The sequence below is a fragment of the Notothenia rossii genome (genome assembly GCF_949606895.1).
Source record: "Notothenia rossii genome assembly, chromosome: 10".
Taxonomy (NCBI): domain Eukaryota; kingdom Metazoa; phylum Chordata; class Actinopteri; order Perciformes; family Nototheniidae; genus Notothenia; species Notothenia rossii.
In genome coordinates this window covers 24,901,349-25,014,084 of record NC_136908.1, presented here as the reverse complement: position 1 = coordinate 25,014,084, position 112,736 = coordinate 24,901,349, and the positions used below count along the sequence as shown (strand labels likewise).

At 41.7% G+C, this 112,736-nt stretch overlaps 4 protein-coding genes and 1 long non-coding RNA gene across 5 annotated transcripts in view; 4 read left to right on the top strand and 1 right to left on the bottom strand.

Annotated features, from left to right (window-relative positions):
* The first annotated feature begins 13,031 nt into the window (after positions 1-13,031).
* On the top strand, positions 13,032-17,107 carry LOC307022469 (uncharacterized protein). Its single transcript, XM_079655278.1, has 2 exons — positions 13,032-13,541; positions 14,458-17,107. Exon 2 carries the CDS (start codon positions 15,267-15,269, stop codon positions 16,479-16,481), a length of 1,215 nt encoding a protein of 404 aa, XP_079511404.1. The 5' UTR covers positions 13,032-13,541; positions 14,458-15,266; the 3' UTR covers positions 16,482-17,107.
* A 3,710-nt stretch (positions 17,108-20,817) lies between these two features.
* On the top strand, positions 20,818-74,021 carry rnf19b (ring finger protein 19B). Its single transcript, XM_079655339.1, has 10 exons — positions 20,818-21,354; positions 52,174-53,425; positions 63,150-63,349; positions 65,834-65,978; positions 67,270-67,432; positions 69,475-69,589; positions 70,165-70,305; positions 70,400-70,589; positions 71,208-71,330; positions 71,871-74,021. The coding sequence occupies exons 2-10, from the start codon at positions 52,770-52,772 to the stop codon at positions 72,295-72,297; spliced, it is 2,160 nt and encodes a 719-aa protein (XP_079511465.1). The 5' UTR covers positions 20,818-21,354; positions 52,174-52,769; the 3' UTR covers positions 72,298-74,021.
* Positions 28,002-29,455, bottom strand: LOC307022947. Its single transcript, XR_013803532.1, has 3 exons — positions 29,267-29,455; positions 28,474-28,534; positions 28,002-28,385 (listed from the first exon to the last, which is right to left on the bottom strand). It is a non-coding gene; the product is annotated as an uncharacterized lncRNA (long non-coding RNA).
* A 3,006-nt stretch (positions 74,022-77,027) lies between the features above and the next one.
* ndufs5 (NADH:ubiquinone oxidoreductase subunit S5) lies at positions 77,028-83,341 on the top strand. The gene is made up of 3 exons (XM_079655346.1): positions 77,028-77,184; positions 78,376-78,595; positions 83,132-83,341. Exons 2-3 carry the CDS (start codon positions 78,380-78,382, stop codon positions 83,234-83,236), a joined length of 321 nt encoding a protein of 106 aa, XP_079511472.1. The 5' UTR covers positions 77,028-77,184; positions 78,376-78,379; the 3' UTR covers positions 83,237-83,341.
* A 28,757-nt stretch (positions 83,342-112,098) lies between these two features.
* Positions 112,099-112,736, top strand: part of macf1a (microtubule actin crosslinking factor 1a) — a gene marked incomplete at its 5' end in the record, with an annotated part of 277,749 nt that continues 277,111 nt past the window's right edge. Inside the window, 2 exon segments of the mRNA XM_079655334.1 lie at positions 112,099-112,204; positions 112,207-112,320. Coding sequence (XP_079511460.1) covers positions 112,099-112,204; positions 112,207-112,320 — 220 coding nt within the window.

The window sequence follows — 112,736 nt, the reverse complement described above, 5'->3', positions numbered from 1 at the left end:
CAAGGACTCAAGCGGACATCACTTGTCTTTTCTCACTCGTGGCAACTTTATTATGAACCAAAAACTCCGTCACAGTTCCCTCAACCACCGAGGAAGAAACGCTCTTCCTCACCTTCACGCCCTCAGGCGGAGCCTTGTAGCGAAAACAGGCAACTACATGCACCAACTAACCCTGCTTCAACAGTAAACATAACATGCAAACAAACATACATAGTTGGCAAAAAGACACTAGACAAATAAACATAACACATCGTGAACTATATCGTCACACGTGCAATAGATGCCGTGTGTAAATCGAAGAGATAATACATTTTACAGCGTAAGTAGACCAAATGTTTGGAAATGCATGTGTCTATAATAATAAAATGAATCCACGAATGTGGGCAACACGTTCTTCTCCATAGCCGTGCGACCTCTGAGTCAGACGTCACTTTCCCCTTTTCTATCCTACAGGTACAGCCCCCCCCCCCTATGCAAGCCCCTCCCCCTCGCTGCAATACTGTACAGTATACTGCATACACAGTGCTTGAATTGGAATAAAAAAGGTGCCAGTACTCGAAATCAGCAACAAGTATTTGGCACAAAGTCATAGTATATCCTATAATGCTGGTGGGTTTGTCTCTTTACTGTATATTTTAGAAAGGCTCACTGTACTTAAACAAAATGACTCAGGGTGCATCTGAGATTAGAGGGGGTGCAGTGGTAAAGTGCTATTTTTATAAGTGGGGAGTGGACCTGACACCCTCTAGTCTAGGGGGGTCCGGGGGCATGCTCCCCCGGGAATATATTTTTTAAATATTGAAGTTAGATGCATCAATCTGGTGCAATTTGAGAGAAAAATGAAGAGATATATGGATACCTCTCAACATCCATAATGAAACAACTGTAAACAGATTTACTTTTTCTTTATGGATATAAAAGAAAGTAAAGCTTGATTCCTACTGGCTGGTTAAATGACTCCTCGTCCCTGAGGCCACTACCAGTTTTTTGTGCCATTTTGCTGGATTTATTTGTCAATAGCGTTGCTGCACAAAGTGATAGCCCTCTAGTTTAAATCTAATACCCAAAAAGAAACATATGGAGATGGGTTACTATTTAAAAAAAATTGCAAATCTATTTGGGAACAGTGGAGCCGGGCCTCAAATCCTATAGGGGGGTCCGGGGGCATGCTCCCCCGGTAAGATTTTTTTAAAATGTTGGACTTAAATGCATCAATCTGGTGCATTTTGAGGGGGAAATAAAGAGACTACACCCCGTATGAAACAAAAATGTATACATTTAAATAATCATAAAATCATAAGTACATGGCCATAACCAATAACATACAATATCCAATATGAAAAAACATTGAAACTTGTTTATTTATTTGTTTTTGGTTCATTTATAGTTGTGAGTGTGTCTGGGCTCCTGAATCGGCCTCTCCTGTCTCCCTCCTCTCCCCCCTGCTCCTCTTTGAGGCAACAGCAAAGACTAGTTTTAGCTCTCAACAAGTTTATCTTACCTTTTTTCACCTAGTTAACATTTTGTTTGTATTATTCATGCATATTTTACTAATCACTACCCCCTCAAATGGAAATATGTGTTTACATAAATGGTGACCGAACCGTTTGAGACCCACTGAGATAACTTAAACTAAGTTAACTATCTAAAGACTCAGAGAGTAATTTACCTCACCAGAGTTGTAGTTATCAGCCTCTCAGTCTGACAGCAAAGGACTCTCCCTCCACCTTGTTGTTGAAAAAGCTCCTTATATCCGTTAGCGCAGCTAGCTAGCACCAGATGCTAACAACAATACACGTAACCGGTGCGCGCGCTTTCTCGCTCGCTCGCGCCACACATACACCAACACACACCCTCCCGAGCTTGAATGACACACAGAGACCAATCGAGGGCATTAGTATGATCTGTATGAAAGTGGCAATGTCGGCAGGCCACGTCATGTAGACAGCCAGTCACCCTCTGTGTGGCAGAGTCAGACCCACATTTGCGCTGCGTTGCGTTTACAATATATACGTATATTGCCGGCGGCTGAGTACCGGCATTTTACTGAGTACCGGCAAGGTGCCTGTACTCAGTAAGAAGTGCCGGTACCACATGGGTAAAAATCAGAAGTGCCGGTACTGCGTACCGGTGAGTACCGGCCCAATTCAAGCACTGTGTATACACAAACTATACAAAAACGCCTTTACGGCCCATCCACACAGCGGCGTGCGTTGAAGCTTCAACGTTTCTGCCCATTCACTTTGAATGGGGTGACGTCACGCTTCGCCGAACTGCATTGTGGGGAGCGTAGCTACGTGTTGCTCGCGTTGCTCGCGTCAAAAGTTGAGCAATGTTCAACTTTTGGCGCCTCGCAGAAGCGTCAGCCAATGAAATCCCGTTTATTCAAATCTGCCAGTACAAGCGCTAACCAATCAAACCGCGTGTATGCTGGGAGAGACTACGCAGGTCATTTCCTCATATTCCAAAAAACGGAGGGAAAATTCATTATAGCGGTAGTGAATCACCCGGTGCTGTATGATCAGTCTCTGTTCATCTACCGGGATACAAACCGGAGGAGCCAGGCATGGAGGGAGGTGGCCGAGACAGGTAGGTTTTCGCGTGTTTGGGGATTTTATATCCAGTGTACTTCGGGGGCAGGAGATTCATGTGATTGGTTGTTGGTCGCGTTGCTTGCAAAAAATCCCCAAGCTTCAGATACGCCCACCGCCAAGCGTCAACGCACGCTGCTGTGTGGATGCTCCGTTACGCTTTGGAGCTGGTAAGCAACTGCCAGCTAGGTCTCTCAATCACTCACTCCTGATCGTTCACTGCGCAGTGACAGCTGCTACGGGCCTGATGTGTGAAAGTGAAACTATCTGATAGATAGAGCATAGGTAGCCTATCAAAACGGCCCAGCCCAGCCCATTTGGGTGTGGGCCACACCCCAACCAGGGAGTGGCCGGAACACTTACAAATGTGGGCCAGTAAGATTTAGGTAAGCAAAAAAAAAAAGAAAGGGAGTGGCCAGAACACTTATAAATGTGGGCCGGTAGGATTTGTTTTGTTTTTGTTTTGCTTGGCCCTCCGGCCCACGCACAGCACCAGCCCACTGGGAAAACTCCCGGTATTCCCAATGGCCAGTCTGCCCCTGGTTGTGCGTCGACTCGGCAGGGATCAAGGCACGTATATGCCTCTCCCTGCTTCCACCGTCTACACAAACAACCAAATTACATCTATACCATGAGCGCATTGCTCCTAAAAAGTTTTTTGGCACTGACACCAATCAACAGTTGTGCGTCGACTCGGCAGGAATCAAGGCACATACTGTATGCCTCTCCCTGCTTCCACCGTCTACACACACCACCAAATTACATACCATCAGTAAGGAAAAAGAGTAAGAACTCAAATGTATAGGTGAAGAGGCACAACGTGTCTACGTCAATGCACTCCTATTAGATTGTTTTATCAACTATAAGCTTTATCAAAAAGGAAGGTCTTAAGTGTACTCTTAAAAACGGATAGGCTGTCTGCCGCCCGAACACAAACTGGAAGCTTATTCCACAAAAGTGGAGCTTGATAAGAAAAGGCTCTGGCTCCCATTGTACTTTTAGAGACTCTAAGTCTAGGAACAACCAACAACCCTCCAGTCTTGGAACGCAATGCCCTAGTTGGACAGTTTGAGTTTAAAGTGGACCTATCATGCTATATATATATATATATATATATGAATATATATATATATATATATATATATATATATATGAATATATATATATATGCTATTATACATGTGATTTTTTGGTGTTTAGTTTTTTTCCGTTAACCGTTAAGTGGGAAATAAGTTTTTTTTTGTGTGTTTCTCTTAGTATCCTAAGATACTGTTATGTTTGGCTGTGAAAAAGAAAAAAAATATATTATTATGAAGCGCAGACCATCTATTTGTATTTATTTGTTTTTTTTAGAAAGGGGCAGGTCACATAAGATTTTATTCTTCTCCCTGCTCCTTTTCGCTCAATGGTGTTTTGGTAGTCATGTTTTATGGCAATTATTGTATATTTGGTTTTGCGTACCATGAGCGGGACAAATTAAAATGAAATGAAACGAAATATTTGAATAATATAGTGTAGGACCATACCTATATAAGGCATATTTATACTTTTTATTTTTCAAAATACCAAACAGATCATGCATTTTAGCCATTCCTCATTTCGCAATTTAACACCGTCTTTGCATGGGCTGATTCTGTGAGAACAGCACCATCTACAGGCCTGTCATATGTACTATAGCGTCTCCAGCGCTGTCGAACGGCAATGTCCGTGGCTGTCTCCTCCTGATTGGTGGAGTTGGCCCAATAGCCGTAGTGCCAATTCTGTGACGTCATAGAAGTGTTCAAATCTGGATCAGTCCGTATCAGATCCGTTGCAGCCCCTTTTTAAGAGATTTGGGTATGGAGGAAAATAGAGAGGGTTGTGTTTTCTGACACTTGGTGAGTTCCCTGGAACACCGGGGACACATATTCATGTATAAAAGACATACAAATGTGCATTTTGCATGATAGGTCCCCTTTAAGGTAAGATGGCGCTTGCCCATTAAGGGCTTTGTAGGCGAGAAGAAGAATTTTAAATTCTATCCTGTGTTCTATAGGGAGCCAGTGTAAGGCAGCCAGAACAGGAGTAATATGGTCCCTTTTCCTGACTCTGGTTAGTACACGTGCTGCAGCATTTTGAATCATCAGAAGCGACTTAACTGACTTCTTGGTACACCCTGATAATAAACAGTTACAATAATCCAGCCTTGAAGTAACAAATGCATGGATTAGTTCCTCTGCATCGTTTTGAGGCAAAATATGCAAGATTTTTGCAATGTTACGTATGAAAGAAGGCAGTCCTTGAGATTGATTTTATGTGGGCATTAAAAGATAAATCCAGATTAAATATAACACCAAGATTCCTTACAGTGTCACTGGAGGCCAAATGAATGCCATCCATAGTTAATATATCTTTAGATAGTTTGTTTCGTAGATTCTTTGGGCCGAGTGCAATAACTTGTTTTGGGCGTGTTTAACATCAAAAAGTTTAAGATTCATCAGGCTTGATGGATAAATATAGTTGAGTATCATCCACATCACAATGGAAATGTACAGAATGATTCCTTATAATATTGCCTAACGGAAGCATATATAGTGTGAACAAAATAGGTCCAAGCACTGAGCCCTGTGGCACTCCATGGCTCACTTTGGTTTGCATGGAAGATTCATCGTTGTCACACACAAACTGAGACCGTTCAGATAGATAGGACCTAAACCAGTTCCCTTTATGTCAACTAAGTGCTCTAGTCTTTGCAATAGGATATCATGGTCGATAGTACCCCCCTCCCTACAGGCCAATCACGCAGGCTGCATGGGGCCCCGCCTTGCGCAGGGGGCCCCGCCCAGAGGGCCTCAGCTGCTGAGCGCAGTTTCTACAGATTCTACCTTTTTTTAGGGCGTGAGAGGACGCTGGCGCTGACTGTTCGCCGCTTGTCTGTCCGAAAATCTCGTCTTTCTTTGTGTTAATCTAAGAGTTTCTGACCACTTTCTACTGCTATAGTTTTCTAACTATTATTTGGCTTTTGTGTTCTGATCTGGACATATTTGTTACACCCGATTGCCATTTTTGACGGACGCTTTGGTTTTCTACCCTCCTACACCTGCCATTGTATCCCACCTGCTAACGCTGCTCCATCCATCAAATAACCAGCCCCATTCTTCGTCCTGCCCCTCCCTGTGGGCCCTGACTCTGGTTCTTTAAACCTCCCGCTCCTGCCGGGCCCCCCATCTGCTGTAAAGGACAGGTTGCAACTGACCTCTCATCCTGTCTGACGGCTGCCAACAAATCCACTTTCAGCGCCGCTGATCTACAACCATAGCCAGCGCTGTGCTAACGCTAGCATCCTACCGCGGCACTACGATGTTACGATACTCTGTCTCCCAACTTTTTAATCTCAATAACTTTTCTGCGCTTCCTCTAAGCTTGTCTGTCATCAATTGCCTTGGGCTTCTACGCAGACCGAGGTATGTCCATAGAGGTTCCAAACGCATATTTGTTTACTCCCAGTCCGGAAAATCATCCATAACATCTATCTGGTCGACTAACCGCCATGTCCCACAACTGTCATGTCATCTGAGCGCACTGATTACTCCATATTATACACCCACCACTGGTCCGTTACAATCCCAGCTGTACCGAAAACCTGGAGTAGATTCCACTGCCCTCTTCTCAGAGCTGGTCCAAATTCCTGGAGTATATCCCACTGCCCTCTGCTCAGAGCCTGCCCAAATACCTGGAGTGGATTCTACTGCCCTCTGCTCAGAGCTGGTCCAAATTCCTGGAGTGGATCCCACTGCCCTCTGCTCAGAGCTGGCCCAAATACCTGGAGTGGATTCCACTGCCCTCTGCTCAGAGCTGGCCCAAATACCTGGATTGGATTCCACTGCCTTCAACCACCAAAAATTGATAATAACACACTTCCTTCCACCTCCTCTCCGCTCCTCCCCCCCATCTCACATTCCTCCCCGCACTGTCAACCTGGACAACCTCTTACCTCTTCAGCCTGGTAACACACCATGCCCCTCCCACTCAACTAATATTGCCCTCCTTAACATCCGATCACTCAACAAGAAAGCCCTTATCCTCCATGAACTAATCTTGGAAAAATCCCTTGATTTCCTTCTGCTCACCGAAACCTGGCAACAGCCCGATTACTTCTTCTCCCTCAACCAAACATCCCCCCCTGGCTTTAAATACATCACTAAACCCCGCCCCTCCCGCCGTGGTGGCGGCCTTGCTGTAATCCACAATCAGAACATCCAGATCACAGAACTAACCCTCCCCTCAGTATCATCCTTTGAATTCATTGCCTTCAAAGCCCCTCCCTCACTGACAGTCATCCTCATCTACCGGCCTCCTAAAGCTCATCCCTCCTTCCTCTCCGATTTCACTGAATTCATCACACTTGCCTCATCCCTGTCTCAACGTCTGTTACTACTTGGTGACCTCAACATTTACACTGACTCACCCACCTGCAAGCTGGCATCTGAATTCACAACCCTACTTGACAATTTCTCTATCACCCAACACGTCACCTTCCCCACCCATGACAAAGGACACATTCTTGATCTCGTCTGCTCTACCAACCTCCCAGTGATTGACCTCCACCCTTGCCCATTTCCCCTCTCCGACCACAAACTAATACAATTCACCATTGCCTCCCCCACCCGAAACCCCTGCCCACCCAGAAACATCACCTTCCGTAATCTACACTCCATTGACCATAACCATCTCTCCGAACTGCTATCGTCTAATCTCCTCCTGGACGCAACCCTCAGCTCACCTGATGATCTGCTCAACCACCTCAACTCCAACCTACTCACCTCCCTCAACACTTTAGCCCCCCTCAAAAATAAAACTGTTACTTTCAAGACCTCCTCACCCTGGTTCACACTGCGTAAAATGAAGCAGCGAGGCCGCCAACTTGAACGTCTTTCAAAGAAATCATCCCTCACAGTCCATTACATAAGCTACAAACTCCATCTCAATGCATACAGAGATGCTCTTATTGCCGCTAAATCTGCCTACCTCTCCAACATCTTCACTGACCCCTCCCGTAACCCCAGGACCCTCTTCTCCACAGTTAACAAGCTCTTCAAACCCCGTGCTGATAACCTCCCTACTTCTACTTCCGCTACTTGCAGCTCATTCCCCAGTTTTTCGCAGACAAAATTAACGCCATTAACCACTCCTTCTCAGCTCCATCTGATATACAAGCATCTCCCCCAACCTCCACCGCTACCATTTCTCCCCCCATCTCCCTTGACCTCCTGACTCCTCCTCCCCAGCGCCGCCTTTCCCAGTTCAACCTGGTTACCCCACTTGAAATACTCCATCTGATCGGTTGGTTCCTCAAATCCCACAACCTGCTCCCTTGACCCTCTACCCACTCCTCTCCTGAAGTCCTGCCTCCCCGTCCTCTGCCCCTATCTTGCTAACCTTTTCAACTCCTCGCTGTCCCATGGAACCGTCCCCTCTGCCTTCAAAACTGCTGCCGTTACTCCAATCTTCAAAAAACCTGGTCTTGATCCCTCCTCCCTCACTAATTCCCACCCCATCTCCAACCTACCATTCCTCTCAAAAACTCTTGAACGCATTGTAGCCAAACAAATTCACTGCCATCTCCAAACCAACCAGCTTTATGAACCCCTTCAGTCTGGATTTCGTCCTCACCACAGTACAGAAACTGCACTCGTCAAAGTCCTCAATGACCTCCTCACCTCTACTGACACTGGTTCCCTCAATATTCTCATCCTCCTCGACCTGAGTGCAGCCTTCAATACCGTGAGCCACAACATCCTGCTCACCCGATTCAGGGACATTGGTATTGAAAGGTTTTGCACTCAGATGGCTCCAGTCCTACCTCACTGAACGATCCCACTTCATCTCCCTCCCCAACCACTCCTCTGCCACAGCTTCAGTCACTCAAGGCGTTCCTCAAGGATCAGTACTTAGCCCCCTCCTCTTCATCATTTACATCCTGCCCCTCGGTCAGATACTCCGTCACTTCAACCTGGACTTCCACTGCTATGCTGATGACACTCAGATCTACCTCAGCACCAAATCCCTCCAAAACCCACCCCTTACCCACATTGATTCCTGTCTGACAGCTATTAAAACTTGGATGCAACATAACCTCCTCAAACTGAACAGCAACAAAACAGAACTCCTCCTAATTGGCTCCAAATCCACCCTCAGCAAGGTCAATAACATAACACTCACCATCGATGGCACCATTGTTTCCCCCTCCAATCAGGCACGCAACCTTGGTGTAATCTTTGACCTCTCCCTCGAACCTCACATCCGCCAAACAGTCAAAACCTCATTTTTCCACCTCCGCAATATTGCAAAAATCCTACCCTCTCTCACCCGCCCCGCAGCCGAAAGACTAATCCATGCCTTCATTTCCTCCCGCCTTGACTACTGCAACTCACTTCTTTACGGCATCAGCACTACATCCCTCAACAGACTCCAACGGGTTCAAAATGCAGCTGCACGTCTCCTCACGAATACCAAATCATGGCATCACATCACCCCAGTCCTCAAAGACCTCCACTGGCTTCCTGTCTCCCATCGCATCAACTACAAAATTATGGTCCTCACCTACAAAGCACTCCACCATTTGGCCCCCCCTTATCTCACAAACCTTCTCACTCCTTATCAACCCCCATGGTCCCTCAGATCCACCGCAGCCGGACTCCTATCCATCCCCACATCCACACTCTGCAGCTTTGGGGACAGAGCCTTCTCAGTGGCAGCTCCTAGGCTCTGGAATTCCCTCCCCCAAGATCTCCGTGACTCTGAGTCCCTCACAGTCTTTCAGTCCCGCCTCAAAACACATCTTTTCAACTCTGTCTACCCATAAGCCCCCCCACCTCTCAACTTCCTCTTGACTGCCTTTTTATTTTTTATTTTACTATACTTACTTGTTTGCCTGTCCTTGTTTGTCTACCCTCCCTCATATTGTAAAGTGTCTTTGAGTTGTGAAAAGCGCTATATAAATAAAATGCATTATTATTATTATTATTAGTTCTCCGCGCACTCCCCCCTGACACGCGAGAGTGAGAGGTGACAAGGGGAGCAGAGCACGTCTGTAACCCGACACCGTTGCAATGAATCGACATCTGACTAATCACGGCTTTGATACGGCCCCTTGTGCAGGTGGAGAGATGTCGGTGAAAAGACAGTTTCAGTCTGGCGCAAGCAAGAGGGGAAAAAAAAAAACATGAAGAAACTAGAAGATCACTCGAAGGTGGGTTATTGTTCGAGTCAAATGTACAACTTGCGAATGTTGTATAAGTCAAATTGCCAATTCCCATATTAAAGCATCAGCTGCAATTCACAACATGAAGAAGGCAGTCTCTGCATAGCATATAGGCCAGTGCTTCTCAAAGTGTGGTCCACTAGTGGTCCGTGAGCTCCCCCTAGTGGTCCGTGAGTATGTTGGTAACATTTCACATTTGAAATAAATAAATGAATTTAAGTTTTCCGCACTCTCGCGGGAATATCTCGGCAATGGAGTGAGCTTAAGTTTAATTTCCAATTGCATGATATAGCCCAGCGCAACACCTTCATCACACATGTTGCCACTTGTTTGTATAATTTTCAGGCGATTTGTAATTTGTTCTAGAAAAACGATGTGATTTTGGATATTTGTGGAGTTAGGTGGTCCGCGAGTGTTTTTTTATTGGTTAAGTGGTCCTTGGTATGAAAAAGTTTGAGAAACACTGATATAGGGAGATGCAGTTATTTCCAGCATTCTTTATTTACCATTCATTCAAGTATGTTATGCCTTTTATCTGCTAATGTACAGGAGGAAGAGTGATAAACTGTCTGTCTAGTTGGCTTACATAACAGTTCAAGTTTACAGCCTAAAAAACATGAAGCATTTTCCCCCTTTTTATTCATTTTTATGTCAATTTGCACATTTCATGGTGATGCTCAGCCTCTCCCCTTAACTCCTAACAGTCATCATCATGTCAACCACAACACAGAGAAATACTGATAGAAATGTGTGTGTAGTTGATACATTGCTGACAGAGGGAACTACATTTGAATACAGATTTAAGGAATATCAGTTTTTGAGCACGTCATAAGCATGTTTTGTCTTGACTACAACTATATTATAATAAAATATAGTATTTATATTATTGAATTGATTATTATTATTAGTAGAAGTAGTTTATTTGCATTAATTATATTTTGAATCTTTTTGAGGCTAGTATTTGGCAGGAAATGCAGACGTATTAATAATAATAATAATAATAATAATGCATTACATTTTTTCTATTGGAGCGCTTTACAATTACATATTACACATATTAGACATGTAAATGTCATTACTGTGGACATTACCCTGTGAACGCATACTGAACGACATACATGCACATTTACCATTTACCTCACTGTATAAAAAAGTAACTGTGTTGATAATATTAATAAACAGGAATTATATTTGCAATATATTTTTTTCACTCCTGTCGGTTGGGGGGGGGGGGGCCTCATCTCACAATGTCGCCGTGCCCCAAGTTGGCCAGGGGCGGCCCTGTCGATAGTATCAAATGCAGCCCTGAGATTGACAAAGACAATTCCCCTGTCTGAGGCCATCAGAAGGTCCCCTGTCTCTGTGCTATGATGTGTTCTAAAGCCAGACGGAAAACTTTCAAATAAATCATTTTTTTTTAAGTAATCACACAACTGTTTTGTGACTGCTTTCTCAAGAATTTTGAAAGTTAAGAAGAATAGAACATCTAACTTTCTACCAAAATTATATAAATATGGGTTATAACCATAGACTGTCGATATACGGTCTTGAAAAGGAACTGAAATAAGTGTGTGGGAGAACATTTTAAAAGCTCTTAGCTGATTTTATTTTCATTACCAACCACAAAAGCTTTGTGGGTGTTATTTTGTGTGTCATGACCTTTATATATACAGTCTATGGTCATGACTCATGACAAAATGTGGCACTGGAGATACCTAATGGATGGGGAACTACCACAGAGGAGGTTTTGAGTACTTTCCCAGGCAGTTTTGCCTTCACCAAACTTTACATGTGTAGTTGATATTAAAAGCAAAGTTTGAAATGTGTGTGTGGTTGGAGCAAGGGTAAAAATGGTAGAGGGTATAACATAACCGGTAGAAGCCTAGGTCAAACCTGTGCTTAAAGGTGGGGTAGGTAATTTTGGAGGAACCAGTTCGAGTGCGCTAGAATTTGAAAATACACAACCGGGAAAAATCTGCCACTTCCTTCAGACTTCCTGACAGAGCCCCTCCTCCAACACACACGAACGCGCACATGACCAATGAGGGCACGAGATAAGTTTGTGCACAGATGGAAGGCTGACAGGCTAGCCCATAGATAAATATAAACACTAGATGACTCACCCGCGCTGCTGGCCAATGGGGACTGACGTTGCCACATGGCCGCCATCTTGCTACAGGCAGTGCTCTCATTCATAACATTATGGTTTACTATTTAAATAACCATAGCTTGCTCAATTTTCAACCAATTTTCAAACGGTTTGGTTTTTTATAAACATGAAATATGTAGTTATGATACTGCATACTTATAATCATGGACTTTCTTATGAAAATAACATTAAGCAGATAAAGCAATAGCTATACACACACACAAGGTATTTATATTAAATATTTGCCGGTGTATATATTTCCATTTATTTTATTAAATTGTTAATATTTAAAATAAATTATAAAATTAAAATATATTTATATTTTATATATAAAAATCGGTCTCATGTTACCACTCTGTAAGCCAAGAGTTGTTAATTTAGCATTGCCTTAGCTTGAAGAACAGGGACACAACTAATGACAATAGCATATGGTGGTATATTATTTAGATATTCACACCTTTATCAGAAGAACCAAACCAACATAAAATGAGCCCACAGACAGGCCAGTTCTGTCTCATTTATCACAATTATTTTTGACATCAGATCTTCTTAACGTCCTAGTTTTGTATTTAGTTTCTAGATTTGTAAACAAATCCAGAACCTTTGAAATACGTTACCACTTCACAGCACGGTGCGCTGAGTTGTTGTAGTCGAAAAAAGCCCAAGAATAATATAAACTGTACCCTGTGTCCTTTTGTGTCCTTCTGTAGTCCATTTACTGTTGTTTGTCTTGTCTTACCCTGGCTGATATTTCACTAAATCCACTGTTTTAATTGTTCCCTATATTGCCCCTATGCCCTGTAAAGTGTCCTTGAAAGTGTTTGCACATGTTTATTCAAGTGTATGAGTGACATAGAGCAAGTGAGATGGCAAGTGGTTCTCAAACTTTTTACACAGAGTACCACCTGAAATTATATTGGGCTCTCCTAGTAACACCATCATAGACCTTCCTGGGTACCACTGAGATAAAGGATTTAATGACAAGCCATATGATGCTCTCATTTGTTAGTGACATTCCACATGCAAATAAGATAAAATGGTACTTTATTGATCCCAATTTGGGAAAACATTTTTAGTTACAGCAGAATAAGGGAAAAGGCATTTTACAATACATTAGAAATAAGCAAGAAAAAGAAAGAAAATAAAGAAAGAGGAAAATATTCGAGGGGTGAGAACCAGAGTGACATTTTGGTCAAAATGAGTTTTATATATCAAATGAAAGCTCTCGATGGGCTCTTTCTACTGCCAAAAGGGCGCATGTCCATTATAAACCAATCCAGAGTTATTAAGCAAAAACCAAAAGACCTAACACAGAACACAGTGAACTAATTGGGGCCAAAAGGGCGTAAATGCACTTACGCCCTTTTGGCTCTGAGAAATGTAAAGCCTTTGGATAGCACTTGAGTCAAAATGGCTGACAAGACATGTAAACAAGCTAGGTCGAGAAGAAAGCTTTTCACTGTTGAAGAAGTGTTACTAAGTTTATTTCAAGATGCAGAAGAGCTTGAGGAAGAGAATGACATAATCCAGGATTCAAAGTCAATGCTGAGTGACAAAGGTAAGCTAAACAAGGTCAAAGCTAGCATTTCTAGCTAGCATCTAGCTAGCAGCTATTGGTATGTTTCATCATAAAAAATGTTTTAAAAAATAAAATACATTTAAAAATTAATTTTAAAAATATCTTATAGCTAGGGGTGCAACAACTAATCGACTCAGTCATCACGTGTGTTTTCGCGCAGTTAAGCTCCAACGTTATCGGTCGTTTTATCGGTACTGGAGACATTTAAAACATTATGTCATATGTGTTATTGCTACATAAACATTATATCGCAGTCTTAGTGTCGCCAACTCCGTTTAATATGCAATAAGACTACAAAATGCGTCCATGATGTATTTTCGATCTTTCCAATCCAGACTCTCCCCCGTCTGTGTGTGAGGGGGCGGGGCAGTTTACACACACGCAGCTGCTACATGCAGCAACTCACACACACGGAGGAGATGGCGGAGAGAAGCGCTCCAAGGTGTGGTTAAACTTTACCCGTCTCGATGTGGACAATGCTCGTTGCCTAAAGTGCAATAAGAGTTTAGCATTTAAGGGCGGGAACACGAGCAATTTGTCTAAACATTTAGCAAAAGTGCACCACATCCAGACGGAGAAATGCACCGGGTTCGACTGTCTTTCTAGTAGCTCTGTAGCCCCATCCACGAGTAACGTCAGGTGTTATGTATCCAAGCAGCGACACACAGAGTTAACAAATTATACAAACATGAGTTAATGATTAGAGGTAACTGAGTTATTTATTTTGTTAAAGTTTCAGCTATTCTGTTTGCAGTTCTGTCATCACATTATTTAATACGATTTGTTAGAACATTGTTGTTTCTTTTGATGTGAAAAATTATGTTTTTAATTAAAATAAAAGCAATGTTAATTTTTTTCACAATTTATTTAGTTAATTTACCTTATTTTAACGCAGATAAGGGACAGACAGCCATGGACAATGGAGGTGACGAGGGACAGGACACAGAGCATGTAGGGACCCAGGCAGAGGACACAGAGCATGTAGCGACCCAGGCAGAGGACACAGAGCATGTAGGGACCCAGGCAGAGGACACAGAGCATGTAGGACCCAGGCAGAGGACACAGAGCATGCAGGTGACCAGGCACAGAACCCAGAGAATGCAGTTACAGAAAAGCACATGGAAACAAATGAAGAATATGTAATCCTGATATTAGAGCCAGTGAGTGTTGATGAAAGAAGAGATGAGATCCAGCAAAGAGGAAGGAAAAGAAAGAGAGATCCTGATAACTGGAACAAAAATGCACGGAAAAGACTGCGGAACTCAGGGCAAAGCTATGTGAGTTCAAAAAATATTCATGTCCCAGGAAGAAGAGTCAGGGAAAAAGACTGTGTTTCCTGTCGTTACAAATGCAACCACAATTTCCCAGAGTCAGAAAGGGAAATAATTTTCGATCAGTTTTGGAAAATGGGAGATGCAGCCCGTCAGAAAGACTTTATCATAAGTCATACAGTGAAAAAGATAAAAAAGAGGCAGACCACCACAGAATCAAAGCGACAGAACACAATAGAGTACTATCTCACCACACAGGGGAAGTCCGTTCGAGTCTGCAAGGATTTTTTTTTTGAAAACCCTTGACGTATCTGAGAAGTTTGCAAGGTCTGCAGGCGGCCATCCCTCAAGCCAACTGGGAATCTCATCCTCAAGTTCTCAGGGTAAACATTCCCCATGCAACAAAATCCCTGAGCTCAACAAAAATCTGATCATGGGGCACATCAAATCATTCCCAACATTAGAGTCACACTACTCTAGGAAAGATACCACAAAGCTGTACCTTGAGGAAAATTTGAATGTGACCAAAATGTACAAACTCTATGTACAGAAATGCCACAATGAGTGGAAAGTAAATCCAGAGAAACTTAGTTTCTATAGATCCATCTTCAATGGAGAATTCAACTTGGGCTTTCACCAACCCAAAAAAGACGCATGCAAGTACTGTGAGTGGTACAAGCGTTTAAATCCCAGTGACAAAGTACACCATGAAGAAGAATACAATGCCCACCAAACAAGAAAGGTGCAGGCCAGGGAACATAAAGAAAATGATAAGAGACAAGCACAAGCACAGTCCTCATATAAAGCTCTCACATTTGATCTCGAGCAAGTGCTGACCACTCCCTGGAGCAATGTAAGCAGTCTTTTTTATTCAAGGAAGTTGAGCACGTACAACCTTACAGTGTACGAGTTGGGCAACAAAGAAGCACAATGTTACATGTGGCATGAGGGTGAAGGGGGGCGTGGCTCATCAGAGATCAGCACATGCATGTTCCAGTATCTGTCAACTCTTTCAGGTACTGAGCATGTGGTGCTGTACTCTGACACATGTGGAGGGCAGAACAGGAACGCTGGTTTTAGTGCCATGTGTCTCCATGCAGTCAAAACCTTGCCCATCTCCATTATTGACCATAAATTCATGGAGTCTGGTCACAGCCAGATGGAATGTGACAGTGTCCATGCAGCCATTGAGACCGCCAGAAAAAAAGTGCCTGTGTACAGTCCGGAGGGGTACTACACTCTTGTGAGGATGGCAAGGAGAAACAGGCCATACAAGGTGATTGAGCTTGGGCACAGTGACTTTCTGGATTTCAAGTCCTTTTCACAACACACGGTCCGAAACAGAACCAAAGACACAGAGGGACAAACAGTTCATTGGCAGAAAATTAAATGGCTGCGCTACACAAAACAGGATCCGAAAGGGATTCAGTTCAAATATTCGCTGTCCGACCAACCATTTCAAATGCTGCAAGTTGGAAAGCAGGAGACCAGAGGTGCTCATGCAATTGGACCAAAGAAGATGCACACAGGTCCACCTGGGATCACTGCTGTGAAAAAGAAAGACTTACTCACACTGTGCACAAATGGGAGTATCCCTCAGTCCTATGTGGACTTCTACCAGTCTTTGCAAGTCACTCAGGCAGAGTAGGCTAGTTTATCGTTTCAAATCAATCTGAAACTTACATGATCTGTATGAAATATGCTGTTGTCGTATAATTATATTGTTATGTTTGACATTCCCAATGTTCTAAAGTCTTTGTTGATTTGCCAAACAGTTATTTGGCCGGGTTTAATGTAATTTATTGTTATTCAGTGAACTAATGTGATATTGACATTTTATATTATCACAATGGACTCTGTAGCCTTTTTTCAATTCGTTATTTGGCAAAATGGTTATTAATAATTTTTTTAATATAATTACATTCAATGAACTAATATGAAATAAGGATATTTTGATGATATTTTTATTATAACAATTGATTAGTTACTTTTCAACTCATAAATGTAAAGCCTTTTTCATCTTTTTATCAGATACGCCCTTTTTCCTATTGCATATGAGATCAAATCTTAGTTCCAAAAAGGCGCATGTGACTTTCTTCTGAATAAAAAGAAGATAGAAGAATATTTTTTTCAATGAATGTCAAAATATTGTTCATTAAGTATATTGTCATCCACATGTTTATGAAGTTTTCATATTAAAGATTGAATTTAATAAACAAAGTCAGCACAAAGTATGGTCATTTTTTGTTTTGGCTCTCCTGTAAAGTTGGTCAAATGTCACTTACGCCCCTCTGGTTCTCACCCCTCGAAAATACATGTTGGATTTGACAGGATATTATATATATATATATATATATATATATATATATATATATATATATATATATATATATATTAGGGCCGGGACTCGATTAAAAAAATTAATCTAATTAATTACAGGCTTTGTAATTAATTAATCGAAATTAATCGCATTTTTAGTCACATATAAATATTTGACCTGAGAACAGTGAGAAGCAATTTTTTCACATGGATTTTAGTATACCATTGAATAATGACTGAATACATAAGCTTAAGCAACAAAACATTGTTATTTTTTTCAAGGTGGTACTTAACCAAGACCAACAGAAAAGTGCAATTTTTGCCATAAAGTGTAGCACTAGCATATTTAGGAATATAGTACATTTCAGAGATTCAGGTAGCCTATAGGTAGGTAGACCTTCTGTAAACTATAACACTTTGTTTTTTAAGCAAAACACAATACTTTCAAGTACATTCAGAACATTGGAAACCCTGACTATTAGAAAACATCTCTCTGTTGCTTCAGAGGCCATAACAGACTTTGTTGATTTACCAACAGTTGATTTAAAAAATCTAATCAATTTCAGTCCAACTCTCTCAATAACCTTGGCCAAAACAATAAACAGTTCAACATAAAGTGCCAGTTGCACCAACAACATAATAAATAGTTCAACATAAAGTGTACCATTTAAAATAAAATAAAAAAGTGCCAGTGATTGACCTCAATCCCTCCTATTCTTCCAATATCCTGATGAAAAATAAAATCTCTCTGTTGCATAGGCCACTGTTTGATCAACGCGAATTGGGTGTGGGTCCTTGTACTCCGAGTCGGGCTAACGTCCACGCTAGCTTCCACGCTAGCTGCTATATGTTTTGCATTGAGGTGATACTTGAGGCTTGATGTGCTGCGGTGATATGCGAATTCCTTTTTGCATAATTTGCAAACAACCGTGCTCTTATCGCCGCTTCCATCCGTCCGTTTTTTAAAACAAAATGTCCCATCCACGGGGCCAACCAAAGCGGTCTCATCAACTTCTTCGTTCATGTTTGACTATTGTTCGCTGTTGTTTGTTGTTGTCTGAAGTCATGAATGTTAGTTGGTGCTCCAGTATAATCGGTACCCCTGAAACTCATCCAGTGAGAAACGTTCCGCGGTGCAAAAATAAGTGCGATTAAAACGCGTTAATTTTTGTGTAATGAATTAATCTTAATTAACGCGTTAAATTCCCGGCCCTAATATATATATATATATATAATATACATATACATAAATATAAGGCATATGGAATATTAATATTAAATATTGAACAGATTATATATGTGTAAAATGTATAACGTGGTTATATTCAAGAGAAACTATGGAGCAGAGAGTTATCTTCCAGCCAGAGGTGATTTGTTGTACAGAGTTATGAGACTGCGGAGCCGCAGCAGTCTGTTGGAGAAGGAGCTCCGTTGACTGTCCAGCTGCAGGTGGAGAGAATGGGTGGGGTTATCCATGATGGACAACAGCCTGTTCAGTGTCCTCCTCTCCACCACAGCTTCAAAGGGGTCCAGCTTGATGCCGATGACAGACCCAGCTTTCCTGATCAGTTTATTGATCCTGCTGGTGTCACCGGCTCTTATGCCCCCCCCCCCCAGCAGACCGCAGCAAAGAAGAGTGCACTGGCCACAACAGACTAGAAGATCTCCAGCATCTTGCTGCACACGTGGAAGGATCTCTGCTTCCTCAGAAAATAGAGTCTGCTCATCCCCTTCTTGTACACAGTGTTGATCCTCCAGTTCAGCCCATTGTCTAAGTGCACTCCCAGGTATATCTAGTCCTCCACAACTGCCACATCCTCTCCAAGAATGCACAGCGGTAGAGGAGACGTCCTCAAAGTCCTGAAATCAATGACCATCTCTCTGGTCTTGGCCACATTCAGAATACTCACAACATTAGGCTGAGGTTCATCTTCCGCTCTTTTAGAAGTGGGTGTGCTTCTTGTTGCTTCCGGCTAAAATAAACATAATTAAAGACATTTTGAGTGTTTAAAAATGCGCTGTAATACACAACACATTATTTTTCCTAAACTTGCAGAAAGAAAAACTAAAGTGAGACATTTAATCACATATTTATATATCAAGCTTATACACCTTGAATTCTTGTTGGTCAATGATACACATACCCTTTGAAGATGAGCTGGGAAATTGAATACTGTTGGCACAACACCATCTTTAAGCCGTACAGTCTGCCCCGTCCTGTCAAAGTCCTCACTCCTGAACTGATCACTGCAGAGCAGTGTCCTGCCACAGGAAACAAAACCGTCCCTTCTTAGGGCAACTTCCCACTGCCTCCTCCTCTCTCCGGTTTTGGGAAACCTTAAAAACATGAGAAAGGTAGCCAGATATTTAAATTATTGTCAACATTGTCCTCCCTTCTTTCCTTTAACATTAAGGGTAAGGACAAAAATACACACCGAAATTATCATATTTTTGGGGTAATTGTATGTATGTATGTATGTATGTATGTATGTATGTATGTATGTATGTATGTATGTATGTATGTACGTATGTATGTAATGTATACTTTAAGAATAAGACAACCACACTAAGAGTTATAAAAAAGGTGTCCAAAAGAAAGATTAAATAATTTTGTAAATAAATGGTAGCAACATATTCTAAAGAGGCTGGGTCAACATCAATCTTGCAATACTATTATCTCACATAGCCCCACTGATCCTGTGTAGCAGGACTTGTAATGCACATACATCCACTAAGTAATTAACGACTATCCTAATTATAGTCATAATATTGTCATATCTTGCACGTGAAAGGTGATTCCACGGGTTCTTGTTTGCAGACTGCGGTGATTAGAGCATCCGTAGGCTGCACAAAAGTCAGGCATAGTCAGTTACTTTTGTAAACACAAAGCCAGCAATTACCTGTATCATAATGTATCTAAAATGTAAGATATTTTTAACAAGCCAAACCACTTGGAAGAAATCATGTGTAACTTAAGTTATGTTGAAAAGAAAGGGCAGTTCTGCCTTTCCCACTGGTGTAAAGTTGTTGGGTCAACTTTGTAATACTAGGTCTCACTCACAGCCTCTTGTTATTAGCCAGCTAATAAATAAAACCACGGCACATACACAAAGAAAAGCTGCAATTTCAACATGTCCAAGCATCCTGTATCATAGCCATGCTAATAATGTTTATAATAAACCAAACCGTTTGTAAATCAGTCAAGATTTCAGCGAGTTAAGAGTATTTTTGTGCAGATCACTCACCTTACAACAGCTACCATAGCGCGTACCAGAGTAGCTGTTGACTGTAGCAAGATGGCAGCCGGTCAGCTAAGCTGGAAAATCTCCCATGAGCCATCTAGTGTTTATTTTAGCCGGCTAAAATGATTGGTCGTGCTTTTTACAGCGCCACGGCTTCCACAGATGAAATTTTTTCATGAATTTATTGTCAAAGTATTTAATATTGTCATTGCTATTGGGAAGTTAAGACCATTCCATGGAATATAACAAAAAGTGTTTCTGAAATAAATTACATGCTTTAAGTGATAAATTACATACTTTAAGTGATAGACTGTATAAAAAAAAGTAGGCTACAGTATATGAGTGAATCCACCACAGCTAACTGATGTAGTTTCTGACATGTCTGAACATGTAGCCTTGATGACAAACAGGAGAAAAAACTAAAAAAATGGTCTGATCTAAGATTACCATACAAAGGCTATCACAGATACTATTGTCTGTTGTTAGTCTGAGAATAAAAAAAGCAGATTAAAAGTGATAAGAGCAGTGATAAAAAGTGTTCCTGGAGTTTGAACACAATGCTCTATGTTAATTTTCCCAGTAGGTTTCCTCTTTTCCCCCACTACACATTTTACAGTAAACGCCAGCTGGACTTCCTGAGGAGCGGGGCTTCCGTACGGACGGCGTAACGTCACCGGCGGGGCTTTCCTCCGTGACGTCAGAGGGCAGCGGTGTCGGAGTGGCAGGAGAGAGGGACCGAGCGCGAGCTGCAGAGATTAAACAGAGAGCGTTTCTGGAGGAATAGAGACCCACCGTCACCTGCCAGGATCCCCTCGAAAGGAGACAGCTGGGAACGGTTACAGAGGACTGTTAATTCCTACAGCTTTATCGATAAACGCAAGAAGGGAGCCAAGACTGGAGCCGGAGTGTCCGTCGCATCTCTCCCCAGCCTCCTGTCGGAGAGACCCGGTCCACAACAAGGTGAGTGCCCGGCGGAGAACCCGCCTCTGCCGCAGGAGCTGTCTGTCTGATATGTCATGGGTTTAATGAGCCCTGTTGTTTATTTAGACGACCTATATTAACATAAAAACTGCCACCTCAAAAGAGTGAAGCAATTTGGTAAAATAACCTCTTAAAATGACACTCATCTGCATCTGCTAGTCAGGAGCATCTGCTAGTCAGGAGTGCAACTCAGACCAGAACCTCCCAAACCATCCTTACAGTGAATGTCCATGTAACATGTAGGGAGGAAACAAATCAGTGTCCAGTGTCAGTACTGCTGCATGTCTGGAAATAATCATAAACTATAAAAACAAAATGTCTTCAGCCCTTTATCCAAGTCATCCAGAGTTGAAATCCGTTCCCTTTCTAAAACATTCATGCTCCTGCCACTCCCTGGTCAATGTGTGTTTTGGCTGAGGACAAGCTGTATATTTTCCTGTGAGGAATAAAAGGAAAAAAAAGACTAGAGTTTTAAAATATATACAAGGCAGCAGAACAGAAGGGATGCTATGATACTGTAAGATGTCGAGGCCCAAATAAAAACTCTTCACAGGAATATTATATGAACATTTAAAATATGTATTTGTGTTTATTTAAGGACAGATTTGACTATCGTGCTACTCAAGGTGGAAAAAGGTGTGGTGACATTTTCCAGCATCGTAATGTTTTGGTAACCAACTTGTAGGTTTTGTGTAAATAACGGGCTGTAGAAACACCTACTTATTGCTAATTACACTAAAATCTACAGATAAACAACAGTCAGCAGGTTGTATTATATTGCTGCCATAATAATGCCACATTGCCAGCTAAGGAGTGCTTATAGGCTCAATTGTGATTGGTAATAAGGGTAGGATTGAGGTATTTATTGGCTCTACTTAGTTTTTTGGACATTCAATTAGAAGTCCTAAGGTGTGGATTTGTTCAGATTTTAAAAAAGAGACATGTGTTTCTTCGAATCTAGAGGGGTCAAAAACAACAGCAAATAACCCTTATTAACATTAGCTTTGGATGGAAATATGCTGAAAGGATGGAGGGAGAAAGTTTGAATATTTAAAAATAACTAGCAAATTCGATATCATGGCTTAAACGAATGATTTTGATAGTGTGGATTGTGAAGTGGGGTTATATGAGGTACTTTTCCATAGTCAGTCTATTACCTACAGGGAAGGCGTTCAGCGCGCCTCCACTTATGAGAAACAGACAGGAGAAAATGGCCATGGGAGCTGAGCAATATACTGCTGTGGAGAAGAGCAGCAGTAACATTTAGTTTGCACCATAAAGTTGAATAATGGTTTTAAGACAGGTATGGGTTCTTTCTTATCTTTTGAAATCTGTTTAAGCGTTCAAAAATAAACAATTTGTGTTATTTATGTATAAATCCAACATAAGATCGTAGACAAACAAAAGCTCTATAATTTGTTTAAAGTGAGCTCAACTAGCATAGGTCTTTGTCCATATGCTAATCAGTTCCTCTTTTTCTCGTCATGTGTTTGACCATTTCCTCGTCCCGAGTAGTTTAGGGTTCCTATGTCATCAAAGCTTCAGGTTACAGACAATAGCTGGGAATTACACACTCAATTGTCAGAGCGCTGTGTGTTTTTGTGTGTGTGTGTGTGTGTGTGTGTGTGTGTGTGTGTGTGTGTGTGTGTGTGTGTGTGTGTGTGTGTGTGTGTGTGTGTGTGTGTGTGTGTGTGTGTGTGTGTGTGTGTGTGTGTGTGTGTGTGTGTGTGTGTGTGTGTGTGTGTGTGTGTGTGTGTGTGTGTGTGTGTGTGTGTGTGTGTGTGTGTGTGTTGTGAAACCTGAATCCACTCAATCAGTTTACTATTGTTACAGCTGCTCACCTACTTCTCTGTGTAAAGGCATCTTTCTGTATGTGTGTGTGAGGGGATGTTATAAATATGTGTGTTTGTGTTAAGAGGGGCTCAGAGGTTTGTTCTTTGCAACTGCAGGCCTGACATTAAACAACTCAGCAGTATGGCTCCTGAACGCTCCTCTAATTATAGAAGCTCCCAGCCTGATTCCCTCTACCTTCCCTGTGTGTGTGTGTGTGTGTGTGTGTGTGTGTGTGTGTGTGTGTGTGTGTGTGTGTGTGTGTGTGTGTGTGTGTGTGTGTGTGTGTGTGTGTGTGTGTGTGTGTGTGTGTGTGTGTGTGTGTGTGTGTGTGTGTGTGTGTGTGTGTGTGTGTGTGTGTGTGTGTGTGTGTGTGTGGGGGGGGGGGGGTGTGTGTGGTGGTGTGTGTGTATGCAAAAAGGAAAGGGGGACGTTATGTTAAGTATTTAAATGTAATGCACTACATTTATTTTATTATTTAAACAATAATTCAACTAATACATAATGATGGTTTATTATGGATTAGTCGAATGGCACTATATAAAGTAGCTAACATTAGCTTCTCCTTTACCCGGTCAACATTAAAATGGTGAACCCATGAATGGAATAATATAGTATATCATTTTGACAATGGGACATTTTGAAAAATGAGTGCTTTTGGTTTTGGTGCTAACATGTTTTGCAGTTAGTTATGCTTATTATAAAACATTAAACGGACATTGCATATTTTGACTGATAAATGTTTTCAGTTAAAAAGTAATAGGAAAAAAAAAGCTTAATAGTAAGTTCATCTTTAAGGTCAGCCCACTTTAAGCTGACTACTGTATAGAGCAACATTCTGATATTCTTAAATTAAAGTAAAATAAAGCAACAATACTGAGCTCCAGTAAGATTTTTCAAAGACAATATGTATGTTTACAAAAACTAAACGTCATTAAAAAACAATCTGCAGCATACAACGGGAGTGGGTGACAAAACGGCATTCCATTTAGGGGAACAGTGCTCTGTGACTCGTCAAGGACGTAAACGAAGTTTACGCCTCGAGTCTGACTCGTGAATTGCACATGTGTTATCAGGCCATATCCTTCCCAAAACGTATTCCCCGAACCCTCTCATCGCATGTCTTTACCACAGTTTTAAATTTCAAATTGGCCGATTATCTTTCCGTAAATCAACTGATTGATAAAAAATTCTCATAGAGCAATAGCACGTTTATTAGAACCATAGTAGTTTCCCTCGATTTCTTACAGTAGGAATAAAGTATCATAAAAGAGGTGATATGGTTATCGTCCAACTGTGTAGTCAATTTCCAAGAGGGTGTGTAATTCCTATCAACAGCAGATAAAGAAATCATATTTCGAGCACATATAGTATCCTTGTGAAGTTTATTTGGCAGTTGATTGGGAGGAGGATAAGACACACACACACACACACACACACACACACACACACACACACACACACACACACACACACACACACACACACACACACACACACACACACACACACACACAGGATTCCCAGGAAGAGCTGTGGTTGTCCGTGTGTTTTTCCACAGAAGTATGAACTGCCTCCATTATCGGTAATATCACTCTACTCATCAGCTCGCCCCCATGCACACGCCAACATTGAACCACTTTGCCGACAAAAAAACAGCGTTGTAATGTGGGCGGCCCTGCTGTTTGAAAAGTGTTTCTGGTGGATGTGTGAAATATTGACAGTAAATTATTAGTACTTCATGTTCTGTGTGTCGGTAAAAAAACAGTTTACTTCAACTAGTTTACTGGAAATGTTTATTTTCTCCTGAACAAAAACCCATTTATGAAAGTGAAACAGTTTAATTTCTTACTTTCATATTATAAGACACCAACTTTGCCAGTAAATCTTAACAATCAATCTTTTCTGACACAGATGTATCTGCTACAATGGATTGTGTTTGATGGATATTTTTTATGTTTTTTTATTGCAAGATAAAACTGATACAGACATGAAACATTTTAAATAGATTTAATTAATTGAGAAAGATGTAGTTACAGTTAAATACATTCCTGAAATAAATACGTTTTAATATTTTGGGTATATTTTTATAAAAATGCATTTTTTCCACTAAAGTGGTTTTAAACTTCTTGGCAAGAACCAAAAAAATAAAAAAGACAGTTTAGGTGCCAATGAGTAAGATACAGTATTTCATGAAATGGTTAACCTTAAAAAAAAAGTCTTTAACGCATGTGGTTATGGGGGATTGCTTGTAAAGCGATGGTTTTAGCGTGTTGATTTAAGACATGGACAGCAGAGAATGAGATGCTCAGAGTGAATATGAGGTCATTTTCCAGAGAACGGCTGGGAGCTGCGCCAGCCAAGTTCCTATCTGTTGTAAACATAATAGAGGGTTACTGTAGATGATTAAAAGGTTATATGATAAAGGCTAGCAGTATTGCTCTTGGGCAGAGATGGGGTCGTTACTAAAAAAAAGTAATATATTATATATTACTTTTTAAAAAAGTAATATATTACTCTACTTCGTTACTGTCTACATAAAGTAACTCGTTACTTTACTCGTTACTTTACTCGTTACTTTACTCGCAGGGCCGGCCCGCCCCTCCCTACAGGCAGATCACGCAGACTGAGGCGCACCTACAGTGTAAGCGCGCCACAGTTTTGCCTCTGCGAGACTCCACTTGCACCCCCAATTACTATTGCATTAAGGAAGACATAACACAAGTTTTTCTTTTGATATGCTCTTTAATAAAATAGGCTACCAGCCTACCACAACAAGCTAACAGTCTGTGAAACGTAAAGACACTAATTAATGAAACCAGTTCAAGACGCATTATTCTTATTCTTATCATTCTTTATGAGCGCAGTAACGGTAAGGTATCTAATTACTTATTTATTTAGTTTTCCATAACTTAGTAACAGAGGTGGTCAAACTAAAGTGGTAGAGACATGGCAGAATTCCTACAATGAAGCGGGACATTGAACTGTTCACCCTTGAGAGGGCAATCAAGAAAAGAGAGCGAGCGGCCCCGTTGAGGAAGTTTACAGATGAAAAGACTCAGCCATGTTTATGCAGCACTGCACGTGGAGATGTGGACGGGCAAATCGCGCAGATTACGTAGGCCTACATGTATACAAACCTGCGGCGGCGGAAACCCCTCTTGTCTGTCAGTGAGTGTGATTATTTTATAAAAGTAACGAAGTAACGCGTGTCGGGGCAATTTTAGTAACTGTAGTGTGATTACTGAATTATAAAAGTAACGCGTTACACTACTCCGTTACAGACGGACCGAACTCTGCTCTTGGGATAGTAGTGCACTCATATATGCACCACATTGGTCTTAACCTAAATATTTTAAAGGTGCCCTATTATGCTTTTTGTCGTTTTCTCTTTTCCTGTAGTGCAGGGGTCGGCAACCCCTGGCACGCGTGCCACTATTGGCACGCGGCACCGTAACCAGTGGCACACTAGGAATTAGTGGAATAAGTGTGCAAAATATATATATTTTTAAATCGGATCCTGAACGAGACCGCCGCCAGAGCGCGTCTCCCCGCAGAAGGAAGCCATGCTCGCAACGCAGCCCTGCTCTCTATAACTCCAGGCGACTTTCTATGGCGTTACATTTGTGCCTCAATAGTGAGCACACAATGAAACATGTTGAGCATAGAAAATGCGATTGAGCGCACACTTGAACATTTTTGAGCACAGAGAAATATATTTTCTCTCATAAAACTCTTGCTCCGTGCGCAAGCAGACCGCTGCACGCGCTCTCTCTCCCTCGCTCGCTCGACCTCTCCACCCTGTACGCGCTCAGCTTTGCCTGCCTGCTCGCTCAAGTTGTCACAGCGTTACAAATGTGCCACAAAACCAACCAATCGGAGAACTCGAGAAGGTCAATTCTGATTGGCTGGTCCAGCACCATGTAGAGAGAAGAGTTGTGACAGCGGAAGTCCAAAATGCTTGATCGTCACGTGGTTCAGAGAGACTAAGAAAGTTGCCGGAAGTTTGTGGCGGGCCATTTGAATCACGATTTGAATGCATTAATAACAGGATAGAAATGCAATTTTTGGTAGTTATTGGTCAATAAAGGTTTTGATTTGCAATATGTATACAACATATCTATATGTGTATGTAGTTACATCAACGTGTTTTTTTTTTTTTTAAAGTAAAATGTGCTAATATTTGAGGATTAAGACAAAATAAGAAGTACTTTATTGATACCAATTGGGGAAATGTTTACGCTGCAGCAGCAAAAGACAAGGCATTGTACATTAGACAGTTAAAAGACTAGAATTAAACAATCGAAAATGTAAACATCTTAAATAGAAATAACATAGCATTACAAAAAGTAGAAAATATACATGGATAGTGTGAACAGCTATCTTACCTGTTAACATACATGTTAGGCTAACGTTGCCTTGGTTACAGAGCCTGTTGCTGTTGTTTATTGCTTTGAATTCTTTAAAACAAATATTATCTTCTTAAACTTGTATGAGTCAAGAACACCACATCCTTATTGATATATTTAGAGGGAGGGAAGGAAGGAAGGTTTCAAAATTCTGATTAGAATCATTTCTACCATTTCTTTAATTCATGGTGGTTTCAGTAATCCCCTAATGTAATCTTTATGACTTTCAGAAAAGACAGGAGACCGACAGGTGCCTATCAATGATTGTCAACTGACAGCGCAATGAGTCAAAGCACTAGCAGCAACAGCATGAGGTTAAATGTGTTGTTTTAGGAACATCCATGTAAATAAATGGAATTCAATAAACATTGAATAGCATGCGTGCAGTTTGTCTGTGCCTTTTCCTCTGTGTTGTCCTTGCATATAGTCTCCCCCATGGTTTGCTGTGCTGCTGGGGGATGCTCCAATCGCTCAGAGAAAGGAGTACACATGTACGGCTTCCCCACTGACACAGAGAGGAGGAAAGAATGGCTGGCTCAAGTCAGCAGGAGCTTTTTAACTATCACAACAGACAACAACAGCAACAAAATATGTGAGGTAATCATATTTTTCACAAAACGAAGACCACACCATTGGGAAGCTTAATGTCTTTTTAATCAAAATAAGGAACAGGGAGAGGTTTGCAAAACTCTGGGAGTTGAGACTCAGGCTCAGGGTGAGGGTCTCATTGCATGTCTTCAGGCTCCATTGAATCCCCCTGGGGTTATTGTGCTGAGAGAGGGAGACAAAGACAGGAGAAAGGGTTAGATACATCTAGCAACCTATAGGATGGGAAATGGCTGACCTATTTTAAACTTACCTTGTGTTTTCACTCTCACTTTAGTCCCTCTCCCTTTGCCATCAATCCAAAATCAGCTGAGCTGCAGCATAATACAGAGGTAATAATCAACAGAATCACAAGGACATAATATGGCTCTGCTAAAAACACTCACCCATAAGTTACGTTTTTTTATTTACTGTTTAGAAGTCTCAAATATCCACTCTAAATCCATATCAATAGCAATGTATCACAAAAATAGCTCTCTTCCTTATTAGTGTGTAACATTAACTATATTATGCTAGCTTGAACTCCAAAATGGATATCCTCATTTCACCACCTCCACCCACTACTATGACACGCCCCAATGTTATATTTAACTAATATTTAACTCCCTCCACCCCAGATAAAAGCACGTTAAGAAGCCCTTTCTCTCTAATTCCACAACGTTGGACGGAATAAACATTAAGAGAACGGATTAATAGGCTGTTTATGGTTAACGTGTGTTGCTAACTTTATCCGGTCCTAGCCTAATCTGTTTAGTTGTCCGGTTTAAAATTAAGGCAAGCTCTATGCCCATTGTAGAACAGGAAACAGAATTTGGTCCAGGTTCTGGTCAACCCAAAATTGTGATAGAGAGAGAAACATGTTTTGTCATTCTGCCACCTCTAATGCTTACAGCAAGTAATCAATATCTCAGAAGGGTTCATGTACATGTAGGCTACGGTTTGTTAGCTGTTTGCTTAAACTACCCCTATAGCTATATTGCCGGCTAGCAAACTCAGGCATTGCAAACAATAACGTGATATCAGAAAACTAGAAATGTATAACTCACCTGACACTGTGGCGTGCTATTCTCTTCATTCGAGTCTGTCATGTCCTGCAATTTCAACGACGGATGTGTAATAAGAACGTCAACAGTCTGATGGCAACCGAAAATCCTTCTCTCATCTCAGATAGAAGATATGATTGGAGACGACCAGCCAATCAGAATTGACCTTCTCGAGTTCTCCGATTGGTTGGTTTTGTGGCACATTTGTAACGCTGTGACAACTTGAGCGAGCACAAGCAAAGCTGAGCGCGCACAGGGTGGAGAGGTCGAGCGAGCGGGGGAGAGAGAGCGCGTGCAGCGGTCTGCTTGCGCACAGAGCAGGAGTTTTATGAAAGAAAATATATTTCTCTGTGCTCAAAAATGTTCAAGTGTGCGCCCAATCGCATTTTCTATGCTCAACATGTTTCATCGCGTGCTCAGGATAGAGGCGCAAATATAACGCCATAGGTGACTCTTGTCTCCCAGGGCAGAAGCAACAAGCTTCAAAACCTGTTCAATAACCCACTTTAGCTTAAATGACTGGAGAGAGGCGAGCTCTTCTTGGGAGGCCGTTGCATTTATTTAGCTGTTCTTCTGTTTCACAAAATACATCACAGAACTCTATTTTTCTGCTGCCTCGTCTCACTTCCAGAAACATACACACGCTCGCTCAAATCAAATCAAAGTTTATTTATAAAGCACATTTAAAAGCAATTTTTGGTCGGGCCAAAGTGCTGTACATGTAATAAATACTACAATCACTTAAAAACACATTACTACATTCATAATAAAAGACAATAAATTACAACAGATATAACAGCTCACTCTCGCTCTACCATCCACACACAAACACACAAGCCACACCCCTCTCTCTTAAAGGGACAGCGATCTCATCTCACTCTGCCTGACCCTAATATCATAACATGTGTGTTCTGGAGAATCACAGAACGGACGATCGTCCTTATTATTATGCCGTTTAAACCAATTATTTAAATGTATTGCGCTTACAGGTCCACACACTGCTTCCCCGCAGCGAGGCTCCTCCCACCCTCCTGTTGACAGTTCACGAGCGTCGAGCTCCCCCCCCCCCTTGATAATTCACGATCGTCGGCACGCTGATAAAAAAAAACAATTTGTAATGGCACTTCATATCAGAAAGGTTGCTGGCCCCTGCAGTAGTGTGTTATAAACGTTTCTTTCTGTGTAAATGGTCTGCAAAGGCTAAAATCCCAAAGTTCCCTCCGTTACATTACATGTTATGCGTCTTGTTAGACGCTTTTATGCAAAGCGACTCACATACTCAATACTGTGGGCAATCCCCACAGGAGCAATATGGGGTGAAGTGTCTTGCCCAGGGACACAACGCCATGCTGACTGCAGTGGGACTCAAACTTGCTATCCTCTGATTCAAAGATCAGCGCACTAACCCACTGCGCCACACGCCTCCAGAGGGAGTTTCTCTCCCGCACATTATCTTACATTCGCGTTTCTATTGGCTAGTGCTCAAACACATTGCACGTGATAGCAGGCTAAGGGGCGGGACATCTCAAAGTGGTTGACCAATCACAACAGAGCCGGCTAGCTAACCAATCAGAGCAGACTGGGCTCTGTTTTCAGACAGAGGGTGAAAAGAGGAGCTGCAGCACAGGCAGTATGAGAGAAGTAAAGGGCTTTTTGAATATGAAAGCGTGTAACATGTCACAATAGAGGCACACAATACAAATATAAAACTGAAAGTCAGCAGCATATGTCCTCTTTAACAACGATTCAATAGAGATCACTATCAAGAGATCACTTTCAAGATGAACTGTAAAAACATCAAGTGAAATACTTTGCTTTAGTCCTACAATGACACACCCTTTAGCTGTGGCCAAGATGCTTTATAGCAAACTATTACGACAATTTAGAAAGAAAGTCATTTCCTCCAGCTTTGCTCATGTGCTTTTGGCACTGCCCCACCCCTTAAGGAGAATAGCCCCAGCTTAACCCATTCATTTAAAGAGAGAAGTGAGCTTGAACGCACATTACGAGTGATTATTTTGCATGAAGGTAACCTTAAAGTAAATAAAGGACCCATTTTTCACCACATATCTTACAATATACAATACAACATCATCTTGTGTTTGACACATCCCTAGTCAGCTAATATTCGTAAAGCTACACGTTTTTTTTCTGTGTAAACATTTAATGTTAGCTAAATAAAATATAAATACATTAGACAACACTTATCTAGGAGACTATAAGTGTTTAAGATTGCCATCTTATGATTGAATGGCAAGAGATGAGTCCAGTTTGCTCATTGCTGAACATATTTAAGATAATCTTGTCAAAATTATATTTATGCATTAGTCCCTTGTCAGTTTTTCAGTTAAGTATGACAGAAAGAGAGCTACTTTATCGGCATGTTTAAGAGTTAAGAGTTTGGACGTTAACTGACGATGTTTCAGTTTTGAAAACACTGGAAACCTCATCTCTGCTAACATCTCATTACCTTTCTACAGCTGTACTTAGCAGGTCTCCGGTGTCACTGTTAACACTTGTGTGAATCACTGTGGGATGTTGAAAAAGGTCATGGCCTCTCTGAATAAAAAAAAGGAAGTACATTTCTAATTTGTGTTGGGGGGGCTTAAGGTCCTTTTTTTATGCATCATTATAATGCACTAAATACGTCGTAAAATCGAATGTGCGGTCCTTCTACGAGGACCAAATGTTCTCACAGAGGATGTTTGCTTGACCTCTTCTCTAAAAAGAAGGAACATTGAGCTGCTCACAATGAGGAGGTGCAGTCTGTGCTGCTTTTCTATTCGGTCCATTAACAGTATAATAACCTCAAGGCTGGGTGGTGCCTGACAACAGAACAACGGCTACGTGGGTGAGTGCATTCTGTAGACATAAGAGGGTGCCTCTGTAGTTAGGGTCTAACAGTCTAATAACTGTTGTCAACCTTACAATGACACATATAGGTTATACTACATCAATGCTTGCATCAGCTTTGTGATAGCGTTTTGAAACATGTCCTTTTTATAACATAGTAAGCATTCAATTCGACAACAGAGATTTGGATTATCGTGCATTTTGCAAATTCTGAGAAACTGTTGGATTATTTTCTCCACTTGAAAAGGCAGTTTCATTTTTTAAATGTTATAAAATAGTTATTTTTTTAGAGATTGCTAGAGGCAGAAAATTACATATTGTGTGTGTAATGGGTAACTTTCAATGTAAATCACAGATTGAGATAAGATAGCTTATAGTGAATAATACGTACATATATAGCTGGCTTGTGACCATAGATGTTTAACGAGAACTGGATATGGCGTTGGAGCGGCGGCCACGTTCATTTGCTCGGTGGCGCATGGAGCCAAAATGGCCTGACTCGAGAACAAAAGTACCCAGATCATTTAGCCACTTCTGGCCCATAGAGCATGTGTACTTGTATCTTCCCGAAGCCATGGTGGATCTCAGCTCAGTCAAATAAATGGAGGGAAAATTGATTCAGCTTTTAGCACATTTTATGTCTCTATCTCAATATAAGTCAATGGGAAAAAGCTTTTTGTTTCCAATGGTGTCCCATGACTGACAGCGGTGTTGTTGTACCACCGTTTCGTCACCACCGTTTCTTTGGGCTTGCTTGTGACATTAGAATAGCTGGTCAACCTTTTAAGACAGCACGTTTTAAGCTCGAGCCGTTGATGTCGCTGCTAGCATCGGTGCTAATTAGAGCTCCTTCACTTTTATCAGCAGGCGGTCTTCAGGTTGAGGTTATAGGTAACAAATGAAAACGCTGATGGTCTCATCATTCTAAAGCAATTTCATTGTGCTATCAAAATTGACTTAATAAATATAGGTTTGTGCAAAAATGTTTCTTTTGGCACTTATACATAGGTTATTCATAGGATGTTGTGCTAAGATTGCTCTCTAGAAACATGACAAGCAGGGTCAGGGTTTACGTTGTTTCCCCATGTCTATTAGCTCATGGTATCTAATTAGCTCGACCCCACACACACACACACACACACACACACACACACACACACACACACACACACACACACACACACACACACACACACACACACACACACACACACACACACACACACACACACACACACAACCACACACAACCACACACACACAACATAAACATTATTAGCTCCTGTATTGAGTAGGGGACCACCTGTTCTGTCCAGAGTCCCGCATCAGATTAGCAGGGTTTTAGTCGGTATCACAACAAACAGTATGAGCTCAGCTGTCTGTGGCCCCCGGGTCCCTGTGGATCTGTCTGGTCATGTTAGAACAAAGTCACTTTAGATTTAGGCTTCTAGCTGAAGCTTTTATCCAAATGGATTGAATGCTCTTGAACACTGAGTGCAACAATTTTAGCCTGATTTGTGAAACATTATACATCGAAACGTTCCTAGATTACTGTTTCTATTTTATGTGACTGCCTTTTCAAAGTTAAATCAAAGTGTTGTTTTTTTTGTGTGTGCGTTTGGTTGGTATACTTTATATGATATTTTGTAAAAAATACAGGCCGTTGAGCTGGTTTGTCGAGCCATGTTTAGTTTTCTCTGTTTTGTCAATGTGTCACAAGCACAGCGGTGTAAATTGATAGTCTGAGCTTCCTGACGGTTTTCCCTGGAATCAACAATGATAACTAGAAAATGCATTTCCTGCTGAAAATGCGTGTGAATGCTGTAAACTGTGAACATGTGTGGCTGAATTTAGCTGAAAATGCAGAAAAAGCTGAATATGTTAGTAGCTGAATGGTAGCTGCTTTTAGCTACAGAAACCAAGTATGTGTGTTGCTGAACTTAGCAGCGAAATGCAGAAAACTGAAATGATTTGAATCAAAATTGTTACAGCTCAAATGCATTGCAATGACTTTGTTGAAAACTTGAAAGTGAAATGTTAAACTGGAAGAGTAGGAAAAATAGCTAATATTTAAAAGAAAAGGTTTAAAAAAGGTATAAACAATAAAATGTATAGCCACAGTGTCCTGAAATAGCTGAATAATGTAATAGTTGAATGGTTTCTGTAGCAGAAAGTAGGCTGACAAAGTTAGATATGAAATGTAAGTAGTAGTGAATGAATGTGTAGTTTGTGTGAATAATGTAAACAGCATTCACACTAATAAACAGCTTTCAAGTTCTTAGGAAGTCAGGCCCTAGGACATGTAATACATGATGTGTTTGGCATTATAATGTGAGCGGAAGAGGCTGCACTGTCACTAAGTGCATTATTAAGTACTGCAGTTATGTTCATCTCAGAGTAACTTGAACAATACTTGAGTATTTATGCTACATTATAACTCTAATGAACTTCTATAAAGTAAATAAACGGTGTTATTTTTTCTCCATTTGGAACTGTTGCTACGTTAATGTTGCTCAGATTCAAATTTCAAATACAAGACGTGATCACCAGTTTAAGAAAAAGGTACATTGTTTATTTTTAAACTACAGATAAACAATTTCAAATAATCCCTTTTAGATGGAATGATCACTTTCACTTAATTATTCTTTCATTGGGATGAAATACACATTAGGATGATTGCAGTGTGATTTTCGTGGGGATCTGTAACAAACAAAGACGATTCAGTCTGTAGAGAACAATGCTTCAGGCCAAGAAATTCTCCGCAAGAGAAAATATTTAATAAAAAATGCATTTTTCAAACAAATATACCTCCTGCAATTAAAAAATTGCATAGGCATATTGCCATATCAGTAACATTTTGATTAATTGTTCAATGTCTATTATATTAAATGAACAATAGCGCTGCTCCTTCGCGTTGAAAGGAGCTGAGGTAGTTTGGTTAAGACTGCTACCTGGCTGCCATCCTAGGGAGGGGATCCAGGCAGCTGGGAGGAGACCGAGGGGCAGACCCAGGACCAGGGGGAGGGATTATATCTCCACGCTGGCCTGGGTGCTCATTGGAATTGTCAGAAGTTTGGGGCTCTCTGCTGGAACTGCTACCTCCGTGACCCGGCCCCGTTGAAGAGGGATGGAAAATACATAAATAATTAGTAATAACAGTTTTAGTCACGATGACTTTGAAGCGTTCAGGTGGCCGTCTCTCTGTGGTGTGAATAATAATACATTTTATTTTAGGCGCCTTTCATGACACCCAAGGACACCGTACAATTTGGTAAAAAATAAAACGCTAATAGGCAACAGAACATGATAAAAACACAAACAGGAAATCATGGAGGAGACAGTCAAGTGGACACAAATGAAACACATAGGTTATGTAGGGCTTTGTAAGTGAGCAGTAGGTTTTTGATAGGGATGCACCGAATATTCGGCCGCCGAAAATTATCGTCCGAAAATGGTTAAAAAGGCCCTTTCGGCTTTCGGCCAAAACGCAGCGACAAGCACGGCGCGCAACCATGCTTGCGGCTGGCTCACAGCCAACACAAGTCTGCCGCTTGGAGATATTTAAAAATATCAGAGAAAGAGGCGCGGATTGCGATTTGTAAAACGTGTTCAGCAGACATTTCTCGAGGGGGTGTAACTGCAAAGACTTTCACCACTTCGGGATTACTCCACCCCTTGAAATCAAAACACCCGGACAAATATGCGGAGTAAGATCAAATCACAAGCACTGACAGCGAGAGACTGTTCAGTGCTGCCTCTCATGTGCTTGATGAGAAGAGGAACAGACTTATGGCTGATAAAGCAGAGAGGCTACTGTTCATTAAAAAGAACCTCCCACTTTTCCTTAATAAGTAGACAAGGCTGGCTTATCATAAACTTGTCTAGTTCTACATGTCTACTCTATACCCACTTTCCTGAACAATTTTCATTGTGAGTTATAATTCACCATGTCAGGTTATCATTAGGGGGAAATGACAGCAGCACAGTGTTCAATATATTGTACTTTCGGTATCTAAATGATACAATGTTGTTTACATTGCTCATGAGGACAGACCACCTTATTTGCAGATTCTTGAAATTGTAATTTAATTTGTAATTGATTGTGGATTTTGTATCCAGTTTTCACTCTATGTATCTTTATACAATGTTTACTACTTTGCTTATGAGGACAGACAGCCTTATTTACAGATTCTTGAAATTCAATTGTAATTTCATTTGTAAATAGTTACATTCATGTGGATTTATCCAGTTTGCACATTTGTATGCATGCACTTATAGGTGCATTTGTTGTTGTTGAAGGCCTGGCTGTTACAGTCTTTATTTACACTATTTTGTTGTAGGCCTACTGGCCTAGATGTTTATGCAGTTTTAAAGCACCTTGGCTTTGTTCTGAATGCACTTTGTTGTAGTTATCCTACAGAGAAAATAAAATGCACTTGACTTGGAATTAATGTGCTGTATGCATTCAAAAGTGCTGAATAAATGTTTTATGGACCCATAATAGTGATTATTATTTAAGTTAAGTTTTGCCATAATCATTTATTTTTCCATAATCAGGTAGCTGAACAACATTGGTAAAAAATGTATACATTATATATATATATATATATATATATATTTCTATTAATCATTTTCGGCCTTTCGGCATTCGGTTTTCGGCCAACTGTTTCCTATTTTCGGTATCGGTTTCGGCCAAGAATTTCCCACTCGGTGCACCCCTAGTTTTTGAAGTTAATACGGGATTGAACAGGGAGCCAGTGGAGTTGGATGAGGATGGGGGTAATGTGTTCTTGGTGCCGGTGATGATCCGGGCTGCAGAGTTCTGTTTGATTTGTAGTTTATTGATGAGCTTGGTGGGTATGCCCGAGAGGATGGCGTTACAGTAGTCGATGCGGGACGTGACAAAAATGCATTGACCAGGACTTCAGTGTTTGATTGAGAAAGCGATGGGCAGAGTCTGGAGATGTTGCGTATGTGGAAGAAGGCAGTCCGGGTGATGTGATTTATGTGAGGTGAAAATGAGAGGGAGCTATCCAGGATGACACCAAGGCTCTTAACTTGGCCAGAGAAGGGGATGGAGTAGCCATCAATGACGAGGTTGGAGGCAGGGGAGGATGAGGTTTAGGAGAGGGTGGTTTTGGTGCCAACCAGCAGGGCTTCGATTTTGCTGCTGTTGAGTTTTAGGAAGTTCCTGCTCATCCAGCTCCTGGTGTCCTGGAGGCAGTTGGTGAGAGAGGTTGGGGGGAGGGCAGTGTTGGGTTTGCTGGAAATGTAGACCTGGGTATCATCGGCATAACAATGGAAATGGACATTATGATGACTGAGGATAGTGCCAAGGAAGAGTAGGTAGATCATAAACAGGAGTGGGCCCAATACTTACCCCTGAGGAACACCATGGGAGACAGTGGAGCAGCTTGACTGGTGGGTGCTAAGACAGACATATTGTTTTCTGTCTGTGAGGTAGGATGAAAACCATGAGAGTGCAGTACCAGTGATCCCAATGTCTGCCAGACGTTTGATGAGCAGTGGGTGCGAGATGGTGTCAAAGGCAGCTGTGAGGTCAAGGAGGATTAGGATGGTGAGCAGTCCAGAGTCAGCTGCACGGAGGAGGTCGTTGGTGATTTTTACCAGCGCTGTTTCGGTGATGTGCTTTGAAAGGAAACCCGATTGGAAGGGTTAATGTAGTGACCACGATATCCATTTGTTTTTTGTCCTTTGTTTGTGGCTCACTCGTGGGGCTGACCGACGAATAGACACTTGTAGTTTGAGAGAAAAAATATAAATGTCCAGATGCGATTGAAAAGTAAGATAGTTTATTTCCAAAAAAGGCAAAAAGAAATAAACGTTTTTAAACAAACTATTTGACTGATATTTCAATGCTAAAGCACAATAAAGAACCAAGCTGTGACGCTCCCAACCAGCAAGGTCTAAAAACTGTTTGCTTCAGTCAGCCGCACCAGTAGGCTGCAGCACCTCTCCTTTTATGCTGCCGCATCTCGACCTGCAGGAGTAACGCACTCAAATTAAATAATAAATAATATACACCACAGAATCTCAGTTCATACTCTAAAAAGATAAGATACTATAATGGATATAAGGAAATGGCTCCTACATAACCGGCCTCTAATTGTATTTTGGAGTAGCACAAAAACAATGATCAAATATACAAAAAAAAGGAGCCTATACAGTCCGGATTTCTATTCATTTCATGAATCCAGTCATCTATCAATATGAGTTGTGTGGTGTTACTCATCCTATCTACATGATATCATCGTGCCATCAGCGGAAGAAGACTCTTTGCTGCCGTCACTCTTCACATTCTAACAGCAGACAGATCTTGGTAATTGGCCTCTCCAGCACACTGGTCAGTGTTTTAACTTTGACCGCTCGAACCAGTCCTTTAGTGTCTGCCATAGTTTCTAGCACTCTTCCCAGGATCCAAGGGCTACGGGGAGCAGTAGGGTCAACTACCATTACTACATCTCCAGGTTTAAAGCTTCTCTTCTCCTTGCACCATTTCTGTCTTTCTTGCATGAGGGGTAAGTATTCTCGGCACCAGCGTTTCCAGAATAAGTCTGCCATGTATTGCACCTGTTTCCATTGGCGTCTTACGTACAGGTCCTTCTTGTCAAAGAGTCCAGGGGGCAGAATTGGCTTGGTTTTTAAGAGCAAGATGTGATTTGGGGTTAGAGGCTCCAGGTCTTGAGGGTCATTTGAGACTGTTGTGATTGGTCGACTGTTCAAAATGGCCTCTACCTCACATAAAAAGGGTTTGTAGCCCTTCTTCATCCAAAGTCTGCTGCTTCAAAACAGAATAGAGAACCTGCCTGACAGACTTTATCAGACGCTCCCAAACTCCTCCATGGTGGGATGCTCCTGGGGGGTTGAAACTCCACTTTATGCCCTTTTGCAGCAGAGTTTCCTGAATTCTGTGCTGGTTCAGAATGGAGAGGGCTTCCTTTAAGTCTCTCTGAGCTCCAACAAAATTGGTCCCATTGTCAGATCTTATATGTTTCACTTGACCTCTTCTGCATATGAATCTTCTCAAAGCGTTGATACATGAGTCTGTATCAAGTGAGCTGGCGACCTCAATATGCACAGCTCTGCTTGTCATGCACGTGAACAGCACTCCATACCTCTTTAATGTGGGACGTGCTCTTTTGACTTGAATAGGCCCAAAGTACTCCACACCAACATTGGTAAATGGACGCATGTCTGGCTCAAGCCTTTCCTGTGGCAAGTCAGCCATCTTCTGCTCTCCAACTTTGGCTCTTTGTCGTCTGCACAAAACACAATCTCCCAATATTTTTCTTGCAGCAGAGTTGGCTTTGATTATCCAATATCTCTTCCTAACTTCAGAGAGGATGTGGTTTCTTCCTCCATGTTCAGTTATTTCATGCGTGTGCCGTAATATGAGAGTTGACACATGACAGTTTTTTGGCAGTATGACAGGGAACTTAGTTTCTTCTGGCATAGCTGCCCTCCTCAGGCGTCCTCCCACTCTTAGCACTCCATCCTTTAACACTGGATTGAGCTTGTAGAGGCTGCTTGTCCTTTTGACACCCCGTTTTGTTGTTTGCAGTGCTGTCATTTCCTCTGGAAAATACTGTCTTTGGGTTTGGCATATGGAGTTTTCTGCCTTCTCAAGATCTTCCAGAGTAATGGTCTGTCCATCAAGTGTGGCCTTCATGTTTTCTATTTTCTGCTCAACATTGCTTTTGTTTTGAGCATCGGTGTTGGAGTCATTTAAAGTGGAAATAAGCTCTTTTCTCCTTTGAACAAGCTGTTTCAAGCCTTCTTTCAACTTCAGGATCCATGTTACTGCAACTTGTAGTTTTCTCCAGCTGGAGAAATGCATGAGTAGCTTGCCTGTAGGATTTTCTGTGACTATAACTGTATCGACAATAGCATTTATTTTGACCTCTAAATCATCGCAGGAGAGAGAGATGGATTCCAGGGGAAACAGCGGCCAGTCCTTTTCTGACTTCCAGAGCATTTCTGGGCCATGGATCCATGTTCTGTTCTCCATAAATGTGTCGGCCTTTTGTCCTCTAGAGGCGACATCAGCAGGATTGATATTTGTGTTCACATAGTGCCATTGGTTTATCTCTGTGGACTCCCTGATGATGGAGATCCTTTTTGCAACAAATCTGTGAAACCTTGTGTGTTGGTTTGCAATGTATTTGAGCACAGATTGGCTATCAGTCCAAAACATAGAGCTTTCCAACTGTAGTTGCAACTCTGTTCTGAGTAATGTGTCCACCCTAGTAGCCAGCACTGCAGCAGCAAGCTCCATCCTGGGGATTGTGATCTTCTTGAGAGGAGCTACTCTTGCCTTTCCCATCATGAATGCCACGTGAATGTTGTTATTGTGGTTTACCAGTCTCAAGTAGCTCACTGTGCCGTACCCCTGCTCACTTGCATCCGAGAAATGGTGTAGTTGTGCTTGGATCTGTTGGCCAAAGTCATTGGGCTTGATGCACCTTTTTACCTTGAAGTCAGTAATCTTCTGAAGATCTAGCTTCCATGTAACCCACTGCTTAGAAAACTTCTCAGGTATGTTCTCATCCCAACCGTAGCTAGTGCTACACAGCTCTTGTAATAGCAACTTGGCAGGCAGAGTGAAGGGTGCAAGGAACCCAAGAGGATCATAGATGGAGCTCACCATAGATAATATTCCTCTCCTTGTGTGTGGTTGTGGCTTGATGCTGACATTGAATGTAAAATTGTCATCTTCCACACACCATTGCACTCCAATTGCTTTCTCAGTTGGGAGTCGATCTCTGTCCAGGTTCAGCTCCTTCAGTTCTTTAGCTCTGTCAGCTTCGGGAATTGAAGACAGCACCCTGCGACTTTTGCTTATCCATTTAGAGAAGTGGAAACCTCCCCTCTGACATGCAGCTGTGAGCTCTTTGGCCAGCAGGATAGCTTCTTCCTCTGTAGCAACAGACTTTAGGCAGTCATCCACATATATGTTTTTCAGTATTGTGTCAATCACTTCAGGTCTGAAGTACTCCCTATTATCCATTGCTGTTCTTTTTAATGCGTAGCTAGCGCAGCTGGGTGATGACACAGCGCCAAAGAGATGCACAGTCAGCGGTACTCAGAAGGGGGAAGGCTTGTGTCCCCACCAGGCCACCACAAGAATCTTAAAACGTCTGTATCTTTTTCGGGCACCTTGACTTGGTGAAACATCGCTTGGATGTCCCCCATCATTCCTATTGGCTCCTGACGGAATCTCGTTAGGACTCCCAAAAGGCTGTTAGTGAGATCAGGACCCTGCAGCAGTTCGGAGTTTAAGGATGTGCCTTTGAATGATGCTCCACAGTCAAAGACAACTCTGAGTTTCTTTTCTTGGGGTGGTAGATCCCATGGTGAGGTATATACCAGACTTTACCCTCCTTTTGCTTCAGCTGCCCCTGTGGCACTTCTTCAGCATAACCTTTGTCAATGACATCACTGAGAAATCTGGTATATTCCTCATGAAATGATGCATTCCTACGAAGCTTTCTTTGCAGGCTGGAGAGACGTTGCTCAGCAACGTGGCGATTATCTGGCATTGAAACATCATTCCTCCTAAAAGGTAATCTTAGACTGTAGTGTCCATCCACAATGTTTGATGAGTCTTTTGCTATTTGCATGAATTGATTGTCCTCTGCTGACATTTCCTTTGTGTCCTGATAGGCCTTTTCACTGAAGTCTGTGTTGTATTGTGTGATCAGTAACTCCTGTAAATTGACCAAAGAAATTCTGTTCACTGAGGCGGTATTGCTGTCCTTTGCGATTCCTCCTCTCAACGGGCCATTGACCACCCATCCCAGTAAAGTCCTGCATGCGTATGGGCCCTCTCCTTGGCTATTAATAATTTCTAATGGTTCCATAACTTTGGGTGCATTGGTGCCAATCAACATGCCGATTTCTGCATCAATGGTAGGGAGTTTGATTTGACTGAGGTATGGCCACTTTGATAGATCCTTTTGATTGGGAATGTTATGTTTGGTGACAGGCATGATTTTCTGGGTGTAGATTTCTGGGAGAGGGATGAACCTGTTGCCATGTAGCTCACTCACTTCCAGTCCTGTGATGATATGACTACTCACAGTCTTTTCTTGGCCCATGGTGCGAAGAAGGATGTTTGTTTTCTTTCCTGACGTGTTGAGCTGGTTCATGAGCTTGCTTGTGCAGAATGAAGCTGTACTTCCAGGGTCAAGGAACGCATACGTTTGAATAATTTGATTTCCTTTGTTAGATTTTACATTAACAGGCACAATAGATAACCCACACTCCTCTTCCACTTCACCGGCCCCAATATGCCCACATGCTTTTAGAATAGCCTTCTCTCCGGTCCTTGAGGTTTCAGACCTTTCACCTCTTTCCAATTGTCTTTCCTTTTCTTTTCCTATCTCGAGCACAGTAGGGTGAGATTGGTTGCACACTTTACATGTTAAGCGGTTCTTGCAGTTTTTGCTCATGTGACCTGGTACAAGACAACCAAAACAGATTCCTCTTTCCTTTATGAAGCTTATCTTTTCTTTGTGCATTTTCTTTTTTTGTGAGAAACATGCATCCATTGTATGTCCACCTGAACAGTACAAACAGGAAGCTTGGGGGGTGCTGCTGTGAGGCTGGGGAGATGTGGACTGGCAGTCAATGTTTGTAATACTGGTGGCAAAGCTGCTGCTAGTGGATTTTGGCCTCTTGTTAATACTTGCTTTGAAACCCAGCTTTGCTGTGTTGACAGTTTGGTCCTGTATACAGCCAAAGACAGGGTCTGTTAATATCTTCACATGATGCTCAATGAACTTGACAAGGTCGCTGAATTTGACATTGCTGTGCTGCCTTTCCATTAGCCTGTAGACTTCTGATCGCCACCTCTCTCTGAGTTTGTATGGTAACTTTGTAAGCAAGGATTTAAGATTTGAAGAAAGATCCAATTCCTCCATGTAGGTGATTTCCTCCATTGCATTACAGCATCCTCTTAAGTACAATGCAAAAGCCTGTAAAGCCTTGGGGTCCTCAGGTTTAATTTGAGACCATGATAGGGCTTTCTCAATGTATGCGTTAGCGATTTTAAACTCATTGCCATAATGTTCTTGAAGAAGCTCTTTAGCCTTTTGGTATCCCCTTTCTGGATCCATGTATAGGCAGGTTCTGACCAGTTCACGACACTGCCCCCTGGTGTACTGTTCCAAATAGTACAGCCGGTCTTTACCACAGAGAGTCTTAGCTTCAATTGCATGCTCAAAGGCCCTTAGAAAGGATCGGTACTCAACTGGATCTCCTTCAAAGACCTTTATGTCCTTTTGGGGTAACAAGGAATGGTGTTGTTGCAGAACTAGAGAGGCATTAATGTCATTCTGTTTTTGTAATATGCTGTACAGAGTTGTGTCTCTTATGGAATTTTCTTGAGTTGTTGGCTCACCTTTTCCATGTGGTTGTGTTGGTTTCAAAGTGGGGTTTTGTGATGCCTTTGACTTCCCTCGAGCAGGATGGTGCAGTGAGTATCCATACTGGAGTCCTTCCTTTGGCCGCACACCTTGTATATCCACTCTTTCATCCTTTGTGTAATCCTCTTCCCTTGCAGAGATTACATCCTTTTGTTTTCTTTGTTCATAATATTCGTTCCTTCCATCCATTGTTGGCTGTTTGTCTTGAGTGTCCAGAATGTTGAATACAGAGATTTTAGCATCAGTAGCTTCTAACTGGGATTGCAGCTCCAAAGTTTCCTTTCTTTTCCTTAGTTGCTCCCTTCTTCTATCTAGCTCCTGCTCCTCCTCCTCCAAAGCATGCCTGGTCCTTAATGAAGTTAGTTTTGCCATTAGCGCAGCTTTCTCTGCTTCTGCACAGATACGACCAGATGAACTTGATGAGCGTTCACTTCTTTGTTCACTTCTTTGAGACCTTTTGGAGACTCAAGACGCACTTTCCCAAAGAGAATGCTCCTTTCCTGTTGCACACTCAGACATCCATCTTGTCACAAAAATAATAAACTCGTCAATGCTAGTCAATTTTGATTGAAACCAAGCTTCACTCTCACGTTTTTCTTCTTCCTCGTTTAAAAGTATGTGATATGACAAGTGTGAGTCTTTAAAGCTTTCCGTCAAAGCATTATATTTGACCATATTCTCCTGCACTTCCTCTGCATTCATGCGGTCCTCCGTTAGCTCCTTAATAATGTTGCTTCTGCGCTTAAGATGTCCCAATCTGGCTTGTCTGGATAGACGCAGGCTTGAAACATCATCCCCCTCCAATTGGGTTTCAATTTGACTCAGATTGGCCACAGCTACTCCAATCAGTTCGTTTTCATTAATTTTGCTGATTATTTTTCACTTGTATATCAGCATTTATGAATCGGCACACTTTAGAAAGTTATTTTCAAATAGTTCAATGCCGTAGTGTGTCTGCTTGCGCCGTTCATTAATTATATTACACAGCGGATATCCAAATTAAATAATTCTGTTTCAATGTCCAACAAAGTCACTCCAATAGTGCTCCTTAATTAAGATATATGTCTTCCTAAACGGAATAGTTCCAATCCATCCAGTTTTTTCCACAATTTGTACACTTTTGAGACTTCTGAACTTTATTTACCCCTGTGGTGTTTCCTGGTTTGCGCAGTCTCCATTGTTCCTTTGTCTGGATGCCACTGCTCCATCACAAACTTTTCCTCCGGTTTTTTATCCAAAAGCAAGTTTTTAGACTGTTGTAGTGACCACGATATCCATTTGTTTTTTGTCCTTTGTTTGTGGCTCACTCGTGGGGTTGACCGACGAATAGACACTTGTAGTTTGAGAGAAAAAATATAAATCTCCAAATGCGATTGAAAAGTAAGATAGTTTATTTCCAAAAAAGGCAAAAATAAATAAATGTTTTTAAACAAACTATTTGAGTGATATTTCAATGCTAAAGCACAATAAAGAACCAAGCTGTGACGCTCCCAACCAGCAAGGTCTAAAAACTGTTTGCTTCAGTCAGCCGCACCAGTAGGTTGCAGCACCTCTCCTTTTATGCTGCAGCAGCTCGACCTGCAGGAGTAACGCACTCAAATTAAATAATAAATAATATACACCACAGAATCTAAGGTTATACTCTAAAAAGATAATATACTATAATCTAAGGAAATGGCTCCGACAGTTAATGAAGGTTGTTTTTGTCCAGGTGTTGTTGAAGTTGGCCAGCAACCACTCTTTCAAGGATTTTTTAGATGAAGGAGAGGTTAGAGATGGGCCTGTAGTTATTCAGGTCAGCTCCAGGTTTTTTGAGTGTTGGTATTATTGAGGCAGTTTTGAGGTTTGGCGGTACAGTTCCAGTTGCGAGAGACGAGGTAATGATTATTGTGATCAAGGGGCAGGTAGAGGGCACACAGGCTTTAACAAGGGCAGTGGGGAGTGGGTTGAGCTGACAGGTAGTAGGTTTGGATTTAAGGATGAGTTCAGTGATGGAGAACTCACTAGCTGGTGAAAGATTGGACAGGGTGGGAATTAGCTGGTGACTGGTGGAGCTCAGCCACTGTGGGTCGTCTTTGGAGGTGCTGGATGCAGCCAGTTGCAAGTGGATGGTGTTGCTATTGAAGAAATTCAGAAAAAGTCATTGCAGTCATCAGATGAGATGTCTGTGGGGAGGGTTGTGGGAGGTTGAATTAGGTGTCTGACGGTGAAGAAGAGGTTTCTCGTGTTACCTTTTCCAGAACTGATGAGGTTGGAGTAGTAGGAGGACTTAGCGGTGGTTTGAAGGCGTTCTTGTAAAAGCAGAAGTGTTGAGGCTGGCAGTGATTCATCTTGTTGCATAACAGCAATCAACTTCCACAGATGCACACCTGTATACAGCACACAGATTTTAACACTGATGCGTGTGTGTCTGTTTGTGTGCTGTGATTATTGCTGTCGTTTGGCAGATCTTGTTTGAACAGCCTGGGAACTTCACAATCTGGGCTTGATTTGTTATCAACATGCTCACACACATTTTGTTCCACACTTGTCCTCCTACTCCACTGCTGCTCAATTCAGTGCGCGCACGCACACACACACACACACACACACACACACACACACACACACACACACACACACACACACACACACACACACACACACACACACACACACGCTCTTTAAACGACTAGGCTAAATGTTGTTTGGATGTGTACTTGATATTTAAAATAAAAACATTATTGTTTCAGAGGTTTTTTCCTTTCTTTTGCTCATTTGTCACACAAACTTTAGAAACACATTCAGTCTCTCCATTCAAGATTTTTTTCCTGGACAATAAAGCTTGCTGCTTCTTATTCTTGCCATCTGTGCACTTAACTGAAATTAAGGTTAGGAAAAACAGGCAGTACTGTGTGTTCTCAGGACAGAAACAAACTGTTTTATAGGGTGTGAGTTTTGCAGTGGTGGTAAGTAGTTAAGTATTGCACACATATAAATTGGCCTAAACTCCATTCCATTACAATTTAGAAGCAACTATTATGGAGTACTATAGTACTTTATTACCCAACATGTATTGTACTGCAGTTGAAAGTTACAGCATTTAAAACTAATTCACCTAAACACCAGTGAAATGCTCTTTTTCGATTTACATTACATTTACAACTCCCAATTAGGTAACTTTTTAGATGCATGATTTCAGAAATAATTTATTTTTCCCACAGTAAGGAAATGTACAATTTCATTAGATTCAAATGTGTACTCTTCTGTACATCTTCTTAAGTGAATAATCTGAATACATCCTGTACCTAAACATTTCCTTCTTTTGCTCTCTGTCAATTGTTTTTTCAATACTTCAGTGCAGAATACAACAAATACTTAATTGTCATTTATTCATCAAATATCATGTCACTCTCAATTGACCTTTCGCAAAGCCACGCCCCCCCTTGGTTACTGTTGCTAGTCCGACAAGCTGAGAGCCAGATGCGTTAAACAAAGCCATAATGGAGGGTCTCCGTAACGTCGGAGTCGCCTTAACAGACTCATTTTGGAGCAATAACGCAGCAATATCCTCCAGATCCCGACAAAAGGGGCTACAATACGCTATGGAGGGTTATATCCACAGTATAAACATTAGAAAAGAGGGAGGCACAACCTCAATAGAGGCACTTGCATACAAGTCGCAGTGCAAGAGTGAAAAACCACATGAGCTGTATGTCAAATTCGACGGAATTATTATTATTATTTTGGAATAAAACAATACAATCACAAGAAGCATTAAATGTTGTAGTTTGTCTAAAGTTAACTACCGTTTCCTTGGTGGCTTTCTGCATCCACCTTGTTGTTCTTTTGTGGGGGTCGGGGTGCCCACTTGTGCAGCAGGATTAGGGAAGTCGGCAGTAGGCTTTCCATTAACAAAATGCTACAAAGATTAAAGCAAAATATAAATGAATGATTGCCTGTTGGCTTTCTTGTTTGTACTTTGACCACAGGTAGACTAATAACGGAGCTCAGCTGTTCAGACATTATTATGCATCAAGTGATATACATGGTCAAAACGACCTAGAAGCACACAGCTTACAGCTGTAATCGTGTGACTTTAGCTAACGTTAGTTAGTGAAATTAGTTAATTAAATTAGTTAATTTTTGAATGTAATCTTTGCTAGCTAGCTAGCTACGTTAGCACGTATTTACCTTGGAGCAAACGTATTTGTGTTTGTTGATATTCGCCATATTCAGCTGGGCATGGGGCCTGCCGCATTTCTTTATCCACTGGCGGCATCTCTCCTCTCGGGTTTTGGGTTTAGGAAACGGGTAAAATATCACCCCCCCCTCTAAGCTTATGGGATATCTGCTATCCGATTTGCAAAGACCATAAGCACAACGCTTCACCATTTTCACAGTGAATTTGAACGCTAAGCTTGTCGGACTTCCACAGGGAGCCGCGCACGTGATCGAATATGATTGGACAACGGGCATTTAGGGGCTTTGCGAAAGGTCAATTGCAACTTCTCAAGTTATCCAACAAAACAAGATGTTGTCTGAAAAACTGGATATTTTTCACAACTTTCTGACATTTTGTTGTTGCAAATGATCAACTCAGATTGAAGTTCTCCTGATTCAGTTGTACATGTTTGAGTTTTAGACAGTTTTTCCAGTGAAACAAGATAGAATTGTCTAAAAATGTTTATTTTTAAAATATTATGTAATGGAACCTCCCATGAGGTGCTGCCGTTGCCTAGCAACCATGACACGGAACAGTCTTTTGCTTTTGTACTTTCATCAGATGATGACATCATAGCAAGGTGATGACATCATTTTGGAATGCCTTTGGTTTCAAAGCCATTTCCAAATGATGTCATGACAGCATTCTCAAAAGTTTGCAAATAGGACCCACATTCAGATTCCAAATCGCTTTCGGTAGTTTTAACACACCAGCGCATACCAAACATTTACAGAACACATCTAAGATTATCTGCAATAATTATTCAGGAACAATACCATGGATAGACAAGGAACACCACAGACAATGAACACACTGGAGGTTAGGGTGGATAATGTTCGTCCCCAGGTGGAGAACTTTTATAAAAGCATAACTAAAGAACAGTTGCAGTTGTTAGATATCGGCACCCCAGATGACGCAACTAAAGTTTTGTTGGCAGAACTTATTTTAAGCACTGTAACATCTGTGACTTCACACTTGTTGAAGGGCATTGTGAACACAAATGTTGTTGTGTCGGAGGAGAGTATTGTGTTAAGTATGGGCACCACACTCACTCAGAGTGTTGCCGACGTCTTGGGCTTGAAGGAAGGAGTGCAGAGTGTTAGCTCGGAGCGCTTGAAAACCTTGATCAGTAAAGAGGTTGCAAGAAGTCTCGTCTCTTCCCTCACCAGTATGCACTCTGCAGAGTTTACAAATGGCCAGCATGTCACTCAACCTAACAGACTTAATGCTATGGTTGGTCATGCCACCAAAATGTTAAAGGAATTTGCCGCCAAGACGAGATTATTGTGCTCTCCACCAAAAGAACACTTGTTGCTGGCAGAATCAAAAAATTACGAAGATATGAGGCAGGCAAGCAACAGTGACCACTCTCAGTCCCCAGTCAAAAGTGCAAGGACTGAGACCCCAGAGAATAGCTCATCCCCTGGCAGCTCTGACTCTGCAAAAAGTAAAACTGTCCAGGACATAATCAACAAGGAGGTGAAAGAGATCATTGGACCTCTTCTGACTCCTGTGTCTGATACTGACTCCGAGATTGTGCGGTCTCAAAGCTCTCAGGAGAGTTCAGTTCTTGCAGACGATATTGCAATGGCAATAGCTGAAGGACTGGAGGGTTTCGAGGAGATGGCAGCTGCAGCAACCTCAACATCAGAAAGAACAGATAAGCGCAAACTTTCTTTGGAAGATATAGAGCGCAAGATAAGGAACTTTTTTACGAAACACTTTGCAAAAGCATGGATACTTCGCATTTTTGCACAACTGAAGTCTACATTTCAGAAAGGCTCCAAAGCTGACAGCAGGTCCACAGTGCAGTCACTTATGGATGATGTAGATCGTCTGCTTCAGCCAAGGAATGGGAAAAAAACACAGGTTGGAGATCAGATTAGTGTGTTCAAGGGTCTTAACACTATTCCCAGTGCTGGAGTCCTTGTGTTCACAAAGGAACTGACTGATATCCTCCTCTCATACCTCCTCAAACATGAATTGCCTGATGTTTTCTCAATTCAAAAGCAGGCACCTCGCACATCAGTGGCTCCTCAGCCCTCAACTCACACTGACACATTAGTGTCACATGCGGAGATGCGTATTGAGGTACAAAACAAAGTGTGGGATTTCATGGCACTCATGAAGTGGTGGCGGAAAACTCAGGTTGGTGGCCACAGTGATAGAGTACAAAGTGCCCTTAAGGACAGCCAGTCACTGGTACGAACATCGGTGAGAGTAGTCGAAACGTCCAAGGAAACAAAAGCGGCCATCAAAATAATCATGCAGAGGCTGGTTTCGAGGATTTTTATGAAAGCTAAAGTGGACTGCGCCCTTGAAAACGTTAATGACATCGTTAGTCGTCTGTATGAGAAAACAATGGCCGATATCGAGTGGGTTGATTTTGGTACCAAACCTGGGGCCTTGAAAGATCTTGACAAGGCCATTTTCCGGGACCTATGTAAGGTGTACGGCTGCGCGGAAATGGTGCTTAGCTCTTTGTACTTAGAGGATCCTGCACTGGAGAAACACATTGCCGGCTTCGCCACTTATCGGCTGACGACAACACCAAGACAGGGTAGCCAAATCTGCAGATTCTTCTCCTCAGTGGGCAGAACCATCTCAGATGTCTGCAGGAAAGGGTCTTGTATTATTTAAGTAAAAGGGTTTTTGGAGGTTTAGACCGGGTACTCCGGGTTCCCTGTGTTCAATGAATGAAACAAAAACAACAGCAATCCATTTTTACTTAGTTTGTTTTCTGACTGTATGTTGGGTTTTCTCCAGAATTTTCCGGTTTTCCCGTGTTCAATTAATTTAAACATCTGATTAATTAAACAAAAAAAAATGTCTTATATTGTATTCAGCTTGAAGGAAGAAAAATGCCTTTTATACTTAAAGATAATAACTTATTTAAGATATTGTTTGCCATCAAGCCCTGCCCTACAGGTTCAGGCTTCGTCAACAGGACTCGAAAGTAAGGGTTCGATTCCCTGTCCTGAGCCTTTTCTTAGTTTGTGTTCTGACTATAGTGATATGTTGGGTTTTCTCCGGGACTCTCCGGTTTTCCCGCGTTCAATTAATATAAACATCTCATTAATTAAACAAAAAAAAATTGCATTCATCTTCAAGGAAAAGGGATATTGAATAAATAAACCTTTTAAATGTCTTTTTTTAGGTGTTTCAAACAAACACTTAAATAAATAATCAAAAATAAAATGCAACTAAATAACTTAAAAGCATGCTGTTTAGTATTTCTTACACACTCCTTAACATCAGCTTACACAGCCTGTAATTGTAGTGAGGACACAGAATGTAATTATACATACGTGAACACAAGTATCACTTTTCAACTGTGCTCATTCAGAGGTGTGTGTGTAATGTGTGTGTGTTTTTGTGTGTGTTTGTGTGTGCAGTGTATGTACAGGTTTCAACATGTGTTTTAATGTTTTTATTACAGATTTTAGAAGTGAATTTATAATCTGATATTTAAAGAAATAAACATCCATTTATATATGAGTTACATGTGTCTGTGTCCATTTCAACGTGTCTTTTTATGAGTCTGTTTTAAGGATTTCGAAGTGTTACAGTATTTTTTTTATAGGAAGAAAATCACACATGTTCTGTGTGTAGTTGGGTGTTTGTGCAATGGATATTTACATGTATATGTATATAATTATCACATAATTATTTCCTTTTTCATTTGCGTGTGTAAGGAAGGTGTGGGTGTGTGTGTGTATACATGTAATGAATATAATCATTATATTAAATGTATGTGTGTGTCTGGTGTTGGTTGGCAGGTGTAAGCAAGCCTTCTAATGCTTCTATATGTAGGAACAATCACTTGTGTGTTTATAATTCCGTGTATTCTCTGTGTGTGTGTGTGTGTGTGTGTGTGTGTGTGTGTGTGTGTGTGTGTGTGTGTGTGTGTGTGTGTGTGTGTGTGTGTGTGTGTGTGTGTGTGTGTGTGTGTGTGTTTGTGTGTGTGTGTGCGCCAGTCACAGAGTGGGTCTCTGTTGCCTCGCTCATAGTGAGCGTCACCATGGCAACGGCACTAGCAGCGCAGTGTGAAGTGGAGGAAGAGCTTGTGGTACTCAGCATGATGGAGATTATATATTTATTTATATATACAGAGAGACTGGTTGATGATGTCATGTATTTCACTATAACATGCTTCTCATTTGAATTGAACCTTTTTAATTAAGGTTATTTAACACATACAGTGTAGCATTAGCTTGTGTGTATCTGTGTGTGTGTATTTAAATGCTTCAGCCCAGACGGGTTATCAGTTCACGGTCACAATAGTTAATGATCAAATTGAAACCCAGGAAGAGCAAAGCTGAGACAAAAAGAGAGGGAGGGAGCGAGGTGTGTGTCATACTGAGCATGCTCTTTGTGCTAACTTCCTGCTCTCCTCTTCCTGACAGAAAACAGCATTCAGAGAGAGACCGGCGTTCAACAAGAACAGAGGAAGACGAGCTGAGTAGAGGCTCAGCTGAGGAGAATTCAATCCATTCTGAGGATAAATCATAACATTCAGACTGACCTGTGGATGATTCCGTTTTTCATTCTTTTTTTACCCTGTATATTTTTTAAGGTGAGTCATTAATCGGAACAGACATGAACATTTTGATAATCGCAGTAATGTGTCACCTCGACGTCTGCCTGGGAGATGAAAGAATTGCAACTTCTTTGAGAACCTTTCCTGTTTAAGTGAAACATTGGGAACTTAAGGGGATTTATTTTTCACATTGAACTTTCATTTTCAGTTTTTACGTCACTGTTATTTTACTCTTTACGGGAAACGTTTTCTTTTCTCATAAAAGGAAGAGAAGGAGGTGACTGGCCAAGTTTCTCTAAGAGGAACTCAGATATAATTTGCATTCCAGTTTGGTTCTCACAGGGGACAAGTCCTCCCTTGTGTGTGTGACTGAGTGTGTTTTTGTGAAGCTGAGTGTCCCTCTGCAAGACATTAAAGTGTCTCGGGGGGCAATATCCGGGCCTGTGTGTCTCTTCTGGGATCATGGGATCAGAAAAGGACTCCGAGTTACCTCACTCCTCGGTGAGCGGCATCCCTAACCCTAAGTGCCGTGCGGCTGGCAAACGCCACGGCCGCATCTCCTTCCACAGCCTCTTCCACAGCAAACGGGGTGCCAGGGGCCCCAAAGGAGCAGCAGCCACCCCTTTATCCCATCTCCACCAACATCACCACACACAACAACCGCTTCTCCCTTCTGCCTTGAGCTCAGCACCCCCTGCAGCCTCTGCTACTCCCATAACAACCACCGCCACCACGACCCCCCAGGACGCTGCCTCCGGCACGGCCTCAGAGCCACTCTCCTCCAGCCAGCCGTCCCTGTATGGAGCCCCTTCCTCTGGGGATGCCAGCCTCCTGGAGTGCCCCCTGTGCCTGGTGCTCCAGCCCCCCGAGCAGCTGCCTGAGCTGCTGGGCTGCAGCCACCGCTCCTGCCTCTGTTGCCTGCGCCAGTACCTCCGCATTGAGATCACAGAGAGCAGAGTCCAGCTCAGCTGCCCTGAATGTGCCGAGAGACTGTCTCCGCGGCAGGTGGCGGACATCTTGGACGACGCGGCCCTGCTGGAGAAGTATGAGGAGTTCTTGCTGCGGAGGTGCCTGGCCTCTGACCCGGACTGCCGATGGTGCCCGGCGCCTGACTGCGGGTAAGAAACTCTCCATCATGTCCTCTCTGCTGAAATCTTTCTAAAATCATATTGGTATTCCCCAAACATGTTTCCTTATTGCAAAAACCACCTAACCAAGAGATTACCCAAATTAGGGAACCTTTCCTGAATATGAAAAGACCAAAAATGAAGCAGCTTTGAAGTTATGGCAATTACAAAGAGGCAATTACAAAGAAGACAGATAAAACCATCAATACAAAAATAAAAATATTTAGAAACAAATTTAAACCACCTGATAACGTTTTAAATGTTCCGCACCATGTACTATAAGGTATCCATCTATTAACTAGTGCCAAGAAGATTCAATTGAAATTGGATGCAATGTGCTGCACCTGGGTTTGAAGAGGCCCACAGTAGGCATCGGGCATCACTGTGCTTATTTCAGTTTATGATATTTAACAAACAGCTGCCAGGCTACATGTTTTTGTTTCTGGATTGCAACATATATTTTTTTGTAATGAAACTTCAGTAGACCTTAAGGTTGACATCAAAGTGTGAAAATGGACTGTTACAACCTCTCAAAGTCCAGGTTGACATATTAAAATTGCTTGTTTTCAATCGTCCGAAAGCCAATAAAAGAAATTCAAGTAGCAATAAACAGAGAAAATCAGCAATTGTTTTAACATTTAAGACGCTGAAACCAAGGAATGTTTGATATTGGATACTTTACCAATTTATTTTCGATAATTCGACTGAAAGATTAATCAATTTATATCTTCATCAGTAGTTTATTGGACTGTGTGGAAAGTGTGTCTTGTTTCTCTGCTTAGTTGGTTTCCATCTTCCAGTTTTTATAATATTATCAAGAGATCTGATCAGAGATTAGGCTTTAGAACATTTAACTCTCATGTTCTCAAAAGTTTGTTCCTGAACGGAAATGAACTCTGTCTCCCTGAAAGGAAATCCCCTTGTAAGATAAATAAAAACAAATATGCAACCACAAGAAACAGAAAATAAACTAGAACGAGTGAGAAAACCGTAAGCATTTAGTCACCTGGGACAGGATATGTTTTATAAATGAGAAATAATGTCTTGTCATTTAGTTTTAACAGCTTTAACATCTTGTTTTTGACTTCCTCATTCTTTCAGATGAGGGTTATTGCTAAAGAGTCATGATACATTTCTATATTTTTCTGTCTGGATTAGCAGTAGCTAGCTCTGTTAGAAAAAGAGAAAGAGGGGATGAGGAAGTAGAATGTGAAATGTCAGAGGGCTGTGGGAGGAGGGGAGATTCAGAAGGTTTTGGAGGTAGAGAAGCTCTCTTTGGTTTCTGGAACAAATTGGAGGCGTTTGTTTCATCACAGAAAGCAAGAGTGATTCATAGTGTTTGTGTTACTGTGTGTGGGAAGGTGGAACGCAGATATTGGCTGCTGTTGTTCTGCTGTGGTTTTGTACAGTAATACAGGTATTGTCGCAGGGGGAGGCCAAAGCGTCCGTGTGGTATCTTTGAATAAATCTGTCTGTATGTAGCTTCACGTCTCGGATTTTCGGTTTGTATCTCCATGACCGGGTGACATACGCCTACATCAAAAGGTTTTATATTTCATCTTCTTTCAACAGTTCAAGTATAATAGTCTAGAATGTTCAATTAGTTTTCATTCCATTCATTTCTTTATTTTTGGCAACAATTTAGTTTGTTTGATTTAGTTTTTAGAGATAATTTGCTAGTTTAAGTTAAGTAGATTTTTTTCAAAAAAGTTTTGTATTGTTCTTTTTCAGTATAATGTCTCGTAAGTATGATGCTACAGATTAAAAAATATACTCACATGGTTCGAGAACTGCGTAGAAATGGCCATCAATTTGAGTCTTTTACTACGACTCCAGTTGGTTTCAGATCAAAATCAGATCTATTCTGAATAACTTTGATGAATAGCATTTGATCTACTACGATCATTTAAGACATTATTGTTAATAGGGAATGATTGTAAAGCATAGCGGCAGAGCTCCATCTCCTGGAATGACAGGTCTTTTCACTTTCTGTGTCTCAATGTCACGAGAGTTCATGCTGGTTCCCTTTTTTGCTAGTGATTATCATTTTAGAAAGAAAAAAAATCTTTTTAAAATAATTACGATTTTTCCTTTACTTTACCAATTGTATTTATTATATGGCAATACTTTTCACAGCTTAATCTCATTTTATTTTATGTTGATAAAAAAGACACTCAGGAACATTCGACATGTCTGTATGCTGTAAAGCTAGCTTTCTTTCCTGAAATTGAAATCAAAATAGTTTATTCTCACTGAGAGAATGGATTTTCTCAGAAACTGTCATGACAACTAGCCTTTTTAGATTAAGAAATATATTGGTATATCTTAAATAGTAAGGGTTCATCTTTTGAGAATCATTAAGCGTGACTATGGTAATTTTTACAGCAGAAACAACAAATGAGCTAGTAGAAACTTGAGTTCATAGGATGAATACACATGTTCTCTGGATTCAACACAGGGCCCTGCTACAGCTCACTCAGTGTGGCAAACCAGTAGCATAAAGTTGCTAATGTTAGCATCAAACTTTATTAAATCACATTATTGAGTTAAGTCAATAAATGTATAACTTTTCTACTTGAGTTTAAACAATGTAGCTCTGTCTATCTTTATTTTCATTGTCTGCTGATTTGCTTCTAAAGTTAAATGTGACCTTCACTTTGCCAGACGATGAGGCTTGTGCAGTGTCGTAGAATGCTGTTGCTGGGGTACTGCATTGTTGCTATGAGACAGGAAGTACTTATTTTTGCGGGCTTAGCAATGTATGTGTATGAAACTTGGCACACACGTTAACAATGATGAACCTCGCTGTACCTGACACCTAGATGTTAGATATTAAACAGGCTTGGTGTCACGTACAGCGGGGGGTCTGCTTCATTAAGGTTTTTGGGGGTTCTATAGAACAACCTTGCCACACCAAAACACAACAACCATATCAGTTAACTAAGTTCATCAATGTTAACGTGTGTGCCAAGTTTTGTGTGTGTGTGTGTGTGTGTGTGTGTGTGTGTGTGTGTGTGTGTGTGTGTGTGTGTGTGTGTGTGTGTGTGTGTGTGTGTGTGTGTGTGTGTGTGTGTGTGTGTGTGTGTGTGTGTGTGTGTGTGTGTGTGTGTGTGTGTGTGTGTGTGTGTGTGTGTGTGTGTGTAGCTTTTTTATGCGCACATAATCAGAACACATCAGGTTATTGATACGGATCAGGTCATGATGATGGTGATTCAGTGCTGCGGCCAAGGGGATCCTGGAAACCCCCCAACGTCTGAGGGTGTGCGAAGGCCCGATCATCTCTGCTTGCAGCTCTAATTGAAATATATATATTTTTTAAAGATGTTATTGCAACAGGCCCAAGCTTATGTAGACGGAGATAAGCAATCAGCGCGGAGATGATCATCTGGTTAAAAAAGTGTGTGTTTGCTTCAGCAGTATCATTGTATTAGAGGTTGACTGCTGACCTACATATTTACCGCTACGATGCTCCATCTCACGCCAGCGGTGACTCAACACCTCTTTAAACCAAGTTAAGCAAATCCAGATTATTCACCACAAACAGCCCCAGCTGGAGACAGAGACACAGCTCTGTAAACACACACACTAACACACAAATACACACACAAAAACCCCCACCTGCCAGCTCCAGTTCCAGACTGTCGGTCATTCGAGGTTGCTTTCACAGAAAAAGCGTAATAAGTGTGAATATCGTCAATACAACTGTTAATGTAGTGTTTTAAGCTGAGAATAAGTGTGTGTGTGTGTGGGGGGGGGATGTGTAGGTGTGTTGGCCACCTCTTATGTAAATCTGAGCTGTTTTTTTGTATCTTGTAATAAATACAGTAGAATATTTATAAAAGTGTTTATGACGTTTTATACTTCTCGCAGCTGTTCTGCATATTATGAAATAGTTAAAAAACATTATTAATCTCACCAGTTTGGCTTCTTGACAAGGGAAAAGAAAGTCTAGTAGACATTTCTCAGCAGCTGATAAGTGATTGTTGCTAAAAGAGCTAAAAGCAGAGTGATTATAGTACCATTAGGATTCATGAAACATGACTCTAAATGTATGCTAATATATGTTCATGTCTGCTGGATATGTAAATAAGCCACTGCTGTATATAATAGTATAAGTGATTAATGTTGGGTTGTCAGTTTTTTCTTCTGCAATGAAATCTATGTATGCTTCTTTAACAGTAAGTTCTGGTCAACAAAACATTATAAAATTCGCAAAAAAATACTTAGATACTTCAAATACTTTCTTAAAGCTACTGACTGCTTTTCTTTTCTTCAGACATCAAGAAACATGTCTTAATGATTGTTGAAGCCTAACTTTAAAAGCATGGCTCATTTAGTCAAATCAATCCACATAAAAAGACAACTAGCACAAGATGCTACATCTTTTGCGAAAACAAACACTAAATAAATTCAACCATATTTTATGAAAGCTCAAACTTTTAATTTGCTCTTTTCTAATTGCTAAGTCTACGTTTGACTTGAGTTATTGGCAAAGATATATGTTTATAAATGTTATAAGTTGAGTAAGTGAATATATTGATCAAACACAACACACAAGCAGTTGCTGCACACTGATGAAAAGGTGTATTCTGCTCTACGTGTAGAATCAATCAATACATCCATGCTTTCCCAAAGGTTACATTTTACTCTGAAAATTAGAACATGATTTGTTTTTTTATGATATAGTACATTAACAAAATCGCATTCAATGTGTTGGAGCGCTAGCCAATAGAAGTGCGAGTATTACATAGTGATGTCACTACAGGCAAGAGAAACCCCAAAAAGCACAAAAGGGCCTCCATAAGTAACTGCTTTAAGTGTCATTTTAGTTTGTAAAAAATGTAATAATAAACAATATATATACAGCAAATTGTGAAGGTATTCTTAAGCTGCTGCACTTTCGGAAAAAAAAGTCTTAAAATAGAATGAATCTAAACTGTTTTTTTACCCAAAACATTGGCAATGTTACACAAACGTATCCACTTGACCGTCACAACACCTCCGCCCTGCTCGTTTCATACAGCCAATCAGGTCTCTTCCCGTGACATCGATAACAAAGAGTGCCGTCTCCTCTGGCTGTCAGTTGCTATGGCGACTATCGATGCGGCATAGAGGGAGCGTTGCCAGGGGTAACAGGAGTTGGGGCTTAATTAAACAGATCAATACGTGATCACACTGGACTCTGTGTGCACGTGCATGTCGTCGGACATTTCATGTGTTTTTCATGTTTCTGTGTGAGTCACACTGATGCCCGCTCAGTTCCATACAGCAGACTATTACTGAGCATCTGAATGTGTGTTGTAGCGTTGCGTTTACAAGCTCAGCAGGATTCCCAGGTGGCTCCTGGTGAGGCTGAGCGCTGACAGGAGTGTTTGTGCACGCTTCCTCGGAACACGCAGCATGTCAGCCCTCATAAACCTCCCCGCCTCTTTGCTCTGAATCTGCCTTGTTTTATTCCAAATTAACATCTGGTGATCCAACACGATCCTCTTACACTTTTTTGTTGTCATATATCTCAACACCTCTCCCTTTGTTCCTTTTCCATCCTGGAGATGTCAGCCTGATAAGCTCTCAGCCCAAAATCCACCAATTGTGAAATTGCTGTGAGGTAGAATGCTCTTCTGGGGGAAAGGTGTTGTGGCAACCGCTGCTTTGTACCTCAACAAGTCTTGAGTTATCTAAACGTGGAGCACAGACACGCAGACACCTTTCTCTTTCCTCCAGTTGTTTTTATCCCATGCTAGCGGCATTATGGCTGTGGGGATCTGCGGATCAGTGCACTCTCCCTCTGGAGGGAACTTTGGGATTTTAGCCTTTGCAGACCATTTACATGCATACAATCCTACATAACACACTACAGGAAAGGGAAAACCCAAAAAGCATAATAGGGCTCCTTTAAGGATGTGCTAATTTTACAGCCCTGTTTCCAGCTTTGTGGCAATTAACTTGTCTATCAGAGGCTTTTGAAGAGTTTATTTAGCTTAAGAAGTGGGAGAATGTTCAAAACGTATAAAGAAATAAGTCATCCTTTAGTTTAAAAGATATTTGAAAATCCAAACAACTTGAGTTCATAATTTGTATATACTCAGTACAATATTTTTGTATCTGTACCCATTACTTTTCCTGTGTCACCTCACTGTTTTACATTTTAAAGACAGGCAGTATACATGTTAACAAGTTGGATTTCAGCTGAGGAAAATGGCGTTGTCAAATGGTGGGGAATTTAAAACAAAACAAAATGGTTATGAAATTGTCTTTCTTGTGAAGAGCTTGTTCCAACTGCCAGCTTGAACCACAGCGCTTATGTTGCAGATAAAAAAATGCAAACTTGGCATCTCTGTTTTTGTTTCCCTCTTTTGAATCCAAGCTTTATACAGCTATTTCAGCATTGAGTCAGTTAGGTGAACATTTGACCTTCTGATGCCTGTGTGGCAGAGGTGGGACAAGTACTCAGGTCTTGTACTTAAAGTAGAAGTACAAGAGTGTAGGAATACTCTGTTACAAGTAAAAGTTCTGAATTGCAAATGTTACTGGAGTAAAGGTTTGAAAGTATAAGCATCTAAATATGCTTAAAGTAACAAAATTAAAAGTATTGTTATGCAGATTGGTCCATTTCAGAATAATATATATTGTATATATTAAAATATATAGTGTTGTTATTGATGCATTGAAGTGTTATCAAAGCTGGTAAAGGTGCAGCTAGTTTTAATGTCTTTGTATATTGTGGGTTAGCTTGTGAACTTAATCCACATATAACTAAAGTCTGATTTAAGCAAACATTTGAAATACTCAAATAAAGTACAAGTCCCTCAAAAGTGTTCTTTAGTACAGCACGTGAGTAAATGTACTTAATTACTTTACACCACTGCTGAGTGGACCGTTTATTTCATCAGTATAGAAGCTTCTTATGCAGATTTTTGAGACAGAAATGTCTAGTGTATATCCTCGCCCATTTGTCTCTGCAGGAATGCTAGCTCTTGTCTGGTCTTGTCTCGAGAAGTAAACGCTCGTCTCCTCTGATAATCCATTAATGTATTCTTCCTGGGAACAGGCCTGTCAGTGTTTGAGCAGCTGCTAATGAGCAGCATGTTGGGGCCGGCTTGTTCGAGGCGTACCAAAACCATTATAAGTTTGTCATGTTATCATTTCTTCCACACTCCTCCTCCTTTTTAAAACTATAACTTGAGCACTCGACTAACGTAGTCTTTGTTTGTCCGGGTATACAAAGAGGCAGAAATGTTACATGCTTTGCACAGGGGTGTCAAACTCAATTTCATCCCGGGCCACATCAGCATTATGGTAAATATACATATGTAAATATATAATATATATTAAATAATGTATTATATTACATTGTAGGCCCTGCATTGGATTATTATCAGTTCTGGTAATATCTTCCTAAATAACTACGCCTGAAAGCAGAAGTCTAGGGCAAATAATTGAAAGTAAATATTCAACAATTACACCAATTGTATTGTAATAATATTCTTTGCAAGCTCTTGCGGGCCACATAAAATTAGGTCACGGGCCGGATTTTGCCCCCGGGCCTTGAGTTTGACACCCCTGCTTTACGACATGTTCTCTTCCGTTTAGCTTGGTAACAATATTTGATGACTGTCCTCCTTTGTGATTTCTGCAGTGATTGATAGCTTTTATCTCAGTCTCCCTCACTCTTTGTGATTGCCTTTTTCTCCATACTTTTCTAAAATGCCAACCTTTTTGCTTGGTTACCCCTTTTTGCTTGGTTACGCCTATTTGCCGGCCTAATTTTAGTACAAAATGATGGTTGGTCTGGTATACTTTTAAATGAGAACATGTATTCCCAGGGGCGGTTCTAGAAGGGGCCAAGAGGGGCCAGTGCCCATGTAACTTTGAACTTTGACCCCCCCTGTGGGCGAATTCTCCTTTTGGAGGGGGGCCCCCTTTTGGAGGAGAATTTATTATGATAGAATTTGTGATTTTTTTTCGAATTCAAGAAGAATACGTTTTGTTTTGAAAAATGTAGTTTTAAAAGAATTGTAACTAGGTCATTGACACAGATCATGTTACTAAAACAAACACCCATCCTGGTATTTAATGTTTTTTTGTGCTTTATGACATTTTGAAAACTGTCTCTTTTGTCCCCCTTTAAATGTGGCCCTCTCATAAAATAATTGGTTCCAGCATGCCCCCCCCCCCCCCCAATTGGTCTAAAACCGCCACTTATGTATTTTCAAGGAAGTTTTTACCTCCACAGAGAAAGCTAGATTAGTCTTCCACTTTTTTATTGGCAAATTGTTGGCAGGATATTTCACTTAAAAACTAGGATTGTCTTTTTCCCATATTCTGTAACATATTACAAACAGTGAATTCTTAAATCCAGAAGACAACCAACAAATGAATCCAGAACAGACATATTTGTTGGTTTCAGCCCTAATGTTTGTGGAACGGTTGACCACAGGCCGAGGAACAAGTGGTTAGTTTAGGGGATTTCTTAATTTTGAGACATTTCTAAACATTTCCGCTATTGTCTCATGACTCATAGCAGAATTTCTCTCATTTCTAGAATAAATACTACATCTGTAACAGATTTCTCTTGATTTAATTTAAAATTGAACAAAAATGACCTGCTGGTTGCAGCTTTTTAATGTCTTGTCTCATAACCTAACCTTCGTCTGGGCTCTTACAATAGCTTCATCACTGCTGTATTTACCCTTCTCTGTCTCCTTTCTCAGTATTGAACCGTGTGAAATCCATTGGCTGAGCTCATCCCATCTCTTTCTCCTCCTCTCAATGTTGTTACCAAGTGATTACTCCATTGATCAAATCTTGTCTGTTCTCTCAGCCTGTGGAGAGCTTTCAGGTCTTACTGGATAGAGTGATGTTCTTTATCCTTGTTTTTGTTTGTTTGCTGCATTTCTAAAGTTACATCTCTGTTATGTAATGTATGGCCAAACACAGTGGCTTAAGTTGGAATATTTTACTCTCATTGTCAGCATCATATGGTCCCAAAAAGTATACGTACAAAAGGGATAAGGTTTGGAAAATGTTTCAAACTTAATATGAGTTTGGAGGTTGATTGGGGACAGAAACAAAACATAATAAATAATATCATCTTACTTTGTTCTAATGGCTAATGTGACAGCACCATGACGTTTGCTAAAGTTATTAATGAAACCCAGAAAATTATTCTTACAGAGTTTTACTCTTTTGTCGACATTTGTGTTTTTTAAGTGTCTCGACAGTCCTTTAATGTATTGCCATGAATTTGGTACAGACATTGTCTATTAGCACGTTGACCCCTTTCTCATAAGTGACTACAACCCATGCTGCATCTGTTTTATGGAGTCTTTTATTCTCTGGCAGAGAAAAGTCATATCAATTATCTTAATCCATTCTGAGTCTCAAGGTCTCCACTCCCTCTGGCCGGTTTGCATTAGTCAATTTTGCAAATGTGTATGTCAAGGTTCACAGGACAATAGATCGTCTACTGACACTAAAATAATAATTCAGTCTGAAATGTTGCCGTTATAAATGCAATTGTTATCTTGGATTTATACCTTGAAACAACATTGTTAACAGTTTGTTGATTTTATGTCAATTAGGGCTGCAAGTAACTATTATTTTCCTCATAGACAAATCGGCGGACTCTTTTCTAGATTAATAAATTAATGTTTATAAAACTTCAAAAGTTTCCACATAATTAAGCACCCCTCTCTTGGCCGCTCTCTCTCAGGTTTGCAATCATCGCCTCAGGCTGTGCCAGCTGTCCCCGGCTGGTGTGTCGCAGAGAGGGATGCGGAGCCGAGTTCTGCTACCACTGCAAGCAGGCCTGGCACCCCAACCAGACCTGCGACTCTGCCCGCCAGCAGAGGGCGCAGTCCCTGCACACACACAGCAACCACTCGCCCAGCTACACACAGGAGCAGGGCCCCGGTAAGCACCTGAAAAACACACATTCACACCAATCAGGGACAAAGTAACCACACTCTCTCATTGTGCAGATTGTGTGTGGATGTGTCAGATAAACTCTTCTCCCCCAGCATATCCGTCCTGAAGATATTTTTCACACCTCTGAGAGCACTCTGCCTCTCTGTCTGTCAGTGTTTATCACATGTCAGTCTGTCAGAGAGCTGAGTCAAACTTGTCTGGCTCTGTTGTACCAACTCCCTGCTATTTATATCAAGCACTGTGTATTGGCAAGATTCCGAAGAAACTAAATATAATAAAACATTGGTTAAAATAGATGAATCAATTTATAGATGATTCTACCCAGCAGTATAAATAATAGCTGAACTCACATTTACCAGTTGTGTGAAGTGATAAACAAATCGATGCTTCAATAATTATAAGACAATACAATTATATATTCTGAAATTGACCATTCTGCATTATGAGTTTTTATAACTTATGATATTTTGATGCCAATACTTTTGTACTTCTACTCAAGTACATTTAATGAATTTTAGGTACTTAAATGTAAGTAAAATTGTGCTTCTTTCACCATGGTAAACTACAGCCGATGGCTAGTTTAGCTTAGATTAGCAATGACTCAAACCAGAGGGAGAAAGCTAGTCTGGTTCTGTTTAAGAATATTGTCCTGTTTATATTAATTAAACAAATATGTTGATAAGTGAGCCATAGACAGATTTTGTTCAATTTGGACAGACCCGGTCTAGCTGTTCCCATCTTTTACCAGTCTTTATGCTAAGCTAAGCTAACTGTCTCCTGGCTCTAGCTTCATGTTTACAGTGCGGACATGAAGGTGCTATCAATGTTTTCATCTTACTCGTAGCTAGAGAGTACAAACATCACACCACACACACAAGATGTGTGTGTGTGTGTGTGTGTGTGTGTTTGTGTGTGTGTGTGTGTGTGTGTGTGTGTGTGTGTGTGTGTGTGTGTGTGTGTGTGTGTGTGTGTGTGTGTGTGTGTGGGTGTGGGTGTGGGTGTGGGTGTGGGTGGGTGTGGGTGTGGGTGTGTGTGTGTCTTTAATTCCGCTTTGATTAAAATCCATTAACTAAATCCCTCCAGTTGTCCTCAGTCAATCTTCTCTCCCTGTTTCCTCTTAATTCACCACTTCCAGTCTGGCTCTCTGTGCCAATAATCAGAAGAACTGACGAAAATTCAGAAACCAAAACTGACTCACAAAACAATTCAGGCCGCTCCCTGTCTCCCTGTCTTCCTGTCTATCTGTCTGTCAGTCTTTCAGTCTTTTCATACTGGCTGATTTGCTGCTATAAGATGGATAAAGACAGATGTGAGGAGACAGAAAGAAAGAAGAAAAAAGTGAGGACAAGAGAATGTGTCAGCAGAATATTAAACAATAACAACTATCTCTCTCTCTCTCTCTCTCTCTCTCTCCCTCTCTCACACTCACACTCACATCAAACCGGAATTAAAGACACAAACTCACTCACTCACTCACTCACTCACTCACTTATTGTTTAGCTTTTAGTCTTTCCTTTAAAATGCATTAGAGGACACACCACTGTAATTGTCTGATCCATTTCTCTAATGAGGTTTGGTGTCGTTGCCAAAACAGTTGGAGAAAATACTAATTAGATGGGACCATTATAGAGAATTAACTTTTCTTACATTTAAAATGTGACTCTTCTGCATTCAAGGACAGTTTTTGGGAGTTTTAAATCTTATGACCCAAAAAGCAGAAATGTGTGTTCCTCCAAAAAAAAAAGTGTGGTTACCTGAGGGATTTAATGATATACTTTCTAATTTTGTTGAAGTGATTGAAAACCAAAATGTCTCTAAGAGTCATTATTGATCACTCAAAATGTCATAAAACGCAGAAATATTTAAAATCAGGAGTGAGTAGGGGAGGGGTCCTTAACTAGGTCAAGAACTGCAATGGTAATACATTTATTCACTTTTCTGCTATAAGTTAGATGAATTACAACGCTCTCATCTCTCCCCAAAATATATGAAGCTTCAGTTAGCTTAGCTTAGCATAGCAGACTGGAACCGGGGAAACAGCTAGCCTTACTAAGAAGAACTAATATATATTAGGTTTTATTAGTTTTTTCATCTGCAGGACTAAGGAAATACTGCTTACCCGATTTTCAAGACATTTGATGGATGAGTGGAGCATGGGCCTCAGAAAAACCTTTAACATTTTGGAAGAGATCTAAATCACGGATAGAATTGGCCAAGGGCTGCTAAATACCCTCGTAGTTATCTTGTTGTGTCTTGTTTTTTAGTATAAAAAAAAGGTATGCATATCATTCCATCATATATTATATTTGATTGTTATTTCTATCTTCTTTTACAATATAGCGCTGTTATTGTGACTAGCCTGTTTTATTGCTGAATTGACCTGTACTCTTGTCCTTTATATTTTATCGAATAGTTGACCCTGTGTTAACCTACATATGACTAATAAAGAAACACGTCTTGTGTCCCCAGCTGATGACATCAAGCCGTGCCCTCGCTGCGGCGCCTACATCATCAAGATGAACGACGGCAGCTGCAACCACATGACCTGCGCCGTCTGCGGCTGTGAGTTTTGCTGGCTCTGCATGAAGGAGATCTCCGACCTGCACTACCTCAGGTACCAAGCTCTCTCAGTGCACTTTTTATTTCAGCTTTTGGTTAGATTTCTTAAGATCTTATATAAATAAAACCTTAACCGCTTCATTTTTCCATTTCAATCAGGAGAGACATGTGTTAATCTAAGAATTTATATTTATCGCCGAGAATACACATATGAATGTAATGTTTGGCGATTATGTTTATGTTTATTTAGGATCCCCATTAGCTTTTGGGTAAGCAGAGATTTCTCAACCGGAAGCCATGATAGATTTCTTTGCATAACTCCAATATGAGTGCGCTTCGAAAAGTGGAGAGCTACTCTGGCAGCCTATTTGTAATTTCTGTATATGTGTTTTTGCTGCGGATGACCATATGACCGGACAGTACTCAATATGTGACAAAACCAGAGACTGGATGACTTGTTTCAAAGTGGTTAGTGTTACATACTTTGTACATGTTCTCGTCACAGCTATGCTCCTTCCCATTTTAGTTACGATACTGTCAATTTGCTTTGTCCACTTTAAACCAGAATCAAGAACAATGCCAAGCAACTTATTCTCGTTTGCCTGTTCCATTGGCTGAACAGCCAGTGTCAGGCTTAATTGAGGATTGCTGCTTAACATTTGCCTGGATCCGAACACCATTGCTTTTGTTTTTGCAATGTTGAATACCAGTTTGTTATTGTTGACCCAGTCTGCTATGGCTTTAATCTCTAAGTAGATTGTTTAACTCACTGCATGTTGATGCTGTACTGTACATTGTAGAATCATCAGCATACATTATTATACTGGACTTATTTAATACGTAAGGAAGGTCATTTGTGAATATTGAATATAGCAAAGGCCCAAGTGAACTTCCCTCTGGGGTCCCACACTGCAACACCTTACTTTCAGAAAAGCTCCCATTGAAAAATTAGATTAGATCAGACCCCGTTGTGCGGGAGTATCATCCGGGAGGGGAATACCGAGCCAATAAACCCCCCCCTGGGGTCTAGACTCTGGTGCTGGTGAAGGCATGAAGGGATTGATGAAGGTGAACCCTGGTTTCGGAGAAATTGGAGGTGAAGGGGTGGAGGAGGGCTGCGTTGAGTCACCTTCAATGACAGCTGTCAGCAGGGGATAGAGCAGATTTGAGATGTTTGACAATGTTCTAGGATCGGCTTGTGGGAATAGAGACAAAAGTGATTTAAAAGTGGTTTAGCTGGGGAGTGAAAGCCCCCTATCGCTGATTAGAGGGATGAGCGTAGTAAGAGGGAAATATGTGAATGACAGATATAAAGACGGTCTTCCTGGTTAAACTTGCTCCATCAGTCCATCTGGCTGCACGTTCTGGGGGAAGAAGCCTTGGAGCAGGAAGAAGAAGATCCTGTGGCAGCTGGGGACCCTGATCGGAGCTCCGGTGGGCATCACGCTCATCGCAGGCATCGCTGTCCCCGCCATGGTCATCGGCATTCCTGTGTACGTCGGCCGCAAGGTGAGAAGCCCTCAGAGAGCAGGCAACAGCTACTGGAGGAGGGTAATACACTTGAAGTCAAGAGCACAGGGTTTTCACCTTTGAATGGTAGTGTCTAGGATTATAAGTTATTAAGTTTGTTATTTAGATTCAAGAGAGGAGGAAAAATAAAATGTTAAAAGGCTAAAGTACCTATGTATTTTCAGAGAAACCAGTTATTTCACTAAGAAGACCTCTTGCTGTTTCTTGGTTTTTCTCCGTTTGTTCTTGTGTTTTTTTAAACATCTTTACTGTTGATTATTTCCCTTTTCCTATGGTGTTTGGTATTTTCTGATGAATTCAAATGAATGCAGATCATATCGAACTTGTTTAAAGTAGCCCGAAAGACAGGTTTTACACATAGCTAACTTTATTGATTTTAAGTTTTCATGCCTTTATTTTTGTAGGATATTCTGCATTATTTCATTTTTATAAGTGTTGTTTTGACAACAGAATTTTGCATTTCAAGACTCCCTTCCAAAAAAATCCAAAATAGAAATTGAAAAGGAAATAGAAATGGGAGACGATGAGGGGACACAGGATCTAATTATGAAGCGAAAATATAATGATATGCTCATAGTGTAAGTCTTGCACTTTGGCTATAACAAGCGTTTTCTCTATTTGCAGCTAACTAAGACGTCTTTCACAATAAGCAACACTCTTTAATTTTGATGGTCTGTTCACTTATCATTTATCTTCATCTACAGAAACCAGAAGAGGAAACCGCAGTGTGGTGAAACACACAAATAGTTTCTGTACAATGTTGGAAGGAAATGAGTCATTGGCTGCACATCAAGCCCTGTAGCGCCCTCTAGTGGAGAACATTGAAACTGCACATCTCTCTTTAAGCCTTTCGAAGTATCTGGCACCTCATTCACACCAACGGTGTTTCAGGGCCGGTTCGGAGCTGGAGCTTGAAAAGCACCAGGTTTTCCTGTTCACACCGCAGCGGAGCAGCCTCTTAGCTCCGGAATCCGGTTCGTTTCAAGCACCAAAAAATTGTCCGGCCAGAGCAAAAGCACTGCATACGTCACGCTTATGTCGAGGCGAGGGCAGGGGCGGGATCAACTCCCGCGTTTGATCCAGTTTGTACACAACGATGGAGAAACTTAACAAGAGTTTCAGAGTTTCAGCCATAGACTGTATATATAACCTCTCATTATAACTCATTATAAATCTATAAAACTATAAATATTAAACTTTACTTCATGTGTTCATTTGAGAACAGCTGTTACATACCTGAGTGAAGGTTACAGTTCATTTAAATGAAAGATACAACGTCACTCCACACTCATGGTTCAGTCCACCTTAAGAAATAAGACCCACCTCGGAAGCAGTTGTGTTTTAAAAAAACTTTTATTGACACGAGTACACTTTTTTATAAAAATATAGTCTAAACCACAGAAATGACTCCGGAAAAGCTGCAGATAGAGCCATAAGAAATTAATGCAACTGATTTCATCCGCGCGGTTGTGCTTTATGAAGCAGGCACGCAAACGGTTACGTCATGACGCAAACGATGACGCAATGACGCATTACCAGTCGGACTCTGGGCGGTGTGAAAAGAGCCAGAGCTAAACCAAAGAACCGGTTCTGAACCTGAAAAGCTCTAGCACGGAGCTTGCACCGGAATTGCGTTGGTGTGAATGAATATCGAGAGTGACGAGTTGGAAGTGGTTAGCTCATTCAAATACCTGGAGCCTCAGACCGCAGCTCCACACTAACTGTGTTTACTACATGTTGAAACCTGCGAGGAGTGAGCTGTGGTCGTCTCAGTCAGAGAATTACTGACTGAACATGACTAGAAGCTTTGAAAAGGTAGTCAAATACAGATGAAAGAGGATTTATAATCTATCCCTCCTGGAAAAGCTTTCTATATATTTTTTTGTTATCTTATTTCTTACACCAAAACAATGCCCACCTTTAACCTCCTCCCCACCCGTGTTGAGCTTGTGATGTGACCTCTTTGCAGTGTGTGACACGTGTGTGTTAACCTCAGTGTCTGTCCCTCTCCTCTGCTGCAGATCCACGCCCACTATGAGCTGAAGAAGACATCCCGCCACAGGAGGAACCTGGCCATCACCGGGGGGGTGGCCCTGTCCATCATCACCGCCCCTGTCATCGCAGCTGTCAGCGTCGGTAAGACACTCCACGAGAACACCGTCAGTTAGTATGCATCGGGCTGATGGCCTAAACAAACCAAGCACATCTGTGACCAGAAACACAAAGGGAAAGAACTCCAAAATACAGTCAATTAGAATTTATGCTATTATACAATAAATGGCTCCATCCAGATCAAATAAGATACAAGGATGCAGGCTTGACTTGCGTAATATCTTTCTGTAACAAGAAATAATGCAGAGATTTTGGTCTTGGACTTTGGAATTTTGCATCACTCTGGTTCCCTCAAAAGATAGATAAGGGGAATTTTTTTTTTGGAATGATTGTCGTAAATAATCTCTGCGGTGAACAAACGTTTATAATACTTACGAGATATTCTTCACAAAAAAAAAAACGTCTTTGATTGTTAAAGCCTAAATGCAATCACCAGAAGATAAAAATCTAACATTATCCATCAGTTGATGAAAAGGAGGAATGATGCTGATTAGGTTCAATGTTGAAGTTAAGTTTGTGAAGTTAATAAAATACTGAAGGAATCATGCAGGTACACCATCTCAGACAAGTTCTAAATCCTTGTGAAACTCCCTCCTCAGGTATTGGTGTTCCCATCATGCTGGCCTACGTGTACGGCGTGGTGCCCATATCTCTGTGCAGAGGAGGGGGCTGCGGGGTCAGCAGGGGGAAGGGGCGAGGAGTACGCATTGACTTTGATGATGACGATGGTCCAATCACAGGTGAGGATACCCAACATTTCCCGCACATTAAATGAGCAGGTTCTTTTTCACATGATCTTTCATTATAAAGAGTATTTTCTGCATGGTTCTGCAGTGGCGGATGCGTGGCGAGCCCTGAAGTCCCCGAGCTTCGGTGACAGCAGTCTGGACGGGGCGCTCAGCGTTATGAGCACCACCTCCCCCAGTGAGGGGCTCTCCGTGGCCCCCGGGAGTCTGGGGGACACACCACACTTCTACCCCCTGGCAGGCGGCACCCTGGGAACCCGCAGCGGAAAGTACAGCAGGTGAGGAACAGAGGGGGGTCATGCCTGGTTTAGGTTTAGTCAAAACAGGGAACATTTAAACCAACATGAAGTCAGACACGGGAATAACACATACATGCACAAAACTGACATTAATTAAATAATTTTAAAAACATAGTTATTACAATAAAACATTTATAATAATAATATTAAATAATATAATATGTAAATACAATATAAGATGTACATATATATATATATTTTTTTTCTTGTATTACTTCAAATACAAAACGTTTCGCCTGTATGTAAGAAAATACATTTGAGATATATATTTTAATACAGCAGAAAATCTTTCATATAAAAATGTATTATTATTAGCTAAGATATGTTAAAACATTTTCATTTTGCCTGCTATTTCACACACTATTCCATTACATTTAAATAAATCAACAGAGATTACATTACACAACTATACATATAATCGTAGCCTACACAATGCCTTAAAACAACAATATTCCACACTTAAAAGAAACAAACTCCCAAATATGTCAGCCATCCACTATTTCTCACTTCTGTGTGCAGTGCAAATATCAGATAATAGTTGAATAGATTGAGTATTAATTACAATAACAGTGTGACTGACTGTGTGTCGTGCTGCAGGCTAGAGGGGCAGGCGGGGGACTCGGCCCAGAGGGAGACGGGAAGCCTGGGGGCGGGGAGCGACTGCGCCAGCACCCGAGGGATGGCCGGCTCCATCATCTCCTCCTACACCCTGCCTGACAGGTGACCCTGCTGTCTCCTCAGCAACCATATAGGATGCCATATTGTTGTACAAGTAGCTGCCAATAAAATACATATTAATTCCTCCTCTTGTCGATAAAACAGTTTTTTGAATTGTAGACAATTTCAAAGTATTTCAAATGGTGATTCAAGGCTGTCAAGCTGGAGAAAAGGCCATCAAAGTTAAAATATGTCACAGCTCCTTTTCAGTAGACCATGTTTTTAAAAAAAAATTCACACATCTATATACTAAAATAAAAAAGATGTACAAAATAAACAGCTACAGTGATGCATATGTCCAGAGATAATGACAATGGCTGTAGGTCTGCACATGGTATACAATATTCTCATTTCCATCTTTCAATATTCATGGATACTTCTTTTCAAGGTCAAACTACGGTTGACTAGCATTATTCATCCTTTACATACATTCCCAAAAGAATGCATTGGATTAAAATGGCTTCCAGTTGACTTGCTCACCTTTACGTCCATAGATGTCTCTGTTTGCACTCTGGGGCTGACTTTAAACCCCTCTCTCTGCAGGGAGTGCACCAACCTGGAGATCCAGGTGGACATCGAGACCAAACCCAGCCATCTCTGCCTGACCAGTGAGGAGGACCTGACCCAGCCCCCGGGCTCTGCTGCCATGGCGACCGCCTCCAGCGTGGAGGAGCCTCAGGACTGTAGCTCCAGGAGGGGCGGGGCTTTGTCTGGCTCCGTGCTGGGCCTGTCCGAGAGGGAGGGGCTGAGAGACGTGACGCTGGCCCAGCCCGAGAGCATCCGCAGCGACCTGGAGATGTCGGACACTCAGTCAGACGACATTGCAGAGCTGACGTCGGACGACTGTGACTCCCCCCACCCTAAAAGCTGTCACCTGGCGGCCGGTCAGCAGCCGCCTTCCTGCAGGGCGCTGACCCCCCCCGAAGGCCTTCACTGTCCTGCGGACAGCACCGTCATCCTCTACGTCTGAGAGGACAGCTCCCGAGATTGTAGAAAAGAAAAAGGAACCAATCTCTTCTCCACTTTCCTTCAAGACTTTTTCTTTCTTTTGCATTGAAGAAACTGAAACGTTGACTTTATTTAAATGTATATGTCAACAGATTTCACATAACTGTATTAGGTTAGTTGAAAGCAATAATGAAGTTGAACCTAATATTTTATTTGAACTTAATATTATTATTTTCAACTAACCTAATACAGTTATGTGAAACCTGTTGACGTAATACATTGAATTAAAGTCGACCTTTCCATTTCTCCAGTGTGTCATTTCTGTTTTTATTTCTGCGCCTCACAGACGACGTCTTAAACGCAGACAGGGTTTGTTTACTGTTGTCTGTCTTATCTATCTACCTGTCAATTGTCAGGGTTCTACCTCTGAGATTTATACGATGATTTATGTTTACTCCTGAGTGCAAAATGCCTTGGCTACTTAAGCAAAAGAAAAAAGAATAATAAGGTACACATTTCCAGAAATATCGCAAATTATACAATTATAAAAAGGTGAAGTGTCACCGAGCACAGCAGAGGGAAACAGATGTTTAATGAGGATGAAGAGGGTGTTTCTCACAGTGCGTGAATTCATGTGGACTTTGTACTTTTGTGGCTTTCTTTTCTTCTTTTCTTTCTCTATTTATATTCAGATGACGTTGAAATTGTATCATTTGCTGCGTGCATGAGTCTGCATGAGCCGAGCCTTGTGTGACAGGTTTGAAAGGGCGGTGAGTTTCTGTTACACTGGTGAAAGTTAAGAGTTTACTTCAGAGGATTAAGCTGCACTAGAATCTCACTTTGCCTGCACAGAGGAAGAGGAATATGAGTTTGAATGACAGAAATAAATGACTGAGTTCTGACAATAATGAGGCGAGGCAGTGAAGCCATTTGATCTTTTCAAATCTATTAAAGTGTTGGACCTTTCTGAGCTCTAAACATTTTTGAACAGTTGAGGACAGACCACTACATTCAATGGGACTGTTCTTCTGTTTTATACTGAAATGTATACCAAACAGAAATGTATAATTGCATAAACATCCCTCTGAAGACCAACTATATATAATCTTAATTTAAAAAAAGCTAAATCCAACGTGTTTTCTACGATTCTTTGCTAAATACATAACTGCTTTTGGCTAAATGTTCTTGATGAAAACTTGATGAAAAAAAGGGATAGATTATCCTTATCCAAGTTTTTTTATCAAAACACCAATACATTATTAGAGTCAGATTTTATTTTCGGATTTAATAAAATACACATTTTTTAGATGTCTATGAGATGTTAGCCGTTACAACTCATTTTGGCCCAAAAAGATTGCAAAAGGCCAATATTCGTCTAAGAATCACCCGCTGTCAGCCGATTAAATGGCCATACTTAACTTTCCTGATAAGATGAGATACACCTTAATTGATTACCAAATAGTTTTTTTTAAATCACAGTTTAATACCGTATTTAAATGTTTCACATTGTGCGGGTCGTTGCAAATATTAACAAATACCTATTATCATTTTCCAGAGCTATTCAAATTGTTAAAATTCTTTGACCAACAGTCCAAAATCCCACAAATAATGGGATGGGTTTAATTTGATATTAGATGAAGAAAAACAGCAAATCCTCACATTATAGAAGCTCGAAACAGAACAGAGATATCGAAACGGCCAATTGATTATTGAAAATAAATGTTGATTACTTTTTGTGACTCATCATTTCCCTGTAGTTTGTGATCATTATTCAATTCTCTTAATAGACTTTTGAATGTATGAATTTAGTCTGGCAGCCTATCCGGCTTACATAACAGCGGGTCATTGTCAGAACTCTGTGTGTGTGTGTGTGTGCGTGCGTGCGTGCGTGCGTGCGTGCGTGCGTGTGTGTGTGTGTGTGTGTGTGTGTGTGTGTGTGTGTGTGGTTTTTGAATGAGCACTTGTGCACTTTATCTGAATTCATCGTATTTATCGTCTTTATTTGCATCACATTTGACTACGAGTCAGTTGCACACAAGAGTCTGTGGTACAACCAAAATAAACCAATCACCTACCAGAAGGCCTTTTATGTTGGATGTAACTAAAGAAGAGTTTGGCTCCAAAACATCAAATAACCACACACATAAATCATTTCTCGAGTTTATCTTTCAGTATATTAGAAACATGTTTTTTCTATCAGTGATCACAGGACTATAACTATCCTATTTTTATATTTTTCATCTTTTAAAGTGTTATTGTTGGAGCTAAACACTTCTAATATGGATCATACTCACTAGCTTGAATAGTTTGTAGCTTTGTAATGCCTCTGTGCTTCAGTTTTTAAAAGGTTTTCTGAGGTTTCTTGAATCTGCAAAGGATCTTGGGAAAGCTTTCTCATGTCAGAGTAGCTTTATGGATTTAGCTGCTTATGTAACTCGGCAGTGCTTTGTTTGGTCTGCACTTCTCACTTGTTACTTCCCGCCTGTGAGAAAAACACACCAATGTACCACAGAAGGAAACCCGGACTTCCTGAAAGAGTTTGAATGAGCGTTAATGGAAGTATGTCCCACTAGGACTACTTGTTCTTACTTTAAAAAAAGGTTTTAGAGTATATACACTGAACAAAAATATAAATGCAACACTTTTGTTTTTGCTCCCATTTTTCATGAGATGAACTCAAAGATCTAAAACATTTTCTACATACACAAAATAACCATTTCTCTCAAATATTGTTCACAAATCTGAAAAAATCTGTGATAGTGAGCACTTCTCCTTTGCTGAGATAATCCATCCCACCTCACAGGTGTGGCATATCAAGATGCTGATTAGACAGCATGATTATTGCAGAGGTGTGCCTTAGGCTGGCCACAATAAAAGGCCACTCTGAAACGTGCAGTTTTGCTTTATTGGGGGGGTCTGGGGGGGTCCGAAAACCCTAGGGTTAAACCCTAACCCTAACATGTCACCCATTAAGCATGTTTGGGATGCTCTGGATCGACGTATACGACAGCGTGTTCCAGTTCCTGCCAATATCCAGCAACTTCGCACAGCCTCAGGGTCTGGGGGGGTCCGAAAACCAGTCAGTATCTGGTGTGACCACCATTTGCCTCACGCAGTGAAACACATCTCTTTCGCATAGAGTTGATCAGGTTGTTGATTGTGGCCTGTGGAATGTTGGTCCACTCCTCTTCAATGGCTGTGCGAAGTTGCTGGATATGGGCAAGAACTGGAACACGCTGTCGTATACGTCGATCCAGAGCATCCCAAACATGCTCAATGGGTGACATGTTAGGGTTAGGGTCTAACCCTATGGTTTTCTGACCCCCCCAGACCCCCCCAATAAAGCAAAACTGCACGTTTCAGTGGCCTTTTATTGTGGCCAGCGTAAGGCACACCTGTGCAATAATCATGCTGTCTAATCAGCATCTTGATATGCCACACCTGTGAGGTGGGATGGATTATCTCGGCAAAGGAGAAGTGCTCACTATCACAGATTTTTTAAAGATTTGTGAACAATATTTGAGAGAAATGGTTATTTTGTGTATATAGAAAATGTTTTAGATCTTTGAGTTCATCTCATGAAAAATGGGAGCAAAAACAAAAGTGTTGCATTTATATTTTTGTTCAGTGTAGATAGCAATATTTAAGTGTTATTATTATATTGTTTCTGTATTTCCTGTCACCGTTAAAGCCCTGCTCTGCGGGGGGTTGGACATGCAGGACTGTGAAAGACAACTTGTGGACGTTCTGGGGGGAAATAAATAAACACAATCTGATGTTGCACCAAACTATCTGCTTGTTTTGTTTTTGTTTAATGACTGCATACTAATGGAAATCTTTTATGATATGTATGAGCCTTTAAGTAACTGGAGAAGTCATGAGAATATGGTAATGTGCTAGTTATCAGTGCGGAAATGAGTCAAGAGAAACTTAGACATGTCGTTTTGAGTTGCTTAAGGTTGCCTTTCAACACAGTTAATGTCAAATGATAATTGTATTATGTTGAGGAACAATATAATGTCATTATTATATGTTTAAACAAGATATACATGTATTCCTGTTTGTTTACAACTGACACAGGCCTGGTAAAAAAAGGGTAACCAAACAATGTTTGTATAATCAAAGGCATAACATCGTCAAATATCCAAAGGTAAATGTGGATAGATTAACCCAAAATCTTTCAAATGAAGAGAGTGTACAAAATATGTATACTTGAAAACAGCTGAAAAAGAAACTCTTCTAAAACGTATCACATCCCAAAGGAAAATATAGTAAGTTGTTCTAAAATCTTTGATTTCTTTATGCACACGACATTTTATTTTAAATCTTTGACATATTGTTCATTATAGATGTTTGAATGTCTGCTTTAGGTGTTGAATGCCAGTTAAATGTGAATGGTGTATTTAAACCAAGCAGCAGTCCCACAAAGTATTGCCTTGGTTAAGATTTGCATGCAGTCGATATATTATGATTATGTTATACAAAATACCTATTTGTGTTATTATTATATATTATTATATATTTTATTTTAATATATTATTTTATTTTATATTTTAAGACAATATGTAACTACATCACACTAAGGGATTTGAATTTGAATTTCCCTACATGTGCAATTTTAGAATACATAGCCTATCCTTAAAGACCTTTTTTTGTATTATTTACAAAATATTGAAAGAAAAAACTTTAAATCAAGCGAGATAGTTGATATCTACAGTAGTTTCCCTCTCCTCTCCTCCTCTCCTCCTTTCCTTTCCTTTCCGGTAAGCGACTGAGGTGAAAGAGCGTCTCTTCACGTCACTACCTCTCATTTTACGGTCGTGTTTTGGTCTGCCGTAAAGCGAAACGCGTGGACTCGGCGGAAGGTTAAAGCGAACCTCTCTGGTTGAAGTGATTCCTATCAAACACGGTAAATACAGATACATTGTTATTTAATGTAGGTTTCATATCAGCGCCTTACTTGTATAAACACGATGTCATGTGCATTTGTATTTAAAAAACATCAGTGTTAAGATAGAGCGGCCTGTTGACATGAACGAGCAGTCGTTGAAGGAGACTGGTTAGCATAACATGCTAACACCTGACAGCTTTAGAGTTTCAATGATTGTGTCATGAATCCATTTCAATATATAATAAGCTTAGGGTGTTTTTTTCAGCAGAGGGTAAGCCAGCTAGCTATTCGAACATGAGTTAGCTAGGTGCTAGCTATATAACGTTAATCGACAGGTTAGCCATTATTTAAAGGATAAAATAGTTTATTGTTGAGTTTGATTGTTCCAAGGTAATTTCACTGTTTGGACAAGGAAAACAGAAATGGGAGTTGAATGTTAAAAGCAATAGTAATTTAGCACATTTACTCCTTGAATGTGTATGTCACTTCCATGAAAGTCTGTAAAGCAGTGATATGAAAGTAAGACAGCAATGTTATCATATTGTTGGCACAGCTGCTCAACTATGAGGTTATCAAGTTAGGTTTTGCTCTTTTTGTATTAATCATACTGCACTGTTGCATGCACAACTTCCTGTTTGTGTATTTATCATTGAAATGACACCATCAAGTCTACAGAGAGGTGCAGCAGTGTTTTCCTACTAAAAGCTTGAACTAGTATATACTACATAACCCTATAACTCTTATTATATAACCCTTTTAATTACAAGAAAGCAGACGTTATGAAAAGGAACCTTTTTAGGCGCGTTTTATTTTGAGCAGAAACTCTTGACGTTACTTACTATTTGTAATGTCACTTATTAGATGCTTTTACCCAAAGAGAATCCATACAATCAGTTGTCAAATAGCCTTTGGTTTTGAAACCAAGCAAAACATTTAAAAATGTACAAAGACTGTATTTATGCTGTAACTTTTCTTTAAACTTCGTTATAATATAATCACTACTACTGTAAGGTGCTCACTTTTCATGTGCAATATGTTTGCTGTCAACTTTTTTTTGTTATAACGAAACGTATACAGCTTTCGTGGCAGTTTTTCAAGGCTGATGTTTTTATTCTGCCTTCTTCTTGTCTTTGTGATTTCTCCGTCTTCTTCCTGCTACTTCCTGTTTGTTGCTCATTATTCTCTCCTCTCCGTCTTCTCCCTCATTAGCATCATGCCGTTTGTGGACCTGCAGACTCGGCTCGGCATCGACGCTGATAAATGGCTGCTGAATCAGAGCAGCCTTCAGCCCAAGCAGAAGGCGGCGCGCTGCCACACTTTTGAGAAGGATTGGATCGAGTGCTCCCACAACATTGGGCAGACCCGCTCCAAGAAGGAGTGCCAGCTGGAGTTAGAGGATTTCAACGAGTGCTTGCACAAGAAGAAGACAGTAAGTGTCTCAATGCTCTCTGTCTCCTGTGTGAGTTATTTTAGTATCATTTCAGAGTGGTGACTGCTGGAAAAGGGATGCACTCTATGGTATTTTTTAACCAATACCTTTTATTGGTCTACCTCTTATAGCCAATGAGACAACCAATCGTTTCCCATTTTTATATTATAAAAAGTAGTCCATAACCTGTAGTTTATGCACACAAGACGGTATGAAAGGCAAAGATGTTTGGAGAAAGATGGAGGATTTTATATTCTATACCTCTGACCTATTTCAATCTGACTCACGTCCCTTATGTAAAGACAAAAAAACTATTCTCAAATTTTCTTAAATTTATTCTTGTGTGTCATTCTCTGAGAGTGTGAAAAAGTTCAGAACCGGACACATGTTTTGTGTTTTTCATTATGTTATTGTGTCCTTTTTCACATCAGAAGTGTAAAAAGTGAAAACAGTGTGGCTCTGTGTGTGGTGATCAGTCAGAAATCATCCTAATTCCATCCTCTTTGGAATAGGTTATAGAACCAGGGGTGCACATCACCTTTTTAGTGAGTTACTCAGATGAGTTTGGTACTCACCCCACACAAAGCAATTATACGAGAATCCCCTCACCCCACTCCTCCTCAGTGTCTCATTCACTGTCCTCTATTTACCCTGCTTGCATGCTAGATGATGAAGATGATTACCATTAACATTAAAACATGATAAATCCCCTGCATCATAACTTGTAGTGCATCACTTAAGACTTTGTCTGTATCATTTACAGGACTGTCTCAGAAAATTAGAATATTGTGATAAAGTTCTTTATTTTCTGTAATGCAATTAAAAAAAACAAAAATGTCATACATTCTGGATTCATTACAAATCAACTGAAATATTGCAAGCCTTTTATTATTTTAATATTGCTGATTATGGCATACAGCTTAAGAAAACTCAAATATCCTATCTCTAAATATTAGAATATCATGAAAAAGTATACTAGTAGGGTGTTCAACGAATCACTTGAATCGTCTAATTAACTCGAAACACCTGCAAGGGTTTCCTGAGCCTTGAAAAACACTCAGCTTGGTTCAGTAAACTAAATCACAAGTATGGGGAAGACTGCTGATCTGACTGCTGTCCAGAGGACCGTCATTGACACCCTCCATCAGGAGGGTAAGACACAAAAAGAAATTTCTCAAAGAGCAAGCTGTTCACAGAGTGCAGTTTCAAAGCACATCCACAAAAAGTCTGTTGGAAGGGGGAAATGTGGCAGGAAACGCTGCACAACCAAGAGAGATGACCGCAGCCTTAACAGCATTGTGAAGAAGAGTCGCTTCCAGAATTTGGGGGAGCTTCAAAGACAGTGGACTGAAGCTGGAGTCCAGGTATCAAAAGTCACTGTTCACAGACGTGTCCGGGAAATGGGTTACAATAGCCGTATTCCCATGGTCAAGCCACTTCTGAACTCAAGACAACGGAAGAGGCGTCTGACTTGGGCTAAGGAAAAGAAGCACTGGACAGTTGCACAGTGGTCCAAAGTCCTCTTTTCAGACGAAAGCAAGTTTTGTATTTCATTTGGAAGTCAAGGCGCCAGAGTCTGGAGAAAGGCTGGAGAGGAGCAAAATCCAAGTTGCTTGAAATCCAGTGTGAAGTTCCCACAGTCAGCGATGGTTTGGGGAGCCATGTCAGCTGCTGGTGTTGGTCCACTGTGTTTCATCAAGCCCAGAGTAAATGCAGCTGTGTACCAAGAGATTTTAGAGCACTACATGCTTCCGTCTGCTGAAAAGCTCTATGGAGATGAGGAATTCATTTTCCAGCATGATCTGGCACCTGCCCACAGTGCCAAAACCACCAGTAACTGGTGTACTGACCATGGCATTACTGTCCTCGATTGGCCTGCAAATTCCCCTGACCTGAACCCCATAGAGAATATGTGGGGTATTGTGAAGAAGAAGCTGAAAGACACCAGACCCAACAATGCTAATGAGCTAAAGGCCGCTCTTGAAGCATCCTGGGCATCCATAACACCTCAGCAATGCCACAGGCTGATTGCCTCCATGCCACGCCGCATTGATGCAGTAATCCGTGCAAAAGGATTCCCAACCAAGTACTGAGTGCATTAATGGACATTTTCAAATGTTTGATTGTGTTTTGCTGTTATAAATCTTTTTTTTTTACTTGGTCTGAGGAACTATTCTAATTTTTTGAGATAGGATTTTTGAGTTTTCTTAAGCTGTATGCCATAATCAGCAATATTAAAATAATAAAAGGCTTGCAATATTTCAGTTGATTTGTAATGAATCCAGAATGTAGGACATTTTTGTTTTTTTAATTGCATTACAGAAAATAAAGAACTTTATCACAATATTCTAATTTTCTGGGACAGTCCTGTAGGTCTGCAAACACAACTCCTTCAACACCCAAGCCTATTTGCTAAATATTATTCCTTTCTCTTTACCCAATGATCCTTCGGCACATCCAAATAATTTGTTTGCCGGTTTCTAATGAACTCATATAAGCTAATTGAGCCGCTATATGGCATAATTATCCCACAATTGTGCAACATCAAGCTGTCTGAATCTTAAAGGTCCCATGTCATGCTAGTGGAGCCTCGCAGATGGGGGTGTTGCAGCCCCCTCAGCATCCCCCCCTTCGATGTCTCACTGTCTCGCAGACCCCCCCATCTGCGAGAAATGAACCCAGCTCACACTGTCCGCTCCTCGCAGCAGCGAGCCGCGCAACGTCCCCCCAACACGGCACCCAGACCCCACGCAGCATTCTCATCTGTTTGACATTACTGGTGTCATTTTCTGGTTGCTAACAAACACCATTGTAACACATAATCACTGATGTTCCGCTGTAACGGTGGTGGACTCATCAGAACAGACTGGGCGAGCTGACCAATCAGAGCACAGTGGGCTCATAGGGAGGGGGGGGGGCTCCAACAAGGCGTTTAGGACAGAGAGTGAATACACATACTATACAGAGATGCTGTATGAGAAACCAATGTGAGTTTGGAAAATTGAACAATGTAAATAGACCTCGACAATAGAATTATAATCAGTAGAAATGGCCATGACATGGGACCTTTAAACGTTGGTGTGGTTGAAAGGATGAACGGAAGGGAGCATTTTCTAGCAGGTATATTTAAATAAAAGCGTTTAGTAGGGTAAGACATGAGAGTAATAGTATAGAAATGAGTAACCAAAGTGTCCAGAAAGCAAATAGCACCGTCATCTCAGCCTCCAGATGGTGTCAGAGCTGAGCTGAGGTCAGTGTGTGTCAGCAGAGGAGAGACAGGCAGAACCCCCCCCCCCACTCACTGTAATGTGCTGCAGCAGCACCATCCCATCGCCTCCACCCAAACACCACGTCACATTCGTTCTGAACATGATGAGGAGGAAGTGCTGATTTAAGATGAATGTCAGCTAAGAAAAGACATTTCATGATGAGGAGGATTCACTTTTGATTTGGATTGAAATCTGCGCAGAACTGAGGTAGGTTACTCCAGTCACCATGTGAAGGTGAGAAAACCATAGCAGCTCCTGCTATGGTTTTCTCACCTTCACATGGTGACTGGAGTAAAACACAAAGTTAGAATCACTCATTTCTTTGGCTTTATCCTCCTCAAAGAGACACCAGAAGGTTGAGGGATACAGAGGGACTTAATGGAAATTGTATGTATTTCCGTTTACCTGTTTTTCTGTTATTCTAGATCGTTGCACTTGGACTGTAGTGCTCAGAGTGCTACAAAGTACTTTGGTAAAACTAAACAGCAGTCTCTTATTCAAGAAATCATGACCACGATCTCTTGTTGTGAACAGTTGCATGTAGGAACTATTTTCACACGATCAAACTACATCTGGCAACCACATCAATGAACATTTACAAACAAGTGTGCGTGTATTTAGATTCTGCTAGCTCACCTGAGTTATTCATGTTGTCATTTCCTACCATCAAAAGTCCTCTTGTCCACGGGGAGATGCTTTGTTCTGCGTGGTGATAGGGTTTGTGGATGTTGTTTGGTATAAAGAAAAAAACTGAAACTGCTCATTACAAGACGTGGATTTTATTAAAGGACCCTGTTATGCTTTTTGGTTTCCCTTTAATGTAGTGTGTTAAATAGGTTTTTGTGTATGTAAATGCTCCGCAAAGAATACATTCCAAGCGGTTGACCAATCACAACAGAGGTGGCCAGCGAACCAATCAGAGCAGATTGGGCTCTGGTTTCAGACAGAGGGTGAAAAGAGGTGCTGCAGCACAGGCAGTATGAGGAAAATAAATAACTTTTTGAACATTAAAGCATGGAAACAAAATACAAATATGAACTTGAACAATTAGCATAATAGGTCCTCTTCAAGTAACCAAAGTCATGATTTCTGGAAAGAGACATTGCTGTTGAGTTAAATATGTTATACAGTATATTCCAACATTCGACAACTCGCACCCAAACAGTGTATGTTGGAGCAAAATGTCCCTTTTTTAAATGTAAGTTTCTGTCACTGCATCCTGTGTTTCTGCCTCATCATGTAACGCCCTCTCCTCTTCCTCCCGCAGAGCAAGAGGCTGTACGCCATCCGTCAGCAGCGTGATAAGATGATTAAGGAGGGGACGTACACCCCGCCGCCCTGCCACTCAGGACAGGCTAACCCGTCTCCATGAGGCAGCAGCTCTGCACAGCTCTTCCTGTTCTCATCAGCTAGCCATATTTCCTGTTCCCTGTACAATTTAGCTAATAAATGTTATTATTAAATATCTAACCATTCACGTCACGTCTTCTTTTTTCACTTCATGCTGTGTGTGAAGAAGCAAAGATTGAAAACATCTCAGTACTTTTAATAACTTATAATAAAAATACAAAAACGTAATATGCAGTAGTCAAGTATTTTTGTACAGGAAGTATGAGGAAATAAAGAGCTTTTTGAACATTAAAGCATGTAAACATGTCACAGTAGAGACTACATACTAATATGAAGCAGAAAATGAGCATTATAGGGCCAGGATCCTTAAACATTATTGCATCAGTAATTATTGGTCACAACAAAACATATACTTGTATAACACTCACATGGGCAATACTTTTAAAACTTGAAGTCAATTATGTTTGAAATACTAACACACTATTTCAAGTATGTAATAACTTACAAACTTCAATATAGTACTTTTGATGATTTTCTTTTAATCTAAAGTGTGTAATGTGTTTAGTCCAAAGCGGTTAATCCTTGACGTGATAATTAAAGCATTCACTTGTGCTCTATGCTTGCCTTATACAGAAATGCAGGGAATAATGGAAACCAGGCATTCTGGGAGTGATGATGGCAGAAAACAAATAGCCTAAATGTATTAACTAGCCTAACTGAATAGCCTCACCACAGCTGGATAAATGCTTTAACTACAGTCCATTTTCTTCACTGACCTCATTTAGTAAATCGTTAAATGGTAGGTAGTAAGCGCTCCTGAGGGACGGCTCTATGATGAGAGGTTGATATGAGGGAGTGCTGTTTGTCGTCCCTGATTCAATTAACAGTGTTTCGAGTCCAACTGATGGGATGATCAGGCTCTGCGAAGCACCACAAGATGGAGCCAAAAGCACACATAAGAAAGTTAGGAAATTCATGAAGTCTCTGAAGAACCAAACAAGTTTCTACCTTTTTTGGTTTTACATGCAGACATTTCTGCTGTTTCTTTAGGGGGAGATTTGGAGGAATAGAATTCTTGAGGTGCTTTTGAAAATGACTTTGTGTCTACATTCATTAAGTAAAACATACTACATGTAGTTGACATTGCGGTTCTCCAATTAAATATCATACAATTATTAAATACATTAAATGTACAATTTGAAACTTTTCTGTAAGGTTTTTTTTGTGTGGTTAGTATTAACTGTCTTTGTTTGGTCAAAAGCCATCTGATTTGGAAATCTGAAAATCTCTATTTCTAAAATCCTAAATCCTTCACATTTTTATAAATTGTTTAATTTCAGTAATAATTATTGTACATGATGTAATTGGGTGAAAAGACCAAGTACTGAAACTGCATTTCCTTTCAGATCACACAGGCAAAAATAATATATGAATTGTTTGAACAGTAACTGGTGTTGAAGTTGCTTCAAGTTTGGAGTTTTCCCTAAAAAATGTCTAATGTTACAATGATCAATAATCTGATTTACTTTTTATTGCCGGTATACCTGTGTGTAGGAATACATGTTTTACTGAGAATGACAGTCAAGCTTTGTCTGAAGGCAGTCAGACGGATTGTCCCCTAAAAATCCAAATTGGCTTTATTAAGTTAAAAAAAATACAGACATAGATCCATTACTCACAATATCACATGGTTTCAATTGTTTACATTTTTGGCAGCATCAGTGGATTCATGTCAGGAGCTTCAGTTTGATATGTACTACAGCCCTGTTTATACTGAAAGGTAATCATCAATCCAAAGAATGAGCAGTGATAGTCGAAGTGATCTTTACACCGAGTTTATCGTTGCGGTTCATGTGGTCGGTCAGTGCATCAGCTGCTGTGTGATTAAAGTGGCTGCAGCAGCACAGACCTCTGATCAGCTGTATAGAGGGAGAATGTGGAAGAACCAACACTGACAAATTCCAGTTAATTTTCAATCTGAGTGAAAGGAAAATACATAAAGGAATAGTTTGGATTTCTTAAAATGTACGAGGTACTTACACAAAGTCAGTGTATTCATTCATTCCCCCAGTTTTTGAGGATCAGACAGCAGTGCCAGCACAGAAGCTAAGAACACGTACCGCAGTGTATGGGGGAAGAAGAAAAACGCCTGAAAAAAGCCATCAGTTTAAGGGTACGCTATATTTTAAAATACTTTTGCCCCTTTACATTGCTGTTAAATAGCTAGAGTCTATCAGGAACTTAAGCTGATACTTATGCTCTTTCAAAGCCACCAGACTCCATTAACAACAACTTTAATTTCATATTGAAGAAACCAGGAAAGTTGTTGTAACGGTTAGTTTGTTTGTGATAATGTTGGACTTTCATGTTTCAAAGGGTTGGTGCCGATATACAAGTTTTCTGTGCGGTAAAATAACTGTTTTCGTCTATGGACTTGTGGCTTTGGAGAGAGTCTAAATAACTATAACCATAAATAACGTCTTCAGGTAAACAGAAAAGAGCTATCTGACTGCAAGGTAAAGTGATGTCCAGAGCAGTACGTTGCTTTCTTTACCCTGGAAGACCCTAAGGCATATGTACGCCTACTGTTTGTGGATTTTAGCTCGGCTTTTAAGACACTGCAGCCTCACATCTTGCTTCAAAAACTGATGAAGATCAGTATAAATCCTTTTATCTTGAAATGGTATTTTTCGTTTTCAACCAATCGCACTCAGCACATCAGGGTCAACAATGCCCTCTCAGAGCCCCGGACCATCAGTGCAGGAGCCCCCCAGGGTTGTGTGAGCACCCCGGTCCTCTTCACACTGTAATCAAACGATTGTACGAGAATCCACCCGGATAATTATATCATCAAATTCTCAGATGATACAGCCATCCTTGGTTAATGCACAAAGGCAGCAGTTCATCGGCTTATCACTTTGTGCAGTGGTATGATTTTAACCATCTTGTGCTGAATGTGAAGAAGACTGAGGAGATGGTGTGGGACCCAAAGGCAGTGGGTGACCTTAGGCCGGTGGTTATCCACAATGAACCCATAACTCAGGTCAGCTCCTATAAGTACCTTGGTGTCCATCTAGATCAGGGATGGGCATTTTTGATGGTGGTGGGGGCCACATAATTGATGTACTGGCCACCAGGGGGCCGCAGATTCACTTGGAACACACACAAAATTCCATGTGTTGTATGTAATTATTAACAAATATACTAAGTCTGACATCTTCATTGACATTTTACAATCAAAGGGAACATACCCAAAAAATGGGAACATCCTCTAATAAGCTCAGTAAACAAATATTGTCACGGTTTGTGAAACAAGCAGGACCCAAATGCAGATATAAACTGAAACTTCCTTTATTTCAAGGCTATGATATATATGTACAATGACAAAACAGAACACTCACCGCAGAACTAGTCATGGAACAAGACGAACCGACCAAGACAGACAGAAAACCCAGAACTTAAATACACACAAGACTCAATCACACAACAAGACACAGGTGAGGAGGGAGGACAAAACACAGGGGCCACAGGTGAACATAATCAGAAAATTAGACACACCAGGGAAACTAATGACAAGACAATAACCCAAAGGAAAACATGACATGGAAAACAGCAAAAACACCCAAACCTACAAAACTATAAACGTGACATAACATGAGAATCGTGACATAACCCCCCCCTCAAGGGACGGATTCCAGACGTCCCAAAAAAACAAAAGTCCAGCAGGGTGGGTGGAGGGGTCTGGAGGACGGGTCTCGGGCGGACGGCCCGGGGGCAAGGCAGAGTTCAAAAAAGGGGAATTCGGGCGGACGGCCCGGGGGCAAGGCAGAGTTCAAAAAGGGGAATTCGGGCGGACGGCCCGGGGGCAAGGCAGAGTCCGAGGAGGGGTGAAGACCAGACAGCTCCGGAGGCCGGTCAGGAGCCGGACCATGGCTGTAAGGTCCGGTTCTGGAGCCGGAAACATGGCTGTAAGGTTCGGTTCTGGAGCCGGAAACATGGCTGTGTGGGCCGGCACTGGAGCCGGAAACATGGCTGTAAGGTCCGGTTCTGGAGCCGGAAACATGGCTGTAAGGTCCGGTTCTAGAGCCGGAAACATGGCTGTAAGGTTCGGTTCTGGAGCCGGAAACATGGCTGTACGCGCCGGTTCTGGAGCCGGAAACATGGCTGTAAGGTCCGGAGCCGAAGCCGGAAACATGGCTGTAAGGTCCGGAGCCGAAGCCTGGATCCTGGCTGTGTAAGCCAGGTAATGGAGTATGGAAGTAAAGCTGCGTGGGCCAGTACTGGAGCATGGAGCCATGGCTGCTGGGGCCTGTTCTGGGGCTGGAACTATGGCTCTTGGGGCTTGAGCTGCTAGCTTGGCCTTGCGACTCCTCCTCTTAGCAGCCGCCTGAATACTCCGTGGACCTCCATAAGCCAGACGAGTTCCAGAATATGACTCCTGGACAGGAGCAGGAACTGGGGCAGAAGCCTGGGTTGACTGCAGACGGAACCCACCGAGGCGTATGGTGCCAGGTTGGGAATTGGGAGGCCGGGAGCTAGCATGCCTGGGGCTAGCAGGCTGGGAATCACACACAGGGAGGATCTTTGAAATCCAGCCAGGTAAGAACTTCACCATACCTGGTTTCTCTCTAGCCATCTGGCGCGCCTCCGACAACACAGCCTCCCGCTGCTGAACTCCGGGTGCTCTCTTCCATCTATCCGAGCAGTTAGCCAAAAAAAAGGAAAAATGTAATAATTCCGACTCGAACGGATCTGCTGGGCCCATTTCTTGGTCGGTTCGTACTGTCACGGTTTGTGAAACAAGCAGGACCCAAATGCAGATATAAACTGAAACTTCCTTTATTTCAAGGCTATGATATATATGTACAATGACAAAACAGAACAGTCACCGCAGAACTAGTCAGGGAACAAGACGAACCGACCAAGACAGACAGACAACCCAGAACTTAAATATACACAAGACTCAATCACACAAAAAGACACAGGTGAGGAGGGAGGAGAAAACACAGGGGCCACAGGTGAACATAATCAGACAATTAGACACACCAGGGAAACTAATGACAAGACAATAACCCAAAGGAAAACATGACATGGAAAACAGCAAAAACACCCAAACCTACAAAACTATAAACGTGACATAACATGAGAATCGTGACAAATATTGGTTCACAGAAATGTTATTTCATTTTTACAAGTGGCATTTTTGTATTGAATAGCTTATTAAACAGTGGAATAAAACGATTTTAAACTATTGGAAAGCACGGGAAATGTCTGTGTATTGAGATTAACCATTAAGATGACATAAACATGTCATGGTTATGAACACTAACCCAGATATTAGTTGTCTAACTTGAACCTAAAACACTTGTAGCCAGTCTCTGCATTCCCCTTATTCCACAATAAGGGGAATGTCAACACAGACACCTCCCTCCCGCTGAAATTATGAATGAAAAGCGTAATAATCATAGATAACACGGCAGGGTCCGTGACAGTTTGTTTTCATCTGATTTCAAATAAACAAAGTCTTGGTTTTAAGAATATTAAACTTGTTTCGCCAAATTCAGATGATAAATACAACTTTTAAGCTTGTAAAGGCATAATTACAAGCGGCAACTTAACGTCACAGCATGCATAACTGAGGTTACCTACTGTAACCCCCGCTTCTATGAGTAAATGGCGCAGCCCTCTAAGGCTATCGCTATTGGGTAATCCCCCTGCGCCCCCGCGCAGCACTGAAACACTTGTAGTCCACGCCCACCCGCAAGGTGGGCCCCACCCTCGGGCCTCCTTCCGGTATAAATAGGAAGGTGGCCCGGCAATCTGCTCCCATACAACATAACTTTTCTTCAGCTATTTGTAGAGCCAGTGGGGCCCCGCACTTAGAGGGCTGCGCCATTTACTCATAGAAGCTGGGGTTACAGTAGGTAACCTCAGTTCTATTTCGTATATGGCTTCGCCCTCTAAGGCTATTGCTATTGGGTTAAGGGCGAAGCATGATGTAGTCTGCGCCCCACTGGGTCCGCCCGGCACTAGAAGCACAGACATACCTGCTCAATAATACCCCCCTGCCTGATGTGCCATGCGTAATGGCTCATCACCGTACCTAGAACATAGCAAAACATGCCTATCTTCCCGACGGGGTGAAGGCTGGGAACAATACATACCGGCCGCTGTGAGAAAGTAGAGACGAAAGTCCCACCTCGTCCTGCGATCGTAGTGGGGGAACAGCAGCTCTCTGCGTGTCAGACAGGTAGGAGAGCGCCCAGCTGGATCCCTGACGTCACTCACTCTGACCAGGCACTCCGTACAAAGTGTGTCAGAGGAAAAAGGAACATCCCTCCTATAAGAGGGGAAAAGGGCCGCTCTCCGCGTGCCGAGAGGCAGGAGAGAGGCGCACAGCTGGCTCCCTGACGTCACTCACTCCGACAGGACACCCAGTACAGGGTGTGTCAGAGAGGAATGGGAGACATCCCTCAAATAAAATTGAATAAACGAACAGGGGGAAGACCAAGATGCAGCCGTGCCAATATCTTCCACTCCACATTCCTCCGTGCAAAGCCGTGGAGGAGGAAATTCCTCTGGTGGAGTGCGCATTGACGTTCTCCGGGGGCTCCACCCCAGAGGAGACATGCCTGTGACACAGCCTCAGATTATTTCGCGGTATTTGAAATCATGTACGCAGCTCGCGAAGTAACTAGGAGTCTAGTGGACGGTATCAGTACTACAAGTAAAAAAAACAAACATTTTTTTTTAATTTTTTTTAATTAATTACGTTGTTTATAAATTATTCTGAGGGCCGCAAAAAGAGGAGGTAGGGGCCGCATGTGGCCCGCGGGCCGCCATTTGCACATCCCTGATCTACATAATACACTCAGCTGGAAGGCGCATGTTCAAGAGCCGCGTTCACACCGGAATATTTTTCCCACTTTAGTTCCGATATAGTTCCGAAATGTCGCGTTCACACCAAAAAGAGTCGGAACTAAAATTCGTTCATGAGAACCTTTTTACCCCCTTTTCCGCCCCTGCTAGAGAGCAGGGACTCTAATGCAGCTCTCTTGTGAGAAAAGAGCTATATTTCTGATAGGCTGGGCGGATTGCAAACCACGCCCCGTAAAACTAAAAAAAAGTGTTGTGAAGCCACCATTTTATTATCCTCGCATTAGCATTATTAGCATTAGCATTAGCCCAGCGCAGAAACGCAGAGAGACTAACTTATGGCAACACAAAATAAAACATGGGAGCGGTGGAGATGAGGAGGTGTCGGCGTTCTTGCGATTTACTCAGAAAGCCGGTCCCCAACTCCGGGGACTTCCGGCCGGGGATTTTGGGCGGCAGTATACGCCGTGAAGTTGTTTGCGGCCTGCCAGTAAACCCAAAGCAGAAGAAGAAGAAGAAGAAGTGACGTCAGCGGCTTCATTTGCCTAATCCACCCCCAGGGACTTATTCCGGTGTGAACGCGATCTGTACTTAGTTCATCCGAACTAAAGAGTTCTGATGAACTAAGTTCTCATGAACCTTTGTGGGAAAAGTACTGCGGTGTGAAAGCGCCTATGGTCTGTGCTCTAGACTTCAACAGCGGTTGTACTTTCTGCATAGACTCCGAGCTTTCGGAGTCGACCAGGAGTTCATGCTACTGTTCTATCATGCAGTGTTGGAGAGCATCATTAGGTATGGTATTACTGCCTGGTATGGTAACTTGACAGTGCAGTCAAAGTCACAGATCGCTCGTCTGGTACAGACTGCTATGAAAATTATGGGGGTTAAAAAACACCCATCTCTCCAAAACATATACGAGCAGTCCATTATCAGACAGGCAAAAAAAAGTGTGTCTGATCCCACCCACATACTCCACCCAGAATTCCAGCTCCTACCTTCTGGTAGAAGATTCAGGGTTCCCAAGAGCAGGCTGAACCGCTATAAGCACTCATTCCTACCTATGTCCATTAAGCTTCTTAATGTTCACATGAAATTAAATTTATAGTCAAATTTAATGAAATTTACTTTTTAAATGTTGGCCATGAGGGTTGTGCAATAGGTCGCCATTGTCAGTATGTGCGTCTGTGTATTGTGTTTGTTCAAACGTTGCATGACTGATGATATGTGTATGTCTCTTAATGTCTATGTTTGTATATGTACATGTATGCTGAACTGCAGGACGGAGTCCAGAACAAATGTCCTTACTGGGACAATAAAGTGTATCGTACACTCGCATAACTCCGGTCTGTACGTTGACTATAATTAAATGGATGTTGTCTACAGATTACATATACTATATTTTTTATTTCAACTTAATATGATTTATTTCAATTTACCTAATACAATAATGTGTAATCTATTGACAACAACTATAGTCATTGTTTCATTTTGAATGTTTTGGGGACATCCGACCGTCATCTTACACTGACCATGAATAGCTCATACAACCACACTTTGAAAGACAAATAAAAACCATGCCTTTAATTTATTTTCTTCTCTTGTGAGCATTTTGGAGTGTTTGGCCACCTGATCAATCTTATCAATGTTAGCTCCATGTTTGGTTTCCACCAGCTCTGTTGACAGGCCCCATGTTTAATCAACTATGAACAAGGTTTGAGTGGTTGATTGTTTAAGATGGCATTGTTAGCTTAAATTTCCCACTAAATTACAAGCCTATTAATAGTGTTAGAACCTGTGTTGGTGTGGTCCTAATGTAGCCGGTCTGGGCCTACTTCTCAGCAGACCCTTGCTACGACTCTGCGTTGTGTTGTGCGTGTTTGATGGACAAGGAGATTCGGTTGTTGTCCTTAACCGAGACTGTGGCGTATTTATTCCTCTGCATGAAGTAAACACAATAATGCAGCAGCATTAATACACATGGACGTCTGCAACACACCAGTCTCAGTCTGCCATACAAACAACTGAGAGACTAGTACTTATAAAACATTCAGATATCAAATCTGTCACAATAGATCACAATACACTGTACAATTACAGTTACACGTGAAATGTATACACCACCGGCTAATTAGTATTTTTAGACATGTAAATAAAACAATAAAATAAACACATAGTACAAAACACAATAGACCAAAAACATGGGAGCAACAAACATACCTGCATGAAGTAAACACAATAATGCAGCAGCATTAATACACATGGACGTCTGCAACACACCAGTCTGTGGTGGGGAAAAGACGCCATTAAACATCCTGCAGGTGCTGTGTGTGAGTCCTCACAAGTGCTGCTAAACAGTACACTTAACTAAAAGTTTGCTAAAACACTCAAACTTCTGCAAAACAACTACACAGCAACACATTAGCACCATGGAATGATATTATAACCTTGTTTCACAGTTTAAGATTATATAAACACTGTAAACATCATTTAGAACATAAATCTACAAAGAGCACATGACAAACTCTCCTCACCTCAGTCTGCCATACAAACAACTGAGTGAGAGAGGGTGCAACGCAGGTAAATGACGTCACTGCCGAAAGTGAAGACTTCAAAATAAAAGCATTAGCTCCCAAAACGGTCTTTTGTAGTAAACATACCAAAATAAAAGTGACAATAAATAATATTGGAACAATAAAATAAAACGTGAGGGATTATTGGTGGAATGCATTCCTGTATATTTATATACCTGCTACATTCACCCCTCCTGAATTATACCAAAATCCTGAGCGGCTGACAGGACATAACACTGACAGGGACATTAACACTGCGTTAAAACTGGCACGGGTTCACATAAAGATACCATCTTCACAATCAGCTAGAAGCTACCTGGTAAACAGGTTCAGAGAAATCAAAAGGGTGATCAACCCTTAGTCCCCTCTTAGAATTGCTTGGTGCCGTGTACACCAAACTACCCGGCCTACTTGAGTCCCAAACCGTACTCGTGAGCACAGACAGTAAACAGTACATCACTTACAGTGACACATTGCAAAACGTAAAAAAAACAACGATAAAAAAAGAAACATCTCAATAAAAGAAAACAAACAAGAAGAAATAATACAGCCCCTTCAGAACAGGGTAAGAAGAGACTGGGATCTCTTACTGAAAGAGTTTGCGAACCCCCTCATGCTGGTCGGCCTCTGAACCATTGTCTCTACAAAACGGCTGACTCTCTTAACAACCCTGCCAGCACAAGTCCTGACCACACCCTGCGTGTCTGCTTGAGTGGGTGCTTGGCTGTCTCGGCCCTGTTCTGCAACTGTTGGTAAAGTGTCCGAAATAACGGTCGGGACATGGCCTGTGTCAACCATCGACACTGAGTCTGATGTGTCAACTGCTGACGCTGTAACCGGTCTGAATGACTGGACACTGCTTGCGTCGATCACTGATGCTGTATCTGGTACACTTGACTGATCTAGCTCTGCATCAGACTGATCTTCGTCTGTATCAGCTTCGTCACAGGACCGGTGACTGGCAGTGTCTTCCGCCCCACTCAGTGCCCATGCGCTTGTCCTATCCTCCGAACCCTCTTCCTCTTCCAAAGAGTTGACGAGATCCTCCATCCGAGACCCGTCCTCTGAATCATCAAGACTGTCCTCAGTCTCCGGCATTTCTCCTTGAGCAGACTCTGGGCAGGAAGCTGATATCCAGGATAAGGTTGCAATGCACTACCTTTGTTTTACCCTTGTCATCTTCCAACATGTAGACATGAGTCTGTGGGTTGCTGTCCACGACAGTATAGACTGTTGGTTCCCACTTGTCTGCAAGTTTCTTCTTTCCCCTCTCACCTTTGTTGGCGAGAAGTACTCTGTCTCCCACGTTCAGGCAAGTCCCCTTGATCTTTCGATTGTAACCTCTGGCTTGCTTGTCTTGCTCCTTGATGGCATGCTTTCGAGCAATGTCTGCGGCTTCATGGAGGTGGGACATAAGCGTTGTTACATAGCTGCCATAGTCAACAACCACTGGGTCGTGTAGGACCTGTTTGAACATCACATCAACGGGGAGTCTTGGAACCCGACCAAACATTAGGTGGAAGGGTGCGTACCCAGTCGTCTCATGCACTGTCGCATTGTATGCAAATGTCAGGGTCTGGATTTGCTGGGGCCACTTGGCCATCTCTCTCAGTGGCAGTGAACGGAGCATACCCCCCAGAGTCCTGTTAAATCTCTCAGTCCCTCCGTTCCCCATGGGGTGGTAGGCTGTAGTGTGTGACTTGGAGACACCCGATAGTTTAAGCAGTTCTGCGATGAGCTCACTCTCAAAGTTGGCTCCTTGATCTGTATGTATGCGCCCCGCAAACCCATACACACAGAAGACGTTGTCCCACAACTTCTTAGCAACTTGTTTCGCTTGTTGGTTTGTGCAGGGAAAGGCATGGGCCAACTTTGTGAAGTGATCTGTCAGGACAAGAACATCTACTGAACGCTGCTTGCTATCTTCCGCACTCCAGAAATCCAAACACACTAGTTCCATAGGAGCGGTGGTCCTGATACTTTCAAGCGGAGCTCTGGCAGAAGGATTCGGTGTCTTGGCCAGGATGCAACTCTGGCAGCACTTCACATAGTCCTTAATTTGGTGCTCCATTCTAGGCCAGAAGAAGCGTTGTCTTGTCAGGTAAATCGTTCTTGCCTGCCCTTGATGTCCGGCCAAGTCATGTACACCACGCAAGGCCTTGTCTACCAGACTTTGGGGCAAGACAAACTGACGCCTCTTCTGTTTGCTCAAGGGATCCTTGGTGACTCTATAGAGCACTCCATCAATGACATTAAGTCTCTCCCACTGATTGATGAGTACCAGAGCACTTGTGTCCAAACCGTCTCTCTCCCGCCTTGAGGGTCTTCTCTGTCGACTCAGAAAAGGCATGACTCTAGAGATGCCAGGGTCAAGCCCTTGGCTTTTTCGGAGCTCTTCCAGGGAGAAGGCAGGTAGCAGATCCTGCCCTGGTGGAACAAGGTGTTGAACGGACTGGATCAACTCTGTCGCCCTGGACTCTGCAGCTGCATCCCAGTGGTCATGAGAATCAAGGACAGCTTTCACAATGTTGTTACACAGGGGCAGGGAACAATGGGACTGAGTCACAGCACCTTGTTTTGACCTCTTCGTCCGCTGACACTGGACCTTTAAGCGAAAGACATCCTGAACTCCATTTTCTCCAACTTCATCAGATTCGGCAAGCAGATTGCCATAGGACTCTGTAACAAGTCTAAGCCCAACTGTCTTGGCAAACGGGTCCCGACTGAGAGCATCAGCCACTACGTTCTTGGTTCCTGCAATGTGCTTCAGACTGAAAGTATAAGGAGCGAGCTTTGCGACCCATCGTTGTTCGCAGGCGTCGAGTTTGGGCTTAGTCATTATGTATGTGAGTGGATTATTGTCCGTCCATACTGTGAAGGAATTGCCCTTCAGCCAATGGCTGAATTTGTCACACACACTCCACTTCAACGCCAAAAACTCAAGCCGGTGAGCTGGATAATTCTTCTGAGAGCTGCTCAGTGTCTTACTTGCGAAAGCTATGGGACGGGCTTTACTTTCACCAGCTGCTACTTGTGACAACACTGCGCCAAGCCCGTCCAAGAAAGCCTCAATTGACAGAATCAGGGGACGTGAGAAATCAGGATGTGCAAGAACCACACAGTCCAGCAGACTTTCTTTAAGACTGTCAAAGGCGATGTCACACTCTAGAGTCCAGTCATCAGGTTTCAGTTCCCTGAATGTTCCTCACTTTCACTTTCATCCTTCCTCTTCTCTTTTGTCCAGCAGTCAGAGCAAAGAGTGGCTTGGCAATGGAAGAGCAATTAGGGATGAAGTGCTGGTAGAAGAACACCATGCCCAAGTAGGATTTGTTCCTCCTTACTGAGGGTGTACATCCGTCATCTTCCATGAGATCAGACTTCGACATAGTGGATATGACTTCCACCTTTGCGGGATCCACAGCTACTCCGCCGCCATCTATGATATGACCCAAAAACTTGACAGACGATCGCATCAGGTGACACTTCTTAGGACTCAACTTGAGGTTGTTGTCTCGCAGGCGCTGGAAGACGACCTCCAGTCTCTGTAGGGCCTCCTCTTCAGTTGATGCGAAAACAAGCAAGTCATTCAAATAACATAATAAGCTGCTAAAGTTCATGTCCCCAAATATAGTCAGCATCATGCGCATAAATGAGGCAGGACTATTGCACAGTCCCTGCGGCATCCTGTTATACTCATGCAAGCCTAGCGGTGTGGTGAAGGCTGTGTATTTTTTGTCCTCTTCAGCCATGGGGACGTTGTAGAAGCCGGACGTTAAGTCCATCGTGCTGAAGAAGGTGTTCCCTCCCAAGGCAGCCAAGCAGTCTGACTGATGTGGAAGAGGATGGGCGTCCTTGAGTGTTCTCGCATTCAACCACCGGAAATCGGTGCAGATCCTCAAGTTTCCGTCCTTCTTCCATACCATCACCAGTGGTGAGGCATACTCACTCACCTGATTTCCGAATGATCCCTTGCTCCTCCATGTCTGTCAAGACTTGACATAGTTTCTGGTAGTGAGCAGGGGGTACTCTCCGGTAAGGAAGGCGGAATGGGCGATCATCGGTAAGTCGAATGCGGTGGACAAAGCCCTTCGTCTCACGGCAGTCCATTTCATGCTTGGAGAAGACATCGTTGTAACACTTGAGCAGTTGGACTAACTTCTCCTTCCCTGTGTGGCTAGTATGACAAGGTTGTATGTCAAGTTTGTCAAGGCCAACATCTCGCAGCCTCTGTTCGAGATCTGAAGGACTGGTTGGTGTATGGTGCTTGCCTGGGACAGCCTTGTCAATCTGACTAGAGCCTTGGAGGAGCTCAAAATCTTCTACAGCTAAGCAGGGGGACACATCTGCCAGTTTACAGTTCCTCTTCAGCGTAACTGGTCTATCAGACAGATTGGTGACCGTCATGGGGACCCACCTATCACCCCACAGAGCTGTCACGATCCGGCCAACCATGATGTTACGTGGCATGGACTTGGATGAGGTCGGCTCAACTATCACAGTGCTTCCCGGTGACATGGGAGTATCGTTAGGTAGCGTACCCCAAACGAGGAGTTCTTGCTAGGAGAGTGACTGACTGCTTCAGCTTGACTGTGCCAATTTTGTCTGGTAGCTCCTCAACCCTCCAACGGGATGTGTTCGCCATGAGGTCCAAGAACTGTTCACACTCTGGGGATGAGGAAAGACTGCAAACGGAGATAAGCCGCCAGTAATCATCACTGTTCTTCAACTTGCGCATGAGAAACTTGATCACATTTGTGCCAATGATGAGATCATCTCGCTGGCCTGGCACCACAAGAACTGGAACGATGCAGCTCTCCCCATACACCTTCAGTTCAACTTCTTACATGCACTTCGGTTTAGTGAGTTTTCCTCCACACCCAACTAAAACCACTTCCTGAGTCATCGGTCTTGGTTCTGACAATACTTTTTCACTCAGCATCATTTCCACTGCTTCTTCACTGAAAGTACAGGCCATGGAACCTGAATCAAGCATTCCCTGCATCTGGAACATATTATTCACATTGACTGGAGCATAGAATAGCTCATCATATGGCTCAACTCTATGCGTGTTCTGTGCTATCATCGTCACACCAGCCGGTGCTGCACCGCACAACTTCACATAACACTGTTCATATTCACTGTCACTTCTGAGGGTTTGTTTGTCCTCACCCACACGTCCCCTCTCCAAATGCGGGCCAGTCAGTTTAAAGGCTGCTGCTCTCGAGGTGAATGTGCGGCCTGGTCCTCCCGTCCGGGAGTGTAACTCTGACAGTCTTTCTTGATATGGCCAGGCTTAAAACAAGACAAGCACAGGCGCTGCCGCCGGCAGTGTGCTAGAGTGGAGTGTTCCATAGACTTGCATACCTTGCAGTGTTTTCTCTGGTCAGACGGGTGCTGCCTATACATTGGCTGTTGTTTTGAGCCATCGCCTGGCTGTTCTGAGCCATCCGCTGGCTGTTCTGAGCTAGTGTGCGGTCAAGCAGGCCAATCAAAGTCTTTAGGCAATTACCATCAAACTGAGGAGCAGATGTGACATTCGCTTCAGCCTGGACAGGGGGCAACACTGGAAGGCTAGGCATAGACACCTCCTCAGACACAGGTGTTTGAACATGAGCTGCCACATGTCTTGCTGCGCTGGGGCGGTTTGGTCTGGTGTTCTCTCATTTCGATTTGATAACGGTCAACATGCTCCTGTATTTCACCAGCTGTCCACTTCTCTGGCGCTTTGAACCGCAACACTGCAGCCAGGGAGGGATCTGGACAATACTTGACAAACATCATGGTTACTTCTCGACGGAGATCATCAATATGTCTCCCATGTCTGCTCAAGCCCTCCTCAGCTGCATCAACAGCTTTGTTAAGGCGGATCCAGTACTCGACAGGGTCCTCTCCTGCTACAGGCACAGTGCTGTAGAAGTCTGCAAGGGGCACACTCGAACATGACACACCACCAAAATGCTGTTTCAATATGTCAGTTATAACTTTTGGGTTCTCGTGAGGCTTCAATAACAGATTGCTACGGAGCGTTATCTTCACAATGTCTCTGGCTTTGCCCATTAATCTAGTCAACATCTCCTGATGCTGCTCACCCAGCTGTATGCTCCTCTTCCTCAGGTACGTGTCCATGAGCTCCTCCCACTCATACACTGAGAGCTTGTCAGACCCATCTCCTCTGTACACAGGAGGCTCTCTCACATCGGACTGCATGACTAACTTCACACCAGTCAGGTTAAGTGTGGAGTCAACGCGCGACTGGCCTGCACCTGAGTTCTGAACCCGTGCTTGACTGCCTTCATTCGCTTGACTCTCTTCCTTTAACTGAGCTGATATAGACTGTCCCACTTGCTGGGCGATGTGTGCGATGAGATCACTCAAAGCTGGGTCACTCCTGTCTGGGATGGCCGAAAGTGAAAAGGTAGGTCTGTCGGTAAGGGACGGGTGGCTAGGTAGACGGGTGGAGGTGAGAACTGGGGAACCTCCATTGTCTGGAACAATAACTGGGCGGGTGTAGCTGGGCGCTGGCAACATCATGTCGCCTGGACTTGCAACTGAAGAATTAAACAGCTGTGCCCCCCTCCCAAAAGAGTTAAACAGCGGTGCACCCCTCCCCAAACCAGCAACTGGAGAGTTAAATAATTCCAAACCAGGAAGTTGCACCCCCCTCCCAAAACCAGAAACATTTTGAACAGCTTTCCCCATTACATTGAAATCCATCTCTTTTTTTGTTTCAAAAAAACTTAGTTAATGTCAACAAAAACAGAAAATACTGATTCACAATGGAAATTTTTTTCAATGTCTTTTTCTTTCACTTGACACAAATTTTTCCAGAAAGAACACAATGTCCTTGTAACTGTGACAAAGCCACTTCAATATAACCTTCATAAGGGAACCTCTTTTTTGTTGTTGTTTTGACGTCCGACAACCTCCGGTGACCAAGCTGGTGTTGATCCACGATGTGATCCGGGTCACGGCACCAATGTAGCCGGTCTGGGCCTACTTCTCAGCAGACCCTTGCTACGACTCTGCGTTGTGTTGTGCGTGTTTGATGGACAAGGAGATTCGGTTGTTGTCCTTAACCGAAACTGTGGCGTATTTATTCCTCTGCATGAAGTAAACACAATAATGCAGCAGCATTAATACACATGGACGTCTGCAACACACCAGTCTCAGTCTGCCATACAAACAACTGAGAGACTAGTACTTATAAAACATTCAGATATCAAATCTGTCACAATAGATCACAATACACTGTACAATTACAGTTACACGTGAAATGTATACACCACCGGCTAATTAGTATTTTTAGACATGTAAATAAAACAATAAAATAAACACATAGTACAAAACACAATAGACCAAAAACATGGGAGCAACAAACATACCTGCATGAAGTAAACACAATAATGCAGCAGCATTAATACACATGGACGTCTGCAACACACCAGTCTGTGGTGGGGAAAAGACGCCATTAAACATGCTGCAGGTGCTGTGTGTGAGTCCTCACAAGTGCTGCTAAACAGTACACTTAACTAAAAGTTTGCTAAAACACTCAAACTTCTGCAAAACAACTACACAGCAACACATTAGCACCATGGAATGATATTATAACCTTGTTTCACAGTTTAAGATTATATAAACACTGTAAACATCATTTAGAACAGAAATCTACAAAGAGCACATGACAAACTCTCCTCACCTCAGTCTGCCATACAAACAACTGAGTGAGAGAGGGTGCAACGCAGGTAGATGACGTCACTGCCGAAAGTGAAGACTTCAAAATAAAAGCATTAGCTCCCAAAACGGTCTTTTGTAGTAAACATACCAAAATAAAAGTGACAATAAATAATATTGGAACAATAAAATAAAACGTGAGGGATTATTGGTGGAATGCATTCCTGTATATTTATATACCTGCTACACTAACATAACCCTAACACCCGAACTGGAGACAGATACAACCCTCCATCTCTCCAGCTGTAATCAATTTGCTTTTTTTTTTAGATACTCCCTTTTTCCTCCAGCTGTTCGAGAGAGGAGGGGGGGGTGAGAGTGAGTAAGTGGAGGGAGGGATTATAAAAAAAACACGAAAACGATCTCATGTGATGTAAAAAGCACATCAACTCCAGCGCGGATTCTTCATGCCTAATCCTGAAATATACGTGAATGAGTAGGCGCTGCAAACATGGCAATGTGAACGCCGTTATTTATTTACCCAATCCGGCCCAAAATTGAGAGAAAGTGTATGTGTGTCGGCGTCATGCAGCTGAGCCACGCATGACGCATGAGTAGAACCAAAATGTCAATTTACGCGACATTTAACACTCTGAATAGACATGGGTTAAGTGTCAGAGCCGTGAAAACAATAGCCTATTGAACAGAGAGAGTGTGTGTATGTGTGAGAGAGATAGAGAGAGAGAGAGAGAGACAGAGAGAGAGAGAGAGAGAGAGAGAGAGAGGGAGAGAGAGAGGGAGAGAGAGTGGAGGGCTGGTGGGGGTTGTTGGGAGGAGAAGGGGAGAGAGACAGAGGGGGAGAGGAGGAGGAGGAATCGGACAGCCATTACCATTCAGGATTACGTTGCCTTGCTTTTTCTCCCGTCAGCCTCACCCTCTCTTGACTGTGAATCTTCTCAGTTCTGTGAGGAAGAAGCTTGGTATCAGATCGGTGGAGAGGAGGAAAAAAAACATATTTTCATCCATCCAACCATCCCTCCAGGAGGAGAGGGAGCAGCGGCGGCAGCATCCCCGGCCTCCCTCGCTCTGTAGTCGGACTCCAGGACCGCCGCTGCCCGGTGAAGGTAAGCGGCTCCGGAGCTCGGCGCAGCACTGCCGGTGCTTTCACCTCATCATTATCATGTGTTTTCAAGGAATGTGGATGATGTTAAGTTTTGTGAATACAATTTGTTTTATTATTAGCAATCAAAACTATCCAACCAGAGCGTAGTGCACACACACTTTTGGGACAAACTGTGCCGAATAAAATAAATGTTAATGTAATTGGCTTTATCGGTGTTGATACCCTCCTCACAGATTATGAATAACTTGTTGATCACGTTGATTGACATCCATTACACGAGGTCTACTGTACGTGGTTGTACTAGGCTATAACAGTATCATAGTTGCCTGAAAACCGTCCAATTTATATTGCTCGTGATCCGTGTGCTGGAGGGCTGGGCTGGGTAAAAGCACCGGACTCTCAGAGAAGCTTTCTGGGTCTTGAGAACGCTGCCGAGCTTGTTCCCACTAAAGAGACACTCAATAGCATTATGGAGGCAGCAGCACCCACGAATGGATAAATGTAATTAGTTGGTGTTATGATCCATCCAAAGCAGGGCCAGTGTGTGCTGGACAAAGAGCTTCCAGTCTGCTCCTCCTGCATGCAGCCCAGTGTGCACACAGAACTGGGTCTCCATGTCTGATGTCCATTCATGCACACACATCCCCTCCGAACATTCAAAGGGAAGGACAGACAGACAGAGAGAAAGGCATGCGTGTAGAAAGAGGACATGAAACACCAGCTGCAGCTTTTTATCTGCATATTAATGATGCCCGTATTGATCCGTGCAATCCCCTATCCATCATCACACCTCCACCTCCCTCTCCACCTGCTCTGCTCTGTGGACTCCACCACTGCAGGCTGTCTGTCTGGAAAACCTCAGTAATATTATGCAAGGTGCAGTCAGAGAGACAGAGAGAGAAAAAGGATTCAGGGCTCCCCTCCTGCCGCTTTGAAGCAGATGGTCGAACGTGCATGTCCCCCCCAGCAGCCTTATGTTGGACCTTCAACAAGCAGGCTAATATTCTCCTCAGTCAGACCTTAACGACATAATAATACCTATAATTCATTCATTTCCTTTTTATTCAGGATACATCCTATAATTCAGTTGGTCTCTTCCACCCATGTCTTCCTCTGCACTGGCTGTATACACACTGGTTTATGTTACAGTGGTGGAAAGCACCAATGTATCTCTGATGCAGGGGATACACGTGATAGTATCGGGCATGGTTGTGATTTATTTTTAGCAGAAGTCTTCACGAGTTTTGCTTACTCTTTCTTACAAGACGAGATTTATTTATGATTTGTCGTATTTCTTTTCATGTATAGCTGCGACTAAACTTAATTGATCATCATCTCTGTTTGGATCACGTCCTTTTTGTGTTAAGCTTTGAGCACCAAGAAAAAGCGCTTTAAATAACATTTATTATTTTTCTTCTTTTTGTGTCCAAAATGTGAGGAAAAAAGAAAGGAATGACCATCACAACTTCACCGAATTAAATGTGATGTATGTTAATAGTTTGTTGGTTAGGACCAACACTTTAAAACCCAAATATATTACATTTACAATGAAAAATAACAAAAACATATTTAAAACTGTTAATCAAATAGAGTCTGAAGCAGCTTATAGGCTTTTTAACCATAAAAGGTTGAATAAAGCCCAAGGTGTCCTCTTATCATTCCTTCTTTTGTCAAACCAACAGCTCAAAATCTAAATAAATTCAATGATTTAAACTAGAGAGAAGTCTCTCTCTGATGCCAGCTAATTATTGTCCGAATACTTAAACTAATTATCAAAACTGATTTTCTCTCTATCGACGTATCAAGTGGTTGCTGACTTTCTGGCTTGTGACCCCTTTATGGATGTCAGTTTTATCAGTTTGACCAACAATGATACAATAATTCTAGATTTTGTTCTGGAGATTTCTTTGGACAATGTATGACATGAAAATAGCCAGACACTGCAAAAAAAAAAGAGGAAAACTCACATAGTTTTGCTTCATCATAAATATATATTTGTTTTTCTTTTCCCTTTTTAATTATCATGTCACCCATCACATTGTGTTGGAACCACTAGAGCAATTCAATATACACTTCGGCAGCTTTTTTCTCTCTCTCTCTATCTTTATGTCTAGCCAGCAGTCTCTGTCTGTTAGCTCTCTCTGCAGCTCTGCACACTGCATCTTATGAATGAAGAAAGAAAAAATAAGAGTCGGAGATACAAGTAAAGTGAGATTTCCTATCTCCTCAGCCATTAAAATGTCTTTAGGTCTTTATGATTCTAACAATGATGTCCTAAGGCTGTAAATATTGATTAGTGTTTAAGAGGGCACAACAGGTGGCTCCATTATTCTCTACTTCCTCCTTTTATGCCTCTCTTATCTTATTCTTCATCACCTATTGAAGGAAAACCTCTCGCATACAATTATCATTTCCATATCAATTACCCACACCTTGAAACTTTCTCACATAATGTACAAAGAATCAAATCAAATTATCTGCTTCTGTAGTCCCCTTTCTTCCACTCTCACATTGATTAACTATTACAGTAATGCTGAGTAATAAGCTACACGATTGTTGGCAAGCCAGTCCAGTTTGTCTCTGTGTGTGTCTTTATATGTGTGTCTATGCATGTGTATAAATGTTTGTGTGCGTGAGGTAGCTGAGTGTAGCCGTTCATTTATCCAGTTGGTGTGTTAGTCATCATGTCTGGGGGCTGCGTCATTCCTCCTCGTACACTACTTACTATCTGCACTTTTAATAACTGATGCAACAAGTGTGTTTTCAATGTTATTTAGTAGTGTAAGATAACAAACATTTACTCACAGGATAGTAAGAACATACGATAAGAGGATAATCAGATTTCAAAGTCAAGAAAAGAAAGACATTAAGTTATGATGTATAATCAATTTAAAGGAATAGTTGGCAATTTGGGAAATATGCTTATTGTCACGATTCTCATGTCATGTCACGTTTCTATGACTAGGTTTGGGTGTTTTTGCTGTTCTCTCTGTCATGTTTTCCTCCTGGGTTATTGTCTGGTCCTTTTCCCTGTGTTTTTCCTCCTGTCGTTAGTTTCCCTGGTGTGTCTAGTTATCTGATTGTGTTCACCTGTAGCCCTTGTGTTTCTCCTCCCCTGCCCGGCTGTTTCTCGTCTTGTGATTACCCCTCCCTGTATTTAGTCTTGTCTCTTCCTGTGTTCAGTGTTGGTGCTTCTTTTGTATGTGACCAAGTTCACCGAAGAGTGTTTTGTTTGTCCAAGTTTATTTAAAGTCCTTGAAATAAAGGTATCGTCAAGTGTAATCTGCGTTTGGGTCCTACCTGCTTCACTCTGCGTAACACTTATTTTCTCTCTTGCCGAAAGGTTTGACAAGAAAATCAATGCCACTTTCAACAGTGTTTGCTAATACTGCAGCAGATGAGGATGAACTCCTGATGTTCCACATTGGAAGTGTTAACCCATTTTTCCAAGATGGTAACTTGTGCTGCTAGCCTTGTAAACACACTGTGTAGTAGATAGTCTATATACTTTTTTTGTTTGGAATTGTTCATTCAAGTCAAATAAAACTGGATTGTTGACATTTGATTTTGTTCTTCTAAAAAAGAAAGTGGGCGATATCATCACTGTCGCATATTTTTCAAAAGTTTGTAATGATCGTTTAAACTATATGACGTCAACACAGCATAAGTATGGAGCAAAAGCTAGGAGGCGATTAGCTTACGGCCCGTCCACACACAGGCATGAAAGAAATCTTGATGCTGGGCGTGTCTGAAGCTTGGCGATTTCACGCGCCCAAGGCGACCAACAACCAATCAGGAATCTCCCAGGAATCTCCCGCCCGCCCCCGGCATACAAAGCAAAAAAAAGTCTGCTTCTTCTCCACTATTGCCAAAATGGATGCCGGTTTTGTAGCAAGGGTAGCAAGTAATTTACAATATACTGTCTATGCTTGTGAGCTGTCCATGTATTATATGTTATACTATATGCTATATATTATGCTTATACTTATTATATTATATATATTATTATTATTATTATTATATTATTATATTAATATATATATTATATATATTATATGTTATGCTACATTACTAGCTGTCCATTCAATGTTAAAACGAAGTAAACTGGATATAAACTCCCCAAACAGGTGAAAACCTACCAGTTTCACCAACTGTCTCTGCCATCTCCCTCCATGCCTGGTTCCTCCGGTTTAGGTCCCGGTAGGTGAACAGAGAGCAGTCATAAAGAACCGGGACATTTCCTACAGCGATGATTAATTTATCCTCCATTTTATGACATATGGAAAAGACCTGCGGTATCTGCATACACGCGGTTTGATTGGCTAGCGCTTGTACTGGCGGGATTTGCATAAACGGGATTTGATTGGCTGATGCCAGCTTCGAAAGCATCGGGAGCATCAAAAGTTGAACATTGCTCAACTTTTGATGCTCACGATGCTTGCAAAGCCATGCTCCGCTCCCCACAATGCAGTTCGGCGAAGATTAAAATTCTTCTACGTCACCCCATTCAAGTGAATGGGCGAAGCTTTGAAAGATTTTTTTCATGCCTGTGTGTGGACGGGCCGTGAGCTTAGTCTAGCTAAGACTGGAAGCGGTGGGAAAAAGCTAGCCTAGCTTTGTCCCTAACTCTAAACCAAATTAAAAACGTTGTCTTGTGTGTTTAATCCGTACACAGTTAAAATACATTTTGGTTTCAAAAGTAGGTATGTTAGTTTGCAGTTTCCCCGTTTCCAAGCTACAGTATGCTACTCTAATGATTCTAGCTCTATGTTTAGGAGGCACAAGAGTTAAAGGCTCTTTTCATGTGAATGTAGCCAAATTAAATAAATTGTCACAGATTTCAAATGTATTAGTTATTATTTTAAAGTTGGTCGAAGAGGGCCAGAAGCTATATTTTAGGAAATACACTTATTTCTCGTCAGAAGTTAGATGATTGGTACAACTCTCATGTCTGTGCGCTAAGTGTAAAGCTAAAACCAGAAGGTGATTAGCCTAGTTTAGCTTAAAGAATGGAAACTAACTAGCTAGCTTAAATCTGCATGTGCAGCTCTGGACGGATGCTGTAAATCATATGTAGAGCAAATGTGTTTTCTGCTTAGGTAGCTTTATGTTATGGAGCTTGCCTGTTGAGCATGACATCAGTTAAACTCCTGTCAGCGACTGTTGGAGGGCTGCTAAGACACAAAGACGTGCACTGGCAGTTACGACCGTTACTCTGCCACTGTAACGATTCCTGTCTCCCCTTTTCTCTCCTTAATCTGCTGCTGCTACCTCAACATCTCTGTCACAGCCTCTCACACTCTCTGTTTTATGTCACTGCTCTTCTCTTTCCTCTCTCTCTCACATATACAAACACACACTCTACCCAGGCTGAGTAGTGGGAACACACCCGTAGAGATGTCAATCTTAGTTGTGAGTAACAAATCAGACCGGTCAAACTGCATTCAGCATCTCGCTGTGTGTGTACAAGTTTGTGTGTGTGTCTACAAGTGTGTGTGTGTGTGTGTGTGTGTGTGTGTGTGTGTGTGTGTGTGTGTGTGTGTGTGTGTGTGTGTGTGTGTGTGTGTGTGTGTGTGTGTGTGTGTGTGTGTGTGTGTGTGTGTGTGTGTGTGTGTGTGTGTGTGTGTGTGTGTGTGTGTGTGTGTGTGTGTGTGTTTGTAATGCTTTTTGCACGCTTGCTTGCTTAGGTGCATTTTTGTGAATTGTGTACAACTCAGTTAGTTAGTCTCTGTGACTTAGAATATATGGGGCGGTTAATTGGTTGAAATAATTTATTAACGTGTATTAAGCAAAAATGTTACAACTTTTCAAATGTGGAGGATTTTTTGCTTTATTTAGTTATTTGTTATACTTATTTATTATAATAAACAATATTGTTTTAGCTTTGGACTTTTTCACATTATGACAAAAAACATACAAATACACATAAGTACACACATGTATACACAAGTAGTTGATAAAGTATGATAGAAAAAAGATAGGCCTGGCTAGCCTAATAAAATGGTTGACCCCAGGGAACTTGTGATGAGCATTTCTTTCATTGTTTTTAGCCTTTTGGGGGGGGCTTCTCGTCTACTTGTTTGACACAAATATGGGCAACTTTTGGACATGGACATTGTCAAATATTTTACATATTCATAACCATGATAAAAAAATGCTGGACGAAAGTAAAAGTAAAAAAAACCATTTGATCGATGTTGGGGAAATATTTTCCAAGGTCCATGTCTTTGACCCAGTTTATCAGTTCAAACTGTCCTGACTGAGCACACGCACCTGTAACCTTGGCTGCTGTGCTCTCAGTGTTCTGTCTCCCTGTTCCTGCCTGTTGGCGTCAGCTGATAGAGGTGTTATGATTATATCTTGTTATGCACAATGTTGATTATTCTCTCTGAACTAGCTAAATACATGGGTCTAGGGTAGAGTTCTTCAGATTTGAAGTGGCAACTCTACCTTGAGGTCAGAACCTCTGGCTCTTGGACTTGTGATGTGAATTCTCCGGCCGAAGCTCCTAACTAAACCATCAGTGTTTGACATCAAAGTTTCCTGCTCTTCCCGTGTCTCCTTCATGAGTCGGTGAATCCCATTGCATTGCTACACAGAAGTTTCCCCCACAATCGGTATTAGATAAAGAAAGTATGCAGTATATTTAATCCCAACGGTATTTATAAAAATTAAGATAACGGATGAGTATAGAAATGATTGTCCTTTACTCACTGAAACTCTACAACTGGCGAGTTTTTCCCTTACATCCTAAGATTTGGCTGACAAGAATCAACAAATAAAAATAACAACATATCATTAATGAAAGTAATCTTTACATACAGTCCTGATATAAAACTATGAGAGTATTATAATTTAATATCTGTATATGTGAGTGAATGTTTGTTGGTGTGAATGAAAATGCCTCAGCAAGGGTCTCATCAGACAGGAAGTGATCTCAATCCCTCCTGTGTTTTTTCTTCTTGTTCTTCTTGTTCGTCTTCTTCCACTTTCCGTTTTCTTCTTCTTTTTTCTTCTTCCAAAATCTCCGTTCTTCCTTAGAGCTCTAATGACACGGTGCAGCTTTGAAGCCTCTTTTCTGGCTCTATTTATAAAACTGGTAGCTGCAGTGGCACTGACTCACTGTCAGCAAGCAGCAGGGAAACTGACTTAACGCACGCACGCACGCACGCACGCACGCACGCACGCACGCACACACACACACACACACACACAGAGAGACCAGGACAGACACACACACACACACACACGCACACACACACACACACACACACACACACACACACACACACACACACACACACACACACACACACACACACACACACACACACACACACACACAGAGAATTATGGGAAGGTTTGAACCTCTTCAGCGTTGCCGTGGTTTCAGGAAGCAAGGTTCTGCCAGTGGTACAGCCAGGGGCCAGCAGCGGGAGGAGGAGGTTTCTGGCAGCTCTAGTCCAGATGGAAATCCCTGCCGTTGTGCCGGGCTCACACATCGTGCAGGGAAACATTCCCACCCTGGGACGGAGCTCAGGCCGCTCCACAGTTTAGTTTTAGTCTGCTGCCTCGGGGAGGAAAAGACAGATCTGCTTGTTGGCAGAAGTTATTCAGTTTGAGGTGTTCACAGTTTTAGGGGTTAAGTTGGTGCTTTGTTAAGTTTCTAAGGAGCTAGAGTGACTATTAAGTGGATGGACTGAAATAAAAAGAGATCGCTGATGGATTCGGGGACTTTTGATGTCACAAAATGGACCAATATATTTTGTTGGGCTTTGTATGTAGATATCCTAAATGTTTTCAACAATTTTCAAACAAAGAGCAATATTTTAATCAGGTTTATGGTCTGCTTGCTTTTGAGTACGTGTTACATTGTGATTGTCTGCCAAAAGCTGTCAAAAATAAACTTTTTATCCATAAAAGGAAAAAGGTCCAAGGAGGTCTGATAAAAGGCTTTTAAACTTGTTGCCAGAAGAACACAGTGGACCTCTCTTCTTTACTTTCAATCCTAATATTTTGTGTTCCTCACGGCAGAGAATCTTCTTTGTAATTGTTTGACCTTCGAGGCTGGACCTTTTCCTTTCTTGACTTTTAAGACAGGTTTTTACCCTTTATGGGTGCTTGGATCTTGTCAGAGAAACAAAAAAGCCAATGTTATTTGGTAACATCCTGTGTGCAAAGAGCATTAGTAAAATACTGTTTTTTGACACAGAAACTGCTTTATTCTGTGCTTTCATCCATTTAATCACAGACCACATGGTTTTTGTGTCAAACAATCAAACAAGGGGGAGGGGAGTGTGTGGGAGAGAAACCCCCTCTGGAAGGAACTTTGGATATTTAGCCTTTCCAGACCATTTACATGCACTCAAACCTATTTAACACACTACAGGGAATTGGACACCCCAAAAGGCTTAATAGTGCCTCTTTATTTGAAATGAAAGCATTCTGCACAGAGTGTGTGTGCTCATGTTACCAGCTCTCTGCTGTTGCTCCCTGTGGAGCCAGTAACGGGCAATTCATTCTCTCAGGACACGTATTGATTTACGATGCTGTGACGGACAGATCAGATTGTCAGGTCCCCAGAGTCCACACACACACACACACACACACACACACACACACACACACACACACACACACACACACACACACACACACACACACACTCCTGTCTAGCATGTGAGAAGTCATTGTCTTCACAAATCAGAGTTGAATTTAACCTTAATGTCAATGAGTGTAACGGTGGATGAGCAACAGATAAAGAGAAGCAAAAAGAGAGAAAGAAGAGAATACAAATGTGAAAGTGAGACGATGAAAAGAGAATACAACTCCCCTGTCTTCAAGGCTTATTGACTTTCTTTAAAAATAGAAACACTAGTGGAGCTTTGAAATCTCATCTCTTTCCACCCCCCTTTCTTTATGTCTGAGGCAAGTTCGATAGGCCCTCCCTAAGCACAGATCTGTCTGTCTTCCATCACCGCTGGCATCTTAAATGTCATCCATAAATCGGCTCCATTAGGCGTTATGTGTCCTCAGTGATTTATTTTAATTGATATAGTGCTGAACTATAATTTAATTAAAGATCTTGTATTGCAAGCTGTTCTCTTTATAATCACACAAAGAATTTTAATTACTAAGGAGAATCAGTTTCGAGCACCTAAAAGGGAGTCAACTTGACCGTCAATTACAACAAAACCATGTGTTAGAAAATAATAAAGCTTATAAATTGCGTAGACGTACCGTAGTTACTTATAAAGCCACATCAGCATACATCAAAACGTATACAACTTTATAAAAGTAGTATTATAAAATGAAACAATATTTATTTATTTTAATTGAAATTATTGAAGTTTATAAATTATGTGAAAACATGCAAAAATGTAAATGTCTTGCAAAAAGTCTAAAGCCATGTCTGCAGCTCTGTGTGACTCTACTCAGTAAAGTGCTGACGTGATTTTTATCTTTTTTTGTAATGATGGGTAAGTCAAGAATTACGTATATATTTCATCATGATTATGTTTACATTTGGCGTTTTGGCATCAGAGGAAATGTGAAAAGATTTTTTTTTTTAAACTTCCACTTAAGTATTTTGTATTGGTCACAACATAGTGAAGCACCCACTGTATATGGGCTCAGAACACTCTCATAATACACACATGCACACAGAAGGATTCACACTTGTATTTCATGATCTGCAAAAGGATCCACACTTGTGTTTTTCAATGCACACATAAATGTGTTCCGTTTCATATACATGTAAATAAAATCCAAACACAGAAAAAAGTTTTAAATGGTTATTTTTGATCCACACATATCGGTTTTCCGTTTAAATCCCCTGAACCTGCAAACACAAACCGCTTTCTGTGCACGGATCGCTGTGCATTCGTGTGTGGGTTTTTTGAGACTCCCCTGAAGCTCACCCGATTTGTACTTGTCATTTCTCTCATCTATAGCCAATCAGATGTCTCCTCCAGTCTAAGCCAATCACATGAGCGCGCCCCTTCGAGGGTATGATGTCTTGCGTTCATGACACTTCATATACGCATTTTGGGCCCATAACTGTATGTCACTAGAATAGCAAACCAACAGTAGCGTGGAAAAGATTGGAAAATAATTAAATATCATGCATTTCCAACTCTTTCTGTCTTAACTGATGTTTTTTGACCAATTGGTGCTGACATCTTTTTCAGCCCCTTGTTAAATGCAGTTATGGAGTATTAGGAAGTCAGGAATTCATCATGATACATATGTTCATAGGCTAAGGTTTTAGTAAAGTGTATAATCCTCTCAGCTTGTCATGTGCGCTCTGCTCCTCTACAGCGGTTTGTCACTGCAGCCTCCTAACTCACGTCTAGACGTGATGACTAACTTAACCCACTTGTTCCTTCCTCTTCATCATTCTATTATTACCGTTGTGTGTTACTTTGCATCATTCATAGCCCCTGCGTGATCACACTGTACGCCAGCAATGAATTATACAGCGTCTCCACTTCAACTAAAGGTCTCTCTCTTCTCTTCCCTCTCTTCTTTTGACCTTCTTTCCCTCCCCTCCCCTCCCCCCAATGCTCTACATCCCTCTCTCCTCCACCATCCCTCCTTCTTTCTCCTCTTCCTCTTCCATCCTCCCTGCAGCCTTGAAGTAAGATGGAGTCTTCAGACGATGACACTCTGAGCGAGCGCTCCTGCATCAGCGAGCCGTCCTTCCGTAGCGAGCGCTCAGGGGGGTCGCTGTCCCCGTGCCCCTCGGGACCCGTGGGCCCCCCGGGGACACGCTGCCCTGGAACCTGTCCAAACATGAGAGGAGAAAGAGGAAGAGCCAGGACTCGGTGCTGGACCCGGCGGAGAGGGCGGTGGTTCGTGTGGCAGGTAAGAGAAACTATCTCTCACAGACTGACAGCGTGCCTTTGAGCAAGGCACTGAGCCTGCACCTGTTGTGTGAGCTGCTCTGTGGATAAAGATGAACTATGATGGTTGTTGCTGGAAGCTTCCAGTGGAGGATCTGCATGTGTGTGTGAAAGTGAAGCAGGATGTTGCGGTAAGAGTAGCGAAAGCATCAGCACATTTAAATGAATGCTAAACCCCAACATGAAGGCAGATAAAAAACAGGACCGAAGAAAAGTAGCATCTGTGAGACCCAAACTCAGTTAAAGGGGCCCTATTGTGCTCATTTCAGGTTCTGTATTTTGTGCCTCTACTGTGACATATCTCCATGTTTTAATGTTCAAAAAGCTCTTATTTGTCTCATACTGCCTGTGCTGCAGCACCTCTTTTCACCCTCTGTC

Bases quoted from the DNA above. Each gene is read 5' to 3' on its own strand.
- LOC307022469 (XM_079655278.1), top strand. From the start codon at position 15,267: ATGGGGCACATCAAATCATTCCCAACATTAGAGTCACACTACTCTAGG.
- ndufs5 (XM_079655346.1), top strand. From the start codon at position 78,380: ATGCCGTTTGTGGACCTGCAGACTCGGCTCGGCATCGACGCTGATAAA. The intron at 78,596-83,131 runs GTAAGTGTCTCA...TTCCTCCCGCAG, and splicing joins GCTTGCACAAGAAGAAGACA to AGCAAGAGGCTGTACGCCAT.
- rnf19b (XM_079655339.1), top strand. From the start codon at position 52,770: ATGGGATCAGAAAAGGACTCCGAGTTACCTCACTCCTCGGTGAGCGGC. The intron at 63,350-65,833 runs GTAAGCACCTGA...TTGTGTCCCCAG, and splicing joins CACACAGGAGCAGGGCCCCG to CTGATGACATCAAGCCGTGC. The intron at 67,433-69,474 runs GTGAGAAGCCCT...CCTCTGCTGCAG, and splicing joins CTGTGTACGTCGGCCGCAAG to ATCCACGCCCACTATGAGCT.